General features: G+C 38.4%; 2 protein-coding genes across 2 annotated transcripts; one reads left to right on the top strand and one right to left on the bottom strand.

The window, feature by feature from the left end:
• The first annotated feature begins 36337 nt into the window (after nucleotides 1–36337).
• On the top strand, nucleotides 36338–50862 carry Lgals3 (galectin 3). The gene is made up of 6 exons (XM_076850470.2): nucleotides 36338–36424; nucleotides 42543–42564; nucleotides 43571–43957; nucleotides 45336–45424; nucleotides 47614–47779; nucleotides 50570–50862. The coding sequence occupies exons 2-6, from the start codon at nucleotides 42547–42549 to the stop codon at nucleotides 50723–50725; spliced, it is 816 nt and encodes a 271-aa protein (XP_076706585.1). The 5' UTR covers nucleotides 36338–36424; nucleotides 42543–42546; the 3' UTR covers nucleotides 50726–50862.
• Nucleotides 50863–54542: 3680 nt separating this feature from the next.
• Dlgap5 (DLG associated protein 5) lies at nucleotides 54543–99025 on the bottom strand. Its single transcript, XM_076848367.2, has 19 exons — nucleotides 98959–99025; nucleotides 95814–96019; nucleotides 91958–92151; nucleotides 82966–83028; nucleotides 82030–82114; nucleotides 81821–81943; nucleotides 80868–80938; nucleotides 78991–79265; nucleotides 77531–77658; nucleotides 77025–77151; nucleotides 74339–74424; nucleotides 73256–73416; nucleotides 67217–67309; nucleotides 63055–63274; nucleotides 59881–60067; nucleotides 58426–58486; nucleotides 58078–58237; nucleotides 56626–56675; nucleotides 54543–54741 (listed from the first exon to the last, which is right to left on the bottom strand). The coding sequence occupies exons 2-19, from the start codon at nucleotides 96016–96018 to the stop codon at nucleotides 54610–54612; spliced, it is 2421 nt and encodes an 806-aa protein (XP_076704482.2). The 5' UTR covers nucleotide 96019; nucleotides 98959–99025; the 3' UTR covers nucleotides 54543–54609.
• Between the last annotated feature and the right edge of the window lie 8069 nt (nucleotides 99026–107094).

Here is a 107094-nt window from a genome sequence, read left to right as displayed (position 1 = left end):
TTCCATTTTAATGACAGCTTACATTTGTGCAGTGTGAGTCTTTTCAGAGGGCTTTCCCATCCCACAATAATGGAGAAGGTACTAATTATTTCCAATTTACAGTTGAGGAAACACGGAGAGTAAGTGGCTTGCTTTGTCTTCCCTCTAAGCCAAGTCTGGAGGGAGGGGCCTGACTAGAAGCCTTGGACCTGATTTTAGTTCTGTGTTCTTATACTTATCAAAAATAAATTCCTCTCATATACTGCTATTTCCAGAATCCATAAAGCTGAATGTAGACATACTTTGTGACCCAGAAATTCCACTTGTAGTCATGTACCCAAAAGTAATGCAGGCATACAAGCCACCAAAGACATGTACAAGATGGCTCATAGCAGCATAATAAGTGGAAGCCAAAGCCAAAAATAAGCCAGAATTCCATCAACATAGAATGGGTAATTGTGGTATATCTGTATAGAGGCATACCATATAGTAATGAGAATAAATTAACAAGATCAACATATGATGGAAATAAACTTCACAAATACCAAGTTCAAAAACAAGCAAAATGAATATCAGTTTTTGGAAGTCAGGTTAGTGGTTATACCCCCACAGCGCTAGTAGCTGGGAGGGGATGACAGGGTCTTCTGGGGTGCCACTAATGTTCTACTTCTCAACCTAGGGAGTGGTTACCTGGGCAACATAGATGTGCTCACTTTATGTAAAATTCACCAAGCTGTAACCCTTGTGGTGTATGCAGATTTCTGCACACATGTTGTACTTCAAAAAAAAAAAGTTTATTTAATCATGATTTGTATAATTTCTTACATGAGTAAACTATACTTCTGCCCAAACTTAGCTCATCCCTGATTAAAGGAGATTTGTTTATTGTTCTGTTCTGACAGAGCCCACACCGCCATTCCCCAGAGTTTCTAAAGGGTTGAGAGAGCAGGTCACCATCTGCCTTCGCATCTGTGAGTGCAAGAATACATTTCAGGAAAGCTGCCTCACAGGAAGTTCCTGTCCTATCAGCAATAATTCAAACATATTCTCTTTTTGTGCATCCAGAAAGTAAGGAAGAAGGCAACACCCAAGTGGGCTAGGCCAAAAGCAGCAAACATCGCAACGAAATGGCAAAACTCCCCTGCCTGCCCCATTTTTAACAGACTTGATGAAACTAGTACTGTCTTGCAAGAAAATAAGAAACCCAACTCTTTCACTCGAAGCATACAGATGGCACCTCCAGACAAGAGAGAGATGAGGCATGGAGCAACAAACTGATGCTGCTCAAATTTGCATGGCATGGTCCTCACAAAGTCATAAATGGAAACAGATTCCAAATTTCCCGGAGTACACCTGTTCCTCATTAGTTCTTATTACTTATTGCAGGACCAGGGTGTTGGAAAAATCTTAAAGGACAACAGTACATGTGAGATCAAGTGTTGGCTATCCCCATAGGCCAAAAACACTTGGTCTAGAAATTCTCTCTCTCTCTCTCTCTCTCTCTCTCTCTCTCTCTCTCTCTCTCTCTCTCTCTCGGTGCTGGGGATTAAAACCGGGGGTGCTTTATCACTGAGCTACATTCTCAGCCCTTTTTATTTTTATATTTAGATAGAGTCTAAGTTGCTTAGGGCCTTACTAAATTGCTGAGGCTGGCCTCAAAATTGCAACCCTCCTGCCTCTTCCTCCAGAATCACTGGGATTACAGGTGTGGTCCCCACCACCCCCACCACCCCCACCACCTCCACCACCCCCTGCCCTGCTTTCTCTTTCTCTCTCTTAAAAGAAAAGTTTCTTAAACGAATTAAACTTAGTAGAGTTTATTTGAGTAGAGAGAAAATTTTTTAAAAAGTGATTTCAAATCAGGCAGCTCTAAGATTCAGAGCAGGTTCTAAGAACTTCAACCAACAACATGATCAGACAGCATTTTTAGAAAAACAGGGGGAGGCATAGAAAATAACTAAACTGGTTCCAGCCTAGTCAATCAGCCAATTGGTTACAGCTTAACATGTTAGTTATTTATAGCTCACGTGGGTACAGGGCCTCCTGCAACCACACAAAGCTCGGCTGCTGTGATTAAACTCTAGGTTGGTTTGGTCTCCTGGGCTCAGTGCAGGTGCCCAGTTCAAAACCATGTCCTCCTGCAACAGACACACTTCTTGATTCCCTCTGCTGCTTTTGAGAGCTTCTTCCATCATACCATACAGCTTGAGCCCCTAGATCTTCTGTATCAGTGATTCTCTGGGGCTTCGGTTCCAAATTCCAACCCTCAGGCAAAAGAAGTGAGAACTCTGAAAAACACTTTGCATAGATATCTACTTTCATGCTTTCTCCAGCTAGATCATAGTTGGAGGAGTCAGCCCTCTTTCTTTCCTCCCAATGGTCAGAGGGACATGGGAGTACATGACTGCACATTTTGCACCTTTCCATGATGTGATGGGGTTGGCAGAACTCTGGCCGGCTACAGCCACACAGAGTGGAAGCAATGGCCTGGACTGAGTCACGAGGTTGTTCCTCCAACATCTAAAGGAATCCTGGCAGCAACAGAGGTACTTCAGGATCTGACTGAATGGTTGGAGCCAACCTCAAGAGTTTTCCAGCAGTGGAAATCTCAAAGCCAGGTAGATAGTACAGATATACACACAAAGATGGTCATTATGGCATTGTAGTTATAGAGAAAAACAGGAAACAACTGAAGCTTCCAGCAATAGGAAGAGTTAAGTTATGGATTACTGCACAGCTAGGAAAAAGAATGAGGCAGCTCTGTATTAACTAACATGAAGAGAGGTCCAAGTTGTATTATTAAGTGATAAAGGCAAATTTGGAGGAAATTATATATGGCCTAATTCAACCTATGGATTAAAACATCTGTACACACACACACACACACACACACACAGTCCCAACTGCTAGAGTTCATAAACTGATAGTGAGAAACTGACTTCATTTTTGAAAATAGCTTCTACCTCAAGCCTGTCCAGAGGGAGGGGGCATGACCCTTGTCCTTGGAAAAACCCACAGAGCACTCCTAGGCAGATAGCCACCCTGCTGAGTTGTTTGTGTGTAAATAACTGGAGAGATCTGCGCCACCAGGTGGCCCTGACTCAATTAGGCCATAGCAGTCCCCTAGCAACTGCCAATCAGCATGAGACAAGGAAAATACCTGGGATACCAGATGACCCCCCCAGTAGTCTGGGTGTTTGATAACATGTTAGGAAACCATGTAGTTTAGCACGTACACCCCTCATGGATTAAACCAATCAGTTCAAAGAAATCCCCCTCTTGTACTAACCAATCACCCCTACCCAACTTGTTCCTGCGGGTGAATGTGCTAATCAATGTTAAGAGTTGTTGTTTGACTTTCCCTGGTATGAAATGATTTGCTGTGTGATGTTGTGACGCATAGAGTATCCTCCCAAAACCTATAAAATCTCACTGAACAAAGGACTCACTCCCTGGGACCTCTGCGTCGGAAATGATTGTGAGTCCTGGTTGAAGCTTGCAATAAAGGCTCTTGTGTGCTTGCATTGGATTCGGCTCCTGGAGGTCTATTGGGGTCCCACAAATCTGGCATTACAATAGGAGAAGGTCTAGAAGGATACAAACTAAACTTTTGTCAAGTTATCTTTGGGCAAGGCAGTGTGTGGGGGGGCTGCTAAGGGGGAACTTCCCAATTGTGCCATAGTTGTGTCTATATTATTTACAAGGCACCAGTATTTCTTCCCAACAAGGGCTGTGGGGGTGGTGGGTGGGGGAAGCTCATTCCTGGAGAAGTATCAGCATAGCCAGAGGCTCCAGTGAGTCAGGACCACAGGCTGGAAGGAGACTGTGAGAATTGGCAGAGCGGCTGTGAGCTCCTGATTATGCACAACTGGTCCTTTTTTCCCCTCCTTCTCCCTTTTTGGAATCCTGTGCTCTCAGTCCCCCTTGGGTGACTTCCAATCTCAGGAAACTAGAGAAAAAGAGTCCCTACCTAGCAAAGTCCCAGGAGGATGGCTGGGGTCAGCTTGGCTCTATACCTTGGGAAGAAACCTCTTCTTCTGCTTGGTGCTTTCCTTGAGATTCTTTTCCAGGGCTTTTTTCTTCTATAAGAGCAAAAGACCCGTGGGAGCTGGAGAAGGGAGGTCAGCAAGATTGATTGACTTTGGGGGAAGCCTACTACTAATCTTCATCCAGCTTCCCCTTAGAGTAGCCTAGAAAGCTTTTCAAAACCTCAAATAGATAAATCCAAGTTAAGTATAGATGTTGTGTTAGCAAATATCCATTGTTGGACAAATACAAATTTTAATTTATTCTAGAACAAGTGTAAATGGATTAAGAACCTTTTGAAAAGCAATTTGATAATATCAAAAGGCTACAATATTTTAGTATCTTTTTATTCAGCAATAAAACTTCTGGGAACTTGAATAAAATATAAAAACCTTAAATAAGGAAAACTTATGTGACAACTGCTCTCTGTGGCTCCTTTTGAAGCCAAATTTAAAGTTAGGTAGTCAGTGTAGTCAGGTAAATCGGGTCTAATATCGAGTGAAATCTAAAATGGAGGCCATGCTGGGAATGACTCAGGGAAAACGCAGGACAACTCATGGAATGTTAATGAAGTCCTGAAAAGGCCCTAGGCCAAAGTCCACCTCAAAGAAATGTTAATGGAGCTCAGAAAACAGCCCCAACAGACTTGGAGATAGCCCATCCCCAAAGGTGCTGACTCAGAAGTCCTTCCTGACCAGATTACTTCTTTGGCCCACCTGTGTCCCACCCCTCTTCCAACCTACATTCCATCACCAAAACTATAAAAAGGGGAAACAACCGCACTTCCACGGATTCCCACCTCTTGGGTCCCCTTCTTCCTCCGGGAGAAGTCTTTTCTGCTGTCCTTTAATAAACTTTAATTTCTACTCTGACCTTGCCTCGGCGTGTGCTTTCTGGTGTTATTCTTCAACATTGGGGAAGCAAGAACTCGTCACCGGTCAACAGCGGTTTCACTTTTAGAATAGCTAAAAATCCAAATGTTCAAATGGCCAGTGAATGGTTAAATGTGTGTGCTCACTCCGTGGAACATTTTGCAACAATTAAAATTGTAATGGAATTTTGTAATAATATGTAAAAATGTGCTGATGCTGAATTTATAAATTTTTTGGACTTAAGTACTTTTATACTTACATAAAACTCATTTCAGAAGAAAGAATAAATATGCTTAGGCCTTATCCCAGTCTGGTTAAGTCAGAAACTCAGGGGATGGGGACTATTTTTTTTTTTTTTTTTTTAAAGTTTCCCAGATGCGGTAACTGAGGCCAAGGTTGAGAAAGAACCATTAGCTTTGGATTCAAATGAGACTTCCCAGATCCACTGTGGCTCAGTCCAGCTCCTTTGGATTGAGTTCTACAGGGGGTCTAAGTTGTCTGTTTCCTTCATCTTGCCCTCTGCATATCTCTCTCAGAGACAGGTGGTGGCTCCAGCAGGAGTGTAATCATAAATTTGGGATAGTGGCCAAATAGTTTTACATGTTACCACAGCCAGCAGCAGGTGGACTCATTAGGAGAGAGATGGTTAAAATAATCTTGGTAGGACTGAGTAAGGGCTGGAAACTGGGTCGGGATAGCAGTGGGAGACAGGCAGAGACAGAGCCTATACACCTCAGTACTTGTGCCAAGGATCTAAGGAGTAGAAACCAAATCCTGGGATGTATCTGACTTATAGTGGAGAGGATCCAGTCCTGCAGAGCCCCAGTTACCTGACTGTTGGTGCCTCCCAGTCTTGCTAGGGGGATGGAAGCATCATGCTGCAAGGGTTTGCTGTGAGCAGGTCCTGGTGAGAGATCTATGGGGCACCTTAGAAGAAAGGCAGGCCAGTCAATTTGCCCTCTGGCCAAAGTAAACAAATGAAAACTGAATAGGTGGAGAAAAGTTAAGAAAGGCAAAAAAGTGATCCATAAGTGATCCATAAGGGGGAATACAGCAATCCCCTAAGGCCCAACATTCTGGGACCTCAAGGGAAAGGGTAGAGGTGATATAGTATGAAAGGTAGTCACCAAAGAGCCCCTTGTTCATAACTGTTCTGCTCACCCAGGCTCCCTGTCACTGGCTATCCCACTACTAGCTCATTCCACTTGGTTGATTAAGCTATGCCTGTTTACTTTGCCTTCTAAAAAAACAGACCCCCCAAGGGATAACACTTCCATTCAACAACTCAGTGGGATTAGTTTATAATGATTTATTTGGCCAGTCTGAGTACTGACTCTGTGCTTGTATTATGCCAGAAAGTTGGATAGAATGGAAACAAGAGTTCATCAAGGTGACTAAGAAGATTCATTTCAATCTTCTGGATACCATTGGTCACCTGACAGGGAGCTGCTGCAGAGATAGGAGAGAAACAGAAAAATGTACTACACTGTCACCTCCCTCCAGGACCTTTTAGCCTGGTTGGAGGGAGTCAAAGCACACAAAGACACAGAACAAGCAGCTGCTTATTTAGTTGCTAATAAAGTCAAGGGCTGCTTGAAGAGCAGAACTGGGGACTTCTGTGTCAAAGAGCCTTTTCAGATGCTCTCATGGTTGAACCACACTGACCCTTTTCATTAGGCATCTGGAAAACAAGCTGTTACAACCTCACTGTTTTCTAAATATTGAGATGGGTGGAACTTCCTGGTTCTACAGCCTCACCTTAGTTTCTGCCTCCCATCAGAGAGTTCTTTCTAGGCTCAGCACTATTGAAAGGGAGTTATTCATAATCATTTACAGGGTGTTTAGGGTCCACCTACCGTTTCTGCTCCTTCTCCCAACTCTGGCCACTTGCCATGTCTTGGTGGGCTGAGTGGTTTCACACTTACTAAATGCCCCCAAGATACATGGTTTCTATATATTACAGTCTACTCACAAGTCACCCCTTGTAAGAAAACTTTGCCAGCTCCTGGCTGTGGCTGCCACTGTGATCATTATCAAACTGAAGTAAAGAAGCAAGAATTAGGGGGGCTGGGGATGTGGCTCAAGCGGTAGCGTGCTCGCCTGGTGTGCGTGCGGCCCGGGTTCGATCCTCAGCACCACATACAAACAAAGATGTTGTGTCCGCTGAGAACTAAAAAATAAATATTAAAAAAAAAATTATCTCTCTCTCTCTCTCTCTCTCTCTCTCTCTCTCTCTCTCCCACTCTCTCTTCAAAAAAAAAAAAAAAAAGCAAGAATTAGGAATGAAGAAGCAGACAGGGCCCAGAATATCTGGGTAGCAAGTAGGGCCAGACAAGGTGACGTTGGGAGCCGCTCTGGAAATACATGCCCTTAAGTCCTGAGCAAGAGATACGGAACAATTATTGTGCCCTGCAAGGACTTGGGCTTTACCTCCACTCAGATAAGAGACATCTAGGAGTAGATGTCACCAAGTGGGGTTGAGTTACACTCATCTTTCCTTTGTAATTCTACCCCTTTGCCCTTTTCGGGATGAAATGTTCCATGGAACCTCCCCTTGTGTGTCCCCTATATACGAATAAAGAATTCCAGTGGCTCTCTCTCTTTCCACGGATCCCTAAGATTACAGAGCTGTCCCCGGATTTTAGAAGGTACTTCTCTGTGTTTATGTGTCTTCTTTGCCGTTTTCTTAAGTTATTGGAATAGTCAGATTTTGTGAACCCAGCATTAGGTCGCTAACTAGGATAGATAGTGATAGGGTGATATTGCCAAATCATGAGGAGGTGTATTTCTTGGTGAGACTGTCACTGGTAAATTGTGTTATCCTGGAAACCTATTCCAGGTCAGGGATATTTGAGGGCTGGATCCAAAGCCCACAAGGAGTAAGAAACACAGGCCAGTGCAGGATCCGACACCAGGGATCAGAAGAGATTGTGCAGGCCAAACTGGAAATCAGATCTGGGGAAACAAAGACAAGAGTACACAAACCAAACCTAAGGTCAAGGTACTGAGGCAGACTGAGGGAGAGGGCAGAGAAAAGCACAAGATGGAGATGGGGGTTCAAGACTGAGAGAGCTAATTGATGTCTAGAAGGCAAAAGACTAGAAGAGTGGTGTTGAGGGACTGGCAGGGAAGAAACACCAAGGAACTTTCTGAGTAGAGAAAGAATGTCCTAGATGGTGGGAGAAGCCTGGGCCACAAAGGCATATCTGTTTGTCAAGTCATTGGATTGTGCAGGGTGTGGTGGCCTATGCCTGTACTTTCTGAGGCAGAAGGATCTCAAGTTCAAGGTCAGCTTCGGCAATTTAGTGAGACCCTGTCTCAAAATAAAAAGGGCTGGGGAGGTAGCTCAGTGGCAGAGCTAGCATGGGCAAGGCCTTGGGTTCTGTCACCCCTGCCAAAGGAAAAAATGTCATTGGATTTTATATTTAGAATTTGTCATTTCAACATATATAAATTTTACCTAAGAGAATAAACAAATTGAACTCTAGTTAGGGTTATTTGTAGTTGTAGTGTAGAGACTAGTGATTCTGAAACTACATTCAACATGTCCTTGAGCTCAACATTAATGGGAGCCAGATTTATCACTGATGGGGAAAGAAGTTACATCTATGGAAAGAGTGTGGCATGTTTCCTAATATATATATTTATGCCTCTATCTATCTCTATATGCATGTGCACACGTGTGTGCAGTATTACCTGTCTGATGAAAGCAACACACACCAAAAGCAAAAACACACCAATAGGAATGAGCATATTTAGCACCTATATCTTGATTTTTTTCTTAAAAAATTTCTTTTTTTGTGGTACTGAAGATTGAATCCAGGGCCTTCCAAATGCTAGGCAAGTATTCTACTACTGAGCTAATCCCCAGCCCTTTTTGTTGTTTTTATTTTGAGACAGGTCTCACTAAGTTGCTGAGGCTGGCCTTCAACTTGGGACCCTCTGCCTCAGCCTCCAGCATAGCTGGGATTACTAGTGTGTGCCACCATGCCTGACTTCAGGTCTTGATTTCTAACAACCATTCCCCTACTGAAGGATGCAGCCACTGGGCGCAGTGGTGCATGCCTGTGACTAGGTGGCTGAGACAGGAGGATTGCGAGTTCAAAGTCTGGCCTCTGCAATTTAGCAAGACCCCCTTAGAAACATAGTGAGACCCTGTCTCAAAATAAAAAAAAAAATAAAGAGGGCTAGGGATGTGGCTCAGTGATTAAGTGCCCCTTGGTTCGTTCAATCTCCAGCACAATAAATAAAACTAAATAAATAAAGGAACCAGGGATCTTTGAGATATAGCTTATTCCAAGTCTGGGGTAGGGAAGGCAGAGGCCGAGCCTGGAACACCTTGTTGTACCAAAAAATGAGGACATGCTCAAAGAACAACGGTATATGTTGATAAGACTCAGAAACTATCTTGATGGGGCTCCCACTGACCAAATCTGGGACAATTTGAGCAAAATAAATAATACTTGTAATAAGTTATACCTCATTGAATTACATTAGAATCTATACTGACATAAATAAATAAATAAGTAAATGGAGGTGAAGAGAAACCTCTTCATTACAGAAGTATGCCAACTAATAAATATAGAAGGCTTGGTGAAGCTACGTAGAAATTCATGGGTATTTGATAAGAAACAGGATAGCCACAGAGTTGCAAAATATTGTCAAAAAGACAAAACAAAAATATGTATAATATGTCAAAACACATTCTACTATCATGTATAACTAATTAGAACAAATTAAAAATTTTTAAAAAGACAAAACAAAAAGAAAATTGTTTCTGTATTGAACATGTTCAGACTTTTACCTTATCATTATTCCCTAAACAATACTTTCATGGCATTTATATTGTATTAGTATTTTAAGTCATCTAGAGATGATTTGAAGCATAGGGAAGGGAGCATGCAGGCTATATGCAAATGCTACACCATTTTATATCAGGGACTTGAGCATCTACATATTTTTCCAACCATGAGGGTCCTATGACCTCCACAGATGCCAAGGAACAAATTACATATTAATTAAAAAGGAAAATGCAGAAACTTCACAGTGGCAGACATCACCTTAATCAAATCATCAAACCTAGCATTTCTATATTGGTATAAATTAATATCTAGTATCATGTGCCTGTGATTAAGATGTCCAGAGAGAGGCACACCATCAGTTGTGTGATAATCGTGCCAAAAATGTATAACCTGAATCTGATTATGAGGAAACATAGGACAAACTCAAATTGAAAGACATAACTAGCCTGCAGTCTTTAAAAAAATATTAGGGCCAATAAATAAAAAAGAAAGACTGAGGAACTATTCCAGACTAGAGGAAAATAAGTAGACCTGGTACCTAAATTCTATGTGTGATCTTGCATTTGCTTCTAGACTTGGGTGGGAAAATGTAAGGACTTTGTTGGAGCAAATGAGAAAATAGATTGTGTTATATTAATGCTGAATTCCTGGTTGAGTTAGCTGTACTGTGACTATATAAAGAATGTCTTTCCTGGTCTTTGGAAAATGCACACTGAGGTACTATATCTCCAACTCCCTCTTGAATGATTTAGGGGAGAAGTGGTGAGGCTTTCAAGATATGTCTGGGTCCTGGAAGAACTGCCCTCATGAATGAATTAGTGTATTTCCTGTGAGCATAAATTTATTACCACGAAATTGTTATAAAGTGTCTGGTCCCCTGTTCCCTCTCTCTTTCACATGGGCCTACTTGTTCTCAGGTTTTCCTCCATGAGTTGAAGCAGCACGAGGCCCTCATTGGACATGACCACCTAATCTTGAACTTCCCAGCCACTACAACTATGAACCAAAATAAAACTATTTTCTTTATAAATTACTCACTCTCGTGTATTCTGGTGTGGCAACAGAAAATGGATTAAGATAATTGATGCCTCTGTATTAAGGACTGAAGAAGTTCTTTCTACTGTTCTTGTATTTTTTTGTAAGAAGTTATAGCAAATTTAAAGTTCCTCCCCAAAGCAAACAAACCAAATAATAACCCCGTGGTTGTGGTCAGAAACCAGGCAACACTGGTACTAGCAGCGGAAGTCTGTACTTCCTGCTGGGCCCAGAGCCAGCCCAAAGTATGGCATTCTAGTGCCTGCAACAGGAGATAGGTGACTACCCTCCTGGTTGGCTTAGTTTGCTGGAACATGTATTATGCAAATTTTGTCAGCAGCTAGTCCTCCACCAAGTGGGGCAGAATCCCTGGCAGAGCCCATCATGTCCTCAGAGAAGCCTTACAGCTGTTTTGTGTCAGATGATTCATTGACACCAAGCAGTAAACAGAAAAGTCATTGGTAAATGTGTGAATTGTGCTCAGATTTAATCTCTTTTCAACAAAAGTAATTAATGTTTAAGTCAACTTTTGTTATAGCCCATTAATAAATAGAATGTGTTTGTATTTTTGCTAGGAGGCTTGAATTTTTAAAATCTGGTATTCTTTACCAAAGAACAGGAATCAGTTAAGATTTTCCCATTTAGCGAGTTTTTTATTTAGGCTGGGGGTACAGATCAGTGGGTATAGCACTTAACTCTGGTTTTGATCTCTACCACCCCAAGAAAGGGGGGAAAAAAGTATTTAAGACATACACTTTCCTAAGCAATTCCTTCCCAAAGAGAAGCGTATGTTTAATATGGTTTATGTGGCCTTTTACCCCAGGCTAGGCCTTTTACTATGGCTTGAATGTAGTGATCTTTTTCTTCACTCTCTCTTTTTGGCCAGGTTTCTGAATTGCTAATTATATGATTTTTCTCCATTTTGCCCCCAGAAGCTTTTTAAGTGTTTTGTTTTGCTATTGGTTTTGTTATTGAGCAATTTGAATGCACCACTCACCAAAGGCCAATTAGCTGAAAGATAGGCTTCTCCTACAACCTCCAGGAGGTCATCAATGGTCATTTTCTCAAAGCAAGAAAAAGCCAATTTGGAATCCCTCCAAAAGCCAATCCACCTGGTAAATTCTTCTGGGCCTCCCACTCAAGCCTAGGGAAAGGACCAGACGTGACTGAGTTCCTGGGGAGTGGGTCAAAGATTGCCCTTGCTTTTTCCTCTGCTGGCCTGTGGGGGGCGTTTCTAGCTTCCTCTGGGCTCTTGCAGGACAGTGCCAACTGGGAGTACCTGGCCAGTTTCAGCAGGGACAGTGGATAGCCTGCAAAACATCTCGCATTAAAGCTAGGGCTGAGTCATCTGGGCGTGGCGGTTGTTGGTTAACATTCTTGCAACACAGCAGTGCAGACAGAGAATCTAGACTGTATTTTGTAACACATTTGCAAGGCCAGTTCATAAAGGCTAGCTCTCAGACTATAAAAGAACAGGTGAGCACACCCACTGCTCCAGAGCACTGTGAGTCAGCTCTACGGGTCCGCTTAGCCCAAGGCTCACCCTTCCAGGGTCCGAAGGCTCTGTAGGGAGAGGGCAGGAAACCAGATTTATGAGAAAGGTTAAAGATCAGGGAAAAGTGATTGGGAAGGGACATCTCTCAGCTAGTCTGTTGCAAGCCTCTGGTCTTTTTGGTTTTAACTACTGATGGTCTCAAACTCCTATCTGGACAGAATTTAGTAGAGCAGAAGGCAGCCATTTATTACCCCAGGCAGAGTGAGGTGCTCTGGAACTGATTTGTTTTAGGGCATTATTGATTTCAACTTCTAAAACTATAATTTTAAAAATCCAGTTTATTGGAGATAATGGCACCAGAGATGTAGGTTGGCAGGCCCCTGGTGACCACAGTGGGGCTCACTTGTTTTCCTCACAGCTCACAATCATTTCTTTGGTGCAGTGATTTAAAGAGGAACAGCTGGCTCTGAGCCCTAACTAAATGTCAGTCCTTATGAGTAAATGTTTCCCAAAGATCAAATGGGGGAGCCCACAAAAATTGCTGAGACTAACACCCTGGTGGGATGGCCACATCTATCTCCAAAGTGGACACCACCTTGGAGATTGGACATTCGTGGGCCTAGAGTTTAATTAGTAATGAGACACTTATTTTCAATCCTGTGATCAAAGTATGGGGAAATAGACACTATCTGCCTTCTTGCCTTGGGTTATTTTTCTCCTGCTTCCTGACCTGTACTGGTAGACAGTAAAGTCAACAGAAGAGGGAGTCCAGGGAGGCGAGAGAAATTCCTCTGTGTTTTGACAAGTTAACATCCTTCTCTTATAGTTTGGAAGCAGAGCATGGAGTGGCTAGCCTGTCCACTCACTTGCTGGTTATTTTCTCTACAAAAAAAGGGTCTTCAACACTTCCATTTATATTGAATATTTCTGTCTAGGGCTTCATATAATATTGTGAAAGTGCACTTGACAGCAAAGAGGGCCAGGTGTACTTATGGATTAGGTGCACTAGAGCCTGTGTGCTTTCCCCGAACGGTGCAGACAATGCTTGCCTTTTCCACAGCTGTGGGATTTTGGGTCATTTTGTTATCTCTCTCTTTTTTTTTTTTATCAAACAATGTTTTATTTGCCACACATTTACAAACATCGGGATTCTTAAAATAGAAAAATCCCCAGTACATTTATAAGCTCATTAATTTTTCTGAAAATATGAACAGATAACAGAGATTGAAAGGTTGAAAAATTTAAAGCTAGCTATGAGGAATCAGTTTCTCTATGCCTCCCTAGGTCATTTTGTTATCTCTAGCCACCTAGTACTGCTTAAATTTTCCATGACTTTTTTGAAGGTTGCCAGGAGTGATTGTGAGGTCCCCTGGTGATTCAGCTTTCATTTATATATATATATATTTGATTTGAATTTTTTTTAAAATATTTTTTTAGTTGTAGGTGAACACAACACCTTTATTTATTGATTTTTTTTTTGAGAGAGAATTTTTTAATATTTATTTTTTAGTTATTGGCGGACACAACATCTTTGTTTGTATGTGGTGCTGAGAATCGAACCCGGGCCGCACACATGCCAGGCGAGCGCGCTACCACTTGAGCCACATCCCCAGCCCCTATTGATTGATTTTTTATGTGGTGCTAAGGTTTCATCCCAGTGTCTCATGCATGCAAGGCAAGAGCTCTAACCACTGAGCCACAACCCCAGCCCCTGATTTGAATTTTACATTTTAAATGTATTTGGATTTTGTTTAAAATATATATATATATATATATATATATATATATATATATATAAAATTATAAACTAGGGCTGGGAGATAGCTCAGCTGGTAGAGTTCTTGCCTCACATGCACGAAGTCCTGGGTTCATTCTCCAGTACCATTCACGCACAAAATTATGAACTATAAACTATAATTAAAAATGCAAATATATAGTTGTGTTAACTATCAAATTATAACAATGGAAATCCCTGCTGGCACATATAATTTGCTCATGAGAGAGAACTTCTTAGGCTTTCCCTCTCTGACTCTCTATTGTGCTGGCTGTCTTTCACTATCTCTTTTGACTAATCAGACTTTAAGCATAATTAATCTAAATAAAATGCACAATTCTTGAGGGTATGATTCATGAATTTTCACAGGAAAACAGTCCATATAACTACTACCTTAATCAGGTTATTCAGCACTCAATAAATTTCTTTGTGCCCCTTTTAAGTCACTAGTAGCCCCTCCCATTACTATTCTGACTTTTTTTTTTTTTTTTAAACTGGGGATTGAACCCAGAAGTGCTTTACCACTGAGCTACATCACCAATCCTTCTATTTTTTATTTTGAGATAGGTTCTTGCAAAATTGGTGAGGGTGGCCTCAAACTTTGGTCTCTTCTGCCTCAGCCTCCAGAGTTACTGGGATGACAGATGTGCCCCATTGTATGCGACACACTGTTCTCACTTTTATCACCGAAACTTAGTCCTGTGCCATTGACTAGGAAGGTAATAGATCTGCAATGACCTTTTATGTCTGTTCCTGGCACAATGTTCCCAGAACACAGAGCTCAGGCAACTGCTACACAAGGCTCAGGACATCTCTTTGTCTCCTATTAGTCATGCCTTCATTGTGCATTCCCAAGTAAAAATGTAATCTGCCACTACTTGTAACACATTTTGGATATTTTGTGTTTAACTTTTGTATTTAGAACAAAAGACTCAATTGTTTTAATGATTTAATTTGCAATTTTAAAAATGCTTTGGTTTTCCCTTTTTAAACCTGGGCCTGTTTGAAGAACAGACAAATAACAAATTAAACAGTTTTTAAAATATTCATTTACCCTTCATAAATGTGTGTGAGTATGTGTGTTTGTGTAAATTAAATGGAGGACTTGATATAAGATTGCAATGGTCAGACCTATATAATTTCAAGTTTTGGTATCATCAAAACAATAATTTTTCTCATAGCTTGACTTTGTGAGAAGTTAATGCTAAATAATTTTTAACTTAACATATATATTCATGATTTGTCTTTCTTTCTGACTTTTTTTTTCCCTTTCTTTCCAGTACTGGGGATTGAACTCAACCCAGGGATGCTTTACCACTGTTACATTCCTGACCCTTAAAGAAATTTTTTTTTTTAATCTTTTTTTATTAATTTATTTTTATGTGGTGCTGAGGATTGAGCCCAGTGCCTCACACATGCAAGGCAGGTACTCTACCACTAATCTATAGCCCCAGTTCGAAGTTTTTAATTTTGAGACAGCCTCATGAATTATTTCTTTAATATTTTAAAATTAGAACTGTAAGATTTATCTGAAAAAATTATACTACTAAAAAGTTTTGCAGGGGATGGAGGCATAGCTCAGAGTACATGATTAGCATATATGAGGTTGTGGATTCAATGCCACTCAAATGTTTGTAACCCATACCCTAGGACATAATTTGGTTATAAAGACTTGATTGCCATTAAAGTAGCTGGATTAACATGATTTATTCAGGTTATGGTTTTCCTATCTATCTGTCCTTGTTCTTTTCCTATTCTGACTGAAGCACTTTCGTAAGTGTTTCTTGTGGGAACAATGGAACAAAGGTAGTTAACATTCCACCACTTCACCTGGAGAATCCTATATGCCCCTTCCTGGTAAGCTTGATTTAAAAGTCCCTTTCGGAGTGTGCAGCGTGTGTGAATGTGTGTGTGTGTGTGTGTGCGTGTGTGTGTGTGTGTGTGTGTGTGTGTGTACTGTTAACAGTATTGGGAATTGTCATTTTTATCCTTGTAGGTCAAAAGTATTCTATTGTTAAAAAAAATAAAAATACAGATTATTTTTGAAAGTCATTTCCTGAAATTAAGTGGGGGAGGAAAGCCTTGGGCTTGAGGACAATGAGTCATTACCAAGCAGCTTGAAAAGAGCACGAGGCTTTGGCTGTGATGTAGGGAAGCCTTGCTTAATCCTCTACAGGGCTCAGATCTATGAGCTACCCAGGATGTGGAAAGGGCTCAATGGAGCTCCAGAGGGGGCTAATGTGTAAGACAGTCAGCATGAGCTATTATAGGCACAGGTGAGAGGCAGATAGGTCCTGGGATATTGCTGGAGCCATTCAGCAGCTGGGAAAATGGACTTCAGAGAGTTGCCTGCACTGTCTGCAGTTGGGTTAGGATGGAACCAATCCTAACATTTGGTTGGGCAACACACATCTGAGGCATGTTGAACAGGCATGTGAACTGAACCGTGGAAAGAGGCAAGAGTTTGGAGGTGGGAAGTGGGAAAGGAGAGATGGTGGAGTACTATCTATAGATAGTATTGGGGCCTGAGGCCTCCAAATGATCCCTGGCTCCAAATGTGGATTCATTCACTTAAAGCAACTTCAGAGAAGGGCCTCACAGGCCCTAACCACAGTGAAAACTGGGGAGGACATTCTGATGGAGGTTGCACAGTTCATGGTAGACAACAACCCAACCCACCCTCTGATAAAATTAGAGATAATGCCTTTCACATCCACCCTGTTGGTGGTGACAGAGGGGGCGGATGATTTTCCAGATAACTCCTAGACCAACAAATCCCACTAGAATTTCTAAGAAGGAATTGAGGAAGTGGATCATGAGAGGTCCCACTCTGTATCAGAGTGCGACATCATTGACATATTCCAGATTTTGCTATGTGGATAACTGCCTCATCATTCACTGCCTTTGCTGTCCGCTATTTCTCTGTAACTAGCAGTACATTTGAGTAAAAGTGATCCCGAAGTCCAACTGCCTGACTTCATACTTCAACTTTGTGACTTACTAACTGTAAACATGGCCAAGTTTTCTAAATGTTGCTTCATTTCTAATTCTTAATCTGTAAGTTGGTGATAATAGGTTCAAGTCCTGAAGTAAAAATGATTAAACAGGGTAATGTGGGTAAAGCCCTTGGGTGATGGCGAAGGTGGAAATAATTATAGCATAGAAATGACGATAGTGACAAACCAAACAGCAGCCATGTACTTGTTCTAAGGTTGGCAGAGTAGAGGAGAAGGTGGGGAAGAGCATCCTGGGGGCTTGTGGCCCAGAGGAATTTGAGAGGGAGGGCTTCCCACTGTGGATACTCTCCAAGGGCCTCACCAACCCAGGCTGATTCATTCCCTTCCTTTGCTGGAAACATCTGAGTGGCTGATGTTTTTGGCCAGGCCCTGACCATTCCTGAACCTGGTGGTTATGTGTCTTTCCATCATTCTCCTGTGCTGCTCCTTATACCAGCCCCTTCTTTCAACTCCTCCTTTGACTTTTCCTCATCTCTGCCTGCTTCTTCCCTCTCCCTGAGCCCCATGTCCAACAACTTCCGCCATCCTGAGACTCTTACATCCATAGAATCCCCCCATGCCCCACCTTTCCCTTCCTAGAGCTTCTCCTTCTTACTCAGACCCTTCTTACTGCCCACTGGGCTATGACTGGCCTCCCAGCCTCCAGACGTCTCCTCTGCACCCTCACTCAGTCTCATCCAGATTAATCTTTGTAAAACTGGAAATTTCAAACTTTTCAGACCATGACTCACAATAAGAAACATACTGTATTTTACTTTACAAACCAGTATACACACAAAAAAACTCACAAAGCAATGTTGTGTTTGGTATTTTTAAATTCACGATCTACCAAATGAACTTTGCAACCCAATAATGGGTCATATCCCACAATTTGAAAACACTGCTTCGAAGCCTAGCTCTGACAATGTCTTTACTCCAGTGAAAGCTTTTGCTCATCCCTGTTAGCCAGTGAATTTAGGACAAGTTGTTTAACCTGGCATTAAAGGCCTTCTGTAGGACCATCCCAATTTGTCTGAAATTATTATTTTTTTTTGTCTGCCTTCATGTATGCCATTTAACCTCTCTGGGTCTTAGTAGTCTGATAGTATAGGATAGGAATGAAAATTCTTCTGTGAAGACCAAGGGTAGACCAGATGGTCCATTTGGTTTCCTTTACCCTGGGAGTTATGAATCTGGGATGGTAAATGTCTAATATCCAATAACCAAACATGTCTCCTCTCTGGTGTTTGTGCACTCTCATGTCTAGATTTTTGTTCATGTTGTTCCCTTTGGCTATCTTCTCTATCTATTTTGCAATCCCATCAAGCTCCAGCAAGAGCAAAGGACACAGGAAGGAAAGGTCAGAACTTACTAAAGGAACACCATTTGTCCGCTAAGGCCCATATGTGACACGTAGGTGAGAAGAAAGAAATGACACTACAGAGGTAGCTGAGCTAGATCGTGCCAGATCAAGATCCTCATGCTGAGATTTCATCTTAATTTAGAAATGTTATGAATGAGCTATGCCATTAGCATAGACCAAATGCTTTTGTGTCTTTCCACAATATCAGAATTTATAAATAAATAAATAAAATTACAAACTACCCCACTTTCATTGGTCGCTATTCACTGAATACTTGTGGTTCTGAGGCTGACTGATCATAATAACTTTTATCCATTCATTCCAATCTTAATTTCCAATATTTATAACATCATATTTCACAAAATGATATATGTACATATTATATATAAGTGTGTGTGTCCTTTCACCTCTGTACTTAATACACAAAATGTAGTCACTCAAGGTGAACTACTGCTTTACAAAATGGAGCGACTCAGGATTTGGCACAGCCTGAAAATGACTTGTTCTATACATCGTGAAGTAACTCAGAGCAGGATGCAGCCTGCTCTTTACATGGGGAGTCAGTGATAGTTTCAAGGAGATGGATTTACTGGGAGCTGGAAACAGCAGATATCTTTTCAATAATAAAATTGACTGTTTCTGTACTTAATTGGTAGAAGGACAGGCCAGACCAGAGATGGATCTTAGAAACCCAGGCAGGCAGAACTGGCAGGTTCAGCTTTGGCCACAGGTGGACATCCTGAAGAGCAGGACATACGATATCAAGGTTTATGGGACTTGAACAGTTAGCCAAAAAGGTGCCTGGCTTCTGCCAGCTCTGGCTACACAGTGCAGGAACACAGACAAGGACTGGGACCTGTGAGCAGGAGCCCAGTCCCTGGTAGGGCTGATGAGAACAAAGCTTATGGCCAAAAAGTCAAAGCCCTGTATATGACAGGTTCTCTGCTAAAAGCTTTGCTAATGATCTTATCCAAAGCTTGAAGTCTGAATGACAAACTACCAGCAAGTTTCTGAGGGCAAGTAGCAAATCCTCTCTCCTCCTGAACCGGCACGATATTTGTAGTTAACCTTGATAAATATTTGTTGGGTTGAATTGAAAGGGGATTATGGTTCTTGTCATCCCACAGATACCACTGCTTGTTTGTCTGTCTTCATGGATGATTCTTTTGCGTCTGTGTCCTGGGCCTTAGACAAGAGCCTGAATTCCCTTCTAAATACCAAAGCTCTGTTTGTGACTGGTTAGATTGATAATCTGATTTCATTAATACCTAAATGCATTTCTATCCTCAGCTTCAGTAACTGATGATGGTGTGAACTGCCACAAGAGTCATGAGTGTTATTGTCGTCTTTCACCCCAAAGGTTTTGAAGAGCATCAAGACCTCAGTTCTGCAGTGAAACATTAATCATAAGTTGTCATGAGATCCATTTCCCCTCATGCAGTAGAAACCAACATGACGTTATTTCTATTTTCATATAATCTTTCAGATATAGATGTCCCCCACTGATCATGGTTCAACTTCCCTGTTTTTGACTTTGCAGACATGATACACACTCAGTAGAAACTGGGCTTTGAATTTTGAATCTGGATCTTTTCCCCAGCCAGGGATCTGCAGTGTGGTCACCCTGGAGATGCCAGGCAGTCAGCCGCAGCTCCCGTTGGCCTCATGATCACGAAGCTCTGTGGTGTGCTGTGTTGCTAAGCTACGGTGTTCAGTAGGTTAGGTGGATTCAGTGCATTTTCAATTTAGGATATTTTAAACTTAGGATGGGTTTAATCAGGATGTGACTCCACCATAAGCGGAGGAGCATCTCTGTGTTAAAATTTCCCCAGGGCTTGGTAGATGAATGGACTCACTTCAGGAGCAAGACTGTCACTGTTTAGAGGAAGCTAAATCACAGACTGGAGTTGTTGGCATCTGGGGTCCTACTCAAGTTCCAGCAGCCCACATGGGTAGGAGAACCTGTCTTTGGTCACTCTGGAGCAATACACTCAGGGGTAACATGGAAATGTTCATCCACCAGGAGAAGGGTGTAGGATTGTTTTCGTGAGTAAAGTCTCCACACACATGGGTTATTCAGAATTGTTGAATCTTACTGATTCACAGGAAAATGGAAGAAAGTGGAGCCAGTTCCACTTTTGAGGCTTAGCCTATTTCTAAAAATGTACGAATGGCTAAACAGGATTAAAACACAATAGCATATTTTAATGTTTGTCTTTAAAATTAAAATTGCATAATGGATTTTGTTTTTATTTCCCTCCTATAAGTTCAGCTTTGTGTTTGAATTCATAACCTTATTTGCAATTAGCATAAAAGTCCAAATTTGAAGCTCTGTCTGAAGATGAGGATGGGAGCTCTTGTCCCCTTCAATGCACCCAGGCCTCCCCTTGTCCTCGTTGCCCCTTCCCCCTGAGGCCATCATGCACAGGGGACTATGTTGCAGCTTGTTGTGTGTCTTTAATGCCATACCATCTGCGCCTTCCCACAGCTACAGAAGTTCCTTTGGCTTCCTCCCCACTGGGCTCAGACCCAGGGGAAACCTCTTCCCCTGAAGAAGGTCTCCAGGGTCCCACAAGCCCTTCCTGCCAACTTAGCCAATAGCACTTGCTATTTGGCTTGAGTTTTGTGCCTGGCTTCTCCAGCTGTCTACAATCCTGAGATTCAAAATGCCTGGGCAGGATCACCTGTAGCAACAGAGAAAGAAGGGATTCCCCCAGGGAGACTTTCACTTGAACACACAGTAAATGCCTCTAAAGCTAGGGTAGGAGGTGCTGTGATGTTCACATGCGGAAGCATGTGATATGATTTCCATTGTGATAATAAGAGGAAGTGTCAACACCCTTTTTTTTTTTTTTTCCCAAAACCGTCAGAGACCTGACCAAAACACTTAATATACCTACTCTAAAAGATTTCAACTTTAGGGAACATGGTCAGAGGGACTGATTTCTTTGTAATTCACTTCTTCTACAGTTCTGGGGGACTTAAACCTGGAGTTCCTCTGAGGCAAGACCTAGCTGGCACTTTTTTTTTTTTTTACTAACACTTTGCCTCTAAGAATTTTCAATCTGTTTTCCAGAGAGTTAAGGAATTAGTGCTTAACCCTATATCCCTGATGAAGAATAGGAGTTTCATTTCTTTTAGAAGGTGGGAATCTCAGTCCTTGGGGCATCTTCCGTGTCCTTAGGAGGTGGACCTGATTGCTGCCCTAGAGGTCACTGACAGTTGGGAATGTAGGGGTGGTGAGGAGCAGGGAGTGACACAATTAGCTGCCTAAGCAACCTGGTCACCTAGAAATTATTGACATATATAAATGCCTACTCTTCAGAAAAGGCAGATAAGCAAAAAAGAATGAGCCAAAGGAATAACAGAAATTATTATATGTTAAAGGGATAAAAGACATTTCAAATCAACTTCATCTTAATTATAAAGAGGCACAACATGATAATGTAGCTGCTGCTATTGTGTTTTTTGGCAAACAGCTATGTCATTTTGCTTTCTTAAGACTGTAGCAAAAGAAATAAAAAATAAAAAAAACATTTAAAAAATTAATAAATCCCAAGGGGAGAAAAGACACATGTGGAAGGAACATTCTTCCCCAGACTCAATCACATTTTGAAAAAATGTGAAAAAGTAGCCTATATCTAAAAATATTTATCTTATAAAGCTTCTGCTCACTGGAAAAATGCTAGAAAATAGAGCTGATTTATCTTGGGTGTTAGCTCATAATAGAAAAATAATAATAAAGGAAGTGCCCCGTCTAATATTAATTGCTGAGCTTTGAAGCCTTGGTCACAGGACTTCTGATGTGTATTTCTGAAGGCAATGACTGTTACCATCGCTTCCTCTTATGCCCTTTAAACAACTTTCTTTTTTTCTTTATTTTATGGTACTGAGGTTGAACATTGGGCCTCACACATACAGGGCAAGCACTCTACTACTGAGCTCTAGTCCCAGCACCCTTTCTTTACCTTTAAGAGTAAAGGTTCTGGTAAAGGTTGACATGAATTCTGATTAATTAATTAATTATTTTTTTTTAAAGAGAGAGAGAGAGAGAATTTTTTAATATTTATTTTTCAGTTTTTGGTGGACACAACATCTTTATTTTATTTTTATGTGGTGCTGAGGATCGAACCCAGCGCCCCGCGCATGCCAGGCAAGCACGCTACCGCTTGAGCCACATCCCCAGCCCAATTCTGATTAATTTAGTCATGGCAAGGTTACCACTTCCTTTGCTCCTATACCCACATCTTTTACCCTACTTTTTATCACCAGTGAACAATGATTTTCTCCATCTCCCACTATCAAAAATAGCAGCCCCAGTTATACCTTTCTTTGTGTCTGAGAAAAAAAAAAGATTCAATCATCCACTTAGTTCTTTTTATTCAGCACATACGTGTTAAGTGCTTTATATTTCACTAGCCACTGGGGATAGCAGTGATCCCAGTGGCTAGTGACAAGAATCACATCAAGGGATTGGAGATATAGCTCAGTTGGAAGAGTGCTTGCCTCAAATGCACAAAGCCCTGGGTTCAATCCCCAGCACTACCACCAAAAAAAAAAAAAAAAAAAAGAATCACATCAGTAGATGTAAAATTAATCTCTGGGATAAGGACCTACTCTCTCCAAAAAGAAATCCTCCTTGTTCTTAGTTCATGCCTTCAGCCCTCCTTGTTCTCTCGCTTCCTGTCTCCAACTTTAATCTTATTATCCTAGTTATCTGATTCTTCCTCCCAATGTGCTCTGGTTTTCCCTCCTAACCCTTTCTCCAAATGTCAGGAGAGAATAATTTTATATTCTTCATCTTGTTTTTCAGCCACCAAACCATGCAAGTTGCCCTTTGCAGGTTAGCAGCAAGGATGTCTCCACTGTTGGATCCTCCTTGTAGCCTTTATCCTTGCTCTATCCTGGTAGGGGTGACCTCTATCAAGAGAGATCACCCCTACCAGGCATGGTGGCACACATCTGTAATTCCAGCGGCTTAGGAAACTGAAGCAGGAGGATCAAGGGTTCAAAGTTAGCCTCAGCAATTCAGTGAGACCCTGCGTCTAAGTAAAATATAAAAAAGAGCTGGGGATGTAGCTCAGTGGTTAAGTGCCCCTGGGTTCAATCCCCAGTACACAGAGAGGGGGCGGGGGAAGAGCTACCTCCATCTAGAAACAAACTTCTCCTATCAAACTGCTCTCTCCTTTCTCCTTATGCTGCGTAAAGACTGGTGTCCCCCAGGGTTCCATTTTCCACCCTTCTGCCCATTTGGGCATGCACTTTCAAGGTTTCAATGACACTCTCTCAGCTTCAGTTTGAGCCTTCTCTGAGCACAAACCTACATTTTTATTTCAATCTTTATGCTTAGATGCCCTATTGGACTTCAGATCTGAGGACATGCAAAACAAAACTCATGGCTTTCCCTTTCAACCCACTCCTCTGTTCCTTGTCACAATCAACAGCGTCACTTTCCATTCAGGCGCCAAGGCAAAAGCCTCTAAGTCATATTAGCACACTTTGCCCCTCATTCAGGCACTCTGTCATTGGGTGCTGTTAAAGTTCACCCTTGGATTTTCTGTCCCAATGAGGAAGGAAAATAGATTTCATCTAATGTTCCACCACTGACTGACTGTTAGTTGCTGCATGAAACACTGTGTTGAGAAGGATTCTGAGGTTGTATCTAAGCTCAGCAAGAATAATTATTGTGATCAGTTATCGGTTCTGCCTTAAGTGATAGAATGCATGCCAGATTATTCCCATCCAGCACTAATCCTAAATGGAGAGAAGCCCTTCCCATTACCATTGCCATGCCCTGGGCGCTCTCCCAGAGTGTCACAATAGCCTCTTCTTGGTCTTCTCCTTCCTGACTCTTCCTCTCATTTATCCAGTCCTTGCATTAGCACTCTAAAGCAAGTCCCTCACACTGCAATAAAGCAGGTGACATTAAAGGCCATTCAGAATCTGATGAAAGCACACATACTTATCTCCCTATGCATCTCCAGGGCCCTGTGTGCTGCTGGATCAGAGGTATAGCATTGTGCTTCACAGCCCAGACTTAAGGCCTCCCTGACTGGTTTCAAGCCCCAAATCTGCCATTTACCAGTTGTGTGACCCTGATCAAGTTGTTTAATTTTCTGTGCCTCATTTCCTCATCAGCAAAACAAGGAGAATAACCATTACTAGCCCACTGGCTTGTTGTGAGAACTAAATGAGTTAAAGCACAGAAAATGCCTAAGCCAGGTGCTAAGCCAGGTGCGGTGGTCCCACCTGTGATCCCAGCTATTTGGGAGCATGAGGCAGGAGGACTGCAAGGTTGGGGCCAACCTGGGTGACTTAGCAAGGTCCTACCTCAAAATAAAATTTAAGAAAGTGTTCAGAGACAGAATATTCCTGGGTTCCATCCAGTAAAACACACACACACACACACACACACACACACGGATAGAAAATGCCTAGATTACCTACTGGCACATAATAAACCCAATGTCAATGTTCACTCTTATTGTCACCACACCTGGCAATAAGCAGACCACTGACTCTGGTGGGGCTGTTTCTGTTGGCCCTTCCCTACTCCCAGGAAGGATCAATCATTCCTTCTCTGTCCTCCCATAGACATGTCAGATTCCTCTACTCCAGCAGTTACCCCACTGTCGTGTAGTCCATTGTCTATGTGTGTGTCTGATAAAATGGTTAGGGGTTCCTCAAGGACAGGTAACATATCTTTCCTACTCTTATGTCCTCTGCTTCTACCAGTGTCTGGAAAATAGTAAACAAAGGATGGATGATGACACGGTGAATGAATGAATGAACTGGCAGCAGAGGTAGAATGAGCACTGAGGCCAGGTGCAGTGGGCACTATAATCCCAGGGGCTCAGAAGGCTGAGGCAGGAGGAACTCGAGTTCAAACTCAGTGAGGCCCTAAGCAATTCAGTGAGACCCTGTCTCTAAATAGAATATTTTTAAAAGGCTGGGGATGTGGTTCAGTGGTTAAGTGCCCCTAGGTTCAATCCCTGGTGCCAAAAAAAAAAAAAAAAAATGAGCATTGGGTAAGAATGGTTATATGGCTATACATGAAACTATTATCTACCTCCTCTGAAGGGTCCAGTTTACATCCTGGAATACTATACTAGTAACAGTTAAATTTTTTTACTTGCCCATATACCGGGATATCACTAGCAATCAGTTTCCCAGTCCCGACTTTCTCTTTGTCCCCTGGATAGGCTCTAGTTAACTTAAATGTTATAGTGCTCATTCTCCTCCATAAAATTAAATTGCACTTGTCAAGGCCAAATTTTCATGATCCAATTTCCTCTCCCCATTTAATTCTGCACTAGGTATGGAACAAACAGAAGCCCTATGCCATTGTAAGACCTATGACCTTTGCTCTGATGGAACCAAGGGCAAGTAGCTCTAAGGTTTTCAGGATCATGACTATCATTACTACAAATGACAACAAGGCATTTGGAGAGCTTCCACTTATAACTTGGATTAGAAAGAATTATCCCTCTTTTGAAAAATACCTACCACCATTTGCCGTCTCACTATGGGTGTGATTTAGTCAATTTTATAGGTGCTTTTGTAGTCAATTTCCTTCAACAGTTTAAACTTCCATCCTTAAACTAAAGCTTCTGGGCTTCTCTGAAAGGTTCGCAATCTTGGTTCTTGCTCGTGTGGTTCAGAGCTTGTGACGTGCCCTTCAAAAGTACAGAGAGGGGGAAATCCTCCATGTTGTCTGATTTTTCTGCGCAAACCAGATTTCTCCAGCTCGTTTCACAGAGATATTTATGGTTGCTTGCTAGGAGAAGCATTGAAACTATGCACAGCACATTGCCAACGTGCAGATCTGGAAAGATCTCCCAGCCAGAGCCTGTCGGTCCTGTTTGCCCCACCCTGCCACAGCCCTGGCAAGCCCCGTACTTCTGTTTGTACCGCGCAAGCACTTCTGCTCTGTGGAGGCGATACCTATCAACGGTGGCAGCCACACTTGCCAGCTGACCTTCTCCTTCTGCTTCTTCAATGTGACAGATTCTGCACCCAGAGAGTGTTTTGACTGTCTCAGTTTCAGTAAAAGTCTGGGAGGGATTCTTATGAAGCAAGTCTATGTGCTCTTTGCAGAGGGAGTGGGGAGCAGGAAGTATGATTTGCGTGTAGAGAAGAGAAGAGGACAGAATGTGATGAGGAACAGGTGGGCAGTAGAATGACATCCTGGAGAATGCAACAAGTTAGAATCCAGAGCTCATGAGAATGGGCTGGGGATGAAGGCCAGATAATCATGGATCTGAACCATCCTGAGCTGACAATGGGCAGGGACAGGCTGCCTAGCAGAGAAGGTGCATCCCAACACCAAGTTCCCAGAAAAGACTCCCCCTCAGTCGTGGGTGGGTAGTTTGTGTTTCAGGAGGAAATCCTGGAGCATGAGTCAAACAGCAGTAGCCATGGCAACAACACTGACAGCCAGTTCTTGCTGGCTCAAATCAACAGCACATAGACTCCAGCCCTCTGCAATCATGGGGCCTCTAGTGGGGCTTCAGGAGGGCCTCCATTCTGTATTTATTAGAACTCTTTGGTAGCAAGTGACAGAAATCAGCCTCAGCAAGCCTAAGCAGAACAAAGATATTTTTAAAAGGATCTGGAAGCAGGGGTCAAGAGAGACTTACAAAATCCAAATGTGAGACTACCAAATGAGCTATATCTCCAGCGCCTCTATCAGGCTTCATATTTTTTTGGGGGGTGGGGTGGGGGAGTACTGGGGATTGAACTCAGGGGCACTTGACCACAGCCCTATTTTGTATTTCATTTAGAGATAGGGTCTCACTGAGTTGCTTAGCGCCTTGCTTTTGCTGGCTTTGAACTCATGATCTTTCTGTCTCAATCTCTGGAACTTCTGGGATTACAGGGGTGCCCCACCATACCTGACCTCTATTAGACTTCTTGATTCATCTCCACTGACCAGCTTTCTCTGTTTTTCATTTCTTGAGGCAGAATATGCTTGTAGGTTTACATGGCAAAGATGCAGCCACACAAACTAAGTGATTAGCGGCCCATTATGGACCCAAACCTCAGCTCTCAGGTGAGAAAATCCAAATGCTCAGCTTGTGTAAGGAGCTTGCTTCTGATTCTATCAATGGCAGCTAGGATGAGAAGTCATAAAATGCCAACATGGCTGCCAGGGGCCACTCTGTGAGGATGGCAGGAAGGTTGTTCTGAGGGAAGTTTTTCAGTGTTGTTTTTTTCTATTCTACTTTCTCATTTTTTATGGGTTGCACCTTCTCATTATTTAAGTCTCAGCTCAAATATCACCTCCTTAGAGAAATCTTCACTGGCCACACTAGCTAAAGTGATAATCATCTCCTCCCCATCCTTTCCTGATTCTCTTTTCTGAACTGAACTGCGTTCCTCCCTAAATTCATGTTGAAGCCCTAACCCTCAGTACTTCTGAATGTGACTACATTGGGAGAATGGGCCTTTAGAAGGTACCTAGGTTAAAATGAGCGAGCCCTAATCCAATAGAACTGGTGTTCTCAGGGCTGGGGTTGTGGCTTAGTGATAGAGCACTTGCTTAGTACTGGTTCGTCCACAAAAAGATAAATAAATAAAGGTATTGTGTTCATCTACAACTAAAAAAATATTTTAAAAAAATAGAACAAGTTTCTCATAAGAAGAAAAGTTTGGGACACAGATGTGTACACAGTGAAGATTGTGTGGAGATAGAGAGAGAGAGTGGCCACTTACAAGCCAAGGAAACAGGTCTCAGAAGAGATTAGCCTGCGGGTCTTGGACTTTTGACCTCCAGAATTGGGAGAAAATAAATGTCTGTCATTTAAGCTGCCCAGTTGATGTTACAGCAACTCTAGCAAACCAGTGCACTCTCTCTCTCTCTATTCTTTTGCCTTGATTTATGTCTCCTCAAAGGGGCAGTTTAGCATAGTGGTTATGTGTGTAGCTCTGGATTTGGGCTGTATGGAGAGTGACAGTAATGGCAGCAGGTGTGCATGTCAGAGCCTGAGGGTTGTGCCATAAGCCCTGTGGACACAGAAGTAGCTGTGCTGAGAATGTGGTTTTTGTGGTAATTAATGCTAAAGGCAAGAGTGGGTTAGGTCTGAGGGATAGATAAGGAAGGGTGGAGCTGGCCAGGCGGAGGCTGGGTTGCAGAAGGAGCGTTCTTCCTGTCATGGCACCTGGATTACCTCTTACTCTGATGCTGTTGGCTTCCCCATCCAAGAAAAGAGGTCATCCTTCCTCAGCAGGTTGTAGCTCCTGCCATAACCCCTGAGGGGCTCTATTTGCAGCCTGGGCAGGGAGACCTTCTAAACCAGCATCTGGCACATTACTGCGTGGATCCCATTTCATTGGTTGACAAGGTTTTGAGGAGGCTGTCACTCAGTTGATAATTCACTCATTGAGTGGATTTTAATAAAATGGGGTTGGGGCATACATTAGACCCCCACAGAATGCCTTGGAAATGAAGGACTCCGTGCAGGCAAATAAGATGGAACACACCAGATGGCCAAAGCCAGTTTGTTCTGGAACTGGAAATTGCTCTGTCTTCAAAACATAAACTGTGTCCCCGTGACACCCAAGGCATCCTTCAGTCCCTAAGTCTGCCAGCCACATGTTCCACATTTCCAACTCAGAAGCCAGCTGTTGGCATCAGAGGGACCAAATGTCCTGATGTCTGCCTCCACATCTCACTTGTCACCTGGAAGTGTTGACACTATGTGGACGGAGACAGAATTGCCAAACTTGCTGTGGGCTCTCTGGGTTCGAATGTGAAAACTAGAAATATCTTCATGTTTTCATTTTTCTGGCTGTTCCTATATTCTGCTGTCTCAAGACTTAACACCAATGTGTTTTTGTTTATATTTCATAAGAGCTTCAGCTTTTGTGAGCCATCTTTCCTTATTTGGCCCACTGTAGTTAGTTTCTGGCAATTTTCTCTCTCTCTCTTTTTTTTTTTTTTTTGGCTGATTCCAGACTCACTCATGCTTTTTATATGCCTATAATTTTCTTATTTTCCTTTTTCTCTCCCTTCTCTCTAATTCTATTTTTCTATTTAGAAGTGACTCTAGAAAAAAAAAGTTTGCTCTGCTTTCTCCTCCAACTTATTATTTCCCCTTTTCTTTTTTGTTCACCCTCAGAGTTCTCCCCATTTTGCTCTTGTTGCCTTCTGCTCTCTCCTGGCTTTATCTAACTGAAATTCCCCTCCTCAGGCGATTTCTGGACCTTTCAACCACTAGCAGCTTCCTCAAAGCTCCTCAGGCCCTCCAGGTGAGATGACTCTCTTAGGGTCCTTGCTTTTACAAAATCAGGGACCTATAATTTCTATCAGTAAAAATCAGCCGACCTATCACCTGAGAGCTAATGAGAGACTTGTCCCTTATTTCAAATACCACAGTAATTTTACATAGCAGTTACTCAATGATATTTTTACTGATTTATGATATTCCCTTTGAAACTTTTCTTGGGAGAGCTTTGGGTTGGGTACTAATGAGCCATTTATTGCATGTGTACAAATTATAAACTCTCAGGCACTCCCTGGTATAGCAAGATCCTTTGTAAGTTTTACCCAACATGAAATTGACACCAAAGGGTTCATGGAGATGAACAAGAGAATAAGTGTAGCTAAAAGGAAGTTTGATCACGCAATTAGGTGTAGTAAGATCTCTAAGTAACAAAGGCACAAGCTTTATCTATCCCTAAAATGATCAAGATGACCAATAAGAAAGGCAAGAGTGTGACTCATCCCTTGTCTCTATAGCAACGTGCTTGGCTACTCGTTTTCTTATTACCAGGGGATAACCCTCTGGGACTACCACGCCTGGCCATGTGGACTTATGACTCAAAGTCTTAAGATTTACAGCATATTCCTAAGAGACAAAGGGCATTCCTGTGAGTAAATCCATTGGAATACCCAAAGATTAAACATTTACTGTGGGTGATCCATTCAAGTAAATTGACTGCTAGGCTACCTCTTCAGAGGAGGGTTTATATTTTTGTAATCAATCTCCAGCCACACAGTGATTTCTGTGTGTCAGCTTAGAGGGGACAACAGTGCAGAAACAGTTTGGCCATGAAGGCCTTTCAAATTTTATCCTAGAGAATGCCAAGACACTTTTTCAATTCTAGCAAGTGAGTCCTTTGAGTGGTCATTTCCCTCCTATGGTGGAAAACTGGGTGAAGTAATTTATCTTTACATTATTTACAACTGATTGGTTGTTTTATGGAGTGCTGGGATTCTGTGGGAACTAGGTGATTCCTGGATAAGCCAGTTGCTGCAAGATTCTTTCGCTGTTTTTCCAGATAACTTAGACAAGTCAGGACTTCTGGACTTGGCTCCTAGGTACCAAGAAGCTGGGATAAATAAATAACTTCTCCTGTGTTTTGGTCCATTCAGGCTGCTGTAACAACAACACCCATAGGTTAGGTTGCTTATATATAAACAACAGAAATTTTTTTCTATCATTCTTCAAGCAGGGAAGTCTAAGACCAAGGCCGTGTTTCTGGTTCATAGAGGGTGCCTTCTGACTATGTCCTCACTAGATAGAAGGGACAGGGGGTCTCTCTTGGGCCTCTTTTATAAGATTACTAATCCCACTCATGAGGGCTCTGTTCCCATGACATAACCATGTTCCCCAATTATCTGCCTCCTGATATCATCAGCTTGGGGGTTAGGATTTCAACATGGAATTTTCGGAGGGAGCATAACATTCAGAGCATAGAATCCTGGCAGTAAAAATGAAACAATAATACTTACCTAATTCTTATAACAAAAAGAGAAGGTGAAGTTAAAAGAATATACATAATTTGAATTTTGTGTGAAATAAAGTATTAGAATTATCAAATAATTGCTTCATAAGGGAATTGCTCTGAGACTAGGTCTATTGATTTAATAAGAAGTATTTAGTCAGGACTATGGTTATAGCTCAGTAGTAGAGCGCTTGCCTAGTATGTGTAAGGCACTGGGTTCTATACTCAGCACCACATAAAAATAAAATAAAGATATTGTGTCTACTTACAACTAAAAAATAAACATTTAAAAAAACAATAACATTAAAAAAAAAGAAGTAGTATTTAGTCAGCTCCCTAGGGAACTGATAATTGACAGGTTTTCTGCTTTTTTGTTTTTGTAAGTATAACAATCTATTAGTTGAATTATTTACTTATTAAATGTTTGGTCCTTTTTAAGGAGCATTAAATAGTTAACTAGAGGGAAGAGCCTTGAAAAGGATCAAGTCAAATAGCGCAAAGAATTTTCTTCTAGTGCTCACACCATGAATTTATTCACTTAGTAAATATATATTGAGTGCCTACTATGTGCCACTGGGATACATTAGTCAAAAGTATAGTAAAGACTATATGTGTAATATGAATTGAATTGCATTCTGCTATCATACATTCCAAATTAGAATAAATAGATAATTTAATAATAATTTTTAAAAAGTATAGCAAAGAGCTGGTTGTGGTAGCTCACACCTGTAATCCCAGCGACTTAGGAGGCTTAGACAGGAGGATCAAGAGTTCAAAGTCAGCCTAAGAACAGGCTTAGACAGGAGGATCAAGAGTTCAAAGCCAGCCTCAGAAAGAGGTGCTAAGCAACTTAGGGAGATGCTCTCTCTAAATAAAATACAAAACAGGGCTGGGGATGTGGCTTGGTTGTTCAGTGCCCCTGAGTTCAATTCCTGGTACCCTCCCAAAAAAAGTATAGCAAAGAAGCTGTGGCAAAGTGTGTGTGGATGGGGGTGAGGGTGGTGGCAATAATAAACAATAGACATAATAAATAAGCCAATCCTATCGAATGCTGGCAGTAAATAAGTATGATGGAAAAAAGAAATGTTAGAAAGGGGAAAGGGATCAGCAGCATGAGTAACTGGAAAAGGTGTGAACTACAATGTTCAGTAAGGTAGAAGAGTAGACTCAGAGAAGGTGACAATGAGAAATGACTCAGTGGAGATGAGAGAGTCATAGGGAACTGCCAGTGTGAGGACGCTGGATCAGCAGGAGTCTTGTGTGTAGGAGGAATAGAACAGAGCGAGCAAAGAGGAGAGTGATAGGAAGGAAAGTCAGAGTTAAATTTTAAATTAAAATGTTTGCTAAAAGTAAGCCCAAATCTTCATCATGTGGAATTAGGCCCCAACTTTCTTAATAACACTTCTTTGGTGCAATAATTAAACCTAGAATCAATAAATGGGAGGATTCAAACTAAAAAACTTCTCAGCAAAAGAAACAATCAGTGAAGTGAATAGAGAGCCTACAGAATGGGAGCAAATCTTTACCACAGGCACATCAGATAGAGCACTAATCTATCTTAGGATATATAAAGCACTGAAAAACCTTAACACCAAAAAACAAACAAACAAAAAAGCCCAAATAACCCAATCAATAAATGGGCAAGGAACTGGAAAGGAACTGGACACTTCTCAGAAGAAGATATACAATCAACAAATATATGAAAAAAAATGTTCAATGTCTCTAGCAATTAGAGAAATGCAAATCAAAACTACTCCAGTCAGAATACAAACAATAATAAGTGTTGGTGAGGATGTGGGGAAAAAGGCACATTCATACACTGCTGGTGAGACTGCAAGTTGGTGCAGCCAATCTGGAAAGCAGTATGGCGATTCCTTGGAAAAGTGAGAATGGAACCACCATTTGACCCAGCTATTCCACTCCTCGGTCTAAACCCAAAGGACTTAAAAACATACTACAGGGACACAGCCACATCAATGTTTATAGCAGCACAATTCACAATAGCTAAACTGTGGAACCAACCTAGATGCCCTTCAGTAGATAAATGGATAAAGAAACTGTGATACATATACACAATGGAATATTACTCGGCAATAAAAGAGAATAAAACCATGGCAGTTGCAAGTAAGTGGATAGAGTTGGAGAATATAATGCTAAGTGAAGTTAGTCAATCCCAAAAAAACAAATGCCGGATGTTTTTTCTGATATAAGGAGGCTGGTTCATAGTGGGGTTGGGAGGGGGAGCTTGGGAGGATTAGATGAACTCTAGATAGGGCAAAGGGGTGGGAGGGGAAGAGAGGGAGATGGGGGTAGAAAAGATGGGGAATGAGATGGACATTATTACCCTAAGTACATGTACGAAGACATGAATAGTGTGAATATACTTTGTATATAACCAGAGATATGAAAAACTGTTTCTCTACATGTGTAATATGAATTGTAATGCATTTACTGTCATATAACAAACAGAATAAAAAATAAATACATTAATTAAAAAATGTTTGCTTCCTTTTTTCATTGTTCCTTAGTAGCAATATAGCTTTTATAAATTACATATTTTTTCTTCTCTAATCTTGTAAGATCCACCCCAAGTAGGCAACATTACCAGGTTGCTTAGGTCACCTAATACATACACACAAATACACACACACACACACACACACACACACACACATTCTCACATATTGTATACATATGAAAAACTGTAATTTATTTATTTATTTATTTTTTAGTTATAGGTGGACACAAGGTCTATTATTTTACTCTATGTGGTACTGAGGATCGAACCCAGTGCCTCAAACCCAGTGCCTCACACATGCTAGGCGAGTGCTCTACCGCTGAGCCACAACCCCAGCCTGAAAAACTGTAATTTAGATTTTTCATTTATTACTCTCCTTCAATCACATTGTATCAATGAGATTATATCACATTATATCAAATTTTCTATTTGGTTTTCTAAGTGAACCAGGAACCCATTGCCCCAAACAGAACACAGAACATGTGTAACTATGTCACAAAATTTTGTCACAATCACCCAGTGGCCAGTTCCAGCCAGTCCTCCTGTTTTTCCCTGAGGTTATTTATAGGTTTCCTACAGTCCTACTGTTGTGTGAGCAGGGTCCCTCTTCTGCCAGTGCACCTCACCCTGGTGCTAACAAAGCAGTGTTGTCAGTCCTTGCCACTTGCAGCGAGTGCCATGTCCTCTTAGGAAAAGCCCATTACCTACTTGAGGGAGCCGCCCAGTGGCACTGCCAGGAGTCCTCCCATCTATCTCTGGAGGTTTGCCAAGAGCCAAGAGCCAGTGCAGCCCTGTGTTGGGTGTATGTGGGTAGCTTCTCAAAGCTTTTCAAATACAGCCCAATCTTCCCTCCCTAGGGTGCTGTCCCTTCCCTGGTCCTTTGTTCTTACTCTTTTCTCTGACACCAAATCCCTTCCTCCTCTGGCTCAAAATCCAAAGCCTCCCAACACATCAGCTCAAGAGGACACAGGCTCTTCTCACTGGTGCCATCAACCAGAGGCAGAATCCCACAGTGAGACAGGATATGGCTCCTGAGTGACAGAGCAACTGAACTCCCTAATTGTTGAGAGATAATTTCAACTTATGTTCAATCATTCTTTCCATTTCTGAATGACCATCCCAACTTCCACTAAATCTACCCAATTTCAGTGTCCATTGCAGGCCTTTTCCTTCTTCTCTCCCTCCTCCCTTCCAGTCCCCCCCCCCTGTCTGTTGACTAATGAATATTTCATTCCCAAAGGTCTATTTCTTTAAATTTTTTTAAAATTGTTCTTTTTAGTTATACATGACAGTAGAATGTATTTTGACATATCATACATACATGGAGTATAACTTCCCATTCTTGTGATTGTACATGATGTGAAGTTACAGTAGTTGTGTATTCATATATAAACATAGGAACATTATGTCTGGTTCATACTACTATGTTCCCATTCCCATCCCTCTTTCTTCTCCCCACTCTCCCCCCTTAAACCCTTCCCCACTTCTCCCTCCTGCCCTGCCAATTGTGAATGAGCATCTGCATATCAGAGAACATTTGGCCTTTGTCTTTTTTGGGATTGGCTTATTTCACTTAGCATGATAGTCTCCAGTTCCATCCATTTATCAGCAAATGCCATGATTTAATTCTTCTTTATGGCTGAGTAATATTTTATTGTGTATATATACCACATTTTCTTTATCCATTTATCTGTTGAAGGGCACCTAGGTTGGTTCCATAGCTTAGCTATTGTGAATTGAGCTGCCAAAGGCTTATTTCTTAGATCCTGGCATTCGTTCATCTTAACCTGTTATTTGTGATCATGGCCATATTTAATGCCCTATGCCTAGGTTTTCCCATCTTTAAAATGGGAATAAAAATAACACTCCCTTCCATATGGGTATGTAAAGCACTAAGCATAGTACAAGGCACATTAAATACTTGAAGAATATTAGCTATTATTATTATTATATAAACAAAAAAAATCTATCTTGGACATCCTTAACCATCTTACTGAGTTTTTATCCAGCTAAATATCAGCTTTCTTGCAAACAGCCTTTCACACAGTATAGCTTTGTCCTATTCCTTCCCTTACCAAAGCTACTTTTTACTTAATTTTTCCCTGCTTTGCAGGACTCTCCCCTAGTCTTCGAGAAAACAGACTTCCTAGGATGGAAGTAATTGGTTTGTTCATTCATTCATTCAACAAACATTTACTGAGAACCTGCTTTGCACCACATTCTGAGCAGATGCTGAGGGTGCATCAGGAAGCGAACACCAAACCATTTAGGAATGTCAGTCAAAGGTGTCCACGCACAGTACAGTTCAGAATGGAAAGGAATGCAAAGCCGGAAACATAGGAGTTTTCATCCATATTTTAGACAGGGACACACCTTCCCACCTCAGGACACAAGTCACCTTGCCCTTCTGGGGTAGGCTTCGGGTAAAGGAAATGGAAACGGGATGAGATTGCCTGCGCCTGGACGGAAAATAAGTCAATAGGGTTACAACGAGCAAGCAGAACCTCCCAAAGCAGCACGCACTAAGAGCAGCTTCGCGTAGTTAAGGGATGTTCCTCTTAGGAATCGGGTGATAGGGAGAGAGGTAGGGTCCCCGCGGCCTCTCTCCTCCCGGTGTCAAGAGCGCGCCCCTGGAGCGGCGGCTCTGTTTGTCCTGTGGGCGCAGGGCTGGTCCTCCCATCCCCTGGGAGAGGCCGGGGTGCGCCGGGGCACTGCTCCGCCCCGGGAGGGCGGGCCAGGCGGGCCAGAGGTATTTGAAGGCAGAGCCACCGCCCCGCCGCCAGCGCCCGCACCACCTCGCCAGGAGCCACCCGGAGAGAGCGAGAGAGACGCCAGGCAAGTGTGAGCTGCGTGGGCGCGGGAGACCGCACCTGCCCACAGGGCAGAGGCTCGGGAGCGCTCACGGGGCTTGGCTGCTGGGACCGGCGAGCGTGGAGAGCCGGGCAGCCCGCGCTATGCCAGCCCCGAGCCGAGCGTGGGCATAGTTCTGGGCACCGATCCATAACTGTTGATTCTTCCGGGGTCTGAGACCGGGGAAAGTTAGCAACTCCCTACTGGACTCGCATACACCTAGCCCTGGGGCAGTGAGGACGTCAGGCACTGGGCACTCTCTGCGCTGCCGCACAGCGGAAGCTACAGTCCCACCCTATGCCAGCCGTGCTTTGCGTGTAGAGTAAGCCCTAACCCACAATGAGCCGCCTGCCAGTCCGCTAGGTCCCAGCGCGAGGGAGTGGTGGGTGCGATGGATCATCAAGCTGAACAGCTCCTTCTAGCTTGGTGTTAGGAACAAGCTCTCCCTTCCCAGTGCATGAGGTACCTTCCTGGGGGCTCTGTAGGTCTTGTGGGACCCCTGACTTGGCTGACTTGGCTGACCAGGCCACTTTGGGGCATCTGCTGAGCTTTCATCTGCAGGAGATATTGCTGTGGATGCAAATGAGTTCTTCCAGCAGTGGCAAGGCCTGCAGCCTCTCTTTGAAAGCTGACCCCACAGAAAATGGTGCTGCCCCAAAGCCCAAGTGGATATGTGCCTGACTTAGCAAAGACTGAAACCTTTAAGTGTTTGTTAAATCAAGTGACTCATCCCTGCTCAGACTGGCTAATATGGGCAATAATCATCTCAAAAGGGTGCTGAGGATGTGTTGGGTGTGGCAAGATATTGGGTTCCGGGGTGCAAAAGTCTAGCTGGGGGCTTATAAAATATGTGTGAGGATTTATTCTGAATTATTATTTGCTCATCTGAAAACTTAAACTGCTTGCATTCTGAGGAGTAGGTACTTAATGCCAGGGAGTAAGGGAGACATGAATTAAGGTCTGTGACTTATGTGTCAGCTCAGTCCTTAGGGACATGGATACCTATTGCAGACACTGTGGAATATTTGTAAAGTGACTCCTTGGAGTTGGGTTGCTAGACAATGAGAATACCTGGACCTCAGTCTGTTTCCAGAATCCTGGAAAGGAATGGAAGTTAGGTTGAGTTAACTCTCACAAAAATGATAATGATAAAATTAAACACATAGGTGGGCCCAGAGCATGAAAAAAACTTTCACCAACTAACAAATTTGTAACTTGCTTGCCTCAATTTCATAAACTTTTCATGTTAGGAAACTATGTGTTTCCATGAAAATTAAAATTTAATAATGATGATTTACTTTTCTGCCATTAACAGTCTCCTTCCTAGATATTGATTTTGAGTCCTTTTAAAGTAGAATCTTTCATTCCAAGGATGGTCATGCATTCTCCTTGATCTTAGGGGAATTGGAGCTATTTCCTAAATTCATAATTTGGAAGGTTACATTTGAAATGAGCACTTATCAGTTTGATGGATGGGCCTTTGAATGTTTGGAGCTTAGAAAAATCTAAGTTACACACAAAGCTGAACCTAGAACCTTTATTGCTTGAAATCTTCATTAGCCAGACTTGAAATCGTCACTGCAAGAGAAACCTATATTCATAAAGTATAACTTGAGAATCTAATGTCGACCTTCCTACCAATTGACTTGTAAGTACTTATGTACCTGAAACTACCAGTAACTCATCCACAACCTTGCTTTTCTTTCCTGTGATTGTTTAAGACACAGGCTCTTAGTGCCAGAACTGGTTCTTCTCATTAAATTGAGTGGCTAACTGAAGAGGATAATGCATGCTGTATGCTTCAAGTTTGCTGGTGACTAAGGGTCATGTGTTTGCCATTGACTGCTCTCCAGCTTTTCCAAAGGGGGAAAAAAATCAGTAACTGAGAAGCACAAAGTAACTTTACCTTCCTTGGTGCTCAGGAACTATGATGAGAAAGAAACCTTAGGAAAGGGCAGGTCTTCTCTCTCCTAACTCAGCATCTCAGAGTTACCCACTCAGTCTCAGCAAGGGCAGGAGGTAGACAGCCTCATGTGGGTTCTAGGAGAGTTGGGAATGCCTGGGAGCTCTGAGGAAATACCTCCAAAGTCTACTTCATTACAGCTTTTTAAAAGACAGGAGCTTTTATTTTAAATTTTTTTGGTTGGGTGTGTACTGGGCATTGAACTCAGAGGCACTCAACCACTGAGCCACATTCCCAGCCCTATTTTGTATTTTACTTAGAGACAAGGTCTCACTGAGTGCCACTAAAGGAGCAGACAGGAACCTTATGAGGAGAAATTTTAAGTGTTCCTGGGAACCCGGACAACTGGATTGATTGCTAGTGGGCCTAGAAGAGTAATGTGCAGTGACTAACTACTCTTTATTAAAGGGAAGACCTACCAATTAACAGCTAATTAAAACGGTCTGTATTCTGACTCATGTTTAAATTTCTTATTCCAAAATTATACTGAGCTTCTTACTGTTGGTATTTTCAAATGTGGAGATCCAGGTAATATTTCTGTAATTGTTCATCTTAGATAAAGTTCCCTCTACTCCCCTGCACCTCAAAATTCTCTGAGACTAGAAGAACCAGGATGGAGTTCACATATCTATACTTCTGCAGAGTAGGAAGATTTTTTTTAAAACATTTGATCGTATGCATCTCTCTTTATAAACTACTCACCTTAAAAAAAAAAGAAATTTTCTAGACAAGGAAAATACTTGTAATAAGAGATCCTTTTTTCCCCCTCCCTAAGTTCTGATGTTACTAATCTTGACTTCAGAAGAACACCAGTTATAACCAGTTTCTTTTTTTTTTTTAGAGAGAATTTTAATATTTTTTAGTTTTCAGCGGACACAACATCTTTGTTTGTATGTGGTGCTGGGGATTGAACCCGGGACGCACGCATATCAGGCGAGCATGCTACCACTTGAGCCACATCCCCAGCCCCAGTTATAACCATTTTCAAATAGGAGATCTGAATGGTTGGGAGTTGGCATAAACCAAATAGTGCATAACTAGTTTTTGGAAAAGTACAACTTATTGATTAAAGTGTGGATATAATTAGCACAGTGACTATGCAAAATGGCATCCTTTTATTAAATATTACTGTGTGCTGAATTAGTCATCCAGTTAGTTTTCTGACAAAAACACAATCTTGTTTTCAGTTCAATTAGAATTTCAGCATGCTCTGTAGTTCTGGATGAATAGACCAGAGAATTAATTTCTTGGTGAAGTCATTAATACTTTCAAACATCTATAAAGTTTCAAGGTGCAAGGTTTTGAATTAGTGTAGAATGAGCCTAAATTAGGAGTCAGGAGACTTGGGCCCTGGTTCCTGACCTGTCAATGACAGGTTGACTCTGTAGACCTGTTTCCTTGCTTTACAGTGGGAATGTTAATTTCTTCCTGTAATTCTCATGAGATTAACAGAATCAAATAGATAAGGTATGTGGAAAATGCTTTGCATTCTGAGAAGCCCCACACAAATGCAGTGTCATTATTCTAATGTGTCAGAGGAATGTGTCACAACACAGTCCAAACTGTCATCCAAGGCATATGTGAAACACAGTGAAAATACAGTGAACTCTGTTTTGTTCCTCAAATTGCATTTGGTCAGATTGGAAAATAAACTAAACAGATTTGAGCAGGTTTTGGGTGGAATAAATGCTAAGTATGGAAATGGCCCCTTTGAGTTTCTGGACTTCATCAGTCTTTACAGTCATCTTAATTTGATCAGAGTTATATTAATAAGGCACCTATGAAGCACATGATACCAACAGAAACTTTAATTTGTGCCAATGAAACTCCCTGGTTGGTTTTTATTGATGTATGTACATTTACATAGGGATTCGAATGCTGACAGTCTAGATTGGTGGTTCTCAGCTAGGCATGGCTTTGCCCAAAGGGATATTTGGCAAGGTCTGAAGACACTTTGGGATATTACAAGTTGTAGGGTGGTGTGCTACTGACATCTTATGGATCGAAGCCAGAAATGTGGCTAAATAGCCTAAATGCACAGGATCACACTGTGCCACAAAATGTCTACCTGAAGTGACAGTAATATGAGATTGAACATAAGTTCCTGTGCAGTGAGGACATTTCAAAGAAACCAAATGCTTATAAAAATTATTGCTGAGTCTTTGGTACATTGTTCATGGGTGGAAAAGGGTGTGCGATCAAAGGATGCTAAGCTCTCTGCCCACCTTGAAGTTCAAGATTGTTTTCTACCAGTGTCCAAAATGAGAGAGGCTTTATTTTCTTAAGTAATTTGCTTTCTTTTTCTTTTCTGTAACCACTCTTCCCTCAAGTTCCTCCTGTGGTGGCAGCACAGTTTCCTATACAGTATTGTGACAGTCTTGTGGGGAAAGGCACCCAAGCATAGGAGCTTCCCACTTTTGCTCTAGAAGTTTATGTTCAATAGGAAATACAGGGTGGGGAAGGAATATTAAGTTCTAGGAGTCACTGTGATTTTCCTGTCAAACTGCTGGTAGTTTTCCACCATGGGCATGGTTGTAACCTGATTCTAAATAAGTTGGAGAATAACCAGGGTAAAAGAGATGGGAAAAAAATTAGTAAAAGGTAATGTTTGAGAGTGATATAAATAACAGTCGTATAAATACATCTTGTGTATGTAAATGAAGTATATATTAAGTCCTAGGAGGAGCTATGCCTTTTTTTTTTTTTTTGCAGAGAATTTTAATATTACACATTTTTAGGACCTATCATGTAGTTGTCATTTACTGAATCCCTTTTGGGACCATGTCATTTCTTTAAAATGAGTAATTAACACAAGTAAACAAATAAAGGAAGAAGAGATTCTAGTTGTTTACAAGTCTGGGTAATTTTGACTATGACACAGTTTATCCTGAGCTTAGAAAGAAGTCACCCAGGATGCAGGGGTTCTGGGCTACCCTTCAACTGCCCTGCAGAATGGAAGCAGCTATAGCAGGAGCAGGTGTGGAGCACCTTGTGCTTTTGGAGACTTGGTTCAGGGGAAGGAGCAGGAGGGAACAGTAAATTTTCTCCAGCCCTGTGGCAGCTTTGAGCATGACAAACCTTGTTTGACAGTTCCCACTCCAAAATGTTTTTCTGTTTTTTTAGAGAGAGAGAATTTTTTAATATTTATTTATTTTTTTTTTTAGTTTTCGGCAGACATAACATCTTTGTTTGTATGTGGTGCTGAGGATCAAACCCAGGCCGCATGCATGCCAGGCGAGCGCGGACGCGCTACCGCTTGAGCCACATCCCCAGCCCCCAAAATGTTTTTCTCCACATTGTTTTGTTGAGTTTCTTCACCTTGGTTTGTTATAGTGCCCAAGATTTTATTTGGAATACACGTACCTTGGAAAAAAGAAAAGAAAAAAGCACTTCCAAATAAATGTCACTATCCTTCAAGGCTTAGTTCAAATACTACGTTCCCTTCCCTGCTCCGAAGTTAGCTTCCCAGGTTTGCATTCCCACAGCATATGGTCTGACAGCATGGATCACTTATTCTCTTGTATTTGCCTACGTCTGCCTGCCCAGCTGGACTGTGGGCCCTTTGCCATACAGATCCTGGCCTGTTCATCTGAACATCCAGTCAGGAGCCTGCACAGTACCTGACCTGGAGCAGGCATCAGTGTGCTCCAGTGATGGAATAAATAATCAAGCAGCAGGTAGAGCTGTTTTTCAGATCTCACTAGGGTGTGGGGCTGTCAGAAGAAAAGGGGACTTAAGTCATACCAACAACTGAGCCCTTTGTGAGGGGTAGTGGAGAGAGGGCACAAAGGAGAGTGAAGGAGGCTCAGGACAAACCATGACTATTTTAATTATTTACCTAGAAAAAAGGCAGAACATTTTCTTCCTGCTCCTTCTCCCTCGTGCATTGTATGTCCTCTTACTCTCAGATTTCAGAACACAAGCTAATGTGATCCAAGTTTGAATTCGAGTAAATAGGGTTTAGTAATGTAGCTGGAAAGCATCTCCACCCATTACTGTTTTTATGGTTTGGCACTGTTGACTTAGGCAATATACCTATAGATTGAGTAGAACTGCCCATGAAGTATTCAGGAAGTTAAATCTTAGGGAAATTAGTGAATCCAGTGATAACAACACACTCTCTCTCTCTTTTCTCCTCAGGAAAATGGCAGACAGTTTTTCGGTAAGTGCTTCATGTCAGTTTTCTTAGCTTCATACACATTCACATAGGTGTAGCGTTTCATTTTTACCACCAGACTTTCCCTTCTCACTGTCCGACTACACGGTTTCCACTGAGGGCCTGTTAGCTGAAGTCTTGTTTTTTCAGCAGCAGTTTGGGGGAAGAAAGCCAGGCAGAGAAGCCTGTGAGTCTGCAACAGTCACTCACTCTGCTGGAAGCAGCAGGAAGTGCAGCCCAATCTGAGCATCCCCATGTTTGAGATTGGTTTCTCATGTTGATTCAAAAGCTTGTGCTCCAGAGACTGATACAAGATTATCAAAAGTTTCAGGCCATCCTGGCAACTTAACAAAATCCTGTCTCAATCAATCAATCAGTAAATAAATAAAGGGTGGTGGTGCAGAGGATGTAGCTCAGTGGTGAAATACTATACTTGCGGGGGATGTGGCTCAGGCGGTAGTGTGCTCGCCTGGCATGCGTGCAGCCTGGGTTCGATCCTCAGCACCACATACTAACAAAGATGTTGTGTCCGCCGAGAACTAAAAAATAAATATTAAAAAACTCTCTCTCAAAAAAAAAAAAAAAAAAAACAACTCTCTCTCTCTTTTTTAAAATGAAAAAAAAAAAAAGAAATACTATACTTATACTTGCCTCTTGTGCCCCAGGCTCTGGGTTTGATCCCCAGTACTGCAGTAAACAAATACAGACATATATACATACATACATAAAATAAAGAAAAAAGCATGTGTTTGTAGAGCTACCTCTTGACTTCAGCAAATTACAAAAAACTGAGATGATGGGTGGCTAGAAAAAGTGAAGAAACATATAGAATCCCAACGTCTAATTTTAGTCTTTGGAACTCAAAACTATTAATAGATGGGGAAAACTTATTGATATTAATTTTGTACCTTTCCCATATTTCTCTACTTCTTAGATCACATGCTTGTTTTTCTGAAAAATCTGTTTTCATGAATATTTTGTATCTTGTAATTGTTTATGTCTTTCTTTTCAGCTTAATGATGCCTTATCTGGGTCTGGAAACCCAAACCCTCAAGGATGGCCTGGTGCATGGGGGAACCAGCCTGGGGCTGGAGCAGGGGGCTACCCAGGAGCCTCTTATCCTGGGGCCTATCCGGGGCAGGCACCTCCAGGGCCCTACCCTGGACAGGCACCACCTGGAGCCTACCCAGGGCAGACACCTCCGGGGCCCTATCCTGGACAGGCACCTCCTGGTGCCTACCCTGGCCCAACTGCACCTGGACCTTACCCTGGACCTCAGGCACCTGGAGCCTACCCAGGGCAACCAGGTGGGCCTGGGGCCTACCCACCTCCAGGACAGCCAAGTGCTCCTGGAGCCTACCCTGCTGCTGGCCCCTATGGCACCCCTGCTGGACCACTGGTAAGATGGAGTAACTCTGTCATGGAATTGATGTGCAGAGGGCTCAGGGAAACTTTATACCTTCAGCTTACAGTCACATTCTGAAAACCAGCTAGTGGTGTGTGTTGATTTGGTAGAAAAAAACAAGTGTTCATATTGCATTTATTTTGTACTGTTAGTATAAAGTGAAGGTAAAACACTTTTTTAAGGCATTATAAAGCTGCTTTTAACATAAATCAAGTTAGGATTGTAGTAATGAGAAAGAATGCCATGCCATTAGTATGCATCTATATTATTTAACCCCCAAACCACCCCATACCATACTGTTATTACCCCCATTTTATGCATGATGAAATGGGGCAAAGAAAAAGTTATATAATTTGCCCAGGGTCACTGAAGGAACATGTAGGGGAACCAAGGTAATCTGTTTTTGAAAAACCTCTTAAAGATGATTCTGATATAAGGTTTGAATTTTCATGCAGATTAAAATACATTTTCACAAGTGAGTTCCAAATGAATATATAACTCAGGGAATCCAGGTATACTCAGTCATGAATATTTCCCTTGCAAATTGATAGTCTAATTGAAAGAGAAGATATAAAGATGAAGAAAGAGCTATCCAACAATGTTGGATGTGACCATTTCATGACTTTGGAGAAGATGTGGGGACAGTGGGTAGTACCGGGCAGTGCCTGGCACAGGGTCAGTGAAGAGCAGGCAGGAGGAGACTTGAAGGCTTTGGAGACAGGCATATATGAGAGATTGCAGAGAAGAGCTTCCAGGACCTATTAAGTCTTAGGAGTCAGGACTCTGGCTTTCAAGGCTGGACAACTAGAACATCAGCAAAGCTTTGAGCCCCAACTGGGAACTCAGGAAGAGAAACTGATGGATTGGAGAAGGCCAGGGAGACACTTTCGGTTCACACTTGCTGGACTTGAGGCTCTAGTAGTAATGCCAGGTAGGAGGAAATGCAGGGCTAGTGAAGATCAGGCTAGAGGTGAAAGCTTCATGTGGTAGTTGAACCCAGGGGAAAATGTTATAAAGGGAAAGAGAAGAGGCCACAGATTGAGTTTCAGGGATATTCATGGCATCTTGAACATGGATGGAGAATACACATCTGTAGAATGAACTGTATAAGTGTTCATCCCACAGACAGAACTTAAGCTTTTCCAGAAAATAGTCTGTGTGAATGAGGTGTGGATTGAAATAGCCCTCGGAGTGTTCTAAGAGGGAAGCTTATTTCTCTAGCCCCTGGGCAAGGCAGCCTGAAAGTCAAAAGAGATGGCCTAAACTGGGTCTGTATTGTTCACAAATACTAATTGTGACTAAACTTTAGCTATATTTTTTCCTTTTCCCAAGAAAAATGACTGTTGACACACATATACTTGTTCTTTCCCAGACTGTGCCTTATGAGCTGCCCCTGCCAGGAGGAGTCATGCCTCGCATGCTGATAACAATTATGGGTACTGTGAAGCCCAATGCAAACAGGTAAAGAGGCAACTTGACCTATCTGTTGATTCATTTTTGAATATAGAATGATATATTCTAAATTTTAATGATATTTCCAAAATTATATGTTCAGGATCTTGGCTATACCGTCATATGGGATTACCTCATATTCAATATATGTTCCCAAATAATTTTTTTTTAAGTGTCAGGGTCATTCACTGTAAATGGTAATACACCCCAATCTGTGTTTTGGTATTCATTGTATCATTTAATTTTCACAGTTAAAGGCAGGACAAGGAACAATGCTACCTCTTTTACAAATAAAACCTATGCTCATGTCCTATAGATAAGTGGCAAGCCTGGGAACCTCAGTCTTCTGAGTAAATACTGTTAAAAGGTTTGAAAAGATTCTATCCATTGACAACTTCACCAAAATAAATCAACCTTTGTCATTGGAACTGGTTTGACTGAGGTAGGCTAGGATGGAGTAAGGTTTTATTGAGCTAATTTAGGAAAATTCATGCTGATTTATGGTTGCCATGGCTGCCTGGCCCTGGTTGTCACCACTGGTGCTGGTTAAACTTATATACAGTATGAAGAGGCTGAAAAGGTCCTAAAGCCATCCCCTATACCTGTCCCTGAAGTTAGTGCCATTAAAGCTCCTCCAGCCATTGGTGAGCTGTGTCTGAGTCTTACAGGCAGTACACAAAAGGTATGCATTCAAATCATGTCACAGGCTTCTTCAAGAAGATTATTTATTTATCCATAAATAACCTGAGTTATCTGTCAATTTATTGTTGGGGAATCAATGAAAGCCACATCCTGTCACCAGATGAGCACATGTTCTAATTGGGTAATTTTACATTCACATAGTCCCCTGGTTTTTCCTCCAACCAGCCTCCTCTGATTCTGCATGGAAGTAACCCTAACCCTAGCCCTAAGCCAATCTTTCTTTTACACACCTAGACAGCATCTCTAAGGTCAACCTTTCCTCACACAAAGAAACTTGTTTGGCAGTAAATTACTGTATGCCTATGTCCTTATACATGTTGCTTCCCAAGGTAACAGAGTCTAGCACACCTTATCCTGTGCATGTGGTACCCATGATTTGTTGGTATCTGTTTTCCTCCTCCAGTAACCCCAAACACAGAGAAGCACACAGTGTCCTTGCTTCAGTTAGTCATTGCAATGGGAAGTTTAGTTGCAGTAATACTAGAGATGTATACTGAGACCATGGTTGATCAAAACTGATTCTGATTAAAATGGTTAATGGCAGTAAATGAAAAAAAAATTGTAGCTTGGTCCTGCAAATTCTGTGTGGAACTACATGAAAAAAAAAGTGCTTGACAGAGTTGACAGTATCTTCCTTTTCACTGAAAACAGAGCCATTGAATATTTAGTCAAATACAAATTCTATTGCCATTTTCCCTTGTGAGTTTAATATTGTAAATTGTGGTTGAATGTGACTGGCTGAGGGATTCAAAATTCCCAGAGAATCCATCAATCTAGAGCACAAACCTATTTAAAAACACCAGCTGATTCCTGATGCTCTATGGAAAAACCTTGAAAAACTCAGGAGTAGGCTTGATCTTTTAATAAAGGGACTTGTATTTGCATTACCATCTAAGTAGGAAAAGAGTTCAAAAGTTCAACTAGCACTTTCATTAGTTCCACCTTTCATCATGGAGTATGCAACGTTGTTTTTTTGTCATAGCTTTACAATTTAGCAACTACAGTATATCATTCTTGCTGTTTTAGAGGAAGTAGGTTTCTGACTAACCACAAGGAAGCCAGGTATTTTAGCTGACTTGCCTTTAACAAGTATTAGAAGCAACCTGGCAGGGCAGGTAAGAGAGAACTAATATTATCTATTCAGGCACAGTGTTTTCAAAGTGGTTCTAAACCTGTATAAGGAAACCCTAAAGGGTTTTCATGAATGAGTCTGTAAGGAGGGGATTACAAATGAATGGGAACATGGGACCAAGGACACTAAGGTAATATACACACACACACATGCCTTGCTGACTTTAAGATTTTGACAGTAAATAAATTTGGGGATTAGTGTACTTCCTAGTTTGAACCCATTCTCTGGCTTGTTTGCTTCTATTCAGAAAAATTTCCTATGTATTATGAAATAATTGGCTTTTTAGAAACTTATATGCTCTTCACTTGATAAAAAAAATGCAATTTTGATCACTTTAATAACTCTGGTCTTTGGTTTAAAACAGAATTGCTTTAGACTTCAAGAGAGGGAATGATGTTGCCTTCCACTTTAACCCACGTTTCAATGAAAACAACAGGAAAGTCATTGTGTGCAATACAAAGCTGGATAATACATGGGGAAAGGAGGAAAGACAGACCATTTTCCCATTTGAAAGTGGTAAACCATTCAAAGTAAGTGGTTGCTACTATTATATATTAATAATATGTATTTGTCATGGGGAGTCACTCTAAAGCCACAGCACATTGAAATGAATTTTTACCAGCTGTCCTGAGGCACCAAACCAGCCTGTCTCCTCCCTACCTTTAGACTTTGCAGGCTAAGAAAATGGCTGAGAGTGAGACATTCCCTAATTCCTTGAAGGCATTTCACAATCATCACAGTTGCCACCCACCCTCACTGCAAGCTAAAGATTTTCTAGAAATTAATAAAAAATGGCAGAAAGTCTTTATGTCAGTTATTTCCCTAAAACAATATGGTTGGCATAAAATCCAAAGGAAATGTTCACCATGTGTGGTGGCACATGCCTGTAATCCCAGTGGCTCAGGAGGCTGAGGCAGAAGGATCAAGAGTTCAAAGCCAGTCACAGCAACTTAGTGAGACCCTGTCTCTAATAAAATATAAAACAAAAGGGCTAGGGATGTAGCTCAGTGGTCAAGCACCCCTGGGTACCTCAGGTTCTCTCAACCTGCAGTACCAAAAGGAAAAACAAAAAAACAAAAACAAAAACAAACAAACAAAAAAAAAAACAAAAGAAAGAAAAGAAGAAAAGAAATGTTCTTTTTTAATTCTAAAAATCAATATGCTTAGCTGGGTATAGTGATGCATGCCTGTAATCCCAGTGACTCAGGAGGCTGAGGCAGGAGGATCACAAGTTCAAAGCCAGCCTCATCAATTAGCAAGGCCATGAACAACTTACTGAGACCCTGTTTCAAAATAAAAAATAAAAAAAGGAATGAGGATGTGGCTCAGTGGTTAAATGCTCGGAATCAATCCCCAGTACCAAATAAATAAATATCAATATACATGTTTTATGAAAATAAAAATTTGTAGATGTTTAACTTAAAAAGTCTCCTATCCTCACAGAGGATTAAATTTGGTGTCATTTCAGTATTTTACGTAGTGCTAGGGATCGAACCCAGTGCCTCATATGTGCTCTACCCGTGAGCTACAACCCTAGCCCAATACAACACATTTTCAATATTTATTTATGCAGTACTTGGGATTGAGCCCAGGGGTGTGGTACCACTGGGCTACATCCCCAGCCCTATATTTTGAGACAGGGACAAGCTAAGTTGCCCAGTCTGGACTTCAACATTTTTCCATTTTTTATAAGTGCATTATAATTGTATTGTGTACTGATGGGGTTTGTTGTTACATATTTGTACATGCACACAATACACACTATAAAAATATAATTTGGACAATCACTCCCTTAGAACTTCTCCTCCATCCCCGACACCCACACCTTGCTCCCTTTCTTCTACTCATCTCCCTTTGATTTTTATGAGATTCACACTGTTTTTCCTTTTTTTTTTTTCCCTCTCCAGCTTTGCATGAGAGAAAAATTACAACCCTTAACCTTCTGAGTTTATTTCTCTTAACATAGTGGTCTCTAGTTCTATCCATTTTCCTGTAATTTTTCATAATTTCATATTTCTTTATTGGCTTTGAACTTTTGATCCTCCTGCCTCAGCCTCCTGGTTGCTGGGATTACAGGTGTGTGCCACTATGCTTGGCTCACATTTTTAAGTAACTGCTTCAACAAATATTTATAAAGTCTGAAGCACTGAGTTAGGATTGTAGTAAATAAAAATGGCTAGACTGTAAGATCAAGGTCAGGGACAAGGATCACAGTCTATATGTGGTAGACAGCTTTCCATTTCACAATATTATTACTTACTAGTAGTTCATTATTTAAATAAGTGAGAATTTTACCAGTACCCTACTGATGAATATCTGGACTATGGAAATATGCTAAAGAATAAACCTGAAAATATTTAACCAAAATACTGTAATAACTACCCTTACATATACATCTTTCTTTCCTACAATGACTTTATTCAAAGAATATACACGTTTAAAATTTGGATAAGGCATTGTCAAATTACTGATTACAAAAGGATGTGAGATTGCATATCTATCATTTGAGTTTCCCCTAACCCTACCAAACTGGTTAAGGGATTCCTACTATAGTGTTTACTTTTTATTTATTTATTTTTTTGCTACCAAGGATTACACTTGGGGGCACTCGACTACTGAGCCACATCCCCAGCCCTATTTTGTATTTTATTTAGAGACAGGGTCTCACCGAGTTAGTATCTTGCTTTTGCTGAGGCTGACTTTGAACTCTCTATCTTCCTGTCTCAGCCTCCTGAGCCACTGAGATTATAAGCATGCACCCCTGTGCCTGGCTGTCTTTCTTTATAAGTGCTACAAAACCTTAAAAAGTTTAATGTAGGCAAATTATGTATCTTGCCCTTTATGGTTTCACTTAGGCTCTTCTAACAATTTTGTTGCTTTGTCTTTTTTGTTTAAATAATCTGGAACTTATTTTTATTGTAAAGTTACTTTCTCTGGATCTTTTCTATTTTTTTTAAATACATTTTTTTTTAGTTATAGATGGACACAATATCTATTTTTTTATTTTTATGTGGTGTTGAGGATCGAACCCAGTACCTCACATGTGCAAGGCAAACACTCTACCACTGAGCCACAACCCCAGCAACTCTGGATCTTCTTAATTGGGTCTACAAATGATAAAGATGACATGTTGAACATCCTGAGTTCAGGCTATACTTGTTTGAAATTATTTCAAATTCCTCTTATTTCAAATTGACAAAAACTATCTCTTTGTCTCTCATGCACATGTTTTGAAATATGCACACATCATGGAATGGCTAAACTGCACTAATTAACATAAGTATGACCTCACATGACAATTTGTGTGTGTGCCTTTTCAGATACAAGTCCTGGTTGAGCTTGACCACTTCAAGGTTGCAGTCAATGACGCTCACTTGCTACAGTACAATCATCGGATGAAAAATCTCAGGGAAATCAGCAAACTGGGAATTTCTGGTGACATAAACCTCACCAGTGCTTCACATGCTATGATATAATCTGGAAGGGGCAGATACTTTAAAAATAAAATTGAGTCTAAATTTTACACATTTAAAGGCTTCATATGAAAAATTTTACCTTTATTCACCAATAGCCTTCTTGTAAGCATCCATTTAATAAATATTCTTACGCTAAATTACCTGTCTTACATGTCATTTAATTGGAGTTTATTAAAGATAATGTACAGTGGAAAAATACATAGCAGTATTAATACTGCCTTAGGGGCTCCTGAGTTTTCTATATTTGCTAATGTACTTAAGAGAAAGAAACGCGGTAAATATGAGGCACTTGAGGTTGTTGTGTTAACCCCACATATTGCCTTATAGTGGCCTTTTTTTTTTTTAACAAGTAGAAGGAATATACTCAAAAAATAACAATAGAAAGTAAAAACGAATCTAACAAAGTTGCTTATTATAAAGTATTATGTAGTATGCATAATTGAGTATACTATACTTTTATACAATTGGCAGTGCAGGTTTGTTTACACTAGCATCACCACAAACAAGTAATAGGGTGTGCTCCATTTCAAGGGCTAAGTCACTAGGCAATCCAAATTATTCATCTTCATCATGATCTTTTGGGCCACAAGATCTCAGACTATCACTGACCAAAATGTCATTATGTTGCACATGACTACATTTTCTTTTGACTGTTTTTTAATCCTTTTTATCTCTTGTAAAGAATGAGACTATCTCCATGTCTTGGTTTTTTTAAAATTTTCAGATTTGAAGAAAAAAAAAAAATCTTAGTTTGCAAAATTTAATTGTTCCCATGTGAATATTCTTATGTTTTCTACCCTTCCTTATTACTAGTAAAACCGAAGATTCAAAAAATTTTGGAACTGGATGAGTTCTCACTACTTCAGCTTACAGAAAACCATTATTTTATCTATTATTATTTCGATAATATCATCTTCTTAAATACTTTAAATTAGTAATTATCACAGGGTAGGTGTCCTGGGAAGCAGAGTAGAATACAAGGTTTGTGATGGAAGACACTTAGAATCAATACATGTGGGACAAGAACATGATCGGGTAGAGGGAGTTCAACAGCAATGTCTAATGCCCTTGGGGGCATTCTGAAGTTTTAAGGGAGCGAGGCCTTTACATCCCCAGTTCAGTCAATCACTAAGCACTAAATACAAGACACAGGAGAAATGGTGTGACCTTGGGTGCAATGGCTGTCCTCAGATGAGGAAGTAGACAAGCTGAGGGCTGTGGGCCAGTGGTATAGTTCTTTGGATCCTAAAGAGGGATTTGGACAACATATACACAGCATATTTCAAAAACTATGTAAATTCCTTATCTTAATGTTTTAGTGTTGACTGTCCTACTTATGAGATTCAATGGAAGAGCATAGCTTTAGAGGGGAAAAAAATGTGGTTTATACAAAATTACTTAAATTCTCTGGGCCTTGGTTCCTTTATCTATAAAATCTCTTGTAGCATTACTATAACATTACACAAAATAATTTTGCAAGAGGGCTGTCAAATAGTAAGCCCTCAATAAATAGAAATTTTCCTTTCTATTTTAGAAAGGCTCTTATTTTACTCAAGTAGTTTTCTTATGTTAAGGTCTGTAAACAAGTCAGGATGGCGCCTGGCATTTTGCCAGAGAAATGTTAGAGTCTGTAAACAAGTCTGGATGGCGCCTGGCAAAATGCCAGAGGGAGTGGTTTGTGAAGTAACAGCAGGGAGCCATTAAGTGTGGAGATTCCTTATTGGTTGACTGCTGTATCGAGTTTATGTTAATTAGATAAGCTGTGTGGAATGTATAAATACCGCTCCTGTCCTATAATAAACGGCTCCCACTCCTGCTGTATCAATGTACACAAGTTGTTCGTCACCCCCCGGTTATTCTTTCATTTTGTCTCTAAAATTTTCCCTAATACCTTGTAAGTCTAGAGCCCAATAACCCAATAATAGGAGACATTGATGGTTGCCTGTTTTCATCCAGCCATGTTTTTATTCAGATATGATTCCAGACTCAATAAGGAATCCTGATTAGTCATTGAAGTCAACTTCAATGTGGCATTAGTTGGCCTAATCAGGCCAAAGGGAAGGACATAGCTGCTTGCTACTAGCAGCCATCTTAAGACCCCAACAGGACCAAGCCTTGGATTAGAAGCTGACACAAAAGATGACAGAAAAATAAGAATGGAATGTGGACCTTGGGGCAGTCATTGAACTGTTTAGAATCAACCTGATAACCCAGGAAATAACAAGTTTCCTAGTTGTTAGGCTAGTATGAGTCATTACTCATTTGTATAATTCAGACAAGCCAGGAAGAAAGAATATATACATTTTGGTTTTGGTAGGGGCTCAGGTCTATGAATACCTAAACAAGTAAAAGTTTTCTAAAGTATACCTTATTAAACCTACCTTAAAAAATCTTGCTTTTTTTCTTTGTTGTTGCTGACAATGACTTACTCTTCTCTGCTTTATCCTTGAGAACAGATGTTATTTTACTATTATGTTGTATATTGCTCTATATAGATTCTAAATAGTCATGAGTTAACCTGTATTAACATTTTAGGTGTTCATGGTTGTGGGCCCTTAGAAAAACCATAATTTTTATGTATATTTCCTTTTTTCCTGCAAGGCTTGTTTGAATTATTCACTAATCTACTGAAGAGGAGGCATTCTTATAATATTCTTCTAAGCCAGCACCTCACACTGCCTTTATTTAGGGCTTACTTGGGCTTGATAATAAATACCATCTTTCAGCAGGGTGTGGTGGCGCACATCTATAATCCCAGCACCTCAGGAGGCTGAGAAGGGGAATCACAAGTTCAAGGTCAGCCTCAGAATTTAGCAAGACCAAAGGATATAGCTAGGTAGTAAAGAGCCCCTGGGTTCAATCCCCAATACTGCAAAAATAAGTAAGTAAATAAGTACCAACTTTCCCACAGCCTAACACATCTTTCTCTGACATCAAAAGTAGTACATGGTGGAACATGCCTCAGCAATTTAGTGAGACCCTAACTCAAAATAAAACGGGCTGAGGATAATCTCAGTGGTAGCATGCCTCTGGGCTTAATCGCCAGTGCTGGGGGTCAGAGGGTAGGGGAAAGAAAGCATGTTTCCTTTTCTCATTTGAAAACCCCTAATCTTAAAAGGCTAGGCATAAAATTCCTATTTGTTTGGTAAATGCCTCCAATCCTCAACTCATTTTCAGACATAAATAACAGACCTGGTGACTAGCTGCAGCTACTGAGTCTTTTTGGTGCTCTGCTATTCTGTAGCTATGCATTTTACAATCCTATAGTTAAAGAGAATGTATAAAAGAGAATATACTTCAAACACATTTTGTGATTAATATGAGTCTCTCTTCAAGAGAAAAAGGCAATGGCTGTTGTCTCATCAAGCAGAAAGTGAAAAGAAAAAAGCAAGGATTTAATGGGCATCTCTAATAATTTAACCATTTGAAACTGTAGCACGTAAGCTCACTTCAGAATCCAGAAAGTGCATCTACAGAGACTCAGTATATGCTGGAAAATGTAATACTCCAAGCTATTTAACATCAACAAATTTAAGAGTTCAAATTAAGAAGAAAGTATAAAAGGATGCAAATATGTTGGTTAAAATTTAATATTTTAACTAAACTAAATTTTATAAGCTCTAAGTAAGTATAATTAGCTTTAAACCTACACATTTTAGACAAAAGACACAAGGTGAAACATACCTTTTATTCTATGTGGTTAATATACAAAATATTCCCACTTCCCCTGAGAAATAGTATATCTAAAATACACTTAGATTAACACATACTAAAACATTATATGACAATATATAAATGGATTGAATAGAAGTGAACACAAATACATCTTCATCAAACTTCTAATTGTCTACAAATATTTCACAGCATTGGATTTATTTTTAAATTCAAAATTCTTCTGGTTTTTCTCCACTGAGGGGCCTTAGAGGTGAAAAGGTAATGAGATTACCACCAAAGGAGATGTGTCTGGCATGTTCTTGATGTCGGCTCTCCACCTGATTACTGAAGTTTAGGCCTGGCTAGAGAACAAATTTAGAGAAATCACTAAAGTAACCATCAAGAGTTAGCAAGGACTGAGATTGTGGCTTAGTGGTAGAGTATTCGCGTCAATGTATGAGGCACTGGGCTTGATTTTCAGCACTGCATATAAATAAATGAATGAAATAAAGGTTCAGGGCTGGGGTTATGCCTCAGTGGTAGAGGACTTGCCCAGCATTTGTGAAGTACTGGGTTCGATCCTCAGCACCACATAAAAATAAATAAAATAAAGCTATTATGTCCATCTACAACTAAAAAGATAAATAAATAAAAATAAACGACCATCAACAACTAAAAATATATATTATTAAAAAATAGAAAATTTCATATTAAAAAAAAGTTTTACCAAGTAAATCTTCAAGATGGCTAGTTAATAGATCAATTAATAACCAATACATTTCCCTGTGCAAAATACTACATTATTAGTAACATGACTTTGCTACTTTCTAGTAAACTTAACTTCAAATAATTTTTTAATTGAAACAAAAGTGGGAATTTGTTCCTAAAGTTATACACACATACACATATAACTATATCTACATATAGATATATATAAAAATGTTGACATATATATATACACACACACACACACACACACACACACACACACACACACACATATATAAATTGGGCAGTATACACAAGATGAATAAAATTGTGACCATATCTTAGGCCACTCATGCAGATTCCACAAATTCTAAACCATATAACAATATTTAATAAGCCCTTTACTAGAGTGTGATCCTGCTGGGATTCTTTTTTCCTTCCCTTCAAACGCTACTTCGGTTTTAAATAGTACTACTGGGCAAACAATAATTTGGGCCTAACTAGACAGGTGGACTTAAATATCTAACATTTATGAACTGAGAAAACAAATCACAGGAAAACTAAGATTTATCAATGAGGTAACATATAACTATTAGGTACCTTATTCATATTAATATAAAAAATTGAATATTTTGACTTATTAGCTCCTAGACTTACTTATATATTATCAGAACCAATAATCCAGAGTTCAGATATGGAAACAGGATTAAATCAGGTTTATACAAACTGGCTTATGCTGAAGTCCCCGATCCTCTAGGTTTCAGTTTGTGATTAAGGAAAGCAAAGGCCAAGAAGAAAATTCTTTTTCTTGGTACCAGGTATTGAACTCAGGGATGCTTAACAACCGAGCCATATCCCTAGCCCTTTCTATGTTTTAATTTGAGATAAGGCCTCACCAGTTACTGAGACTGACTTAGAACTTGCAATCCTCCTGCCTCAGTTTCCTAAATTGCTAGGATTACAGGTATATGCTGTGGCTCAACTTCTGACTCAACTTCTCCTGAGACACAAGGCAGCCCAAATCTGAACACAAAGGAGGCACTCAATTTAATGAACTTCTCATATTTTAAGACCAAGGACATAAACATAGTTATCTAAAAGAATTGGATGCAAATAACCAAGGATGATTGAAGACAGGATAATACCCCTGCCCACACTGTGTGTTTTGGATAAGCAGAAATTAACCTTGTATTTTCCTTGCATGATTTAGAAATACCTAGCATAATCCAAGCCACTATTAGACATTCAAGTATTCAACTAATTTTTTTTTTTCAACTAATTTTTTCATATCAAATTTGATATATAAATCATAAAGGAAAATAAATGCTCAGGCTTTAAATACTAAAACATACTATATTTTAGAGTACATAAACATAGAACATTTTTTCTCCATTTTCAGAAAATGAATAATGAATGGATTTCAGAGTAAGCAAAAACAGTAAGACAAATTTTAAGCCTTGCACACAAATTGAAAATACTCATTTTATAAAACAAATCTAGAATAGAAGGAATTGTCAAATTTAAGTTCGAAAACTTACCGAATCAAGAAGGTGGCATTCAGTAAAGACACTTTTATTATCAAGTAGTACTGAGAAACAAGAAAAAATAATTTTTAACTTTAAAGAATATTTTTGCAGTCAAGGATGTTAGAAATGGATAATAACTTGAAAGCTATGAAAAGGTCTGTATATCACATGCTAAGACAAAAACATAGATCATTTTATGCTATATTTTTAAAGTAATTTCTTAGTAATATTCTTATCCTTAATTTCAGCATAAAAAGTGTCTTCTTTGATCAGTCTCATGCTTATAATATTTATTAAGGATACCTAAAAGATGCTGACAAAGATCAGGTAGAGAACATTAAATGCCTGGACATAGTTAAACCATTTTACTTTATCTTAGGTCCCAGCTAGACCACAACCATAGTAGCAGATGAAAATAACTGATGAAACTGGCACACATTATAATGTAACAAAAGCATAAGACCCTTTTTCTCTTGTAGAGCAAAAGTAGGTATAAGCTGAGCACAGTGGCACACACCTCTAATCCTAGTGGCTTGGGAGGCTGAGGCACTAGAATTGCAAGTTTAAAGCCAGCCTCAGCAAATTAGCGAGTCCCTAAGCAACTCAGAAAGACCCTTTCTCTAAATAAAATGTTAAAGAGTATATGGGGGTGTGACTCAGTATTAAGTGCCCCTCAGTTCAATCTCTAGTACAAAAAAACAAACAAACAAAAAGTAGGCATTAGGGAGGAAAAAATAGAGGATATTTTGAAGACAGGTTTGGAGATATGTATTAAAGATAAGAACTAAGAAACTTGGAATTTTTCTGAGACTTCAGAAAATGCTGTTAAATGAAGGATTCCAAAGTAGGTATTATGTAAAATGTTCCTCTCTCCAATGTGGATTAGTATACTTTTTTTTTTTTAGTCTCTCTCAAGGTTTAGGGTTAAGAGTAGAATACAATAACATAAACCAGTGTTTTTTGTTTGTTTGTTGTTTGTTTTTGCAGTGGGGGATACTAGGGATTGAACCCAGGGGTGCTTTTCCATTGAGTTACATCCCTAGCCCTCCTCCCTTTTTTAAAACAATTTTTTTTTTTTCAGTTGTAGGTGGACATAATACCTTTATTTTATTTTTATGTGGTGCTGAGGATCAAATCCAGGGCCTCGAGAATGCTAGGCAAGTGATCTTGCTCTGAGCCACAACCCCAGCCCCACCCCAGTCACTTTTCATTTTGAGACAGCATCTCACTAAGTTGACAGGGCTGACCACGAACTTGAGATCCTCCTACCTCATCCTCTTGAATTACTGGGATTACAGATGTGTACCACTATGCCTACCTCATAAACTAATTTCAGATATTTATTGTGAAAGTTCAATTTCTCAACCTTTATCTTTAGAAAATGGTACTCAGATTTTTTATAATCTATACCTTAATCCAAATTCATTTTTCAATAAAGCCTCTTTGTATTTTAGACAATCTTACCTAATTGAGAAGGTTTAACTTCTTGTGAGATGTTATTTTGTGATGGTATATTTTTTTCAGGGCTAGTCATCAAAACATCTTGTGAAGTAACTGAAGAATTTAGTTCCATTCTTTCCTCAATATCTGAAATTTCTTCCTTTTTGTTAGTTCCATATTCATCCTGATATGAGATGAAAAATACAAAAAGCTCCAGGTTTTCAAATAAGCCAAAGGTCACTGAAATAAGAATTATCATTCTGTAGGACTAATATAATTTCTAATGGAAAACCTAGGTGTTGCTTATGGAATTGCTACACAAAATGATATAAATAGATGATATACTGGACTATCTACTACAATAGGACTTACATGATTTATTTCAATTAAACCTTGTACTCCAGGACACTGAACATCTTCTACTATGCTATTCCTAAAAGAGAAAAGAAAAAATGCATTATACTCCACTAATTAAGCATATTGTTCTTTTGACTTGCCTTTTAAATCTATCCTTTATGGAGAGAGTTAGTTTAGGAAAGTGGTCAAAAATAGCGCCTGGTCCAAGATCCAGCCTGACAGAGATATAATGGACTATAGTGACTAAAGCATGGCCTTACAAACAAGGTATTTTTCCCCAGAAACTCCTGAGCTGGTCATCAGTCTGGTCAGCCAGGTTAATGTAGCTGCACTGGCAAGAATTTCTTAGCCAATTCTAGAGCCATACACCAGGGACAGGTCAAGATGAAGTTGACTTCTGTAAGTTGAACAATCCAATTATTGTGTAGTTAGAGTTGGCTACACTTGCTTATTAGTTATAATACAATACAATCTAAAATCTTACATTGTAATTTATTAGAAATATGTATCTCAAAGTCTTTGAAGTTTTTTTTTAATTCACTTTTTCTAGTTACAATACAATCTAAAATATTACATTGTATTTTATTAGAAATATGTGTCTCAATGTTTTTGAAGTTTTTTAAATTGATTCTCTTTTTCTACTTTTTAACTTCATTTTGTCTTTACTGTACAAAGTTGCTTATTACTTAGATGCTCTTGCTGAACTATTTTTGGCAATCAAACATACACACAAACACACACACACACACACATATATATATTTTAGTTGTTGTTGGACCTTTATTTTATTTATTTATATGTGGTGCTGAGAATCAAACCCAGTTCCTCACACATGCTAGGCAAGCGCTGTACCACTGAGCCATAACCACAGCCCAGCAATCAAACATTTAAAAAAAAAAAACATTTGTAATATAACTCAAATCCAATTATTGATCTTCCCTGTATAAGACAAAAATCTACAGTATATACTATAGGAAATTATTGGCTTTAGAGAAACAATAATAAATTGGACTGGGTGTGGTGGTACACACCCTTAATCCCAGCAACTAGGGAGGCTGAGGCAGGAGGATCAAAAATTTCAAGACCAGCCTTTGCAATTTAGTTGGGGGATAGGAAAGGGAAGAATGATAATAAATTGTTGTTTTATTTAGTACTGGGGATTAAACCCAGGAGTGTTTAACCACTGAGCCACATTCCCAGTCATTATTATTTGAGAAAGGATCTCACTATGTGATCCTCCCCTCTTCAGTCTCCTGAGTATCTGGAATTACAGACATGTAATACCATGCCCAGCTCCAATCTGAAATCTTAAATCTCAATCCCCTCATTCATATAAAGCATGACTTGCTTATGTTATAGATCATTTGAAATCTAATTAACAATATATTCTAGGCATATTTTACTAGTTTAATCATCTGAAATGATATGATTAGCATTTGTTAAATTCTTAATAACATGTTAAAGAAATACCTGCTTTCAGAAATATTTGAAAACAAAATTTTCTTATCAACACATTCACTTTTGGTGTTCTGAGGATGAAGATTCTCTGATGATATCATCTTTCTTGGAAGGTACTCATTGGCTTTGTCCTCAGGTATGACTTTGCTGATGGACTTAGGTGTTCCATGTCTTTGAGAAAGATGTTCAGAGGAAAGTACTAGAAGACGAGTGAAATCACCTCAAAATCAAAAATTTCTTTCATTCACTTTTCTTTAAAAACCGTAAGACAATGCAAATCCTACTTTTTCTGTCAAATAATATTTGTTAAAGTCAATGCTTGGAATTTTCTATTAAAGACAGTGCTAAACCCTCAAATTAGATTATGCTTCCATTTAACATTTCACTACTATAACATTAACAGAAGTAATCTTAAAAGGCAGAAGTCTACAAGGACAAAGGAAATAAAAGAACAATAACAAAAATAATTTGGAAGCTGTTATGTATTATGGCCAAGTGGGATATTGCTTAGAATCCAGCAAATGAATACTAAGCCTCCAATCAGGAAAGAAGAGTCCACTCAATTTCTACCATAGAACGCTTCAAAAGAATCAATGGCCCAAAGTATTTCTGAAAGTGGAGATAAAAATGGAGCTAAAAACAGGAGTTTAAAGTTAGTTTAAAGAATTATTAGAGCTCATATTTCTTTGATCATTCTGCAAAGCAGAGCCAATAGCCCCCTCCCCCCACACGAACTAGAGGGGTCCTGAAATATCTGAAACAGAAGGTCTCTGGCTTAGGGGGATACTAGATACAGTATCACTATATTGATCAGTATCACTTATTTTCAATATAGTGAGATGGGTCACTATATTGAAAATAAGGACAGTAAGTGATTATTTACAAATAATCTGTTGAAATTCTTCCCCTCTACATGGTTCCTGAATGGATGGCAGCCAAAATTATAGCATCCAGACAGCAGATGAGAAAAATCTTCTTTGGGGAATCTAAGTAGCCTCTGAGAAAAGATTTAAATGCAGCAAAGTATAGGTTCCCAGGACAATGGCCCAGCTACCTGTCCCCACAGTAAAGGCATAACCCTTGTACACAGATTTTAGCCAGTTACTTACTACCCATTCTTAACCATAACCAAGTAGTAAAGGATTAGACTTCTGAGAAAAACACATGAAAGTATCTTGAAACAAATACTGACTAAATTAGGGGAAAAAACATAAAAGTGTTTATCCATAGTGTACTCATGAAACACATGCAGAATAATAAAATGGAACAATTGGGGAATGAGAATGAGCTCTTTAAAATTAAAAACATTATAGCCAGCAGGAAAGTTGAGGAAATCAAGTTGAGAAAAGTTGAGGAAGTACAGGAAAGAAAGTTTACCAAAAGAAAAGTATATGTTTCTGAAAAACAATCAAACCTTGTTTAGAAACATAGTGTTAAATAATACCAAAAGACTACAATAAGAGGCCGGGGTTGTAACTCCATGGTGGAGAGGTTGCCTAGCATGTACGAGGCACTGAGTTCAATTCTCAGCACCACATATAAATAAATAAATAAACAAAATAAAGTTTCATCAATATCTTAAAAAAAAAAAAAAAGACTACCATAAGAATTGAAGTGACGGCCTTTAGGGATTGGCAAATGGGATGAAAGGGGCTCTTCAAGGACTATTGTTTTCTAATAAGCCTCATAGAAAACAAGCATTAAACTTCAGTTTTAAAAGATCAGTTTTTCTCACAAACCTTCCCTATTCATAAGGATGGAGTTGAGTATAGTTGTGTACCTGAAAGAACAGAGAGGAATGAGTTCCTAGCTGCAGAAAGGTCACTAGGATCCTTAAAAAGTATGGGGCCATGCTATTAGTAGTGGTGGGAGATTCTCATCATATGGAGAGCTCAGCTGCTTAAAGGGAGAAAACAAATCAAAGCCACTCCAGCTATGATATCAAAACCAACAAGAAGGTTGTAACATACTTGAGGTGATATATTTATACCTCTTTTAAATAACAGTACTGGGGACTGAACCCAGGAGCCTCGACCACTGAGCTACATCCCCACCCCTCTTTATTTTTTAAGATGCTGAGGCTGGCCTTGAACACATTATCCTCCCTTTTGAGTTGCTGGGATTACAGGCATGAGCCACGGGTGTCCAACAAGGTGATATATTTACATCTTAATGAAAGTATCAGATAGCAAGTATTAGAAGCTTAGGGTTACTTTTAGAAAATTAGTGAACACAGACTTCTTAGTGGACATATGTGGCTTATAAATAATTTTAATTGAGATACATGTTTAATAAAAATGATCTGTGAAATAACAGTTATTCAAAAAGATAGAAAATTAGTTTCCTAAAGTGTTAAATAATGGTTATACTAGAATATTTTACTTATTTTGTTTTTGAAGTGCTAGGGATTGAACTCAGGTTCTCTTGCATGATAGGCAGAGGTCTACCACTGAGCTACACCCTTAAACCTCACTAGAATCCTTTAAAATTGGGAAATTAGTACTTTTACTATCTGTCAAAATATTTGAGTTTTAACTCAAGTGAAAATACCAATTCCACCTTTCATAAGCTTTGTTTTAAAACACAATAGAAGTGTAAGGGTTTAATGTTCAAACTACTTTTCATCTTTTTTTGGGGGGAGGGGTTCTAGAGAGTGAACTCAGGGGTGCATAACCACTGAGCCACAACCCCAGCCTTTTTTTTTGTATTTTATTTAAAGACAGGGTCTCACCGAGTTACTTAGGGCCTCGTTAAATTGCTGATGATCCTCCTGCCTCAGCCTCCTAAGCTGCTGGGAAAACAGGCATGCACCACCATGCTCACCTTTTCATCTTAATTCTAATCCAACTCCTTGCTTGAAGAAAACAACTTCTCTTTATTTCATCATTATCCTTACCTCTTAGGATTTGTGACCTAAGCTTCTAGATTGTGGGGTTATATGGTAACAATAGCTGTGAAATCACTTACAAAATATAAACTCAATCTTATAAAGTAAACCCCCCTTAAACCAATCTGGTCATACTCATCAAAATAAAATTTGCATGCATGTGTGAATTAGCACATAGTCTATTCTGTTTGAGAAGTCATAGAGTTTACAACTCTTCATATCAAAAACTTTTCTGTGTTTTATATAAATTTGCCTCAAATATTTCTCTTAAGTCTCAGCAAAAACAAAACAAAACTAACCTGAGAATGATTTCACGGGACTCTCAATTCTGAAAAACCCAGCATCAAATACTATTTTGTCAACTTCTTTTGATATTACAGGGGTGGTTGCCTCCGAGTGTTCTTTCTGTTTAATTTTCGCTCTCATTGCATTTTTTATGGCAGCTAGGCGATTTCTAGCTGCAATCCTTCCATCATCATCCTGTTTTGGCTTACTTGCCATGCTTGAGACAATCTTTTTCTGCAAAAAGAAACAATGTTAAAGCTGTTACTATTAAAAAAAGAATTTTGTCACTTAAAAAGTCTAATTTAAAAAAAAGTGTACATTAAATATAATCACACATTTACCACATACTTATCAAGTTCCTAGGATGTGCTAAGAATTCTGGACGCAGAATGGTAGGGGATATCCAGGCTGGTGGCACAAGGCTGAAATCTCAGCTACTCAGAAGGCCAAGAGGGCAGGAGGAACACAAGTTCAAGGAGAGCTTTGACAACTTAGTGAGACCCTATCTCAAAATAAAACAAAATAGGGCTGGGGCTATAGCTCAGTTGGTAGAGTGCTTGCCTCCCATGCACACGTCCTAGGTTCAATCCCCAGCATCACTAACTCAAAAAAAAAAAAAAAAAAAAAAAAAAAGGACTGGAAATATAACTCAGTAGTAGAATGCCCCTGGGTTCAATCCTTAGTACTGCAAAAAAGTAGAGGAGGGGAAAAAAGGTAAAAGACAAAGTTTTTAAGTTTTTGCCCTAAAGAAGTTTACAGCTTGGTAGAATAGCTAGGATTGCAAGGATAAGTATCATGTTAGAGGTAAACTCAAACAGCTATAGTAGATTATGAGAATGACACTTAAACCAATCCTCAGAGGTCAAGAAAAGCTTACAAGAATGTAGCACCTAAGCTGAAATCAATTAACCAGGTAAATATAGGGTGAAGAAAGGCTAGATAGAATAGCATGTTTGCAAAGCCAGAAGGGAAAGAAAACAAAGATCAGATGGCAGGATATAAGCAACAGTGGGATTATAAAATCTCTTGTAATCATTTTGAGGGTACATCTACACATGACAGAGGAATAAAAAGGAGTCTTTTCTAAGCAACAGGTTAACAGTATAAAATTTTGTGTTTTAGGAAGACCACTCTGGTTACTGCCAGGAGAATGAAACTGGGAAGGAGACTACTGCAATGACATTGGGAAAATATGATAGTAATCAGACTAAGGAAAAGGATGTGGAAAAAAGTGATTGGATTCAAGAGATACTTAAGAGGCAGAAATAAGATGACTTGCTTGTCTACTGGATGTGGTTGGATGGAGATAGTGAAATGGAAAAAGGAAAGGATCACAGGAGATACTCAAGTTTCTTACAAACCTGACAGATAGTCCCAGGGAATGTGTGAAAATCATTTCAGTGTGGGATATACTGATTTTTAAGGTCTAATGAGTCATAATATATAGAATTAGAGTTGGGCAGTAAGTATGGTTTGAAATACAGGCTTAGGAATCACTGAAGAGCAGTTTAAGAATGTATAGGAAGGGCCGGGATGTAGTTTAGTGGTAGAGGATTTGCATGGTATGCGTGAAGCCCAGGGTTCAATTACCAGCCCTGGGAGAAAAAAAATCATACAGGAAGAATGTGAAAGGCAAGAAGAAAGTTGAGGTAGAAACTCTGAATATAAAGACATTTAAGAGATAATGGAAAAGCAAACTTGCAAACATGACTAAAGATTGGGCAGAGAGGTAGGAGGAAAATCAGAATATAATTTTAAGAAAAAGAGAGTAGAACATATTTAAAACTAAGGAAGAGTTAGACTTTATGAATTAAGTATCTAATAACTTCAGTAATGAGTTGATTAATAACCTTGATAACTGCTCTTGAGGGACAGGGAGAAGTAAAACCGAATTGCAGAGAGAAATGGGAGCCAAATCACTTAAGATATCTACGACCTTTTCAGGAAGCTTGTCTATGATTTGGAAGGAAAAGATTGGGAACAGAGGGGCAAGTACAAATAATCAGAAGGAAAGGTGAACACTACAAATCGGTTTATTTGTTTTAATGTAAACAAAGTTAAGACAGACACTTCAAAAGGCTGAAGAAAATAGGAAAACAGGTTAACTGATGGAATAAAAGGATGATGAACAAGAGACAGGAGGAAGCAGTACCATAATCTGAACATTAACTTGTAAGAACTAGGGGTAGTTCTCATGGTAGAGCACTTGCATAGCACATGAATCCCCTGGGTTCACTTGCCAACATTGTGGGTGTGGTGGTAGTAAAAAGGCCTTAAAAAAGAAAAAATAAACTGTATCCTATGAAATAAAGTAGAAGGAGAGAGACATCTGGTGATAACAAGTAGAATTACAAGACTCTGATATGATATAGCCATTATCATTGATATTAATATTTCTAGGACTAAATAAGAAATACCTCCCGCCCCCAGTAGCTTTAATAAGTAATATCCTTCACTATTTAGAAAATTTGAAATTCATTCAATCACTTAGTTGCTGCCCTCAGGGTCTTTCTTGTCATGAGGCTTTATTAGTAAAATAATTTTATAATAAAGGTTCTTTTAATGCTTAATCACTTTAAACTTCAAAGATAGGATTCAGAACAGTCTTAATTTGGATAACAAAACATAAAAAAAATCCTAGACAACCTGGCATGGTTTTAAACTAGTAATGCTCAACTTGACAAGTGTCTACCTGAACCAAAACCATTGAACTCAAAATATCACTCTATTAAAAACGACTAGAGACTACCACCTGATCTTTGTGCTTGACTCCTGCCAGGATAAAATTACCTTCAGGTTATATATATATATAAAATAAGCTTTATATGAAACATAGATAGTTCCTCGTTTCATCTTAGGTCCCTCCACCAAAATATCTATTTATATATGTGCAAATATCCCAAAACCTGAAATATCTCTGTTCCCAAGCACTTTTTTTTTTTTTAAGAGAGAGAGAGAGAGAGAGAGAGAGAGAGAGAGAGAGAGAGAGAATTGTTTTAGTATTTATTTTTCAGTTTTCGGTGGACACAACATCTTTATTTTTATGTGGTGCTGAGGATCAAACCCAGCACCCTGCGCATGCCAGGCGAGCATGTTACCATTGAGCCACGTCTCCAGTCCCCCAAGCTGGAGGATAAGGAATATTTAACCTACACTAAAAACTGGGATGTTCCTTGTATTAATCTTAAAACGTACTAATGTGAATAAAAAGAAAACGTGGGGTGGGGATGTAGCTCAGTGGTACAGCGCTTGCTTAGCACTTGTGAGGCACTGAGTTCAGTCCTCAGTATCACATAAAACCAAACAAATAAAGGTATTCTGTTAGTTTACAACTACAAAATAAATAAATAAATAAATAAATAAATAGCATCATGTCCATCTACAACTTAAAAAAAAAAATCAAACATCTTAATACTATCACATTAATGCTACTGGTATCCCTTGGAGAAGGTAAACATTAAAATGATGTATTTTTAAAAAATGACTAGAGATAGATAAAAATGGTTTAAATTTCACCAGGTAATGATAAAGATAATAAGACATAAGTTCTAAAGAGCCACTGTTCCTCTTTTCTTTTAAAAAATGCCTTTCATTCTAAAATCTACTATACAAAAAAGCATACAAATCAGCAAGGGAACAGTCTCAACTGGTTAAGTACATGGATTCTGGAATGAAAAAGTCTGGCCTAAAACCCAGCTCTACTTTGAGCAAATGATTTAATTTTGGGGGGCTTCAGATTCCTTAACCATAAAATGGGGTCAAAAGAACCCAGCCCACCAGATTGTTATAAGGATTACATAAGTTTTATATAAAATACTTGGAATAATATTTGGCCCATACAAAACATTATGTCAATCACTTTATTATCATTACAACCAAATACAACAGTACAGTTTAAAGAATAAAACCAACAGTCATGTACCCACTATCTGCTAACTTCAAACCATCTGGGTGCCTCCATTCAATCATAGCTCTTACTTTCTTCTCTCCAGAAATAAACACTTTAAATTTTGTGATCATTTCCTTGTTCTTTACTTGAAAACAATCAGAACTTTGTAAGTAACACATGAAACTTTATAAAATGGGAAAACTGAAATTAAATGTTTCTAAAACTTAAAAACAAAAATCAAGTAGAAGAAATATTAGAAATATGAAATATAAACCCCACAAACTTACCCTAAAGACTTTTTTATTTGTATTGTTATTGTTTTGCCATCCAGACTCCTCGAGTTTGGTCAGATTGTTGAATTTTTGGTTTACATCTTCTATCTGTTAATAAATAAAGCCTAAGTTTATCAGATTAATGCTAATCAATTACAAACTAATAAATTACAAACTAATAAACTTAAGCTTCAAAAAAATTGAGAACAGTGACTCAGAACTGGCGACTCAGCTAGGAAGGGTGACAAAAGACTGTAATTCCAGTTACTCCAGAGGTTGAGGCAAGAGGACCTCAAGTATAAGGCCAACCTCAGCAACTTGGTTAAGACCCTGTCTCAAAATATAAGATGAAAAGGCTGGAGATACACCTAGTAATAGAGTGTCCCTGGTTTTAACCACAGTACCATAAAAATAAATAAAAAGTTATTAAAATTAGACTGAGTCATTTTTTATTTTTTGACAGTAACAGAGATTAAATCCAGGGATGCTCTGTCACTGCTACTGAACTACATTCCCAGCCCTTTTTATTATTTTGAGACAGGATCTTGCTAATTTGCCCAGGCTATCTTCTAACTTATGATCTTCCTAACTCAACCTTCAAAGTTGCTGGGATTACAGATGTGCACACTGTGCTCAGCTGAGTCGTTCTTTCTTTATGTTTTATGTTTTGGGGTGTGTGTTTCTGTGGTACTGGGGATTGAACTCAGGGGCACTCAACCATATCCTAGCCTCATTTTGTATTTTATTTAGAGACAGGGTCTCACTGAGTTACTTAGGGCTTTGCTTTTGCTGAAGCTGGCTTTGAACTTCTGATTCTCCTACCTCAGCCTCCTAAGCCACTGGGATTATAGGCAGTAATTAATTACCATACCCAGCAGCTAAGCCATTCTTAATTCAGTGTTTACATCAAGAATATTTATGATAAAGTTGTTCATTGTTATTTTTGGTCTTACAAACCTCAAAAAAAATCTAAATAAAGGTTGCCATATATGAATAACTCCCCTAGTTATTTTTGATAACTAAAATGATAGGAAATATATCCTAAGTGTTTTTGTTTCTCAAATCAAACAAATGATCACAATCTTTCTTTTTTTTAAAAAAAACTACTACTATTGCTGGGCATGGTGGCACATGCCTGTAATCCCAGCAGCTTGGGAGGCTGACGTGGGAGGATAAAAGTTCAAAGTCAGCCTCAGCAATTTAGCGTGGCCCTGACTCAAAAATAAGTTTTAAAAAAGGGCTGGTGATGTGGCTCAGGGGTAAAGTGTTCCTGGGTTCAATCCCAGGTACAAAATAAAAGTAAATATTATTTATTTATTCCCCTACTGAAGGACATCTTGGTTGCTTCCAAATTTTGTCAGTTATATTTTGTCTGCATGCCATAAATATTTGCATACAGATTTTTATATGGACATAATTTTTTTTAACTCATTTGGGTTAAAATGAGTATCCCTACTATGCATTTATACACACATATCCTCTCAATTTCCTATTCTTAAAAAAGTAAATATCAACCTCAGTAAATACCAAAATAACTCAGGTTTAATCAATTATCAGTTGATTTTCAACAAAGGTGTCAATATAACTCAATGGGTAAAGGATGTTTTCAATGAACAATGCTGGAAAAATTGGATGTCTATAACCATAAAGATGAAGTTAGGGGCTGGGATAGTATCTCAGTTGGTTGAGCGCTTGCCTAGCATGCGTGAGGCAGTGGGTTCAAGCCTCATCACCACATAAAAAATATAAAGATATTGTGTCCATCAACAACTAGAAAAAAAAAAACAAAACTAAAAGATGAAATTAGACTCTGACTTCACACCATACATCAAAACTAATCAAACAGATCACTGACTGAACTCCAAGTGCTGAAAACTATAGCACTTTTAGTTCAAACAAAAACCCTTGTGACTTAACATTAAGAGTTCTTAAAAATAATGTCAAGGGGCTGGGATTGTAGCTCAGCGATAGAGTGCTCGCCTAGCACGGGCAAGGCCCTGGGTTCAATCCTCAGCACCATATAAAAATAAATTAATTAATTAAAGATATTGTGTCCAACTACAATTAATATATATATTTAAAAACTATCAAAGTCACAAAAGAAAAAAAATTGATAATTTGAACTTCACCCAAATTAAAAACATTTGCACTTCAAAAGACATCATTAAGACAACTAAAAGTCAGCCAAGCACAGTGATGCATCCTCCCAGCAGCTTGGCAGTCTGAGGCAGGAGGATCACAAGTTCAAAGCCAACCTTAGCAAATTAGCAAGCCACTAAGCAACTCAGTGAGACCCTGTCTCTAAATAAAATACAAATGAGGCTGGGGATGTGGCTCAGTGGTCTAGTGCCCCTGAGTTCAATCCCTGAAATGTATTAAAACAAAACAAAACAAAAAAACTAAAAGTCAAACCACAAACTTGGAATATTTGCAAATATTATTTCTGATTATATCCAGGATATGTAAAGAACACTAAAAAGTCCCTAATAAAAAGACAGACAACCCAATTTAAAAATGGGCAAAAGATTGAATAGACATTTCATTAAAGAAGATACATGAGCTGGGTATCATGGTGCAAACTAGTAATCTTAGCCACTCAGGAGGCTGAGGCACAATAATCACAAGTTCAAGGCCGGTTTGGGCAATTTAGTGAGACTCTATTTCAAAATAAGATTTTTTAAAAAGGACTAGAAGCTAGTGGTTCATCTCCAGGGTCATAAAAAAAAAAAAAAAATTCTCAGACAGCAAAGTCCCTTATATAAAATGGTATAATATTTGCATATGACTTAGGTACACCCCATATACTTTAAACCATCTTTACATGACTTAAAATACTACATACAATGTAAAGTAGTTGTTACACTGTATTGTTAAGAAAAAAATGAGAAGAAACAAAGTCTATACATGTTCTGAACAGAGAATTCTTTTTTTTTTTTTTTTCATTATGAGGCACTTGACCACTGAGTCACATCCCCAGTCCTTTGTTCAAATTTTGAGACAGGTCTCACAAAATTGCTGAGGCTGGCCTCAAATTTGGGAGCCTCCTGCCTTAGCCTCCTCATCACTGGTACAGTGCACTCTGTTGGACCAAGCCAGACACAACTTTAAAAAACATATTTTATTGTTAGTAATTCTCTAGGGCTGAGAGTGAGAATGGAGACTGATGGTAGTCAGGAAGGATCTTTTGGCAGTGATGAAAATTCTAAACTTGGATCATGGTGATGGTTGCACAATTCTAAATTTATTAAAAACACAACTGTGTACTTAAAATAGACAAATTTTATGATATGTAATAATACCACACGGTTTCTTGGTTAAAAACATAACAAAACCTCATAAAAAAGGCCTCAACTTAAAGTGGTCCCCACTAATCAAAGCTGAGCAATGAGTCAGGTACAGTAGCACACACACATAATCCCACTGACTTGGGAGGCTCAGACAAAAGGATCATAAGGTCAAGCTCAGCCTCAGCAACTTGGAGACACCCTTTCTCAAAATAAAAAAGGCTTTGAAAGTAGCTCAAAGTAAAATACCCCTGGGGAGGGGAAGGGGGGGAATGGAAGGACAGCAGAATAAAACAGACATTATTATTGCTGTGGGTATATACGTGACTGCATGACCAATGTAATTCTGCAACCTGTACACTCAGAAAAATGAGATATTATATCCCATCTGATTCAAACGTATGCTATGTCAAGATCATTATACTGTCATGTGTAACTAATTGAAACAAATAAAATTTAAAAAAAAGTAAAATACCGAGTTTAGCCGTCAGTACCAAAACAAAAACAAGATAGAAAGCTGAGAAATGAGCATGAATAAAGATAATAAAAATAACGTAAACATATCAAATATCTTTAAATCCATAAGTCAATACTAAAAAGCAAAATTAATTGGTCAACACTAAAGGATGCTAATGAACCAACTCACTGTTATGAAAACTGGTAAATGTATAAAAAAAGTGGTCATAAAATAATCCTACTATTATTATGATCATATAAACATTATTGACATCTGGGCTACAGAATTACTGTAATTATGTTCTCTTCCTTGTAACTCTTTTCCAGATTTAATAATCATTGTTTTTTGTTTGCTCATTTTTCATGTACTTATCAATTCATCTCTAAATTCTGCATAGTAAGTATAAATTAAATTACTACAATTAAAAAAAAAATCAGGCATTCTATTCATTCCACTTCCCAGAATTCTGGGCCTCCTGCTATCTTAACTACTGTTCTGTAAACTTTCCACACTCCAAGTTGCTTTAGAATCCTTCTTATTTCACCATCAGCCACAATTCCTTTTCTTCAGCCCTTCTCTGGTCGCACTCTCCTCCTCCTTTTCTCAGCTTACTCGCAATTCTGTAAGGTACATAATGCTAGTTTCTCAAGAAAGGGAGCATGGGAGGCGATAAAATTTGAGACCTATGGTCTGAAATATTTGCCTTTCCAGTCTCATAATTGATTGGGTACAAGATTTAAGATGGGGGGGTTGGGGATGTGGCTCAAGCGGTAGCGCACTCGCCTGGCATGCGTGTGGCCCGGGTTCGATCCTCAGCGCCACATACAAACAAAGATGTTGTGTCCGCCGAAAACTAAAAAATAAATATTAAAAAATTCTCAAAAAAAAAAAAAAAAAAAAAAAAGATTTAAGGTGGGAAGCTATTTTCCCTAGATTTTTCAGAGTGTTGTTTGCCTGGCTTTCAAAATTGCTACTGAGAAATCCCTGGCTATTCTAATTCTTGAGGCTTTGAGTGAAGTCTGTTTTCTTTCTCTGAAAGCTTCTAGATTTCTTTTTTTATCCCAAGATTTGTACAAATATATTTACTAATGTGAAGAGATATGGGTTTGGTCTGAATTACAGTGTTAGGCACTGAATGGACTACTTTAGCCTAGAAATCATGTCCTAGAAAAAAAATTTTAAACTATTTCACTGATCATTTTTTCTCCATAATTATTTTTCTATTCTCTTTTTCTGAAATTCCAATTATTTGGATATTATGCTACCTGGACTGGTCCACACTTAATTTTCTTTTGTGTTCTTTTCTATTTTATGTCTCTTTGCTCCACTTAACAAGAAATTTCCAGAACTCAAACTCTTTCTATTCCATATTACACTTCTGCTCTTATTTTTTAACTTCAAAAGGCTATTTCTGTGGTTCTATGAATTTTCTTTTTTAAACAGGTATTTTTATTTGATAGATGAAATGTCTGATCTCTTTGAAATATTAATGCCTGCCTTCAAATGTTCTTTTCTCTTTATATTACTCCCATTTACTCTGTCCAAATAGCTTTTTCCCTAAATGTTGGCTTTGGTCTTTTTCTTTTAGGTCTAAAGCTTTATTCTGAGGTTGGTGCTATAGCATAGTGGTAGAGCTCATGCTTATGAGCAGGCACAAAGCCCTGGGTTTGATCTGCAGTACAACCAAAAAAATAATAAAACTTTCTTCTTCAAATGTCTGTTGTTTCATGTGTAACTAATTAAAACACATTTTTAAAAAAATGTCTGTTGTTGGTTATTAATTTTAAAATTTTTTATATGCTTATTTCTAAAATAAGTTCAACAAACTAGAAATTATTACCCACCCCCTACCTTTTACTGACCCTTCTAGTGATTTCCTCCATCATGGAGAGATTTCTACATTAGAATTATGTGTACTGTGTAAATTGCTAATCAAACTAAAAATTTCTCTGGGATGGAGAATGGAACTTTTTATCACTCCGAATACAAAGCCTAGCACACAATAGGGACTTAATAATTGTTAGTTGAACTGAACTACTAAACACTAGAATGCCTTATTTCTCACATGTAAAACCCCAGTATTCAAGAGTTGGATATAATCTCAATTTCCAATTCACACAGAATTTATCCTGACAACATTGGGGGAGAAAAGGACATCAATCATAAAATTTAGATAGTACCTTATCATTTATAGAGGTGTTTTCTAATATCTCAATATTATAGGTACTTAAGCAGCTACTGTTACTCCATTTTACTACTATTACTCAATTAAAAAAAAATAAGTTACTATATTCAAAATACTTGGCCACATACCTGAAAACTAACCATATCCCAAAATCCATCCAGATCTGCACAGGTAGTCTCCATTTCACCTCGTTTATATTCACAATCATTCACCAGTCCTTCAAATTGTTTGAATCTTTCCTTAATAAGGAGTCTTGTTTGACCAACTGCTGTGCGAATAAGATCTTTAGCTAAAAGAGAAAAGTGTTTTAAACATTAAAGCACAAAATAGCACTTTTACAGCAAGTCAACCAACTGATAAGACTCCACCCCAAATATTCTAGGGCTTGCAAAATAAAATTAAAAAAAAAAAAAAAAAAAAGTTTGTAGTACTGTGGGTTGAAGCCAGTGGTGCTTTATCATTGAGCTACATCCTCAGCTCTTTTTATATTTTATTTTGAAACAAGGCCTTGGCTAAGTTGCTTGGGACTTGCTAAATTGCTGAGGGTACCCTCCAACTTGAAATCCTTTTGCCTTTGCCTCCTATTTCACTGGGATTACAGGTGTGTACCACTACACCTGGCCAAAATTCTTAAAGCAAAAAAAAAAAAAAGTTTTTATCACAAATTTCACCATACGAATACTGAGCATTAACTATTTCCTTTGATTTCTATTAACAACTGGTAATGTTCATTATCATACATATATTACTACATAATAAAAGACATTCTACTTCTTTTTATATTTTACAATATTTCAACCTCAAAATAGCTCATTGTACCTAAGTATCTAAGAAGGATTGCATACTGAGAGCCTACATATATTTTTTTTCTTAAACACCTTTACCAAAAAAATGAGAAACTTTTCAGAAAAAAACTTTCAATATTAATTTAGGTAACTTTTATTCTGAAAATATTTTTATATAATTTAACAATACCAGATACTGATATCACCTATAAAATTATATAGAAATTTCTAAAAATACACAAAAGTCTTATACTACTTTAGCAGAGAGATACTGGGAAATATAGGTTTAGAAATTAAAAATTCTTGCTATTTTGAATAACAGTGAAACCATAAAGTTGTACAACTTTAGATTTTTATGTTTTAGATGGATGTAATTATATTAAAAGAAACAAAGATAAGATCAGTAAAAAACAAAAGTTTTCTCACCATCATCTGGAATGTCCAATTCAAGCTTCCTGTCCCACTCAAGGCAGTATGAAGTCAATTTGTCAGTTTCTGACTGAAGGATATTTCTAAAATGGTGAGATAGATTTCAGTTTAATGAGTGTTTCCCCCATTGGTATCAGTAATAGCATCACAACACTGTGACACATTACATTAGGAAGGTATATAAGATACATACAATATTAATTTCCCAGAGTTGATACCTAATTATTTTATGAACTTTAACATGTTAAAATCCACAAATGCAAATTAATATTATGTCCATCCTTCTACATCTATTATAGCTAGATGAGGCCAAGAACCCACTTCTTAAGCTAACATTTCTAGTTTGTCTTGTTCTCATTTTTCAGTGTCTAATATTTCTCAATGTTCATTAGATTCTCTGATCTTGTCCATTGAACTAAGGCTAACCCAACTGTCAAGAGTAAACTGAAGCTAAAAACTGTAAATAAACCTATGATTAAAGTGATATGACCTTACAGAATTTAATTATTTGGCTTTGCTTATTTATGGGCAATGGTTCTCAACTAGGGTTGTTAACTTTGCTCCCCAGTGGACATTTGGTGATGTTTGCAGATATTTTTTAGTTGTCACTACTGGTTAGGGACACTACAAAACATCCTACAATACACTAAATGGAACCCCCACAATAAGTACACAAACTACAACTGAAAAGCATACAAAGTACAAGGAACCATTTTATGTTCTCATTGACAGTAAACAGTTTCAGTTTCTCAACATGCTAGAATGCTTTTTATATAGAAAGAGACTGAATTTTCCTCAGGCTTGCGTTTCTCAACCTTAGCATGTTAACATATTAGATTACATAGTTCTTGTTGTGGGGGTCCCCCTGGTTCATCATAGGATGTTTTATAGTATCCCTAGCCAGAAGTATTTATGTGACATACTTAGCATAGTTGAAATCATAGAAACTAGAATAGTTTGCCAAAGGTTCTGAGGTGGGAGAAATAGAAATTTGCTATTTAATGAGTGTAGTTTCAGTTTTACAAGATGAAAGACATTATGGTGATGGGTGGTGGCTCTACAATATTATGAATGTACTTATTAATACTAGTGAAATGAACTGTATACTCAAAATGAAGATAGCAAATTTCAAGTTATCTATATTTTATCACAATAAAAAATGGAGAAAAAGTATCTCCTCAAATTCAAGAGATTAAACAAAACAACAACAAAACCCAAAGCATCCTAGCAAGAAAAACAGGATAGTTTTTTCTTTCTTTTTTTCTCAGAAGTGCTAGGGATGAAACCCAGGGCCTACGCATGGTAGGCAAGGGCTCTACCACTGAGCTACATCCCCAGTTCAAGTTTGTTTCCTGAAAGAAAAATTTAATAACTCACATTCAATGGTAATACACAGACTGACAGAATTAATGAGCAAAGAGACCTGGTTCAGCTCTGATATTATCTAGTTGGGTGAATTGCTTAATACTTCAATGACTCAGTTTCACAAACAATACACTAGCTAATTTCTAAAATCCCTTGTAATTCTAAAATTTATGCTCTCAAAAATAATTGAAGTGGCTCTCAAATACACACAAAATATAATAAAAGAAATAAATATTAAAATGATAAAATTTCTCATCTACATGATTGGCAAAACTAAAATAAATGCTAGTTAGATATTGGAAAAAGTGAAGAAAAAAAAAAACACCAGGAACTCTAATTAATCTTACTTAAGGGACTAGAAATTGAGGTCATTATTTGCATATGTGAATTAAAAAGCACGTAGGTTGTTCTTTGTAGCCCTGACTATAATAATGACAAACAAAACCCAATGTTAATGCTTAACAACAGGGTCCTATTAAATAACTAATGGTATATCCACACAATTAGATACTATGCAATCATTACAACACAAACCCAGCCAGGTGCAATGGTGCATGCCTATAATCCCAGAGGCTCAGGAGGCTGAGACAAAAGGGTTGCAAGTTCAAAGCCAGCCTCATAAACAACAAGGTACTAAGCACTCTGTGAGACCCTGTCTCTAAATAAAATACAAAATAGGGCTGGGGATATGGTTCAGTGGTAGAGTGTCCCTGAGTTCAATCCACAGTAACCTCCCCCAAAAAAGAATACACAAACCTGCATGTGCATACACACAAGGTACGAAAGCTTTTTAAGTACTAAAATGGAATGTCTTCAACATTTAACATTAAATGAAAGTGGGATAGTTTGTATTATACACTATTGCTCATAATTTAAAGAAAAAAATTCTATATTTGTCTACATATGCATTATCTATCTCTGGAAGTTTTCACAAGGAATGAATGATACCCACTTCCATGGAGGTTCAAACTATGGGGTTGGGAGATAGCACTGGAAAGGAATCTTTTCACTTATACCCTTTGCACTGCCTACCCTTTGATCTAGCAACCAAATGAATATACTAGCTATTGAAAAAATAATTAGAATGTAAAAAATATGTAAAATTCACCCCACTAACATACTATGTTAAATATACACAAAACTAAATATTTTATTTGAGTTTTAAAAAAAATTTTAGTTACTGTTGGACACAATATCTTTATTTTATTTATTTATTTTTATGTGATGCTGAGGATTGAACCCAGTGCCTCCCATGTGCTAGGCAAGCGTTCTTCCGCTGAGCCACAACCCCAGCCAGTAAATGAATAAAGAGACAAACCTGAAATAAGGTACATCGTGTGTTGGCTGAGACTTTTGACCTTCATTTAATTCAAGTGATGGGACATCTTTAATTGAAAGGCCATTTGAATTCTTAGTAGTAGCTTCATTTTGATTTATGCTATGTTCTAAAAATTAAAGAAAATATTACATACAAATTTCAAATAAGCAATTCTTAAAATAACACAAAAAGGCTTTTTTAAAAAATTTCAATTTTTTTAAATTTTTTTCAATGTTGAATTTTATTTCTGCCTCAATTGTTTCATTCACCTATCCTCTAATGTGGTGCTCAAGAGATTTTTCATCTCTTCAAATTTACACTTACTTCCTATCTGTATTTTTATTATAACTTTCTCTCCAAATGTCTTCATTCATACTCTCCCTTTTATTTATTTACTTTTGGAACCTGAGGTCATATCTCTGAGCTATATGAAAGAAATGAACTCTAAACAAAGCTGATAAATCATAATCTAAAAAAGTAAGTAAAAATTTAGTTAAATACTATACCTTGATTTGAAACTGTTAGAGAACCCAGAGGACACTGTAATTTATTTGAATTTTGCTGTACTGTCTTGGTAGAGTAAGTTTTACATTTTGGGGTCAAGATTTCATTTGTTGCTTCTTGAGTCTGATCACTAAAAACAACAGCAAAAATATACTTTGTGAAACATTAACTCCATGTATCTTATTAAGGGATTTCAGAATTCTATTTGTTTTTTAAAACTTGGGAGTCAAATAAAAATGTTCCCATTTTTAAAAAGTAAGTTTATCCTGGAGGGAAAAAAAACCTTAAGTACATATAATGGAAATGTCCATTTGTATCAATTCTAATGATATTCAAAGACTCTGAAGATCTCTTAATAGAAGATAAGCATTTAATAGTCTTCAATGCTGTTGAGTAGTTTCTAGTATATTTGCTGCCAAACACTATTACCTTTTCTTTTAAAAGGAGTCTAACTGATCCCCCCAAACTTTGCAATTAATTTTTTTAGAGGTAATATTTTAAAGGAACTTGCATCAAAAACAAAACAAACAAAAAATCTGAATTATGGCAGTTTTCCTCTTGTAAAAAAATTTACTTCTGTTCTATTGGGAGTGATAGCACATGCCTACAATCCCAGTTACTTGGGAGGCTCAGGAAAGAGGATCTCAAGTTCAAGGCCAGCCTGGGCAACTTAGTGAAACCGTGTCTCAAAATAAAATAAAAAGACCTGAAAATGTAGCTCAGTGGTAGAGCACTTTCTTAGCATGTACAAGATCTTGGGTTCAATCCCAGTACTGGCGGGGTATGTGTGTGTGTGTGTATTCTGTGTTTATATATGTACAACCATATATTGAGAGAGATCTGTATTTCTCTGTATGAATACAAATTTTTAAGTGTTATAATTAAGTCACTTATTAAGAGCAAATGAAACCTACAAATTGAAGAGTAAAAATAATAAAAATGCATAAAAAATGCTAAATTTACAAAAGCATTATTTTTACCCTTCTAAGTAATATTGTTTTTTAAAAAATATTTATTCTTAAGCTTTAGGTGGATACAATATCTTTATTTTACATTTATGTGGTGGTGAGGATCGAATCTGGTGCCTTGTGCATTCTAGGTGAGCACTCTACCACTGAGCCACAACCCCAGCCCTTTTGTTTTCTTTTTTAGTTGTAGATGGACACAATAGCTTTATTTTATTTATTTATTTTTATGTGGTGCTGAGGATCAAACCCAGTGCCATACTAGGCAAGCTCTCTTACCACTGAGCTACAACCTCAACCTTGAATAATGTCTTTATAAAAAAACACATCATCATCATTTATAATTAGCATATTTCACTAACTTAAATAATATAGGAAAACATAGGCCAAATCTGAAAAAGGCATTTGTTACCACCCCTCTGGGCAAAGGTTTCATTAAGATTTTACAAGTGTGTTTATATATATATATGTTTTTTCTTTAAGATTTATATTCTTACCCTTCTGATTTTAAAGGGTTCCAGGTATAACTGGGTGTCAAGAAAGCATCGGCACTTGTGGGAGTCATGAGTGTTACTTGATAGGTCTTCAAACCATCCAGTGGATGAAACATAAAATCATTAGGTGCAAAGGAAATTTTTGCTTTGGTTTTTGCAGGATTTTTCTTAGGTAAGCTTTCCATTTTTGATAAGATTTTATCTGGATCCATTCTATTTGTTGCACTGGTTTGTGAATCCAAAGTATTTTCTTCATTATCAAGTTTAAAAGAAACAACCTAGATATAAGTAAATGGAACAGAATGAGAATTTCTCTTCCTGGGATACATTCAACCAATTTTTACAGGATTGAAAAATGTGACAATTGAGCTCTATGTCCCCTATACATAATCTGAAAGGAAAAAAAATGCAATTAAAATATATATAGGGAATTAGAGGACCAGCTACATTAAACCCCTATGATCCTGGAAGAGAGAGAACCAATTCTTATTAAAAGAGCATATAACACTCTGTAGGCATTACAAGAAAATAAAATATATATGAAAGTTGAAGATGGAAAAAATTACTCAACTAACAAATACACTTTTTACTTAAATTACATGGATAATCACAATTAGTTTGAGAATCAGAAATTTAGTATTAGATGACTGCTATTGTTAAGGACCAAATTCTTTTTAAAACTAATCTTAGATGTAAGTAACCTCTTGATAAGAACAATACTTTTCAATATGACACAGTAAGATATACCATATAAAATATCAAACATATTTTTAAACATAAGTTTTAGGTTTCTAAGTTTCTGGGAATGCTTGTGACTTTTAATGAGATCTGAACTCAAAATAAGATATTTCAACCTGGACAAACATTTAAGTGGCAACATTACCCTGAAGGCTGGAGCATCAGTGAAAGTAAAAACTTGTGATAAATCTTTCAGGGGAAAATATATCCAAGGGAAGAGCTAGAAAGGTTGTAAAGATTCATCCCATAGTGTTTTTCTTAAAATATCTACATGTGATTTTTAGTAAGAATATAAACAGATTTCTTATTCTTGAACAAAACATTTTTTTTAAAGATGCAACTGTAAAATGGATTATAAACCAAGAGATTAAGCCCTGTATAGTGCCTTTTTTTTTTAAAAAAAAAAACTAATTAATAAACAAATTAAAAAAAAATAATGCCTCTTTTTGTGGGGAGGGTACTGGGAATTGGGGCAATTTACCACTAAGCTAAATTCCAAGTCCCTTTTAAATTTTTTATTTTAAGTTGCTTATTAGTACCTTGCAAAATTGCTGAGGCTGACCCTGAATTTGCAATCCTTCTGCATCAGCCTCCTGAGCTAATGGGATTACAGGCTTGTGCCACACAGCCATATGCTTCTTTTTTTATTATCAATTTATTAAACTCTATGCTAGATATCATCAGAAATTTTAGCTTATTTAATTCTTAAAACTGGACTATGTAGGTATTCTATGTTAGAGATGGAAAAACAAACTCAAATTGTATAACTTTCCCAAAGATATGCAGCTAATTGGAAGCAGAGACAATAAACAAACTCAGGTCTAATTGAATACAAAGTAAATACATTTCACCTTTCTCCATCTCTTAGCTAATTCTCATATAATGGCTTTTCAGCTGTTTTTATTATTTTTTCCATAATCTTTTGGTTAACCAAATTATACTTTCTTTACCTATAAAGCTCTGAGAATAAGACACCTGAAAAAACAACAATAGTAAATTCTCATCATTCTTTATGGTTCAAGAGGCTTTAACACACATGTAGGTTAACCTCTTGAAGCAGCTCTATATGTGTAATTTCAACTTTATGAAAGTAGCAAGAGATTTTCAGAGCATTTAGAGATTAACAGATGTTTATTCTCTACCTTGTCAGGTTTTGTTTCTGTCTTTTTCACAGGTCTTCCATTATTTGGTGCCTTTTTTTCAGGTTCATTATCTACAATAAAAATGAAACTAGATATAAATTTTGGCTGATAGAAAATGCTGTATTAAAGCTACTAAAGTAATCTGGGAAAGAGAAAAAAAAGGTGACAATACAAATGCATGTCTTGATGGATTTTTATGATTAAAAGTCACATGATAAAAATAAATAAAAATAAATGAAATTTCCTGCCAAACACAGGCCATCTGTTTCAAAACAAAACAAATGTGTTTTATCTTTTACTTTTTCTTCTGAATAAAAAATGCATTTTATAGACAGGTAACAAAGAAAAACACCAAGAATCACCACCAAAAATAAATGAATCACTCAAGATTCCATTACTGAATTGACACTTTAGCATGTTATTCAATTTTTCCTATGTCCACATGTTCATGTATTATTTTTCAGAGTAGTGACACTACTGTTCATAGTTTCATCTGTTTTTTTTCCCCATATTTTTTTGGGGGTGCGGTGGGGGGGGGGGCCCGGGACCAAACCTAGGGTCTTGAGCATTTGAGGCAAGCACTCTACCAACTGATCTATATCCACAGCCCTAACCTGTTTTTTTCTTTCCCCACTTAGTGTATCATTAACCATGTCATTAAATATACTTTAACAGCATCTACATTGTATTTCAACAAATGGATAAAGTGGTATTTATCTAGGCCATTAATTATTCACTTCAGAGCACTGATTATACTAACTCAGGTGCTTCAACATTCCAGCTCTCGCTGTGTGCTAACTGAATGTCAGGACACAGACTCTGCTTTCCCAATTGAATTTTCCATTTCTCTTTCCTACTCAAAAAGTACATGCTGGTTTCAAAATTTAAGCCCAATAATAACCTCAAGGGACAAAACAGTCTGGTTAAGTCACTGATCAAAAAATAGTTATTACCATTAGTGGCTCTTGTGACAGGCTTTCTTGTAATGTTAGTTGAGACTGTTCTTACAATCTGTGTTGTTGTTTGAGCAGCAGATCGGGTCATTCTCACCGATGTGGGCATAACAGGCCGCACAACTGCAAGGGGAAGATAATATAATCAAATGTTCTTTGTATTAATAAGTTATTACTGTGATAACACCAGTAATTGTTAATATTCCTACCTTTTTTCTCTTTGTCCAATACTTTCTTTTCTGCAATTTGTTTTTGAACAGGTCGGATGGCTCGAATATCAATCCCATTCTCAATCTATTTAAGAAATTAGGTACTATGTGATTTAACTGCATAATGAATCAAACTATTACAATTTTAAATTGTAAAATGATCTCTCAATTGAATCCTGACAATTATAAATTACCCAGCAAAAAAAATCTATTAACCTAAATAAAATGAAAGGAAGAAAAGTTTTCAATTATAAATATTTCCTTATATCCTTTCTTTAGAGTCCTAGAATTAAGCACTGACAACACAGCTAATTATAACCATCTGATGGTCCTTGAACTCAACAGGAATACTTCCTCAACAGGAAGCCTTGAATTTTGCCTAGAAAACTCTTCTTTCAGATAGAGAACTCTTTCCCATGATTCACTTCCTTAAAGACCCCACTCAAAATGCCACCATTTCAGTTGGAATCTCCCTGATTGCCCCAATCAAAATTCTACCCAACACATACTTCTGGTATTCCCTAACTCCCTTCTTCTAAAATTTCCTCCATAATACTTATAATCATTATATATATATATATATATATATATATATATATAAATTTTTAAATTGCCAGTCTGATATGTAAGTTCCATGAAGCCAGAGAATTTTGTTCTTTATGTATCCCATAGACTAGAAAAGTGCTAGGATTGTGGTAGTAACCCAAAATCTACCAAACACATGAAAACTTAGCTTTCTGACCAGATAAAAGTCATACTATCCCTCTTTGACCACTCCATTTTCTTAGAAACCATAATACTCATATGCTATGTGCTTTTCATAGCACATGTTTTCAGCTATTTACATTTCATGCAGGTAACTTGGAATATATAATACGAGTTCAGTAAACAAAGATGGCGACACAAAGTTTGGTATGGATTTATTATCAACTGTACCTTAGTTTGTTCAATTTGGTCTTTGGCCTTTGATCTTGTAATCCGTCCAGAATATGGAATAGCCTTTAACAGTCAAAAGAAAATCCAGTTAAAAAAAAAAAAACATAAAATGAATTGGCAAAAGCTTACTTTCATGTCTCATTATGAAACAAAATTCCCAGTTTAATATTAAATTTTATCTTCAATTATTTATATCCAAAAGATACTTACTAAAAATTCCTACCTTTCTTCTGGTTCTGGCTGGATTTAAGTTATTTTTAAATTTTTTGTTACCAGGGATTGAATACAGGGGTGCTTAACCACTTAGACCCCAGCCCTTTTTATAATTTTATTTAGAGACAGGGCCTCACTAAGTTGCTAAGACTAGCTTTGAACTTGGCGATCCTCCTGCCTTAGCCTCCTCAGTCGCTGGGACTATACGTGTGCGCCACAATGCCCTAATGAATTTAAATTTAATAGCTTCAAAACTTACTCATATTTCTCCATTAGGGAAAAGAAACTTCAAACCATATTTTCCCTGTACTAGAATCCTCATTAATATGATAAGTTAGACATATTTGGAAAGAGGGAAATAAGCAGATTTGAGTATTAGGATCTTTCATTTTCTGTTTATAAAAAGAGATTCTCAGGGCTGGAATGTGGCTCAAAGCACTTGCCTCACATTCTCAAAGCCCTGGGTTCAATCCCCATTCCAAAAAGGAAAAAAAGAGATAAAAGAAAAAAAAGGAAATAAAGAAACTTAAAAAATTTTCCACTTAAATTATTAAAACTTTTTTAGTTTTAATAATTTTGCTTTCATATCTTATAATTATGTACTTTTCCACTGTTAAGAAAATGGAGATGTGAACAGGCCCAGCGGCCTGTGGAGGGGCAGAGCCGCCCCCCGCACCTGCAAGGTAGGGTGACCGGCAACCCACCGACAGAACAGGCCCAGCGGCCTGCGGGGGGGCAGAGCCGCCCCCACGCCTGCAAGGTAGGCGGATCTGCGACCCACCGGCAGGACAGGCCCAGCAACCACAGAGGGGCAAAGCCGCACCACGCGCCTGCAAGGTAGGCGGACCTGCGACGCACCGGCAGAACAGGCCCAGCAGCCTTCGGAGGGGCAGAGCCGCCCCCACACGCCTGCAAGGTAGGCGGAACTGCGACCACCAACAGAACAGGCCCAGCGGCCCGCGGAGGGGCAGAGCCGCCACCCACGCCTGCAAGGTCTATGGACCTGCGACCCACCAGCAGAACAGGCCCAGAGGCCTGCAGAGGGGCAGAGCCGCCGCCTGCGCCTGCAAGGTAGGCGGAATTGCGATCACCAACAGAACAGACCCAGCAGCCCCGCAGAGGGGCAGAGCCACCGCCCACGCCTGCAAGGTAGGCGGACCTGCTACCGACCGGCAGAACAGGCCCAACGGCCTGCCAGCGTGGTAGGCACATTGCCCCAATTGAAGGAGGGGCAGAGACGCCGCCTGCATCTGCGAGGGAGACTTTGTAACTATACAAGAGCAATATAAATATATAGGGGGAAAATTCAATAACACAACAGTTTCACCAAGCAGAAAGAAACGTGAACAGTATGAAAAGACAAGGAAAGAAAGGACCACAAGCAATGCAGGTCAACTCAACGTTAGAAGAGGTAATATCTGCAGCAGATGGAATGTCAGATAAAGAATTCAGGATATACATGCTTCAGATGATCTGGAGTTTCAAGGAAGATATTAGACAGCAAAATCAGACAATGAAAGATCACTTTGACAATGAATTACATATACAAATCCAAGAAGCAAAAGATCAATTATACAGGGAGATAGAGGTTATAAAAAACAAACAGAAATCCTAGAAATGCAGGAAGCAATAAACCAACTTAAAAACTCAATTGAGAATACTACCAGCAGAGTAGAACACTTAGAAGATAGAACATCAGACAATGAAGACAAAGTATTTCAACTTGAAAAGAACATAGACAGCTCATCAAGACTGTTAAGAAACCATGAGCAGAACATCCAAGAAATATGGGATAACATAAAGAGACCAAACTTAAGAGTCACTGGGATACAGGAAGGTATAGAGGTCCAAACAAAAGGAATGAGCAATCTATTCAATGAAATAATATGAGAAAATTTCCCAGACTTGAAGAATGAGACATAATCCCAAATCCTAGAAGCCTAAAGGACGCCGAATGTGCAAAATCAAAAGAGATCCACACCTAGACACATTATAATGAAGATGCCCAACATACAGAATAAGGAGAGAATTTTAAAAGCTACAAGAGAAAGGAAACAGATTACATTTAGGGGTAAACCAATCAGGATAACAGCTGATCTTTCAACACAGACTCTGAAAGCTAGAAGATCCTGGAATAACATATTTCAAACACTGAAAGAAAATGGGTTCCAACCAAGAATTGTGTATCCAGCGAAATTAAGCTTCAGGATGGAAGATGAAATTAAAACCTTCCACGATAAACAAAAGTTAAAAGAATTTGCAGCTAGAAAACCATCTCTCCAAAACATCCTCGGCAAAACATTACAGGAAGAGGAAATGGAAAATAACAATGAAAACCAACAGCGGGAGGTAGTACAGTAAAGGGGGGGAAATAATCAAAGAGGAAAACAAACCATGTTTAGTAACATAAATAAACAAATATGGCTGGAAGAACGACCCATATCTCAATAATAACCCTAAATGTTAATGGCTTAAACTCACCAATTAAGAGACACAGGCTAGTAGAATGGATCACAAAACAAGACCCAACAATATGCTGCCTTCAGGAGACGCATTTGATAGGAAAAGACATACATAGACTGAAGGTGAAAGGTTGGGAAAAATCATATCACTCATATGGACTTCGGAAACAAGCAGGAGTGTCCATACTCATATCAAATAAAATAGATTTCAAGCCAAAGTTAATCAAAAGGGATGAAGAGGGACACTACATACTGCTCAAGGGAACCATACACCAACAAGACATAACAATCATAAATATATATGCCCCAAACAATGGTGCAGCTATGTTCATCAAACAAACTCTTCTCAAGTTCAAGAGTCTAATAGACCACCATACAATAATCATGGGAGACTTCAACACATCTCTCTCACCACTGGACAGATCTTCCAAACAAAAGTTGAATAAGGAAACTATAGAACTCAATAACACAATTAATAACCTAGACTTATTTGACATATATAGAATATACCACCCAACATCAAGCAGTTACACCTTTTTCTCAGCAGCACATGGATACTTCTCAAAAATAGATCATATATTATGTCACAGGGCAACTCTTAGACAATATAAAGGAGTAGAGATAATACCATGCATCTTATCTGATCATAATGGAATGAAACTAAAAATCAAGGATAAAAGAAGGAAGGAAAAATCATGCATCACTTGGAGAATGAACAATAAGTTACTGAATGATCAATGGGTTATAGAAGACATCAAGGAGGAAATTAAAAAATTTTTAGAGATAAACACATTGAAAGCAGTTCTAAGAGGAAAATTCATTGCTTGGAGTTCATTCCTTAAAAAGAGAAAAAAACCAACAAATAAATGATCTCATACTTCATTTCAAAATCCTAGAAAAAGAAGAGCAAAACAACAGCAAAAGTAGTAGAAGGCAAGAAATAATTAAAATCAGAGCTGAAATTAATGAAATCGAAACAAAAGAAACAATTGAAAAAATTGACAAAACTAAAAGTTGGTTCTTTGAAAAAATAAATAAAATCGACAGACCCTTAGCCATGCTAACGAAGAGAAGAAGAGAGAGAACTCAAATTACTAGCATATGGGATGAAAAAGGCAATATCACAACAGACACTTTAGAAATACAGAAGATAATCAGAAATTATTTTGAATCCTTATACTCCAATAAAATAGAAGATAGTGAAGGCATCGATAAATTTCTTAAGTCATATGATCTGCCCAGATTGAGTCAGGAGAATATAGACAACCTAAACAGACCAATATCAATTGAGGAAATAGAAGAAACCATCAAAAGACTACCAACTAAGAAAAGCCCAGGACCAGATGGGTATACAGCAGAGTTTTACAAAAACCTTTAAAGAGGAACTAATACCAATACTTTTCAAGCTATTTCAGGAAATAGAAAAAGAGGGAGAACTTCCAAATTCATTCTATGAGGCCAAAATCACCCTGATTCCTAAACCAGACAAAGACACTTCAAAGAAAGAAAACTACAGACCAATATCTCTAATGAACCTGGATGCAAAAATCCTCAATAAAATTCTGGTGAATCAGATACAAAAACATATCAAAAAAATTGTGCACCATGACCAAGTAGGATTCATCCCTGGGATGCAAGGATGGTTCAATATACGGAAATCAATAAATGTTATTCACCACATCAATAGACTTAAAAATAAGAACCATATGATCATCTCGATAGATGCAGAAAAAGCATTCGACAAAGTACAGCATCCTTTTATGTTCAAAACTCTAGAAAAACTAGGGATAACAGGAACATACCTCAATAGTGTAAAAGCAATCTATGCTAAGCCTCAGGCTAGCATCATTCTGAATGGAGAAACATTGAAGGCATTCCCTCTAAAATCTGGAACAAGACAGGGATGCCCTCTCTCACCACTTCTGTTCAACATAGTTCTCGAAACACTGACCAAGCAATTAGACAGATGAAAAGAAATTAAAGGCATAAAAATAGGAAAAGAAGAACTTAAATTATCACTATTTGCAGGTGACATAATTCTATACCTAGCAGACCCAAAAAGGGGTCTGCTAGGTTTTGGGTCTGCTAGGTATAGAAGACCCCCTTTTGGGTCATTTATTAGCTCTAATAGTTTCTATTAGAGAAACTATTAGAGGTAATAAATGAATTCAGCAAAGTGGCAGGATATAAAATCAACACGCATAAATCAAAGGTATTCCTGTATATCAGCGACAAATCCTCTGAAATGGAAATGAGGATAACCACTCCATTCCCAATATCCTCAATAAAAATAAAATACTTGGGAATCAACCTAACAAAAGAGGTGAAAGACTTATACAATGAAAACTACAGAACCCTAAAGAGAGAAATAGAAGAAGATCTTAGAAGATGGAAAAATATACCCTGTTCATGGATAGGCAGAACTAACATCATCAAAATGGCGATATTACCAAAAGTTCTTTATAGGTTTAATGCAATGCCAATCAAAATCCCAATGGCATTTCCTGTAGAAATAGATAAAGCAATTATGAAATTCATATGGAAAAATAAAAGACCCAAAATAGCAAAAGCAAATCTAAGCAGGAAGTGTGAATCAGGTGGTATAGCGAAACCGGACCTCAAACTATACTACAGAGCAATAGTAACAAAAACAGCATGGTACTGGTACCATAACAGGTGGGTGGACCAATGGTACAGAATAGAGGACACAGAAACCAATCCACAAAACTACAACTATCTTATATTTGATAAAGGAGCTAAAAGCATGAAATGGAGGAAGGATAGCATCTTCAACAAATGGTGCTGGGAAAACTGGAAATTCATATGCAACAAAATGAAACTGAATCCCTTTCTCTCACCATGCACAAAAGTTAACTCAAAATGGATCAAGGAGCTTGATATCAAATCAGAGACACGGCATCTGATACAAGAAAAAGTTGGCTACGATCTACATACTGTGGGGTCGGGCTCCAAATTCCTCAATAGGACACCCATAGCACAAGAGTTAATAACTAGAATCAACAAATGGGACTTACTCAAACTAAAAAGTTTTTTCCCAGCAAAAGAAACAATAAGAGAGGTAAATAGGGAGCCCACATCCTGGGAACAAATCTTTACTCCTCACACTTCAGATAGAGCCCTAATATCCAAAGTATACAAAGAACTAAAAAAATTAAACAATAAGAAAACGAATAACCCAATCAACAAATGGGACAAGGACCTGAACAGACACTTCTCAGAGGCAGACATACAATCAATCAACAAGTACATGAAAAAATGCTCACCATCTCTAGCAGTCAGAGAAATGCAAATCAAAACCACCCTAAGATACCATCTCACTCCAGTAAGATTGGCAGCCATTAGGAAGTCAAACAACAACAAGTGCTGGCGAGGATGTGGGGAAAAGGTACACTTGTACATTGCTGGTGGGACTGCAAATTGGTGCAGCCAATTTGGAAAGCAGTATGGAGATTTCTTGGAAAGCTGGGAATGGAACCACCATTTGACCCAGCTATTCCCCTTCTCGGTCTATTCCCTAAAGACCTAAAAAGAGCATGCTACAGGGACACTGCTACATCGATGTTCATAGCAGCACAATTCACAATGGCAAGACTGTGGAACCTAGATGCCCTTCAATAGACAAATGGATAAAAAAAAATGTGGCATTTATACACAATGGAGTATTACTCTGCATTAAAAAATGACAAAATCATAGAATTTGCAGGGAAATGGATGGCATTAGAACAGATTATGCTAAGTGAAGCTAGCCAATCCCTAAAAAACAAATGCCAAATGTTTTCTTTGATATAAGGAGAGTAACTAAGAACAGAGTTGGGAGGAAGAGCATGAGAAGAAGATTAACATTAAACAGGGGTGAGAGGTGGGAGGGAAAAGGAAAGAGAAGGGAAATTGCATGGAAATGGAAGGAGACCCTCATGGTTATACAAAATTACATACAAGAGGAAGTGAGGGGAAAGGGGAAAAAAAAACACAAGGGGGAGAAATGAATTACAGTAGATGGGGTAGAGAGAGAAGATGGGAGGGGAGGGGATGGGGGATAGTAGAGGATAGGAAAGGCAGCAGAATACAACAAATACTAGTATAGCAATATGTAAAACAGTGGATGTGTAACTGATGTGATGCTGCAATCTATATACGGGATAAAAATGGGAGTTCATAACCCACTTGAATCAAAGTGTGAAATATGATATGTCAAGAACTATGTAATGTTTTGAACAATCAACAATAAAAATTATAGAAAAAAAAAAGAAAGAAAATGGAGATGTGATCAAAACTGAAGAAAAAAATCTAACAGGAGAAAGACTAGGATAGTAAGTTATTTGTCAACTCTAAAATTCTTTTAAGAAGTGTAATTATAGATTTTTCTAGATGAGATGCCATTTTGTATCTCCAAATCTCAGTAAAAACTTAGTGCTATAGAAATAGGATTGCTGGACATGGTGGCGCATGCATGTAATGCCAGAGGCTCGAGAGGCTGAGGCAGGAGGATTGTGAGTTCAAAGTCAGTCTCAGCAAAAGCAGGACACTAAGCAACTCAGTGAGACTGTCTCTAAATAAAATACAAAATAGGGCTAGCTACTAGTGAATTTTGTTATTTAACACAGTAATGGGCCTCTTTTTCCCCTCTACCTATAACACTATTTAAATTATTCACAATTTTGACCAATGACTGACATCCTACATATTCTGGGAAAGCCACCTTAAATATAACCCCTTCCAAGAGGTCTTTGATGTTCTTGCAAACAGAAATAATCTCTCCCTCCTCTAACATACAAAGAATAGATTTAGCTTTATCTTTCCAACTTGAACTACAGCCATTAATTTTAGTCTCTTCCTTATTGTTCTAAGATCATGCTATATACAGAGTAAATAATCAAAGATCTGCCAAGTGAATCAATGAGATTCACAAGGCCCAGAAAAGTAGGCAATATTTTAGGTCTTTATATCATTCCATTTCTTATTTAAATTTGGAACTCATATACAATGACATCTTGGAAACACATTATTTAAAATGAGATCTGTATTATATACTTTTAGAATAGACAGTAGGTCAGAAGAATGAAAGTTTTCCTGGGGTGCAGCAACTCAAAAAGTTGAGACAGAAGGACTGCCAAGTTTAAGACCAGCCTCAGTATCTTGGTGAGACCCTGTCTCAAAAATAAAAAATCCAATGGCCTCCTCTATCTTCTATCCTATTTTAGTTTTCCTGCCACCCTGACAAGTCTTTTCACTCTGGTGTTTGACTTCTGCTCTCCTGAGGGTGCTCTTTAGATTCTACACTTTAAAAAAAATAATAATGATTTTATCTATCTTTATTGAAGGGATTTCATTTAATCCTATAGTTAAACCACATCTATATCCTCAATGTTATATCCTAAGTCCATATCTTAGCACCAATCTCCATTCTGTTTTCAACATTTTTATTCCCAACTGTCTATATAGGTGGCCCAAATAAGTTCACAAACGTGTACCCATGTAAGCTTGTTACTTTTGTCTTCCTCATCTCTTTGGCAGTATGGCATAATTTGTACATTTGTTGAAACTAATAATTCCAGAATCATCTGTCTCTGACTCTTTATTAATTCCTTCAACCCTTATCATTTACTTGGCCACCAGTCCTGTCAAATATATCTTACACCAGTTTCCCTTTTAAACCCACTGCCCCAGACCACTTATCCCATCGATTCTGCTGTAATAGCCTCACAAATTATCTTCTTATCCATAAATGCTTTCCTTTCTAGACTGTAATTTTTAAGGCCAGGGTAGACTTTCTGAATTATTAACTTGATGATGGCCCTACCTCAATTATAAATCTCCCCTGACTTTCCATAACTTACTTACAAGATAAATGCCAAATCCTTTGGCACAGCATTGTTTGGCCTGGCTGAACCAGATTTCCTAGTCTATCCTCTCTCCATTTATATATCAAAGAATCTGATTTTCTTTTCTTTTTTCTTCATTTTGTTTGTGGTGCTGGGGTTTGAACCCAGGGTGTTTTACCATTGAACCATATCCCTATCCCTTTTATTTATTTTGAGACAGTGTCTCACTAAGATGCTGAGGCTAGTCTTCAACTTGCAATCTTTCTGTCTCAATTTTTTGAGTAGCTGCACCCCAAGAAACATGATTTTCATTCTTCTGAGCTACTGTTATGTCATTCCCACCTTCTACCAATTAGTTAATCAATTAAATTAATAAGAGGACTAAAGCAAAAGGCATTGGTCATTTTGTTTCTTAAAGAAAGTTCCAGATAAAAGGAACTATTCTTCTTTATCAAGTTAAGATCATTAATTTACCTTTTTTGGCTCAGTTTTCATAGCATTCTGATTTGATAAAAGAAAGGAAGGTGCTTCAGGTCTATAAAGACCCATTTTAAATATTCCTCGTTTAGCTTTCTCTCTCTGTTCTTTTAATTTTTGAAGTTGCTTTTCTTCTTTGTATTTTTGAAGCATTTGTTTTCTTTCTTCACTTAGGACAGTTTTCAATGACTCTAAGCATGAAAAAAAAATCAAAACACAATATATAAAACATTTCAAATAAAAAAGTTACAGAAAATGTTTAAAAATCATTTTGTCTAACTGCTTCTAATAATTTATTTCTTAATATTCTAACTTGTTGAGAGCCACAGCAGAGTTGGGATGGTGCCAGAAGGAGTGGTTGAGAGTGACACCAGGGAGCCAATAAGATGATAATTAAGTTAAGCTGTGTATAATTGCTGTGACTGGATGATGCTGGATTGGGGCAGGCTGTGTATTCAGTTGTATATGGACCCCTGCTGTCAGGCAATAGGGCGGCTCCTGCTGCCTTGGGCTCTGCTACTTTTGAGTTCTGAGTTCTCCTGGATTCCTGGGGAGTTCTGGGGAGCCCCGTTGTTGAGAGCGGAGAGAGTTCCCGGGGACAGTGCTTGGAGTGCTGGTGAGAGTTAGGGCAATAAAGTAGTTCCTATTTGAACCTACAAGTGCCTCATGGCGGCTCGGTTATTTGTGCCCAGCCAGTCTGTGGCACTAACTAAAGTTATTGTAACCCCTAGTCTTTTCAAAATTACTATTCCTGTGTGTGTGCCTTCACTTGTTCAAATATTAATGGCTTGCTATATGTACCAGGCATGTGTTTTGTTTTCAACCCCGGGTGCTTTACCACTGAGCTATATCCCTAGCCCTTCTGCCCTTCTTTTATTTTGGGACAGAGTTAAAGCTGATTGCTAAAGCTGATCTTGAACTTTCCATCCTCTTGCCTCAGCCTCCCCAGTTGCTGGGAGTTTAGGCATGTACCAAAGTGTCCAGAGTTATTACTTCAATTTTAAATTAATTAACTTATAAGATAATCTTCTAAAGACCCACAGTATTGAATGTCATACACTCTATATTTGTATACCATATTTGCTTTCTTGAATTTTTTACTAACTCCTTTAGCCTCCATTTTTTTTTTTTTCATTTATGTATTTAATTTTATTTTACAGTACTGGGGATTGAACACAGGGTCTTGCACATGCTATACAAGCGCTTCATTACTGAGCTATATCCTAAGCTCTTTTTACTTATTTTAAGGCATGGTCTTGCTACATTGCCCAGGTGATTTCAAACATGTGACCTTCCAGCCTCAGCCTTGTTAGTATAGTACACTACCACATCAGCTCCTCCATGCTTTCCTATAAACTAGAAATTATATCTAAGGGTTTAACTTCATCTGGTGCTACTCCTCAGTTCTTTGCTTGTTTCCTCATGTCCTTGCCCCCTAAATGTTGAAGTGTCCAACCCTTTTCTCTCCTTTTTCCACTCACAACTCTGGATAATCACATCCAGTCTTACAAATTTCAACCACCATATAAATTCAGGAGTTCCTGAAGTTATTAGTTATATCTCTAATTCAGACTTTCCCCCTAACTCATCTTGTGTATTTAACTACCTTTTCATCATTTCCTCTCACATGTCTAATAGGCATCACAAATTTAACATGGCTAAAATTGAACTCGTAATTTTACCACACCTTTAAAAATTATTCCTAAGTATTTTGTAACTTTGCAAATAGCCAGTCCACTTTCTACTTATTCTCAGACAAAAAAAATGTTTGGTTCTTTCAAGGTCTTCCCATATCATTCTATCCCCATATTTTCATTTCCTTTCAATTCCAAAGGGATGGTATTCTTTTCTCTCTCTCCCCCAGACTACTAGCTCATTTCCTCTGACCTTCAAACAACACTGATGATATCATGTTAAAAATAAAAACAGAAAACCCCACAACAGTTTTTATCCAATTCTTTTTTCCTTACTTTTCTTCAGAATCACAAAAATTATATATCTGGAAGAAATGTTTTAGGCCAATGTTACCCTTTGCAGAATCAATTAAGTGTCTTATATGTTTCATACTGGTCCTGGAAATTGAAAAATCCGAAGTAATTAATAGTTAAACAACTTGACACCTCATTTTCTTTCTCTATAAAACTTCTAAGAAGACTATCTTCTTTTAATTTCTCCATTTACCCTGGCTTTATTTTACTGCCACCTAAACAATAAAATAGAACTCCAATGACTCCTGGCTAAATGAAAAATCATTTCTTATTCTTCCTCCTTCCCTATAAATCCCTTGCCTTCTAAGACACCATATTTTCATCATTTTTTGTCTTTCCTGAGATTACTTTTCTTTAGTTTGTCCTGTCTAATGGCCCCAAATCATTTTGGGCAAACTGTAAGGATGAATTTTTTTTTTTTTTTTAATATTCATTTTCTGTGGCTGGGGATGTGGCTTAAGCGGTAGCGCGCTCGCCTGGCATGCGTGCAGCCAGGGTTCGATCCTCAGCACCACATACAAAGATATTGTGTCCACTGAAAACTAAAACAATAAATATTAAAAATTCTCTCTCTCTCAAAAAAAAAATATTCATTTTCTAGTTGTAATTGAACACATTACCTTCTTCTTCTTCTTTTTTTTTTTAAATGTGGTGCTGAGGATCGAACTCAGGGCCTTGCACATGCTAGGCCAGTACTCTACTGCTAAGCCACAACCCCAGCCCCAGGATGAATTCTTCGCTCTTTTCTTGCTCTGTTTGAGTTACCCTTTAATTTTTTTCCATATCTTAATTAGTACATTATATATGAAAAGTGTTGTGACATATTCATACATGCACAAAAATTAATATAGTCAATATCATTCCCCAGTATATCTCCTTTTTCCCTCTCTTCCTCTCTCTCGCTGGTTACTTTACTATACTGGTCTTTCTTCTATTTTCATGAGATTCCCCACTCTCTAGCTTCCACATGAGAGAAAAGGAAACACATGATCCTGAACTTTCTGAGTTTGACTTATTTCAGTTAACATAATGCTCAAGTTCTATCCATTTTCCTGCAAATGAGATAATTTCATTCTTCATATTGAATAAAACTCCATTATGTATACTTATATTTCATTTATCTATTCATTCATTGACAGACACCTATTGGTTGGTTCATAATCTGACTACTGTGAATTGTGCTATTATATACACATACTGAAATATGTATATACATATGTGTATTTATACACATACACACACACCCATATACTTTATTTCTTGAGGATAAATACCCAGGAGTGATGTTTTCTTATTGTTATTTCACAGGTTTTTTTACCCATTCTATTTTTATGTTTCTTATTAATCGTCATTACTTATCTAAGTTCCAGAAGTTAAGAACTTTAGGTTTCCTACAAGGTAATATAGATAATAAAATGCTATCATACCTCCATAGGAAAATGGCTTTAGCCTAGCTAGGGACATTTATGGCCTTTAATTTAAATGGCTAGGACTTAGTTTTAGAAAACACCAAGTTATTTAGAATATTTCAAAGCTCCACTCTTTTGGCCATTTTTAAAAAATTTGTTCTTGGCCTGTTTTGTTTTGTTCTTTTTATTTTACTCACAGGCATTAAATCAACTTTTATTCACTCTTAAAAATACTTAAGCCAGGCGTGGTGGCACACAAGTAATCCCAGTGGCTGGGGAGGCTGAGACAGGAGGATTACAAGTTCAAAGCCAGCCTCAGCAAGACCTTGTCTCTAAATAATATACAAAAATGGCTGGGGATGTGGCTCAGTAGCTAAGTGCCCCTGGGTTGAATCCCTGGCACTCCCCCCACCCCGCCTCCCCCCCACCCAAATACTACAACAGAACTTTACTTACTTGGCCTGGTACTGGCCTTTTCTGGAACAAGCTCTTGCAATGTCTCATCTAATACAACATCTTTCAAACCAATGTGTCTATTTCGTTGGTATTTCTTATGTCTGTTTTCTTTTTGAGACAGTGATTTCCTATGAGCAATTTTAGTTCTAATCATTTCAGTACTTAAATCCTTTCTGTGATGACTGGCAAAACGTGATGAAGACATACTGTCAGGGAAAAGAGAAATAGAAATCAACATGAATTTTCATTTAGATATTTTTAAAAATTAAGATTCCAATTCATCTTCCTTCCCACTTCAGAGCTCTTTGAAATAAAACTATTAAATGCATAATGGAATACCTATGTGACAATGAAGAACAGAAAAGAGATTATCAAGAGACAAGACGCTACAACCTTTTTTGGAGTTCTAAATAGGAACCTGTTTGATAGATGAAGTGAAGCCCAGGAAAACTATAGTCTAGAATATAGACAAGAGGCTCCAGGATTGCCATAAAGAACACTGAAAAAGAAGCGTGCAAGTAAAGGTGAAAACAGGGAACATACAGGACTGTATATAGAACAGTTTCCTTAACTTTCCCTGTGTTACCAGGCAACACTATTACCACCTCCTCTAGCTGCTTCTCCCCAGTTTGATTAAACTGCATAAAATTCATTTTTTCTTTCTCCATTTTGTGTGTGTCTCTTATGCCAGTGGACACTGAATCCAGCCAGAGGGGATCCAGGCAGGATCCCTAGGGGATGCTGCCAGTAACACCCTGGTGATGAATACCCTGGCGTTTCTTCTCACTTCAAAACAACACAACATTGGGCTGGGGATGTGGTTCAAGCAGTAGCGCGCTCGCCTGGCATGCGTGCGGCCCGGGTTCAATCCTCAGCACCACATACAAAGATGTTGTGTCCGCCGAAAACTAAAAAATAAAATATTAAACAAATTCTCTCTCTCTCTCTCTCTCTCTCTCTCTCTCTCCCTCCATCTCTCACTCTCTCTTTAAAAAAAAAAAAAAAACAACACAACACACACACACACACACACACACACACACAAAACACACACCAGATGCCTATTAGACTTGTCCAAAAATAGGCAGATAGATTTTTAAACTGGGAAAAGGAAGGTTTTTCAGGAATAATTACCATAGTGATGCAGAAAGATAACATCAGTTTGCCCCACTATTTTTTAGCATATATATTTTTTAGTTGTAGATGGACACAATACATTTTATTAATTTATTTTTATGCCATTGAGCCACAATCCCAGCCCCTGCCCCATTATTTTTATCCAAGCAAGAAAACACATAGTTTACTTGGTACACACCCTTTTCTTAGAAAGATTTTTTGAGAATGTATTAAAGAAAAACAAGAAAGTCAATAAAGACAGTGTCATAAGTTCTAACAGTGACTTCAAATAAGAATAATAAAGGATAGTGGAAAGTTTAAGGGGGTCACTTATGCACCTGATATTTCAAGAAAACTACAAAGCTAGAGAGAAGACTTGTTCTCCAGAATAAAAGTCTTGACAGTTTAAAAGAAGGTAAGAAGGTCCCCTCTGTGATTAGAAGGTTTAAAAAGTTATGGGCACCATGAATATATAGAAGTACTCCCTTTCTACCATCATATTCTCACAAGGTACTATTAAGTTTCTGTTATTGTTTTTTGTAGTGCTGGGGATTGAACCCAGGGCTTTGTGCTTGTCAATCTACTACTGAGCTTCTGTCCCCAGACCTCTCAATACATGTCTCATGTCAGTCAGGCAAGCAATCAATTTGCAGGGGACTCCAGCTGGGTGCACTCTAATTCAATACAATTCTGATTCTATCTACCTGAAGACAACATCAGATCCTTCAGGTTAAGGGCTCAGTCCTACAAGACTGCCCCCATATCCCATGTCAAATTGTTTTACCTGTGCTACTGACTGACTAGCTATATAGCAGGGTTTCCACAACCCCTGTTTTCAGGTTGCAGTTACTTGCTAAAGCAGCTCACAGATCTCAGAGAAGCATTTAATTTACACATACTGGTTTATTCCAAAGGTTATAGCAAAAGATAAAGATGAAGAGATGCACATTTCTAAGCTGTCTTCAAGTGCATTGCCCTCCATGAACCTCCACATTTCTACTTGAAAATTCTTAAAAACACGATTTTTTTTTTTTTTTTTTTTTTGGTAAATGGACACAATACTATGAGTTTATTTTTATGTGGGGCGGAGGATCTAACCGGGTCCGCCCATGCTAGGCGAGCGCTCTACTGCTGAGCCCCAATTCCAGCCCCTAAAAACACGATTTTAAGCAATTACAAGAGCATAATTAGCATCCCACTTGGATACTAGTAACATTCTCCTTGAAGAGTCCAGGAAAAGTGACATGGGCTATGCTTTCCATGAAGAAGTCTCCTCTAATATGTGATTTGTTACTATTATGTGATTTGCTAAATAGTAAAAGTTAAAACTTGTTATTAGTTACTTTAAAAGACTATCTAGGGGCTGGGGCTGTGGCTCAGTGGTAAAGCAATTGCCTCCCATGCATGAGCCATTGGGATCTATCCTCAGCATCACATAAAAATAAATAAACATATTGTGTCCACCTACAACCAAAAAAATATTTTTCAAAAAGACTATCTAACATTAAAGGTATATTTGTCACAATAACCCTACAAAGTAGTTTAGTATTATTACCATTGTACAGATAAGGTAAATTAACTTCCCACATTAACACAGCTAAAAGATGGTCTATCCCAAGTCAGGCAGCCTGCCTTTCACACACATCTTAAATTTTCTTTGGCTGCCTGGAGTTTCTTCCAACTTAAAAGTCTAGAATGCGTTAGTCTGGCGTGCCAGAGGTTCTCAGCTGGGAGTTTTTAGTCGTCAAAAGATCTGGGAGGAGCTCCTGGAATGTTCAACGTCCAGCATCCTGGAGCACTGTGCTACCTCAAAAGCCAATTACATCCCACTGGTAAAACGCTGACTGCTGTGTAAAGCACGGCAACAAACATTTACACTTTGGGAGGATCATGCCATCAGCTTCTGGAGGCAACCCGGTCCCTGAGAGCCCTCCCCCGAGCGGCGACCGACAGACTCACAGTCCCACTCCTCAGATCGTCTCAGGCAGCGGACCAAGATATTCCCCGCAGCTCTCCAAAACCCACCTACCTGAGGCACTTTCTAGTGCGAAACTTCAACCAAACTAAAAGTATAAGGGTCCTCCGAGTCAGGACAACGTCGGTAGCTCCCGAAGTAGGAACGCTAAAAGCCGAACCTGCGCAAAATTCAAACCTTCCGTACCAAGCCTCTGATTGGAGGGGCTTTAACCAGCACTTCCGGGAAAGTGCCCGCCTCTTCCCTTCGACGAATCTTGCGATAGGTTCTCTCTGTGCGATATTTGAATTGATTGAAAGGCGAAGGGACGGTTCAATAGATGGGTGTGACGGGAAAAATAGGCGGGACCGCCACGCTGAAGGCGAAGAGCTGAGCCGTAGGGGAGCGAAGTCAGGTTCGGTAGCCAAATCTTCTGGCGGAATTCTGGTAGCCAGCTGTATGCAGTGGGCGAGTTCGTCCCACGGCCCTGAACTCCGAGAATTTCCCGGCCTTGTTTAGTGACAAAAATCCAGAAGACATTATTAGCCAGAAAACACTTCATTTACTTGCGGTACTAGGGACAGAACCCAGCGGGTCTTTTTTCCTGAGCTGCATATCTAGCACCTCCTTTTTAAATTTTTGAGACAGCGTCTGGCTGAGTTGCTGAGGCTGACTTCGAACTTGAAATCCTCCTGCCTCCGAGCACCACCACGCCCAGCTTTTCAGCATTTAAAAGAAATGCTGAAAAATTCCTCCGTACATCCTTTAGTGACTTTTTCCTTTCTGTCCATTTTTTGTTAAGGAGAAATTTACATATGGTGAAAGGCATTTTTTTTTTGAGTGCACAATTTGATGGGTTTTAATAAATGTAAACAGCTGTTTATCTAATGGCCAATCAGGATTCCCATCATCAGAGTTCCCTCCACTGCTCCTCTGATTCCATCAGGAGGAAACTTAGTCTTCCTCTCAGCAAGTTTTCAGGATCCATGTGTACTGTTGCTTGAGCCAACAGTTTTTTTATTGCCGAGAAGTATTACATTGAATGCTTTATCCTTTTGCGTCTTTGTGTTATTTCTGATCTTGGGCTAGAATGAACGAAGTTGTTATGATCTTAGCTATATATATCTCTTTTTTAGGGCATTTTAATTTCTGTTGGGGAAAGTGAGGCATAGCTTGTTTGGGGCATTCTGGGTAGGTTTAACTAAGAAATTTCCAAAGTCCTGCCTTTGATTTATAGGCACTCCAGTTATTCCCGTGCTTTCTAACGTTTAGGGTTGTCAGTATTTCATTTTAACCCTCCAGAGGGTGCGAAATGATGTCTCCTTTTAATTTTGTTTGTGGAGACAAGGGTCTTGCTATGTTGCCTAGACTGGCCTCTAAATCAAAATCTGAACGCACCCTCCCTAGTTGCTTGGATTTCGCGTGTACCCCTCCATGGCCAGTTTTGAAATTGTTTCCGAAAGCTCTGTCCTTGTCCCCCATGCCAATCCAATAATAAGGACACCGGTTTTGAGAAAAAGGAAATAGAACCTTTTATTGCTTTGCTAACAAAGGAGAAACACTGGGGACTCCTGTCCCAAAAGCTATGATTCTGCCCATCAGCAGGAACAGGGGGCTTTTAAAGAGGTGATTCAAAAGCTATATTCCCCTCATTTCTGTCTGGAGTTGTAATTCATTTGTTAATTTGGAAGATAGTCATGTCTGAGATTTTCTGGTAAATCTGCAGAGGATGAAGAAGAAAGGTAATCCTGTTTCACCTGAGATTAGGAAGGAGGGAGAGATTAGGGAAAAGCAATGAGAGAGGAAAAGAAAGAAACATGTCCATTTAAAAAATAACTTGCAGTGACAAAGCAGCAAGGGTTATATTGAAAGCATAAAGTGAATCACTGTTACACAATGAGTTATGATAATGAGGATTTTTTTCATGTGTTTATTGACTATTTTTATATCTTGTTTTGTGAAATGTTTGTTCAAGTTTTGTTTTTAGTTTTTTAAAAAATGTTTTTAAAATTGAATATTATAGTCTTTAAATTTGGCTGTCTATTTTTCATTTGTAGGAATTTTATTCTGGGTACAAGTCCTTTGTTAAATATGTGTATTTTGAATGTATTTGCTCATTTAATGGGTGGTCTTGTTAAAAATCAAACTTTAGATTCACTGAAAAATTACAGATAGTAGAATTCTCATGCTCATACCCATTTCTTGCTGTTTACATAAGCATGGTACCTTTGTTACAATTAATGGAATGATACTGATACATTATTATTCTTAACTAAAGTCCATATACTCTTTAGATAGTCTTACTTTTTTTTTACCCACTGATCTTTTTTTTTTTTTTCCATTCTGTATACCACCTACATTTAGCTGTCATGTTGCTTTAGGCTGCTTAACCTGTGACTGTTTCTCAGATTTTCCTTGTTTTTGATGACCTGGGCATTTTTGAGAGGTCCTCTCCTGATCAAGTATTTTGTAGAATGCCCCTCAAATGGAATTTGTCTGATGTTTTTCTCATGATTAGATTATGATTATGGGTTTTGGAGAGGAAGACCACAGAGGTAAAATACTGTTTTCATCACATTACATAAAAATATATACTTTTTGTATAATACGTCAAAACACTTCTATGGACATGTATAACTAAAAACAAATTTTTAAATTTTTTTAATTAGTTACACATGACAGTACAATGATCTTGACATATCATACATTTGAATCAGATGGGATATAATTTCTCATTTTTCTGAGTGTACAGAATCACATTGGTCATGCAGTCACGTATATACATACAGCAATAATAAAGTCTATTTGGGGCTGGGGATGTGGCTCAAGCAGTAGTGTGCTCGCCTGGCATGCGCGCCACGCTGGGTTCGATCCTCAGCACCACATACAAATAATGATGTTGTATCCACCGAAAAACTAAAGAATAAATATTAAAAAATTCTCTCTCTCTCTTTAAAAAAAATAATAATAATAAAGTCTAATTTATTCTGCTGTCCTTCCTGTATGATATATGTATAACTAAAAAGAACAAATTAAAAAAATTTTAAAGAAAAAGATATATACTTTTGGGTCTAATCCCCAAGCCCCTCTAAGAGTAAAATGTTACATACTATCAAGATGACCTAATATGACTTAATCGATGTTAATATTAAACTTGATCACCCAGTGTTTATCAGGTTTCCCCACTGTAAAGTTATTACTTTCCCACCTTTCCATACTGTGGTTCTTTTGAAGAAAATTAGTATACAACAATACCCACTTAAGGAGTTCGGAAAGTTTTGCTCCATTCCCTTGAGGATAAAGTACATATTTATTTAAACTATTTGAAGTGTTTTCTTTTTGGGGGGATGGGTAGGGGGATTTAACCCAGAGTCACTTTACCACTGAGCTACATCTCCACCCCTCTTTGGGGGAGTACCAAGGATTAAACTCAGGGGCATGTGACCACTAAGCCACAACCACAGCCCTGTTTTGTATTTTATTTAGAGACAAGGTCTCACTGAGTTGTTTAGCGCCTCACTTTTGCTGAGGCTGGCTTTAAACTCGTGATCCTCCTGCCTCAGCCTCCTAAGTCAGTCCATTACAAGTGAGTATCATGGTGTCCAGTTCCTTGGTTTCTTTTAAAACCCATATCTGGGCACTAGATATGTTCCTTACTACTAGGGAATCTCTCAGATGATGAAGTAAAGGAATATACTTGTCTATATTAATGTGTATCTACAGATATCTACAAATATTTCATTATACAAATATCTGTGTGCGTTTTAAGCTAATCAATGAGTTACTGCTTATGTCTCCAACTCAGATACATTGTTCTAACCTAAACTTGCTTATCTGTAACCACCCACTTCAATAGTGAGCAAACTGTCCTTTTTTTTTTTGGCATGGATAGGAATGGTGGGTAGAGGGATATGTTTGTGATTGAACCCAGAGCTTCCCAACCATGTTAACTACACACTGGATGGCAGAGCTACATCTCAAGCCCTGTCTTTTTGTTTTCTTAAAGGTGTCATTGGTGAGTGGTTTGGACCTGTGATAGTACAAAGAAATTCAATTTACCAATGTTTTTTCTTTTGTCTTTAGTGCTTTGTTTTCTAAGAAATCTTTGTCTAACACAAGATCACAAAGTTATACTATGTTTTCATTTAGAAATTTGGTAGTTTTAGCTCCAATGTTTAGATCTGTGATCTATCTCGAATATCTTCAGTCTTCTCTCACTTTTTTAAAATTTTTTTATTTTTAGCACATGCTCCAGCATCACACATACACGAAGTTGATCTGTATAGTTGTTTGTCAATAAAATTCCCTCTGCAAACTTTTAGGTGAGTTAAAAAACTACCATACTTGACTGTATTCAGAAACACAAAACAAAGCTTATATATGAGAATAACATAACATTGCTCCACAGATCTTTTTTTTTTTTACTTTTTCTTATTTAGAGGCGGGGTCTTGCTGAGTTACTTAGGCCCCCACTAATTTGCTGAGGCTAACTTTGAATTTGCTCACCAGGTTTGCTTTTCTTTTTTGGGGGGTAGGGTGGGGAGGTTACCAAGGATTGAACTTAGGGGCACTCGGCCACTTAGCCACATCCCCAGTCCTATTCTGTATTTTATTTATAGGCAGGGTCTCACCGAGTTAGTTGCTTAGCACCTCGCCATTCCTGAGGCTGACTTTGAACTTGAGATCCTCTTGTCTCAGCCTCCCAAGCCTCTAGGATTATAGGCTTGTGCCACCATGCCCGCCCCAGCTTGCTTTTTAAATCCGTTTATCAAGGATATGATTGGTAGCCTTAGAATAGTTTCATCTGAATGGGGAAAGCATAGTACCATGAATTAAAGCTTCATTTGGAATTACTGAAACAGAATATGGTTACGGAATCACAGTTTTGGGGATGGAAAGTGTCAGATCAGATGGGGGAGGCTTTATTGAGATATCACTCCCTGGGGGGAACTTGATCAGACCCACAGAGGGGACAGGAGAAGGGTCTGAGGAGAAACCACGTGGAAGCTCAACCGGACTGGACTTTTATGGGGCTTACAGCAGGAAGGGAAGGGCTTAAGACAGGAAAAGGTGTTTCTAAGGTCCCTTGCCCCCTTGGAGTTGGTCAGGGGAGTTGGCTGAACTCCAGGATTGGCTAGGGGGTCCTGCTGATTGACAGGCGATAGTCAGGAGATCTGGCTGATTGACAGGCATTTCAGCCCGCATCTGATTGATGTTCTTTTCCGGAGCGGGCTGCTTTGTTCTAAGTTGCCACCAAGTCGCCACCTAGTTGCCACCAACCTAACTTCAACCTCATCCATCCCACAACTAATTTAGTAGCAGAGCCAACTGGTTGTGGTAGTACGCACTGTAGTCTCAGTTACTAGGAAGGTGGAGGCAGAGGAGGATGATGTGAGCCCAATTGTTTGAGGCCAGCCTGAACAACACGGGCCCCATCTCAAAAACAAAAAAAAAACAAAGGTAGAAAAGCCAACACCTAAATCTAAGTCTTTTAAATCTTTCATGTTTTATTTTATTTTTAAAATTTATTTTGACTTTTTTCTTCACTTTTTTTATTGGTGCATTATATTTACATACTGATGGGATTTGCTGTTACATATTTGTACATGCACACAATACACAATATAATTTGGCCAATATCACTCCCCAGTAATGTCTTGTTTTAATACTTGAGAACAGAAAAAAGCACAGGCTTTGGAATCAAATAAATGTGGTTTAAAAATCACCTCTTTGCTTAAAGGGTATAGCTCTGTGGTAGAGTGCTTGCTTAGCATGCTTTTTAGCATGGGCAAAGCCATGGGTTCCAACCCCACCCAGCACCAAAAAAATAAAAAATAATAAAAAAATAAGAGGAAGATGGTCAAATCATATCAAATAACCACCTTACACTGGGCAAATTTTCTTCATCCACCTCTTTAGTATTGTTGGGCGAATTAAATGAGATAGAGTTTCAGTCCTGCTTCCTACCAGGATGCCGACATGGTAAAATTACTGTCTCTCCTATAAGGTCAAGTTCAGAGGGAAAACAATGCCAAGTTACAGGGTAAACATCAAGATATCAAGAAAACAGAAAATTCTGAGGCAATCCATCTGTTCTGACCTTTTATAAGGTGATGGGTACCCTGGGCAAAGGCAAAGGAAAAATGAATTAGGAAAAAAATTGTAAGGCTTTGGTTTCTGCCTCTTCCCATTATTCCCTTGGTATAAACTAAAATATCTAGAGGGAGAGGGATGGAAAATAAGATCTCTAGAAGAAATAGAAAAAAATAAAAATATTTGAAGGTGAGAAAATACATTCATAATATTTTCGGTTGCTTAAAAAATGCTAAGACCAGACAGATGTGGTGACATACACCTGTAATCCTAGGAATTCAGGAGGCAAAGTTAAAAGGATTGCAAGCTCAATCTTGCAACTTAGCAAGAACCTATTTCAAAATAAAAAGAGGGGGGGCTGTAGATATAATTCAGTGATAGCGTATCCCTGGGTTGAATTTCTAATACCAAAAAAACCAAAAATACCCGCCCCCCCAAAAAAACCACACAAAAAACAAACATAAGTCCAGAAAGAAAAGAGAATATATATTCATAAAAACCTGGAATTAAAGTCTCTAGCCAGGCATGGTGGCACATGCCTGTAATCCCAACGATTAAGAGGTTGAAGCAGGGGGATCACAAGTTCAGAACCAGCCTGTGCAACTTAGCAAGACCCTGTCTCAAAATTGGAATATAATTTTAGAAAGGGCTGGGGATGTGGTTCACTGGTTAAGTACCCCTGGGTTCAACCCCCACTACAAAAACAAAAAAAAAGTTTCTAGATAATAGCAACATACAGAAGATGTTAGAGGATGTACTAAAATCTTTATAAGTTAGGGACTTTTACATAAATATATATATTTACACAAATATTTTTAAAACAGGAAACAAAGTTGGACAAACTGGAATTAAAAATTAAAATGGTAGAAAAAGTTACAAATATATCAATAAGTGTGATAAATATAAATGTCAGTAAACTCACTAATTAGAAGATAGATTTGATCTTAAAAATTCAGATATAGGGCTGGGGTTGTGGCTCAGTGGTAGAGTGCTGGCCTAGTATGCATTAGGCACTGGGTTCGATCCCCAGCACATATATATATATATATATATATATATATATGAAATAAAGACATTGTGTCCACCTAAAAGTAACAAGTAAATAAATAAGATCATTCATTCACATTTGATCAATATAAAGATCAACACCCTTTAAAAAAAATTCAGATATATACTGTTTTATAAGTGATATAGTGATATGCCCAGATAACAAGGATATAAAGAGTATGGAGGGGGAAAAAAAGTGTATTCTGTATCAGGCAAATACTAACCAAAAGAAATCTGGGACTTCATTAGGGATGAGAAGAGTCATAAGTAGAGTGATAAAAGGTTCAGTTCACCAAGTCGGGCAAGTTGAAACATGTATGCATCTAATAAAATAGTCTCATAAAAGATGAAGCAAAATTTATAGAATAGGAAAACGTTGACAATAGCCACTATTATTTTTTTTCTTGCTATTGGGGATTTAAGACAACCTTATGCAAGTTAGACAAGTGCTATTCACTGAGCTATATTCTCAACCCCCTTTTTAAAAATAATTTTTATTATATTCAAACAGGGTCTCATTAAATTGTCCAGGTTGGCCTCAAACTTGGTGATCCTCCTTCCTCAGAGTCTCAAGTAAATGGTATTTCAGGAATGTGCCACCACACCTAGAAAAATTCCATCATTAATGTGAGAAATTGTACTAGTCCATTTTTCTTTACTATAAAAAAAAAAAACTTTCAGAGATTGAGTAATTTCCAAAAACCAAATAAAATTAAAAGAAGTTTACTTATTTCATAGCTTTGGAGGCTCAAAGTCCAGAGAACTCTGGTAACTGTATCCCCTCATAGCTGATGATATCATGGAAAGAATGCATGTAACAGAGAGCAGCCAAGTTGGGAGACAGCAAGACCCAGGGAGACTAAGGTTCCACAACAACCACATCAATCCCTTCCAAGTCATACTTGCAATGACCTAATAACACTGGGCTCCACCTCTTAAAGGTCCTACTACCTCTTAGCATCACCATGCTGATGACCAAACTTCTAATATATGAAACTTTGGGGGAGACAATTAAACCATATCCAAACTGAAACAGAGATTTAACATGCACTCTCATTATTTATAGGCTCA

Source organism: Callospermophilus lateralis, chromosome 3 (assembly GCF_048772815.1).
Source record: "Callospermophilus lateralis isolate mCalLat2 chromosome 3, mCalLat2.hap1, whole genome shotgun sequence".
Lineage (NCBI taxonomy): Eukaryota > Metazoa > Chordata > Mammalia > Rodentia > Sciuridae > Callospermophilus > Callospermophilus lateralis.
This window is presented reverse-complemented; position numbering and strand designations above follow the sequence as displayed.

Excerpts from the sequence above, each read along its gene's own strand:
- Lgals3 (XM_076850470.2), top strand. Across the intron at positions 43,958-45,335 it reads GCACCCCTGCTGGACCACTG|ACTGTGCCTTATGAGCTGCC; the intron begins GTAAGATGGAGT and ends GTTCTTTCCCAG. Across the intron at positions 47,780-50,569 it reads AAAGTGGTAAACCATTCAAA|ATACAAGTCCTGGTTGAGCT; the intron begins GTAAGTGGTTGC and ends GTGCCTTTTCAG.
- Dlgap5 (XM_076848367.2), bottom strand. The coding sequence starts at position 96,018 with ATGTCTTCATCACGTTTTGCCAGTCATCACAGAAAGGATTTAAGTACT. Across the intron at positions 92,152-95,813 it reads AAAGGCCAGTACCAGGCCAA|AGTCATTGAAAACTGTCCTA; the intron begins GTAAGTAAAGTT and ends TTTCATGCTTAG. Across the intron at positions 83,029-91,957 it reads TGAAAACTGAGCCAAAAAAG|GCTATTCCATATTCTGGACG; the intron begins GTAAATTAATGA and ends TGACTGTTAAAG.